Source organism: Schistocerca gregaria, chromosome 4, assembly GCF_023897955.1.
Source record: "Schistocerca gregaria isolate iqSchGreg1 chromosome 4, iqSchGreg1.2, whole genome shotgun sequence".
Taxonomy (NCBI): Eukaryota; Metazoa; Arthropoda; class Insecta; order Orthoptera; family Acrididae; genus Schistocerca; species Schistocerca gregaria.
In genome coordinates, this window is record NC_064923.1 from 204,152,376 (window position 1) to 204,296,554 (window position 144,179).

The following is a 144,179-nucleotide window of genomic DNA, read 5'->3' on the forward strand; positions in this document are numbered from 1 at the left end:
ATGGTATTCCTGACCATCACTCCTGGTTGTCAGGCCGTTTGGTGGGCGAACATCCCCTCCACTGCCCGGGGCGACTCCAGACAGTCTTTGCTGGTCATCTGGGCTCAGTTCTATGCGGCACACATCACTGAAGACGGTTCTACTCCAGGCAATGAGACTCCACTCTGACGTGCTTGCGCAGCCCATTTTCAATGTAATGGCTCTATCACTTACTGATTAATGAGTACATTTCTTTGGTTGATATTAGAACTGATTCGCACCTCACCATCCAATGGTCCTGCATCTGGACAACTCGTCGCTGCATCCAAAAGGTCGAGAAAAATTGATATCAGTATTGATACTTGCGTATTAAGTTTTTCGGCTTGTCGAATGTTCTTGTAATCGGCCCATAATTACTGTTACTAGATTTGTAGTTTTGTCCGTCATTGAAAGTGTTATTATTCAATGAAGTACTATTCCTTTGTAAGGGAGTTAATGACACAGTCGGTGAGGCATCTCCAGATATGGGAGATACACCGTGGAAAAGGCTCAGGTTTGCAGATGCAGATCCTTTTGGCTTAGTCTCATTTTGAAATGATACCACGTGAGTGTAGCTCTAGTAGCTTAGTAACATATATTTCGGACATTAGACCAAGAGAAGTAAAACCTCTTTGGTCACATCTACTGAGTGTCTGACATACGTAAGACATTCCCTGTGTATACTTGTGTTTCCTCTCTCCCTTGAGTCGTGTGTGGGGTATTCTTACTCTGATTGAGCACAAGCGGACATTCTTGTATGCGGGACGACACAGGACTCGCATTCGAGATTGCAGCAGCTCATATCCTCATCCAGCTATCCAGATTTAAGTCCCACTTTTTTTCTGGAATCGTTTGTCACAAAAACCGGGATCATTCCTTTCAAAAATACGTTGCTGATTTCCTTTCCCATCCTTTTCACGATCTGAGATTGAGCTCCGTCGCTAATGATGTCTACTTCTTATCTACAGCAGGCTTAGGATTGAAGAGTTGTTGAACGAAAACTACTCATCAGCAATTGAATTAGTTGTCATGGTAGCATGTGTGTGTGTGTGTGTGTGTGTGTGTGTGTGTGTGTGTGTGTGTTTGTATGTATGAGGGGAGTGGTTCAAATTGAAATGGCTCTAAGCCCTATGGGACGTAACATCTGAGGTCATCAGTCCTCTAAGCTTAGACTTACTTAAACCTAACTAACCTAAGGACATCACACACATCCATGCCTGAGGCAACAGCGGCCGCCTGAGGGAGTGAGTCGGTACGTGGATGCACGTGCTTACCAGTGCCCGCATCAAAATTGTTAGAACCGAATATGTTTAAAACGACTGAAAGGTTAAAAGCAATTGCGATATAATCTGATTATAATGGCAGTCACTCTCTCCCAATGTAACTCACGTTCATGAGTACAATCATACTATTACACAACCTTTAAGATGCTTTCAATTTAGTAAAATTGTCTGTTAAAACATGCGTAATACGAGAAGGCAGCTAATATAAAACGATACAGAGATATATATCTGGCTGATCGCCAACGAAAAGAATGAATGAATCGGCAACCCTGATAACATGTTAAAAACTTCCCCGTAATTTTAAGGGAATACGTTGATCATTTCAGAGAAGCATAAAAGCAGTACCGCATTAGTCTCATTGTCAGCTAAAACAGAGGGCGGATCTGCTGCTAAATTTGCTGCTGCCGTTTTGACTGAATCAGCGGAACACTCCATCACTCCTGAATTGTAGCAGAATAATTCGAGAAACACTCCATGAACATGGGAGCGGGGCCTTTTCTTCGCATCCAGATCGCTTGCCTCCAAACCCGCTGCACACATCTGGACACTCTCGAGAGCAATGTGCATGTGCAGCCGGCCAGGATCGCCGAGCAGTTCTAGGCGCTACAGTCTGGAACCGCGCGACCGATACTTTCGCAGGTTCGAATCCTGCCTCGGGCATGGATGTGTGTGATGTCCTTAGGTTAGTTAGTTTTAAGTAGTTCTAAGTTCTAGGGGACTGATGACCTCAGAAGTTAAGTCGCATAGTGCTCAGAGCCATTTTGAATGTTCATGTGCAGATTAATGACATGTTCTTTGATCGCCAGAGGTAATCTGATTCAACTCCACGCTATTACCAAATGTACAATATCAGAGCGCACAGAATATCAGACCACATTTTTTATTGTACTGAAGAGTGTCTTGTAACCTTTTTTATATGAGACACAAAGCTTTTCGCAAAAGAAACCATTCCTGGACGAGAGAAGTGTACTAGTATTACACATAGGCTTTAATTTGAGGAAGAAATTCCTTAGCACGTACGTTTCGTACACAGCATTATGTGGTAGTGAAAAATGGACTGTGGGAAAACCGGAACAGAAGAGAACCGAAGGATATGAGTTTTGGTGCTACAGAGGGCTTCTGCGACAGGTACAGTCAGCCTCATGCCCATATGGACTATCAGTTTAGGCAACATTTTGTAGCAGTATTCCTGCGTGTTGAATCTCAGAAGTTTATGAAAAGATGCCGGTTTTCAACGAGCAAAGGCTTTAAGCATGTTGTTTATCGTCCGTGGGGAATGTACACAAGGTATTGTGATACTAGACCAAAAGCACAACCGCACTCGGACCTCGGAGGCATCCGTGCTGCTTCTCAGAAAACCCGTAAAATTTCTTGTCACCGTAGTATCATTTTACAGAAACTGTGTCTTACTCACCTTCATTTCCCGGATATTTCAGCATTAATTATGTGTGATTTTCTTCTGTTGACCACCCATGTCTGTTGGTCCACTAACCTGTACAAATTGACCAGTTTACGTTCTCTTTTCCACTCATATCAGTGCTTTCTCACCAGCTGTGAAAATGAGATTCTTGTATCTGTGTCACTGGGTTTTATTCAATATAATTCCTGTCCTTGAGTATATCTACAAATCTTATATACGCACATTTGTAAACAGGACCAGGGTAAAGCTACTCCCGTAAGTGCAAGAGGGGGCTGATGCTTCATCACGGTCAGAAAAGGAAGCTGTAAGTCAGGAGATCATTTTAGCAAGATTAGGCAGCGTCCGCGAAGAAACATAAAGAAATTTAACGTATTCTGTGTAGGCGGAACCCTCAAGGACAAGGTCATTTTATTGACAAGTAAAATGATAGTTCATCATTGTAGGAGTATACGATGACAAATTCAAACCAAACGACACACAATTGTCACAGCAAAGGATGCTCAAACAGTCTCATTAATACACAGTGCGCTCCTTCTCACGGCAACGTAGGCATTTACTCTCGCATGTAAGCGATCATAGAGGTGCCGAATGGCATCCTCCGGTGGATTGTCGCAAGCATCTTGTGCCTTTTGCTGTAATTCGGCGATGCTCCTTGTAGGCCGTGGCGAACTAGTAAGTCCCCGCTTCATTGTGTCCCATTAGTGTTCATTTGGAAAGATATCTGGTGATCTTGCTGGCCAGGGCGGTTGTTGTACACCACGAAGAGCATGTAGTGTCGCAGCATCTGTGTATGTGGACGTGCATTGTCCTGCTGAAAAAGCACATCTTCTTCCTGTCGAAGAAATGGCAGCAGCGTTGGGTAACAGCTTGTGTGATGCAACAGGCACTGGTTACTTTTCCCATTACTATGCAGAAACACCAAATGTGGCCGCTAGTTGTAACTGGAAGCCCCCCCCCCCCACACCAAGAAGCCTGGAATGGGACCTGTGTGTTCCACTTTGGAATAGGCAGCTCACAGATCTACGCCATACACGTGTACGTCCCTTACTTGCTTACAGACGAAACCTACTATTGTCACCGAAAACAACAGAGCGCAATTCTATTCTCCAGCCAACTCTTTTGCACGCCTGGCGGTGCCATGGTGTCAGCAGTAACCAGGCCACAGGCGCACACGGTCTTAATCCTGCTGCATGCAAACGTTTCCCAGTGCTCCCGGATGACACAGCAGGTGGAACATGCGCTCGTATTTTGTTCCTGGACGATGTTCGCTCGGCCACTGGATGATGTTCGATCGGACACAGCCACTCACACAGTGCGCCGATCTACACGTGCGTCTGTACTATACGGACGTCGAGAACTTTCTCTACAGGTGTGGGAATCTTCCACAGACCACTGCTGAAACCAGCGACATACTACCGGTACATTGTGCCCAACATGCGCAGCAATTCGTCGACACATCCATCCAGCTTCCCGCAGGCCCACAGTGCGGTCCCCTCCACGTGCCTGAAGCTGTTTAACAAGAGTAAGAATACGTCGGTGGTCGTGGTTGTACCTTAAATTGAATGTAGTAAACACTGTTCATTTCTAAATTCTGCCCAGTTACTACATGTAGAGTCAAAACGGAGGGTGCACAGACAGGCCTCACTGGAAACTCTTAAAACTATTAAATATCTGGAATATGCTGACGGAGCGATTTGCACTCGAACGACCACATGAAACTAGTGGGGGGAAAGGCAGATGCTAGACATATCCAGTGGTCGAATTATCAGCTTGCAAAAACCTTTTTCGGCCGATACTTCAATATTGTTTCGCAGTCTGTGACCCTTACCCGGTTGGACTGATGTGGCAAATGGAGAATATCCAAAGAAGAGCAGTACGCTTTTTCACAGGTGTATTTAGTAATCACGAAAACCTCGCGGAGATGCTCACCCAGCTCTGTGGCAAACACTACAAGAGAGGCGTGCATCGCAGTGATGTTTACTTTGAACAGCTGATAGCGTAGGTCCCTAGAAGAGCCAAACAATATCTTTCTATCTTCTACAGCTATCTCGCGGAAATCCTGTGAAGATAAAATTAGAGAGATTTGAGCTCACATGAGGCTTAACTAGCAATCGTTCTTCCCGCGCAGCATTCGCAACTGGAACTGGTAAAGCGGAAGTGACAGTGGTACACTAACTAGGATCCACCCCCTCATAAGACGGTTTGTGGAGTAGAGATACCTCGACCCCAGTCCGGCTACTCGTTCACGGATCAGGGTGGTTCTCCAAATCTTACAATGACTCGTGAAGGTCGTAGCATGACGCATAGGGGCGAAATGGGGTGCTGAATGCTATTACGCTAGTGTATCTAATGCCGTTACTCGTGAGAGTAATAACTAGTTCACTAGTAAATCATGTGTAACTGAGATCTAGAAATGGCTCAAATGGCTCTGAGCATTATTGGACATAACATCTGTGGTCATCAGTCCCCTAGAACTTAGAACTACTTAAACCTAACTAACCTAAGGACATCACACAACACCCAGTCAACACGAGGCAGAGAGAATCCCTGACCTCGCCGGGAATCGAACCCGGGCGCGGGAAGCGAGAACGCTACCGCACGACCACGAGCGGCGGACGAGATCTAGAAATAAGTACATATTTGCAGAGGAGTAAACAATCTCTTTTTACTAAGGGTTGCCAATCAGAAGTATAAAAAATGTTTTGTGAAGTCACAGGGCAGATGTATTGCAGTTTTATGGAGACATAGGAGAGATGTGCTGCTGAAGATTCATAAAGAGCATGTACGTCACAGGAAAAGTATAACTATAAGGGAAGATCAAAACGTTTTCGTTTGAGGGCGTTGCTGCAGAGTTTATGCTACGCAGCACGACTCCGAAGCGGGTATAGAAGCAGCTATATGTAGGCAACGGTCTAGAGTGGCATTCGTCTCTTTCTGACTTGCGCGCGGTAAATGCGGAAACGTGAATTATGGCGACATTATCACCAGATGCGTCCAAACAAGACCAGCGTGCTGTTATTCTTCCGTTGGTTGCCGAATGACAAATACCGGTGGGCATCCACTGGAGAATGATGAATGTATAGGGGGCAGCATGTCTATAGAAAACCGCCGAGCGGAATGGAGCGCCAAGGGGTGTTGCTACTTCATGATAACGTATGTGCCCATATCGCAAATGTCGAAACGCAGAAATTACGCCAACACATGTGGTGGACTCACCAGTATCCGCCCTATAGTCCTTATCTTCTTTCTGCGACTGTAGCGCCTTCGGTCTCTTAAAAAAAGGCCTTGAACGGTCGACGATTTATTTCTGACGAGGGTGCTCTGCAGGCAGTTACGGACTTCTTGATGCAGCAGGACACGGTGTTTTACCACACGGGCATCTTTAACCTGTTGCATCAGTGGAATGATTTCCTCAATGCTCAAGGCGATTTTGCCTGATTGGAGTACCGATTCTGGACTGTACGACCTTCGAACGCAAACTTTCAGATCGCCCTTTATAATAAACTCTACTGAGACAGAATGTTACTGACAAACAGTGGCAAAAATGCGTGACACAATGCGGATTTACACTCGCACACAGTGTTTTTACGAATGTAATCGACCAACGAAGTGATCCCAACAACAGAGTAGCAAGTGTTGTAAGCGGATGTTGTCCAGATTGAAATGGGAGGGGGAAAGAAGATCAATACTCTCATGAAATGTTACCCCATTATAACTTCATTTAGAATCAATTACATTTGTTATGAATCTTGAAGTTTTCAGTTTGTACTCGTACATTAGCTGTGTTCAAAACAATAGCTGGGTAAATAAACATTTTTTCGAGCAGTAATTAAATTGTATTGTTGATGTAGGCTGGTATTGTAGTTCGGTTAGAACGCGTACTGTGGCAACTACTACAGAATTCGAATATGGCGCCGAAAAATGCAACCTGTATTCCGAAGTACAAAGGCAGGAATATTTTTTAACGTCCCTCTGGCATCATCCAGAGTAGTTGGTACCGGAACTCCAATACAACTTATTGTTAGAAATATACTGGAGAGGAGGGATGTGGGGGGACTGTACGTGATCTTGTTGGAGGAACCATCCCAGCATTCGTATGATGTGAATGACGGGAGCCACGGAAAAGTTACTGTAGATCGACGGTTCTTGTTAAGCAAACATTGTCAAGCGATAAATTGATAGAGGCGAGTTTTTGCAGCTTTATTAGCCTAACATTTAATGTGAGAGACACAGAGTTTCTAATACCAGGTAAAAAAGAAAAAAAAGAGGTTATGCAGAATTTTATTCTGGTTTTATAAAACGTGACTTACAAAATTGTCGATGCTTCTTTTCTACCATTGAAAACATGTACTTGTTGGATGAAAGCACAATGAATTGATATTTTCCATAAGTTCAATGTTTTTTTATATAAGAGGAATGTAAGACTTTTTTTCTTAAGATTACATTATTTTTTCTTGTGGAAGGAAGATGAATTCCATTATCACAGTCAAAGGCTGAAGCCCACTTTTATACCAGTGACTTTTCTGATACGTAGTGGGAGGTCAGACGTGTTTTAGATCAAGAGTACTGAAACATGTTTCGCTATTTAAAATAAAAAAGTAAAAGTTTTTTGTGGCAATTTAAGCGACATAAAAATATTAAATTCACTGACCACGTGAAAGTGTTTCTCTGATATGAATAAAAACCTTCCTTCACGTTTTTTCTCATGCTGAACGATCCGAGAGCAATCCACCAGAGCAAAAGTCTGCTTTTGGATGACGACACTGGGGACTATAACAGCAGCAGTGACAACATTCTTTCTTGCTCCCTTGGCATGAAGATGTCAGCATCGTGTCAGCAGTACGTATTGAGTGATCTCAATGAACGGTTATAGAAAGTTCGAAGTTCTTGTACTGATGATGTTGATGATGTTTGCTATTTGGGATGCTCAGCTGCGCGGTCATCAGTACGCGTACAAAGTCCCAATTTTCACAGTCCAATTTTTACACAATCCAATCTAGCCACTGTCACGAAAGATGATGATGATGATGATGATGACGAAATTATGAGGACGACACAGACACCCAGTCTCCAGAGAAAATCCCCAACAAGTCGGGGAATGGATCACGGAAGCCCATGATCCAGAGGTACCAACGCTAGGCACTAGACCGCGAGCTGCGAACAAAGTTCTTGTACTGGTGGAGGGTGTCGAATCTTCTACTCCAAGACACCGATGCAAGTCAAAGCGAAGTCCATTGTGCATTGTGTGTTGGCTTCTAGGATTGCACCGTCTCCTTCCCGGATGACCCTCGCCGGTGCCCTTGTTGACGGGCTGTGGAGTTACCAGCGCAGCCACCGGGTGCTGTCACCTGTAGTTGCAGTCGCAGGTGTCCCTCATGTTGCCGCGCACCCAGTCCAGGTATCGGGACACCCGTGTGTACACGCCCGGGTAGCCAGGCCGTCCACAGCCCACGCCCCACGATACCACGCCTGCAACACAGTCACACTCACAGCAAACAGTTTCACTTCACACACAGTCATGTTACATGGATCATGTTCTCAATGTCTTACTAATTATCAAGTAATTTAGGATATTCAGGGTGTCCCAGATGTTGCGACTAACCTCTGGTGGAGGTGGGGCACATCTTAAGGATTGAGAATTGCATAGTAACCCATGGCCACACCTGAGTGGCCGTGCGGCTCTAGGCGCTACAGTCTGGAACCGAGCGACCGCTACGGTCTCAGATTCGAATCCTGCCTCGGGCATGGATGTGTGTGATGCCCTTAGGTTACTTAGGTTTAATTAGTTTTAAGTTCTAGGCGACTGATGACCTCAGAAGTTAAGTCGCATAGTGCTCAGAGCCATTTGAACCATTTTTGGACACATGGCCACAAATGTCAAGGGTAAGTGGCAACAGAGGTTGAAGATCGGAAAGGAAAGAACAGAGTGATTCACTTGAAATATTTATTCGATATAATGAGTACTCAGGGTGTACATGTATGACATGCATACAGCTCTAACGTTACAACAGGTGCTCGAAGTTTGCCCCATCAGACGCCATGAATGCCTGACACCGACGAATCATGACTGCTGGACGCGCTAGAACACATCGACAGTTCTCTCATTGAAGTTGCTGCGCAGACGATTCTTGCGACGAGATACATTTCAGACTCCGCAGGATCGCGATACAGGAGGGATTTCAGGGCTCTGCACATAAAAAAATTCAAGGTTCGATAAATCCGGTGAGCTTATGGACCAGGGGAGCATTCCACAACGCCCAATCCTCCAATGCGGGAGTGACCTGTTCCAATACCTTGAAACAGACAGGCCAAAATAAGCAGGCGCTCTATCATGTTGGAGCCACGTGCTGCGCCTCAGATTTGCTGGAACATCTTCAAATTGTCGAGAAGAATCTGCTTCAGAAAGGTCTAATAAATCGCGGTGGTCAATTGGGATAGTAAAAAGGACGGTCCATCTAAGTAGTTGTCGACCAAACCCGACCGCTCAACTGTGAAGCGATGTTGTACTGCTCGGTTCCGCACACCACGGTGTTTTTCTGGTGGTCACAAATGCTCGTTCTGATGATTGATTACATCGGTCAGTTTGTTGCAGAAACCACTGTGCGAAACGCACACCTGCAGGATGGTCATCACGATGTAGAAACTAAACCCTCTGGAGATGAAAGGCGTGCAGGGATTTGATATTCAAAACGCGCTGCACACTGCTGCGAGACATTTGAAGTCCGAGGTAATGGCACGTATGTTGGTTTTTGGACTGGGCTCCACGGCATCCAACACACTTTCTTCCCTAAGGACCGAACTCACCGATCGTGGTCTGCTTTCACTGCCACTTCCCAGTGACCCATAATCACACAAGTTTCGATGCAGACATACAAACAGAACGTGGTGCAGTTGATGTCTGCCTGCGAAATGGTGTCGATTAGTACGTCAAACGACTCTCCCATTGGATTCGGCTATTGCATACAAAAGTGCATATATGCAAGCTCACCGTCCGTATACCGTTACATGCCCCTTGTATGCTGGACAGCGCTCTAATGAGGAAATCCTCACGTTCTCGTCCAGTAGTCTGGCGTACAGCACCCCTAGAAGCGTACGACGACATTCGCGGCCATAGGTCAGTTCTCAATCCTTTTGATGTGCACTGCTTCACATAGTAGTTTGTCGCAACATTTCTGGGACACCCTGTATATCGCCTTTTTCGAACGTAATAAAGTAATAAAATTCTTAGAGCACGTGCGTTCTGTTTTATGTTAAAGCATATGCAGTGGTCATTTTAGCAACGTGGTTTTTCTTACGAAACTCTTTGGCGATATCGTAAACTGTTCTCATGTTTTAAATTACTATTATCAAACAGTTTTCATGAAACTAACTGTAGCAAAACCTGTCATTAGGCGTAATTTGTTTTCTTCCCGAAGATATTAAAAAATCCCCGAAACACAACTTACCAACCCAGTTCGACAAATAAGATGTTCTGCCAAACGTATTTTCACAGTTTCCACGATAACTGAATCCTAGAACGACCTCGTTATGGAAGAGTAAGCCATAGAATGCCCTGCGATGATACGACGCTCAGCTATAGCTGACTTCTTGGGCTGCGAAAGGTGAGTGTGGTGATCATGTTCGAAGAACCTTTCATGCACTCTCCCTGTCGCTTTGCCCCATTGCCATGGTTTTCAGTAGACTCCAGCTTTCCGCAAATCCGGATAATCCTTTATGAGAGTCTTTTACAAAAATGTTTACTAGCAGAGGCCAGAGGGCAGAGGGGACTCCTAATGGCAACACTGTCAATTTGTTCAAAATGTTCAGCAGTAAAGAAGATTCAGTGACATGAAATGGTAGCAGTACAAATTGACTTATAGGTGGAAACATCAGTGACAAGAAAGCTTGGGTCAGGGATGGTCAGACAGCATATTGGTCAATGCAGCTGTTCGCAATAAGCAGAGAATCAGGGCTCAAGCCGCTGTCTGACACAAATGTTCAATAATCACTACAAGTTTCTTTCAATACGAGCATGAGTGCTTCAGATTACTGAAAAGGGAATCCGTATAAAATTGGAGATGCTGTAGTATACCACCCTCGGTACACTCTCATCATCTTTAATGACTACTAGATGTTCGCTAAGAAGTGTGCCATGTTCCTGTATTATGGTTCAGTTGAATCTGCTTGCCACAAAGATAGGAAAAGAGTATTCCTGCAGGAAGAAACAATATCTGTTTGTCTGTAACCGATGCTGATGCCGGATCCCAGACTGACTGCTTGGCTGATGTAAGGGACGATAGCTTGAGACAGAGGTTGCTGCAGTGAAACTGATAGCACACAATGAAAAATAAATAAAATTAAGACAAAGTGCAACTATGAAACGTGCCTTCCCAAAACAAATCTCGCAAATGTCTTGTTATAGAATCACATTTTCAGTAATTTTACGTTCTCCTCTTCAAACATCCCCTCTCGCCATATTTCGCAAGGTTAAGTATCTGTACGCGCAAAGAAAATGTAATTGCTGTTTGTATAAACCCTGCAACGCATCTAAGCAACAATGTAATGTTTCTACTTGGGTTACCAAACGTTAAATATATACATTTCGCACCCGATAAGGAACTGCAGTTGTCTTGCCTCTATCAGCTACGGTAGATATTTACCCTCTCAAAATATGCTTTGTCACTTACCAACTATTTCATGACGATCGTCAGTTCTGGTCACTAGCAGCGGACCTCCACTGTCTCCCTGTCAACAGAAATAAACATGTTCAGTGCACATTTCACAATTATTTTACCACACGTTGAAATTGGAGAGCAACGTAAAATGTAATCTGTTATCAAAGAATAAGACACCATTCCACTCATAACTGTATGTGAGACCTGATTTTGAGAATTCAGGAAGGTGTGAAGCTCCTCGAGCTACAATTATGTCGTGCGTGGTTTGAAAGGGTCTCTGAATATGTTCTTTGCAATACATGTCTACGAAGTTTCTGTGCGAGTCCACTAGCGATCAACAGAAGTTTTTGGAGAACCGTGCCAAACAACATGCCAGCCAGCCACCCGAGTTTCGAACGTGTACTCTCAGCTTCAGAGACAACCCGTGATAACGCGCAGGCCTGTGAGGCAGTTCTTGAAGTTATCCACATTTTTCTTTATAAGGGACCGCACAATGGCGTGCTGGAAGGAAAGCATGAGGAGAAGTATAGACACAAAGTAATATGACGTACCGGTCGCTATTCAGGTAGTCCTCAATACGTAGATGTCGAGATGAAGTTCTGTACCCTTACAGTATGCCAAACCATCTCACTTGCGTTTCATTTTTATTAATATAAATAGTTCAAAACAGTAGAAGAGAATGAAATTCCATAGCTTTCAAAATTAATTAACTGCTTAATGCACAATGATGAAACTTAACTTAAAACTGATGAAGCACTTTGCTGCACTAAAGCTGGAATGATTTGCAATGTGAGGGGGCAGTTTGAGAGAGAACAAATTGAGTGGTTTTGGTAGTGTAAGGTGCTGGGTGTGCATGGGGCAGCACAGCTTGCATTTGGGAATGGATGTGGTATGTGGGGCGGTGTGGGGGATATGTGGTTGGGGAACATGGAATCTGGGATCGGTATAACTATGATGGACGACAGGTTGGGACATGAGGAACAAGGAGGAGATGAGGACAGGAACAGAAGAGGGAGGACATTTGGGGTGTAGATCTGGTCAGAATGGTAAATACCAGGACAGATTCCATTGTCACAGTGTGTCTGTTAAAATTGCATAGGGAGAGGGTAAGGAAATGTGTAGATGTAGGTTTGGTAGGATATACTACTATAGGCGTGACTGTATTCGAATTAAAAGGGAAGCAATGGGGTTTTGGAGTGGAGTATGCGGGATGTACAGCTTAACAGAGGTGTTCAGTGTGTGTGTGAAGGGAAGAGGAAAGTGGTGAGTTGGTAAAAGATTTGTACAGATATGAGTAAACGTGTACGGAAAACAAGCGGAGTGCTTGGCGCTCAAGGATTTGAAGAGAGAAGTCTGGTGGAGACGATATACAGGCTACAGAGGCATACCACGAATAGGGCAGATCAAGGATTGTAAGAATGGGGTATGGGCGAGGGATGTAGTGTTAATGTTCGGAATTTTGATCAGTTGTGCGCTCTTCGTTGCACAGTTAGTAAGTTGGGTTTCCATGTTAGTTTACAGTCGTGGATTAGACAGAGTACTTTGTCATGTGTGGCGATCATATTTGATTAGGAAGATGTCATGGAATCCGAAATTGGATGTGGTTCGACCTGTGGTTATTAGCAGGGTTTTGGACAGGTTTATCTTAAGCAGCCACTGGCTGCATCAAGAGGAGAGATGAGTGAGGTGGAGCTGAAGGGACCGTTAGAATTGCCGGTTGAGAGGACAGACCTCTAGGAAAGCGCTGTTTCGGCATACTAGAGGATTCATATAGGAGGAAATGCGTTGAACATGTGAGTAATGTAAGTGACGTAGAAATGGAAAAAGATTTAGTTCAGTGTACCGCTCACGAACGCAGGCTTCAGTCAGCATCTGACAAGAGTGGCGTAACTGTAGAAAAAGTTCAAACGGAACTTGTTCGAACATAATACTTTCAGAGATCAATCTCTCTACACAGTCCATCTCCTCCTCCTCTCCCTCCCCCCCCCCCCCCTCTTACGGTAACGCTGCACCAATTATACAATATAAAGTATAGTAACTAACGTTCCTTTCAACGTTTCCCCTCCGCTTAACGGTTATTCATTAAATGAAAGTTGCACAACACTGACTTTTCCACTCATTGAAGAGACGGCTGATTCTGTATGTGCGATATTTCTCTGCAGTCACAATCAGTTGTTGATTTACAATGCTGAACTTATAGCCAGAGTTTGGATTTATTCGACAATTCTGAGTGTTGAAATTTTCACATACCTTAGTTTACAAATGAGTATTGTGTTACTGTGAAAGATTCTTAACCATGGAGACGATCTCCTGTACAAGATAAAAGGAGCGTACTAAAAGTAAGCAGTGCGACAGGTTTCCCCAATCTCTTCTATGCATGTTCGTGTCTCCTGTCTTTGAGGGTAAGAATAATAATATTGTACTTTATACATCCACGTTAGAAATAAAGAAAGTATTATAAATTTATCTTGATGGTGGCCAACTTGTGGGGGCCTTGAGGTCGTTCAAATGGTTCAAATGGCTCTGAGCACTATGGGACTCAACTGCTGTGGTCATTAGTCTCCTAGAACTTAGAACCACTTAAACCTCACTAACCTAAGGACATCACACACATCCATGCCCGAGGCAGGATTCGAACCTGCGACCGTAGCAGTCGCACGGTTCCGAACTGCGCGCCTAGAACCGCGAGACCACCGCGGCCGGCGAGGTCGTCCGTTGGAAGTCCAGTAGAGCGTCGAAGCAAAGGAAATCACTGAATTTTATGAACTGAAAATTTAGTGAATCGTCATTATCATTAAATTTTGACCAAATTTATTAATTACATAAAATTTATTACCTATCATAGAGCTATACACTCTACCAGAAAAATGTATCCAAACAGTTTATTTCTAGAATAATAGAGTGTGCAGTATTTGGGCCTACAGACTGACCACAGCCTTAACTGGAAAAACTACACGTACAAATAAAGCATTTTAGTCCAGTTACAACTGCATATTTCCCTCCAGTAACGAGTTACATAATCATTTTGGGATAACGCGTTCAGAGTGCAGAATAGCGTTCTATGACATGTAACAGCAATGTATAACAGATACTACCAGCAATCATGATATTATGACAACTTTTCTCTGCGTCATGGCTGAGAAATATTAACATTAATTATGTACGAGAGGTCTAAAGGAATGGTAGAAGCAGGTGTGGAGAAAAATCACTTTGGATTCAAGACAAACGTAGGAACGTATAAAACAACACGTACTCTGCATTGAATTTTATAAATTATTTTGAATAAAACAAAACGACATTTATCAAATTTATTGATTCAGGAAAAGGTTTTGGCAATGTTGATTGAAAGGCATTCTTTAAATTTCTAAAGTTACCAGGGATACGATGATGGGTGTCAAAAGCTACGAGAAAACTATATATAAACCCGTTTGGTGCTGCAAGAGTCGGACACTAAAGGGCGGCAGTAATTGAGAAGAAAATTAAGCATGATTGTAATCTATCGCAAATGTTATTCACTGTGTATATATATCAAGCAGTAAAGGAAACAAAGGAAAAGATTAAGGTTCATGGAGAATAAAACTTGAGCAAAAACAGTTCATTCTGAAGTACAACTGGAAGTCTGAGAACGTAAGTGAAGTGCAAAGGCAAATCAGAATGATGTTTCAACGAGATGCACCAACACGACTGACAAATACTGGTCTGCATCATAAGTTTGACGACGGAGGAACTGTCCAGGATGCGAACAACAACAGTTCAGGAAGACCACGATCATCCACAAGAGAAAGAGGAGTCATCGAGAAGTTCCAGCAATCTCCTAGAAAGTCTGTACGACAGGTGGCTCGTGACATTGAAGATCCAAAACGAGCGTGTTCAATGGAAAAGTTTTATTCCTAGATTACGCTGTGACTGAGGATGATCACTGTAATATAAGGGCCTACTTTGACAAATATCTACCAGACAGATAGATTGAACGAAGGTGCTTTTCCGAGTACCCTCTGCACTCACCAGATTTGACCCCCACTGATTTTTTCTATAGGTGCATGTGAAGTACAATGTTGGACTCATTTGGTCAGTGTTATCAGCTATGTCTGGGCCACAGTGGCCAACAATTTGAACATTTTCGATAAATGGATGGTTTATACATTTGTTCGCATTATTTTTGATGTTGAAACTTTCCCGTATCTTAATAAATATTAGTGTTACAATCATAAAAAGAGTGTTCTTTTTGGGAAACGCTGAGTTACATAGAAGGGAAATGTGGATGATAAACAGTAGAAGCAAGAGGTCAAAACAGAAGCTTATGATATGTGATACTATAGAGCAGTGCTGAAAATTAGATGGGTAGATCAGATAACTAAGGGAGAAACGAAATTTTGGCAGAACTTTTCCTTAAAGTTGATACACCACATCCTAAGTCATCAATGATGAGTTAATTTGGGAACTGGGGGAAGTATGAAGGACAAAATTTGTAGAGGCAGGAAAGAGCTTGATCAGAGATGTAGGTTGCAGTACTTATGCAGGGACAGAGAGACTTGATGAGTTGCTCCGAACATGCCCTTCAGAGCGAAGACCACGACAAGAACGATATTTCTTTCTTTCTTTCGCTTGTGCCTTTTTCCCGCAATGACGCAGGGTCGGCATGGTTAATCGGAATTGGCAAGGTTAATTTAAGGGGTGTCCGGATGCCCTTCCTGCCGCCACTCCGTACCCCTCACGATGGAATTAGTGTACCCCAACTGTCCGTGTCTAGTGTAATCCATGGAAGAGTGCAGATGTGTTCAGATGCCTGCGAGCCGTGTAACTGAGGCGGAACGTGGGGACCAGCCCGGTGTTCACCTAGTGGGGTGTGGAAAACCGCCTAAAAACCACATCCAGGCTGGCTGGCACACCGGCCTCCGTCGTTAAGCCGCCGGGTGGATTCGATCTGGGGAGCGCCTACCCGAGTCCAGGAAGCAGCGAATTAGCGCTCTCGGCCAAGGTGGCGGGTCACCACTATAAGAACGATGCAGTGTGGTAAAAGTGTTGTGGGTAGTGTACGTGGCAGGAGACTTGTGGCGGTTGTGTTGTGGATATTGTACGTGGCAGGAGACTTGTGGCGGTAGTGTTGTGGATATTGTACCTGGCACGAGACTTGTGGCAGAAGTGTTGTGGATTGTGTACCTGGCAGGAGACTTGTGTCAGAAGTGTTGTGGGTAGTGTACGTGGCAGGAGACTTGTGGCGGTAGTGTTGTGGATATTGTACCTGGCACGAGACTTGTGGCAGAAGTATTGTGGATATTGTACCTGGCATGAGACTTGTGGCAGAAGTGTTGTGGATTGTGTACCTGGCAGGAGACTTGTGTCAGAAGTGTTGTGAATAGTGTACGTGGCAGGAGACTTGTGGCGGTAGTGTTGTGGATATTGTACCTGGCACGAGACTTGTGGCAGAAGTGTTGTGGATTGTGTACCTGGCAGGAGACTTGTGTCAGAAGTGTTGTGGATAGTGTACCTGGCAGGAGACTTGTGTCAGAAGTGTTGTGGGTAGTGTACGTGGCAGGAGACTTGTGGCGGTAGTGTTGTGGATATTGTACCTGGCACGAGACTTGTGGCAGAAGTGTTGTGGATAGTGTACCTGGCAGGAGACTTGTGTCAGAAGTGTTGTGGGTAGTTTACCTGGCAGGAGTCCTTGGAGCCCTGGCCGGCACAGAGCATGTTGTCGGTGATCCTGCCGGCCGAGTAGCGCGAGGCGCGGCACTGCTGCAGACTCAGGATGGGCACCTGCGCCTCCTGCACCACCGACGCCAGCGCGCCGCCTTCTGCGGTGCGCCCCCAGCCGACTACCGTCCCCGTCCGCCCCGCCGGGTCGCCGCCGCCTGTAGGCACGTATCAGTGGCAGCGCAACATGTATTTCGCACATTTCTCGCCGCGTATACATGGTGTAGGCTGTAGGAAAAGTGGGTAATATACAAAAAGTACACGAACTCAGAGGGGACAATAAGAGTGGCAGACTAAAGCCCGCTCCACACGCAGCGATCTGTCTGCGCCGACATCGGCGCAGATGTCTGTCACGCAAAAGATCGCTGCAGATGTGGTGTGTTCACACGACACAAACCTCAGTCTACTAATCGCCTGCCATCTGTCGGTGTAGAAAAGAAATGTCAGTGGCAAGCGACTATGCTCCCCGTAAACGTCAAAAATTTAATTCAGTTATTTTGAAATATAGAAATAGAGGAAGTACTGTTGTGGTCTCTGTTTGCAACTTGTGTTGCAAAAAGCATTCAGACCAACCGCAGGAAACATATAAAGCGGTCAAAATAGTGTAGGCAGTGGCTGCTAAAGCGAAAGCAGTTTTCTCACGTAAGTTTACTGCGAGAGTTGCAGGGCGAACCTGTTTTGTTTTACATTACCTCGTGTTCCATTTCTTCGCACATTGACACTCCAGTTTCATCTTCAGTTGTACTCCTGCTTGGTCTTGGCCAAGCAGATCAAAATACCATAGCGTTGGCTGGTATACACCAGATCTTCTAGATTTCTGAACTTTGGATAACTCTTTTCGGTAAACAGTTCGCTGACAGACTCATTTTACTTGACTTGCCTTCATGAACTCATCCTTCAGGACAGCGTAAATAGCTTCACATGTGGTGGGTATTATTTCACTCGACGCTTGTTTCGATATTGCAGTTGAAAATTCCAAATCCTTGTAGCTCCTTCCTGTAGCTAGGAATATTAATGTGACCGCCAGCCGTTCATGAGGAGAAATTGCCCTTCTCATACACGTATTTTTTCTCATAATACGAGGGGTTACAAGCTTTAAGAGATAATTATAAGGTTCGACATCCATCCGCAAATAATTTCGCCAGTTCGCAACGAAATTATTTTTTATTACCGTTTCTCTGTTTGCCGAGGCGTCAACTGCCCACAATTTTTCAATTAGAGCATTGTATGCTGCTGTCTTTTTGTCCCGGTCACTAAATTCTTTACTTTTAATCTTCCACAAACATAGGTGCTTTCTATATATTTCAATGAATTCACTTACAAACTCTCGAGAACACTGACGAGTATCAGTCAAATTTAATGCCCTGTGTGCACAAATACAAACACTAGATTGAGCAAACAGCAGTTTCGCGCCAGATTTGCGGCGATCTCCTGTCCACACGCTCCAACTTTTCTGCGCAGATGTGATTTGAACCCACAGATTTGAGAGGTTTCGCTCAAACCTCCAACTTCCAGGTTTGTACAAACTTCAGGTTGGTGCAAATCTTCTGTCCACACGCAACGATTTGTCTGCTCAGATGTGATGTGCGCAGACATTTGCGCAGACATATCGTTGCGTGTGAACGGGCCTTAAGAGCGCAGTTCTTGCATTAAAAAGGTTATACGACAGTCTTTCGTACCTATTGTTAGGTCTGTAAATGGAAGAAGGTCTGACAGAAATAAAAGAATGGTATTAAAATTAAGAATGAAAGGACATCAATGATAAGATTTACTGGTGACATTGTGGAAATATTGCAGTCGTGTCAGGCAGGTCTAAATTACAATACTAGTGAAAAAAATCTAGATCACGATGGTTATTTTATTTAAAACGACAGATTTCGCACCCTCAGCTGAAGCTGACGATGTTCAAAACAGTTAGCAGAGATTTTAAATAAAATAACCATCACGATCTACACTATTTTTTCACAAATTTTATATAGCTTACAAGATCGCTTTTTCCCAAAAATGTTACCAAAATTTTCAGTCTAGATGACTTTTCAGATGCTGAATCCCGGTGAACGAGTGGTAGGTGTATCACTATGACCCTAAGACAAAGAAGCAAGACGGGCAGTGGTAACATGTGGATTCACTACCAACCATTCACCACCCAATCATCATCGGGCAAGTTGATACTGAGTTGTTTGTGGGACTGCCGTGGTTGATGCTGAATCACTGTGAACGAGTGCTAGATGTATCATTATGACTCTAAGACAAAGAAGCAAAACGGGCAGTGGTAACATGTGGATTAACTACCAACGGATCAACACCCAACCATCATCGGGCAAGTTGATACTGAGTTGTTTGTGGGAATGCCGTGGTTGATGCTGAATCACTGTGAACGAGTGTTAGATGTATCATTATGACCCTAAGACGAATAAGCAAAACAGGCAGTGGTAACATGTGGATTCACTACCAACCATACACCACCCAACCATCATCGGGTAAGTTGATACTGAGTTGTTTGTGGAACTGCCCTGGTCGATACTAACAGATTATGTCCATAAGGGACACACCACCTCAGGAGTATACTACTGAAATATCCAGTGAGGCTACGGGAGGCCATCAAGATGATACATTGTGGACAGCTATGCAAATGAGGAGTTTTAGCCTCATGACAGTTCACCAGCTCATTCTGCACAAGCCACACTCACTCAAACTGTTTCTATGGACTGTCATATTTTGGCTGACACCCTGTTTCTCCTGACATGCCACCCAGAAACTACCTGTCCATTCTTCGTGATATGTGGCAGCTTTTCCCCAAATTGTCTCGAAATGTGTTTCATAATATTATACATGGTGATTTTTTCCACGTGTACAAACTCTACGGGTTGATCGATGAGAGGATACGGAACAGAAAAGGTTTAAGAAAGTCTGTCTGAAAATGCATGGTTTCCATGCTAGAGATCATTTATTTAATCATACACTACTGGCCATAAAATTGCTACACCACGAAGATGACGTGCTATAGAAGCGAAATTTAACCGACAGGAAGAAGATGCTGTGGTATGCAAATGATTAGCTTTTCAAAGCATTCGCACAAGGACGGCGCCGGTGGCAACACCTACAAAGTGCTCACATGAGAAAAGTTTCCAACCGATTTCTCATACACGAACAGCAGTTGATGGCGTTGCCTGGTGAAACGTTGTTGTGATGCCTCTTGTAAGGAGGAGAAATGCGTACCATCACCTTTACGACTTTGATAAAGGTCCGATTCTCGCCCATCGCGATTGCGATTTATCGTATCGCGACATTGCTGCTCGCGTTGGTCGAGATCCAAAGACTGTTAGCAGAATATGGAATCGGTGGGTTCAGGAGGGTAATACGGAACGCCGTGCTGGATCCCATCGGCCTCGTATCACTAGCAGTCGGAATGACAGGCATATTATCCCCATGATTGTCACGGATTGTGCAGCCACGTCTCGATCCCTGAGTCAACAGATGGGGACTATGCAAGACAACAACCATCTGTACGAACGTTTGCAGCAGCATGGACTATCAGCTCGGAGACCATGGCTGCGGTTACCCTTGACGCTGCATCACAGACAGGAGCGCCTGCGATGGTGTACTCAACGGCCAACCTGGGTGCACGAATGGCAAAACGTCATTTTTTTCGGATGAATCCAGGATCTGTTTACAGCATCATGACTGTCGCATCCGTGTTTGGCGACATCGCGGTGCATGCACATTGGAAGCGTGTATTCGTCATCGCCATACTGGCGTATCACCCGGCGTGATGGTATGGAGTGCCATTGGTTACACGTCTCCGTCACCTCTTGTTCGCATTGACGGCACTTTGAACAGTGGACGTTACATTTCAAATGTGTTACGACCCGTGGCTCTACCCTTCATTCGATCCCAGCGAAACCCTACATTTCAGCAGAATAATGCACGACCGCATGCTGCAGGCCCTGTACGGGCTTTTCTGTATACAGAAAATGTTCAACTGCTGCCCTGGCCAGCACATTCTCCAGGTCTCTCACCGACTGAAAACGTCTGGTCAATGGTGGCCGAGCAACTGGCTCGTCACAATACGCCAGTCACTACTATTGATGAACTGTGGTATCGTGTTGAAGCTGCATGGGTAGCAGTACCTGTACACGCCATCCAAGTTCTGTTTGACGCAATGCCCAGACGTATCAAGGCCGTTATTACGGCCAGAGGTGGTTGTTCTGGGTACTGATATCTCAGGAGCTACGCACCCAAATTGCGTGAAAATGTAATCACATGTCAGTTGTAGTATAATATATTTGTCCAATGAATACCCGTTTATCGTCTTCATTTCTCCTTGGTGTAGCAATTTTAGTGGCCAGTGGTGTACTTTGTCACAGAGACTACGGTCTAATACGGGCTGCACCATGCAGCCACAGTTACAGTATGTATGGTTTCGTCCTAGAGGGTGAGGTACCGTTCGTCATACGTCATGCCCTAGCGCCCTCTCCTGCCAGAGTATTTGGAGATGTGTCCGATTCACTTCTTTTGCTGATTCAACTTGTACTGGATGTTGTTTTAGCGTTGTACACAATGGTTCCGTATTCGAAAAAAATGGTTCAAATGGCTCTGAGCTCTATGGGACTTAACATCTGTGGTCATCAGTCTCCTAGAACTTAGAACTACGTAAACCTAACTAACCTAAGGATATCACATACATCCATGCCCGAGGCAGGATTCGAACCTGCGACCGTAGCAGTCGCGCGGCTCCGGACTGAGCGCCTAGAACCGCTAGACCATGTTGCGTATTCGAATCGAGAGCTTGCCGGCATGATGTGTACGTACGGAAAAGCAAATGGCAGTGGGTGGCGGGCAGTAAGGTTGTATCAGGTGACGTATCTCCGTCGACAACAATCACAGCATTCAATGTTTGCAACAGTGTTTCGCCGTTTGTCTGAGATAGGGTCGTTTCAGGAAGGAGAAAATCATGAAGGACATACCCGAAATGCTCGGACACCACACTTGGAGGCAAATGTGATTAACACTGTGAAAGGTGACCGCTGTGTCAGTACCATGCAGTTGGCCCAGCAGTACTGGGTAGGCCAGTCGACCATGTGGAACATTCTCCATGACAATCGCTATTACCCTGATGCGCAGCGGCTAGTAGCGACGGAATTTTCACATCGGGAGCGTTTTGTCACTGGTTTCTTCACCAGGCAACCTCAATTCCGGTTTTTGTGTATGCATCCTATTCACAGATGAGGCCACCTTTACGTGGAGTGGCCTCTTCAACTTTCATAATAGTTATCTGTGGGATTGTATGCACAACCCCCATGGTATGGTGACAGCGAATCATCAGCTTCGATGTAGCTGGAATATGTGGGCCGGGATAATTGGCGAGGGTATCTTGGGACCAGTTTTCCTTCCACGTCACCTACCAGGCCGGAACTATCGGCATTTCTCGCGGGTGACGTTGTCTCCCCTGCTGGAAGAAGTGCCGTTGATGATCTGAAGGGTTATATGGCTGCTACAAGATGATGCTGCTGCCCACTTCTCCACGTCCAGAAGCATCTCAGTCGTGCTTTCCGTCACTGATGAATCGGACGAGAGGGTCCATTTCCAATGACCTGCTCGTTCACCAATCAATCCGTGCGATTTTTGGTTATGGGGCCATCTCAAAAGTATCGTGTATGCAGAGCCCATTCCAGATATGGAGACACTGGAACAGCGTGTTCATGCTGCCTTTGACATTGTTCGGATGCAGCCTCGCCGATATGAATGTGTGACACAGAACATGCGTGCGTTGAGGCACATGGAAACCATTTTCAGCACATACTGTAACTGTGGCCGCACGGTACAGCGAGTATTAGACCGCAGTCTCTGTAATAATGTAAGATTGAATTAATGGTCTCTATCAAGGAAACCACGCATTTCCGGACATAAGTTCATTAGACCTTTTTTTGTTCCGTATCATCTCATTCATCAGTCCCTAGAGTTTGTACACGGTGGAAAAAATCACTTGAATGTAGTCGACCCCTTATGCTGCCTCGTAACTGCAGACACTATTCAGTACCACCTGCGATTGCCCAGCTAATTGCTTCTTCTCTTCCTTCCTGTTATTATGGCGAAAATCTTGTTATTTTTCTGTATAGTTGAATAGCTTCCATGCTGGCTGGGCCGACATAGAAATTTACGTAAAAGGACCACGAGAATCCACAACCGTATTCAGGACTGAGTCTCACTTCAGCACAGGTTGTCGAAAGCGGAATTCGCTTTGCCTACTCCCGCACTCCGTGTAGCAAAGAGGGACAGCTGTCTGCCAAAAAATAGTGTTGTTCAGGACACAAGGAAGAATCCTTTTGGAAAAAAATAAAAATCTGAGCCACGTGCAGCCTTCCAGAGCTGGAACAGCGAGAGAACCGCCGCTTGCCTCAGCAAGCATGCCACGACAGAACCTTCTTTTCAAAGTTTTGTAACAGAGTTTTTGATCGGTGCATAGTGTTTACTTCTGTAGAGTGCACGCCGCCTAATGTATTTCTATGTGAAAGCCTTTCTGTTTATCAGCTTTAGAATCGTCGTATCACGGAGTGGGGAATATTTTCCGGCGTCCTCCAAACGCCACAGTGCTTCTTGTTAATTACAGCAAAATCCGCAGGAGTAGGAGCTTCTTCAACCTTTTTACAAAATTATTGTTATTGTTATTGTTGTTGTTGTGGTCTTCAGTCCAGATACTGGTTTGATGCAGCTCTCCATGCCACTCTATCCTGTGCAAGCTTCATCGTCTCCTAGTAGCTACTGCAACCTACGTCCTTCTGATTGTGCTTAGTGTATTCATCTCCTGGTCTCCCTCTACGATTTATACCCTCCATGCTGCCCTCCAATACTAAATTGGTGATCCCTTGATGCCTCAGAAAACGTCCTATCAACCGATCCCTTCTTCTAGTCAAGTTGAGCCACAAATTTCTCTTCTCCCCAATTCTTTTCAATACCTCCTCATTAATTATGTGATCTACTCATCTTATCTTCAGCATTCTTCTGTAGCACCACATTTCGAAAGCTTCTATTCTCTTCTTGTCTAACTATTTATTGTCCAAGTTTCACTCCCATACATGGCTATACTCCATACAAATACTTTCAGAAACGACTTGCTGACACTTAAATCTATACTCTATACTCAATGTTAACAAATTTCTCTTCTTCAGAAACGCTTTCCTTTCCATTGCCAGTCTTAATTTTATATCCTCTCTACTTCGACCATTATCAGTTATTTTTCTGCTGCTGTTGGCCGGCGAGATTCCTTCTCTGGTAGAAGCAGCCAAATTTCAGAGCGTTAAGACAGAGAATCACTTGCTGCTGATGGGAGACTGATGAGACGAGTCTTGCAGCCGTATAAAAGAATGTTAGTAATCAGTGCAGAGGCTGAGCTGGACTCGGAATCTCTAGCCATCGCTGCTGCTGACTTCCACATCCATGCTATATGCGTGTGGTAAGAATGGGTCAGCATTTCATTCGTCTATTCGGTAGGCACACAATGTTAGTTAATCCCTACCAGGAGCTAACTGCGCAATTTTAACGTTTTGCGCCCAGCTGGTTGCTACCACCATGCATTTAGACGTTCTTCCTAGCTTTCGTACTTATTTTTCCGTGTTATTCCTTTCCGCAAATTATTTTCATGATTATGCTTTTATCATGCTCACTCGCCTGTGCCAGGGTTATATTTCACAATTAGTAGCTCTTATCATGTTTTCTGTGTCCGAGATAGCTGCCAGGTCATAATACCATCATCAGTTTTGAGCTTGATTTGTCCCCAAGGAGATAATTTAAACTTTGTGACTACTCTCATAAGCAGTGTTAGTGCAGTAAACAGGAAACACAAGTGCAGTACTAAAAACTACAAACTATTTACTGTGTATAGCAAGCACAACAAATTTCAACAACATGTACTAGTATTTTACCACTGGGCAGGAACACTAGTTCGAGTATTTAAACGTATCTGAACAAAATGTAGCTAGGGAAGGCATCCATAATTTGATAGTAAAGTATTTCTCAAGAAACTTTTCTTGTTCTGAGTTACTCTCCAGCTCACCTCAAAAGGAGTCCCATTACTTCGAATTTCTTGCAAGCTGAGAATACACAGACTGTCCTGAGCACAAATGACATCGCTGTTGTACAGTGCAAGTGACAACAGTCTGGAATATTTGTAATTTAATGCTTACATCTGTGTTTTAAATGATACTAAATGTGGTGCATGAAAACATAATATTATTCTCAAATTTCGCCTGTTTAGTAAATTAGAGGTTATATTAATGGCACCAATGTTTGAATCTCATTGTAAATTCAAATCCGTCCCTGCAAACATAGCATAATTTCCATATTTCATCTTGTGTTCTGATTAAGACCTTTTGTGTTAAAGAAAAGATTAAAATTACATAAAAAATCAGTCAATACCTTCAGATACAGGTAGTATCTACACTTATGCCACGTTGTTACCGAAGTATGGATACAATTTTAGACACTGCTTTTGATATCAAGTATTGAATCGAATGTGGTATTATAAAGTTCCTGCGCATGACCAATAGACACCCTAGAAACAGAATATTTAGGGTTTTAATAACCCCTCCCGACAATCACCTCCACAAAAAGCCCAAATCAAAACTCCCAGCGGTGAACTTTAACAACATTCTTCCCGAACGCTAGTGCACTGTCTTAACTAAATGTAGCCGTTGGAAAGCAGGACATCTTTGCGTGATTAGTAAATGTTTTGCAAATAATTAATACAATTTGCGTATCTCGTTTTTGGTATGACTTCATGTCAGTGTCACTAGCGTGAAATTTTGTGATGCAGTTGAGAATGCAAGGTTCGATAACTGTTCCATATTCGTTTATCATCACTTTGCAGTTGTATATTTTAACTTTTTTTATCATGTATCATTTTGACTTTTATTTAGGTTATTAACTTAAGGGAATGAGCTATACACTACTGGAGACTGGAGTATTTCCTAACTTATGATACACGCTGGGTTCAGGTAAGGTTTTTTTAGTTGTAAATATTTCGATATATTGAACAGAATTCTCCATTTCCTCCTAATACTTCAAACTGAGTTGTCTGCAGAAAACGTAATAAAGTTACTACTGATTTGACAATCGAACATAAGTTGTAAGTTAAATAATGAATTTAAATCGTTTTCCTCTGTGGTCTCGCGTCATATCTCTGAAAAATCGCACCGTATTAATAGAACGTTGGAAGAGTAGCTCATGCTAAATTAGTTAAACAACGGTCTTAAAGAAACATGTAAGCCTCTTTCGAAATAAAATGAAATGAGTGTATGGCATTGATGGCCGGGAGCCCCCACATGGGGAAGGTTGCCGCTGAGTTGCAAGTCTTTTCAGTTGAGGCCACATTGGGTGATTGGCATGTCGATGATGATCAAATGATGATGAGGACAACCGAACACCCAGTCCCCTATCGGAGAAAATCTCCCACTCGGCCAGGAATCGAACCCGGGGCTGCTACATGGCAGTCTCACGCACTAAGCACTTTTTTTTTATCTCATTTTGTTCGCTTTTGTTCGTCGCATCTGCTCGGGGCGGATGTCGTAAGACACCCTTTTAAGTTCGTTGTTGTTCGATTAAGTCAGTGTTTTTTATTACAGAGGGCAGCTACCCCTCTGGCCGAGCACCCTGAGCTACCATGCCGGCAACTTAGCTAAGGAGGTGGACTAGTCTCTTCCTCCCATAATGAAGTATCTCGGCTGTCTCTTTATTTCACATTTGTATAACATTCCTAATATTTGTTTTGAGGAATATTTTGGAGCCAATCTCATTAGAATACCGAAAGTTAAGAGCAAGTGACAAAAAGTTAGGGCAGCTTTGAAGGGTTCACCAAAGCGAACGTCACAAACAGCCGAGGGTCAAATGCCGTCTCGGCCCATTCAGAAGTGAGAGCTAGTCGTCCGGATAAGGTCGCGCAACCACTAGGTTTCCTGCTTTCACATGTTTTCCTGTTTATTGCGCTTCAACTTGTACGGAGAAAGAAAGGTACTTACGGCCATCACTCAGAAGAATTTTCTCCCAAGGGCTCTCTGAGTGGTAAGTACGCTGCAGTTGTCACTTTCTTCTGCCAGTTTATTTCACGTTTTACCCAGATTTTTCATTTGTGAAATGGTGACTACAACAGAGGAGGTTCTTAATATGGTGCTATGAAAATGGTGTTCAAGGGAAAGGACGTGCGAAACTGCTACTCGTTGACGAAATGCCAGTGCATAAGCGAGCCTGCAAGTATGTCGCATAAAAAATATTTGTCGACGCTTTCAAATGGTTCAAATGGCTCTGAGCACTATGGGACTCAACTGCTGTGGTCATTAGTCCCCTAGAACTTAGAACTACTTAAACCTAACTAACCTAAGGACATCACACACATCCATGCCCGAGACAGGATTCGAACCTGCGACCATAGCAGTCGCACGGTTCCGGACTGCGCGCCTAGAACCGCGAGACCACCGCGGCCGGCTCGACGCTTTCGGCATCTACAGTGATATATGTCACGTACAGAAAGAAATTAAAAAAAGCCTAAGAGTTGTGTAAAAGAGCAGATGATGCTGTGGTGTATCGAGAGGTTGCAACAATGGAAAATTGTACTGAAATGCAGGAGGATCTGCAGCGAATTGACGCATGGTGCACGGAATGGCAATTGCATCTCAGTGTAGACAAGTGTAATGTGACGCGAATACATAGAAAGATAGGTCCCTTATCATTTAGCTACAAAATAGCAGGTCAGCAACTGGAAGCAGTTAATTCCATAAATTATCTGGGAGTACGCATTAGGAGTGATTTAAAATGGAATGATCATATAAAGTTGATCGTCGGTAAAGCAGATGCCAGACTGAGATTCATTGGAAGAATCCTAAGGAAATGCAATCCGACAACAAAGGAAGTAGGTTACAGTACGCTTGTTCGCCCACTGCTTGAATACTGCTCAGCAGTGTGGGATCCGCACCAGATAGGGTTGATAGAAGAGATAGAGAAGATCCAACGGAGAGCAGCGCGCTTCGTTACAGGATCATTTAGTAATCGCGAAAGCGTTACGGAGATGATAGATAATAAACTCCAGTGGAAGACTCTGCAGGAGAGATGCTCAGTAGCTCGGTACGGGCTTTTGATAAAGTTCCGAGAACATACCTTCACCGAAGAGTCAAGCAGTATATTGCTCCCTCCTACGTATATCTCGCGAAGAGACCATGAGGATAAAATCAGAGAGATTAGAGCCCACACAGAAGCATACCGACAATCCTTTCCACGTACAATACGAGACTGGAATAGAAGGGAGAACCGATAGAGGTACTCAGGGTACCCTCCGCCACACACCGTCAGGTGGCTTGCGGAGTATGGATATAGATGTAGATGTAGATGTTGATGTAGAACACGTATCAGTGCGAGACCTGTACGTTTGGATTTGAGGAACTCAACTTGACACACATGTTTACTCACTAAATTAAAAAAAGAACATCAGACAAAAGTTGTTCACCTCCAGGAGACAACAGTTTTTTACCGTGCAATACCGCCCCTAAACTTCAAACGGCATCAGTTAGGAGAGGAAGAGATTCCGCAAGATTCTCCTAACTCTGATTTAACAGGCCTTGAAGGCCGATCGGTACGACCCGCCGACCGTGTCATCCTGAGGCCATAGGCGTCACAGGATGCTGATATACACACTGCTCTCCCGGCCATTGTCAGTTTTCGTGACCGGAGCCGCTACTTTTCAGTCCGGTAGCTCCTCAATTGGCCTCACGAGGCCTGAGTGCACCCTGCTTGCCAACAGTACTCGGCAAACCCGACTGGTCACGCATGCAAATGCTAGCCAAGCAGGACAGCGCTCGCCGCCCGGGGTAGCCGAGCTGTTGTAGGCGCTATAGTCTGGAACCGCGCGACCGCTACGGTCGCAGGTTCGAATCCTGCCTCGGGCATGGATGTGTGTGATGTCCTTATGTCAGTTAGGTTTAAGTAGTTCTAAGTTCTAGGGGACTGATGATCTCAAAAGTGAAGTCCCATAGTGCTCAGAGCCATTTGAACCATTTTTTAACGACAACTCTTAACGTCGTTTATGTGACCGGTATTACCACTACAGCAAGGCCACTAAGATTCTTCAGGGATGCCATATTTAGCTGAAGATGCTCATTGATGATGAGATCCGATGGAGCTACGAAACTTCGAGGATGTCGATGGCAACTTGTCTCTCGCTGTTCCGAAGACTGTCCGACTTCCCTGTGGGATTGAGATTAGGCGATTTAGTAGGCCAACCGAGGTGCACTAGGATGTGTAAGTGTCCGTCAAAATAGAACCACAATATGCGAGAAGAGACAAAACAGTGATTCGTAGGAACACGCTGCACGCCTGTAATCACACTGTGTATTTTGGCCCGTTGAAGAGTGCGGCTCTGTGTACCGCTGTAAACACTGGCCTTTTACGAGGTAAACTCCAAATTTGGGTAACATGGTGATCCCTTCGTAATTTTCACTCGGAAAGTGGCTGAGGTGGGCAAGCATTCTCCGACGGCAGCAGTTCCTGTAGACGTTCAAAAAGGTTGTCAGTGATCAGGTGTGACCTCCTCTCTGATTCACATTGGTTCGGATGTCCGACGATCACTGTTCTTACGCCGTGCTACATGGCTGCGAGTGGTACACCATTCGTTATAGGTATATTTGACAGTAAGTGTTGATACACGAAAAAATAGGGCAACTAAACTGCCAATGCGGTCAGGGGCACGCCCATCACTACATCTCCCTTTACCCATTCTTTTTCACGTCTCCATGTGAAGCTGATTTATGACAGGGTGCATTGTCATGCTGTTGGACCATTGTCTCCGAACTGTTCCACTACTGTCGGCAGCACACAATGCTATAAAATGCGTGCTTATTCCTACGCATTTAGAGTTTTCTTAAACGAAATAATGGGACCAGACTCTAACGGCGAGAAACAATCATGTACTCTAGCATCCGGCAAACCCAAATCTTTCCATCGGATTGGCCCAGGGTGCAGCGTGATTAATCACTCTAAATCACTCATTGCGATTCATCCACTGTTCAGTAGCGACGCTTTTTACACCACACCAAACGGCATGTAGCATTGACTACAGAGATATGTGCGTTTTTAACGCCCTAGTCATAATGATTTGCTAGCTGGACTGCTGGTTGCATTTGGAATCACGAATGACTCGTTTCCACTCATTTTACGCGAATTTTTACTAACACTCTCCACAATTCTCGATCCTCCCTGTCCGTCAGTATATGTCGTCTGCCTAGTCCTGGTTTAGCCGCGTTTCCACTTCATAATCACAACAGATTTAGATTGGTTAAAATGTTACCGATGCATTTGTTACTCAGGTGACTATCAACGTTCAAAGTCATTGAACTCTTCTGACCAACCCCGTCTGCCGTTACTGGTTCCCTACTGTCAGCGCAGTATTCCTGGCTTCCTTTAGCACTGGCAGGTCCGCTTCTCTTGACATCTAGTGTCCAATCCAGCGCTACGTACTTTTGATCAAATAGTGTACACACTTCACTCCCAAGACGTACATAAGCAATGTAAGGTCATGTGAACACTTGTTGGTTGGTTGATTTGGGGCATGGGACCAAACAGCGAGGTCATCGCTCCCATCGAATAAGGGAAGGGTTGGGAGGAAATCGGCCGTGCCCTTTCAGAAGAATCATCCCAGCATTTGCCTGAAGAGATTTCGGGAAATCACAAATCAGATGGCCGGACTCGGATTTGAACCGTCGTCCTGCCGAATGCGCGTCATTCAGACTTAATGATATATGTCATTGCTTTGCAGTTACTTTTCCGTTGCTCGTGAGTTCGGCTTTGTAAATTTCAGCACATATGACGCCCGGATATTACGTACTTTAGCCCTCTCTCACAGACACTTGACGTAATGCGAGCATCGTTACTCACTGCTTTTGGGGTATTAACTATGTCCTTGTTAGACTACACTGAGGTTTCATAGAAGAAATCCCTCGACTGTCACCAGATTGTTTGGTTATTCTTGGAGGGGGAGGGGGGGGGGGGAGGAGACCAAACTGCGAGGCCATAGGTCTCATCGGATTAGGGAAGGAAGAGGAAGGGATTCGGCCGTGCCCTTTCTAGGTACCATCCCGGCATTTGCTAAAGCGATTTAGGGAAATCATGGAAAACCTAAATCAGGGTGACCAGTCGCGCGTTTGAACCGTCGTTTGACCCCGAACGCGAGACGAGTGTGCTAACCACTGCGCCACTTCGCTCGGTGAACGCTTGTTACCAGCCCTGCGTTCAAAAGCGACAAATGTATCCTTTTAAGGGGGTGACTAATGTTTCGTTTTGTAATCGCAGCTGGATACGATCAAACAATTCAGAGGTAGCCATTCTCTGCTGTTGAGTTTTGAATTGGTGGTTGACTCTGAGGTATACGGCTATTATCCGCCGCAGGTTGCCTGAATTATGAGTGTAAACAATTGCTTGTGCCTTCTCTGCGCCGAACCTTACCTTTGGGTGGCAGACAGACGGGCCGGATGCGCTTGCTGAAGTCGACGGGTTTGCGGAGGCGCAGCAACGCGATGTCGTGGTTGTATGTGTTGACGTCGAAGTTGCGGTGTCGGATCACCGAGGAGACGGCGCGCATAATGGCCGGCGTGTCCGTCGTCGATGTTTGGTCGTGGTCGCCCAGGAAGATGCGGATCTTTGACCGCTTCAGTCTGCAGAATACGTGACACCCACAGATAAATCTCTGTAGCCACGACTCAGCAAACATTCGTTACGTGATTGTCATCAAGAGCAAGGCTTTAAGAATTTTCAAACAAAAATTAAAAAGTGTAACTAGTTTTGACAACAGATATTTGTTTCTTACTGAATACTATGTTCTTGTCGAAAAATAACTGAATTGAATTGCTTCGTGTACAAAGCACATATTTTTGTTGTAATGTTTGGTTTCTGCCGCATTGTTCCATATCTACAATGTAGAGACGATGACACCAATTACCAGAATCAACTGTTGCGCATCCTGAAAACTGAGTTAAATTTTAAAATAAGATCAATGTTTCTCCTGCTGATACACTGCCCCTTTCTGTTAATTACTTCGTGTATTGTTTCGTACAAGCACGAACGCGATTCACACTAGCAACTTTTATCGAACAGCTTTGATGCAAACATAATTTCCCAAAACTGTCATCATTATTTAGCTTTAATGTCTTTTGCGTGGTGACAATGGCCAAGACTTCATTCGTGATGTTGGTTTGAAACAACAAATCGAAACCCATGTTCGTCGCACGAAAGAGGGAAAGCAAAGAAAACAGTTATTTCAGTCGTGTGCAGGCACTTACAGAACACCTCCGACGACAATGTGTGAAAACAATTTGTGTTTGTGTGTGCATCTGTGCATGCGTGCACGTGTGTGTGTGTGTGTGTGTGTGTGTGTGTGTGTGTGTGTGTGTGTGTGTGTGTGTGTATGTGTGCGAGTAACACTCATCAGGCGGTTTAATGCCGTTTTGTTTTTATTGAAATATTTGGAGAATTGAAGTATAAAACGTTGTGACATTTTTTCACATAAGGCGTTTACAGTGCTCTTATGTTCTCGGCACTCTGTTGCGTGATTATAGACTTGTTGCAGACGGCAACTTATATAGGAAATGTTTCAAACATGCATTACTAAATGACGCATGGTCTTTGTCCTAAGCAGTTCTGGAGTTTTGAGTGCCATGAGTCAAAATATCCTCCATTCAGTTTGTGTGGTAAGCAGAGTGCATGTAAGCTTTTGTTTGTATCAATAAAACATCTTTGTAATGGAAGGAAATAATTGGGGTTTCAAAGGGAGAGTAGAAATTGAAAGCAGTATGATCAAAGTGTGTCATATCGGTCCATCTGAAATATTTATTAAAAATTCTTACTTTGAAACAGAAGAAAAGAAAAATGTGGTAAGACCATGTCTGACGTCCACCATGCCAGCAGCGTTTATCAGTTGGCAAACAGAAAGCTGTGTTGTAGGAGATGTTATTTCTACCCTGGCAGCGCCGGGAATGCTACAGCAAACTTTGCAACATGTGACCCCAGGAACAGTTTTGTGTAAGGAGCAGAAATCAACACCATATTTTTTCTTGAATTTAATTTTGTTATTCTCTTGTAAAAATTTAAAAGGAAGAATAAATAGTTTTTATTAACTACATTTCTACTAGTTAACAGATTACTGCTGTTTTGCAGTGTTTGTATTATCACAAATAAAACGTAGACTCTGATATTAATGTGACCTGAAACAAAAATATTTTTGTTGGCACATACAACTAGCCAGTTGCCTCGTATGGCACCAAGAACATTTTTCATGAATAATTTATTTTCTAATTTGTAAACATATTCCTTTACAGTGAAGAGGTGAAGAGCATAATTCTCTGCCATCGGAATACCTTTTTATTTTTTGGTGCGAATGAGTAATGTGTAGAAGGAGATACTTTTTTTATTCTCTTGAAAAATTTGAGATTTGGAACTTAGAAAGGTTGATTTTTCCACTCAAGGCCTAGTACGCAAAAATGTGAACGTTTATGATGTAGTCAGTGCGCAACGTTATCGCATTAGACCACGGCTAGGTCATTTACGCTCGTTGTGAAAGACAGTCCATCTCCCAGGTCGCATTGGCGTCGGATTTTTCACGTGTCGTCATGTCATACGTAATTCGATTTAGGGAAAGTTCTCAGCACCAAAGTGAACTGCCGTGTACAATGGCATATTGATGGAAGGGACCATCTCGGAATGTATTAGCGGACAGGAGAACACGAGGTGGCAGCTCATTTGTCAGTTCAGTGCTGGACACAAAAGTTCGTGAGCAGCCACTTATTAAGGAGTACGAAAATTTCAGCCAGGTACGTGTGGCACGCTTCCTGCACGTCGCACAGCAAATGCGTTTCGCACACACCATCATTGGGAAAATTCCGCATGGAATCATGAGTATTGGTACACGCTAATGGCAGGTGCGAGTACGCTGGAATCCACAGAGCACCACATGTTAGCTAATTGGACATTGTCCGGACAAGTAGTGGTGGTCGTCTCCTGGTTCTTCACTTGGAACAGAAAGGAACCTGTGATAGTCAGCCATTGTCTCTCACCAGTGAATGATAGACGAAGCTAGCTTCCCATCGTGTGCAGCTGTTGTTCTCCTGCCTTAGTAGATATTTACTTTTAGAAAGACAATGCACTAACCCATAATTTTAGACTGTCACTATGTGGTGAGGAACATTGCAGGCACATGTGGGTGGTTCGAAATAAATACGTAGACCTTCACTTAAATTTTTTTACCTGTGTTCACGAGTCGTAAGAGATGTAGATAAATGATAAGGTACTTTTTACGGTTGGTGGTGTAATTAATCGCCAAAATAAGTGGTGAACGTGCGGGGAATAAAAGAAAAATTACGGCATAGGGTAGATACATGTTTCGGTAGGCTGTAGTTTAAAATCTGTGCTGCACCGCTAGGCTTGAGTTTCATATTTAATGAACTGACACAACACGCCATTATTAACGGAGAAAAACCTTCAGATGTAAGAGCAACTTCGGGTATACCCCAAACTTTATGTGAAAGATGCCCTTGTTTGTAGGAAAGTAGCATCATTATGAAATTGTAGCGAAATGCAATAATATCTGCAGAAGGCCGATGATACGTGCATGGAATGTCGGCTGACCATGAAAATTAACGAATGTAAAATGGTTCAAATGGCTCTGAGCACTATGGGACTTAACTGCTGAGGTCATCAGTCCCATAGAACTTAGAACTACTTAAACCCAACCAACCCAAGGACATCACACACATCCATGCCCGAGGCAGACTGTTGTGCCTAGAACCGCTCGGCCGCCTCAGCCTGCTAACAAATGTAACATATTGCACCTAATTATACGAAAAGGCTCGTTATTGTTTGACTGCGCAATTGCTGAACAGTCACTGGAATCCGTCATATCCATTAAATGTCCTGACGTAAGCTTATACATTGATTTGGAACAGAAGAACCGCATGAGGCTAATTGGAAGAAAGAAGGATGCTAGACTCGGATTCATTGGTAGAAACCTGTGGAAATGTGGTTCAATCACGAAAGAGGTAGGTTTCGCACGATATCTGCCTATTGCTCCTGAGTCTGAGATGCTTACCGTGTACGAACGACGGAGGTGGTAGAGGTCTACAGAAGAGTAGAGTGGCTAAATGGCTCTGAGCACTATGGGACTCAACTTCTGAGTTCATTAGTCCCCCAGAACATAGAACTGCTTAAACCTAACTAACTTAAGGACATCACACACATCCATGCCCGAGGCAGGATTCGAACCTGCGGCCCTAGCAGTCGCACGGTTCCGGACTGCGCGCCTAGAACCGCGAGACCACCGCGGCCGAAGAGTAGAGTGTTTTGTGACAGGTTCGTTCAGTAGGCGGGACCGTTCGGAGGTGCTTATCTAACTGAATTGGCAGACGATAAGGAGGGACAATAACCATCATGGTGTGCTTTACTGTTAAAATTGCGAGAGCGTGCATTTCTACTAGTGTCAGCCAGTGTATTGCTTCCTCCTGTACATATCTCGCGAGAAGGCCATGATGGACGAAAGATGCCAGTTACTGTGCGGGGAGTAGTTAAGCACCTTATTGCCGCTTGTTTCTACTAATGGGCCAATACAAGGGTCGCCAAGTGCCTGAGTATCAGCTATTAAAACATAATAAAGGAACATATGCTATGGCCTTTAGGCTGTTCGGTAGCTGTCTGTTATTTAAAGGCAGATTTGCACCACGGAATTGTTAAAAGAAAACCGTCTCTCACATGTAAATATGGCTGATGGCTGTGGCTAATATGTATTTAAATGACATGGGATTAATCAACTATCGAAATGATACCAAGAAGAATTCGGTTACTATACATTTATTTTATAAAGAACTGTTACATAAATGGGAGAAACTAAACACGGGGAAAGGCATAGTTCAAAAGTAACAAGAAACACATGAAGTATTAAACTGTCTCAGTTGCAAGTAATGCACGTGTGGTGGGTCTGCAAGATATTGGGAAGGGCAGTCTAAAATGGGCGTTGCGTCCAAAGATCGTGACTTTAAATGATGTCGCATAAATAACTGCGTTACCCTTAGCATTAGGCCGAGGTTAGAAATGTACCAGGGTTAGTATGGGCACCGGGCAAGTTATCCAGCAAGTCATGGTTACTCAAAAGTCCCAGCGACAAATGTTCGCTCCCGAATCGCGAAAGATTTGAAATGAAAAATTAAGAATCATGACTACGCCTGTGAAACGAATCCAACTTCATCGCAAGGTTCTTAAACTTCACACGATGACGATCTCCGCTACTTCCTACAACAGCATCGAGATCACTCACCATTTTGGCTACTGCCTCGGATCTCGACCGAAAGCCAACTGTTCCCCATCGATCTCAGGACCAGAAAGCTGCTGTCCTTCTTCGACACCAAAGGTTCTCTCCGCCGCTTTCCAACTTGTAACTGAGACAGTTTAATACTTTATATATTTCTTGTCATTTTTGCACGAAGACTTTCGGTGTGTTTGGTTTTTCATATGTGTACAGATCTCTATAAAATAAATGTGTAATAATCTAACTCTTCTTGGCGTCATTTCGGTTGTTAATTAATCCCACGTCATTTGAATGTAGATTAGCCAAGGCCATCAGCCATACTTATGTGTGAAGGACAGTGTTTTCTTTTGATGATTGCGTGGTGCAAATCTTCTTCTTAATAACAGATAGCTTCCCATCCCTCCCCCCATGAACCATGGACCGTGCCGTTGGTGAGGAGGCTTGCGTGCCTCAGTGATACAGACAGCCGTACCGTAGGTGCAACCAGAACGGAGGGGTATCTGTTGAGAGGCCAGACAAACGGGTGGTTCCTGAAGAGGGGCAGTAGCCTTTTCAGTAGTTGCAGGGGCAACAGTCTGGATGATTGACTGATCTGGCCTTGAAACACTCACCAAAACGGCCTTGCTGTGATGGTACTGCGAACGGTTGAAAGCAAGGGGAAACTACAGCTGTAATTTTTCCCGAGGGCATGCAGCTTTACTGTATGGTTAACGATGATGTCGTCCTCTTGGGTAAAACATTCCGGAGGTAAAATAGTCCCCCATTCGGATCTCCGGGCGGGGACTACTCAGGAGGACGTCATCAGGAGAAAGAAAACTGGCGTTCTACGGATCGGAGCGTGGAATGTCAGACCCTTACTGGAATACTCTCTTTCAGATTCTGAAGGTGGCAGGGTAAAATACAGGGAACGAAAGACTATTTACAATTTGTACAGAAACCAAATGGCAGTTTTGAGAGTTGAGGGGCATGAAAGGGAAGCAGTGGTTGGGAAGGGAGTGCGACAGGGTTGTAGCCTCTCCCCGATGTTATTCAATCTGTATATTGAGCAAGCAGTGAAGGAACCAAAAGAAAAATTCGGAGTAGGTATTAAAATCCACGGAGAAGAAATAAAAACCTTGAGGTTCGCCGATGACATTGTAATTGTGTCAGAGACAGCAAAGAACTTGGAAGAAGAGTTGAATGGAATGGATAGCGTCTTGAAAGGGGGATATAAGATGAACATCAACGAAAGCAAAACGAGGATAATGGAATGTAGTCGAATTAAGTCGGGAGATGCTGAGGGTATTAGATTAGGAAATGAGACACTTAAAGTAGTAAAGGAGTTTTTCTATTTGGGGAGCAAAATAACTGATGATGGTCGAAGTAGAGAGGATATAAAATGTAGACTGGAAATGGCAAGGAAAGCGTTTCTGAAGAAGAGAAATTTGATAACATCGAGTATAGATTTAAGTGTCAGGAAGTCGTTTCTGAAAGTATTTGTATTTAATGTAGCCATGCACGGAAGTGAAACATGGACGATAAATAGTTTGGACAAGAAGAGAATAGAAGCTTTCGAAATGTGGTGCTACAGAAGAATGCTGAAGATTAGATGGGTAGACCACATAACTAATGAGGAGGTATTGAATAGGATTGGGGAGAAGAGAAGTTTGTGGCACAACTTGACTAGAAGAAGGGATCGATTGGTAGGACATGTTCTGAGGCATAAAGGGATCACGAATTTAGCATTGGAGGGCAGCGTGGAGGGTAAAAATCGTAGAGCGAAACCAGGAGATGAATATACTAAGCAGATTCAGAAGGATGTAGGTTGCAGTAGGTACTGGGAGATGTAGAAGCTTGCACAGGATAGAGTAGCATGGAGAGCTGCATCAAACCAGTCTCAGGACTGAAGACCACAAGAACAACAGCTTCCGATCAACCTAAAGGGCATTGGACATATTTCTTTATTATGTATTAGTCGTTGATTCGCAAGCACCTGGAGACCCTCGTACCGTCTCATTAACAGAAACAAACAGCAACAGGAGTCTCAGTCTCTCCTAACATAGTAACTGACGTGTTTCAAGGTAAATTTAGAGTGATATGAGCCAGAACGAACGCGTACCATGAGTCGTTTACCCCGCGAACCACTCGCGACAGGACGTTCCAAGTGAAAGGGTAAACGACAGTGGTGCCCTCTGCCACACAGCGTAAGGTGGCTTGCGGAGTGTCGATGTGTATGTCGATATACCGGGTGATCAAAAAGTCAGTGTAAATTTGAAAACTGAATAAATCACGGAATAATGTAGATATTGAGGTACAAATTGACACACATGCTTGGAATGACATGGGGTTTTATTAGGCATTGGCGTCGGATGTTGTCTTTCCCTAGAGATGTCGGTCGATAACGATACACTTGCGACTTCAGGTAACCCCAAAGCCAATAATCGCACGGACTGAGGTCTGGGGACCTGGGAGGCAAAGCACGACGAAAGTGGCGGCTGAGCACACGATCATCACCAAACGACGCGCGCAAGATCTTTCACGCATCTAGCAATACTTTTTTTCTGGTTCTAATGAAACCCCATGTCATTCCAAGCATGTACGTCAATTTTTGCCTCTCTATCTACATTATTCCGTGGTTTATTAAGTTTTCAAATTTATACTGACTTTTTTGATCACCCGGTACAATCCTCTCCTGTGTCAGTGAACCGCCATTAAAGCACCTGATTCTTTAAAGAATCTAACTCTCATGTATAAAACAGCTTCAAATGATAATATGTTTCATATTTGACAAACATATAACGAGAAAAAGGGTGCAAAAGCTCTGAAATTACGTTTAAAGTTTGTTGAGAGCCTTATTGCTCTCAGTCTCAAATAATGGATGAATATACACTGATCAGCCAAAACTTCATGACGACTGCCCACCTCGATGTTGAATGCCGCCTGGTTACTTTGCGACCATGTGACGCGGTATCAAAAATAAGTAATCGGAGCGGACACGAACTTGGTATCACCCTAGCGAAGATACGGGCTGCAAATAGGGAAGCATATTGAGATAAGCGACTTTCATAAAGGGCAGATTATTATTACACAGACGCTGTGAACGTGCTACAGTCGTGAGCACCTACGGAAAGAAGTAGAAGAACGGTGAAACTACCAATAGGCGCTAATTGGTTGGACGTCCACGACTCTTCACAGAAAGTGGGGTTCAGAGGCTTGTCGGCTCTGTAAATTAGGATAGGTGGTGATCTGTGGTATCTCTGCTGGAAGAGCACAGTGTTGGTTCACGCACAAGTGTTTCGGAGCACACCGTGCATCGTGCATTGTTGAACATGGGCCTCTGCAGCAGCCCACACATACGTGCTCAGTTGTTGATCCAATGACATCGTCAATTATGACTGCAGTGGGCACAGGACCATCGGAATTCGACCGTCGATTAATGGACACCTGTTAACTTTTCGGGTGAATCACATTTGTGCTACCTTAGGTCAATGATCGTCTTTACAAACGCCGTCATCGATGTGAACGGCGGCTCGAAACGTGCAGCGCGCTAGGGACACATACTGGTGGGAGCAGTGTTATGCTATGGGAGATATTCTCCTGCGCTTGCATGGGACCTATGGTAGTAATCGAAGGCACGTTGACAGCTGCGAATCATCTGCATCCCTCCATGCTTGATGTCTTCCCCAACGCCTATGTCATCTTTCAGCAGTATAATTGTTCCTGTCTCGGAGCCAAAACCTTGCTACAGTAGTCTGAGGAGCATTATAGTGAACTCACACTGATGTCTCGGCGACCAAATTCGTCTGATGTAAATCAAACCATCTGGGTGGCTATAGGGCGTCATCACCGCGGACGCAGATCGGCGACCCGTTACTGACGCGAATTACGTGACCTATGCGTAGACAACTACCGCCATATGCCTCCACAAACCTACCAGCAAACTGCCGGATCCCTGATACGCAGAACTAGTTATGTATTTCGTTCCAGAGACGGACAAACAAGCTAATACGCAAGTAATCATAATGTTTTGGCTCAACAGTTTAATCTGGATATTAGGCGCCGTCAGTTAAGCGGCCTCAAGACAGTTTCTAACTGTAATACTTGTATAACCGTGTTAGAACTTTAACGTAAGATAAAGAAACAGTACTGGTTGCAGGGATGTATGTATTATTTATTTACCAATTACGCGTTTCGCCTTATTCAGTCATCTTAAGATTGGCTGAATATTAGATTGTGTTATGTACCTAGCTTTCTGTCTAATGTTCAACCGATCTGTCCGAATCAGACGAAACGCGTCTTTGCTAAATAAGTAATAAGTACAACTCTGCAACCAGGACAAACTGTTTCTTCGTCGTATGTTGCTGGTTGATGGTACACCAACCAGTACTATTTGTTAGAAAACGTTCAACATAAGGGTATACTGTACATCCTAATGGGTAGATCACGACAGTAATTTAAATTTATAGCCGGCCGGAGTGGCCGAGCGGTTCTAGGCGCTACAGTCAGGAACTGCACGACCGTTACAGTCGCAGGTTCGAATCCTGCCTCGGGCATGGATGTGTGTGATGTCCTTAGGTTAGTTAGGTTTAAGTAGTTCTAAGTTCTAGGGGACTGATGACCTCAGAAGTTAAGTCCCATAGTGCTCAGAGCCATTTGAACCATTTTAAATTTATAAATTCGATTAATAATTACAGGAAATACTGAAAATCGAATTTTCGTTACCGCTCGAAGCGGTTAGATACGTCGTCTGCAACTGGTACCTTGTTCTAGGATAGTCGCTTAGTAATACAGATAACATTCGTTTTCTCAGTAAACTCTTCTTTTGATGCCTCTCAAATGCCATGAAAAGGGAGAAATTTTCATATTAGAAACCGTTAGTGCTTTATTATCCCATTAAATGAAAAAATCTGTATAAAGCAGTTACATCCTATAACTAAACAGAAAATGATTTGTCTAATACAGAGTGTTTCCGTAAGAGCGTGCAAAAATTTAAGAGGGCACAGAGGATGCTGTACTAAACAATTTGAGCTAGGGAACCTGGCGTTGGAGCAGCCAGCTTAAGGAGTTAATAGGAATAAAATAACATTCTGTGCACTTTATTAGTTACATTAGTTAACTGCAAATACCATTATTGACACAATGAACGTACCGTTAGTATTGTACATTACAAAATGTGCCGAAACTGATGGCGATCAGCCCCATTGCAAGTATGACATCGTCGAACAAGTTTCTGACGCGCCGTGATAAATATCCCTGGTATGTTTCGAATCACACCACATGCAGCTACAATTCTGTCAACTAATTCCATCTCCGCGTCTAATACACATGTAACTTTAGATATCCCCATAGAAAATAATCAAGAGGACTCAGGTCAGGTGACCTCGTAGGCCACGGTGTAGGACCTTCCCTTCCAATCCAGCGACCAGGAAATACGGCACTGGGAGGGTTGCGAATATCCACACTGAAGTGAGGCAGTGCACCGTCATGTTGTATCCACACCATCTTGCGAACAGCCAAGGGTACGTTCTCCAACAAGCCAGGTAGAACTCTTTGCGCGAACCTGAAGTACAGGTGGCCATTCAGATGGCTAGGTAGAAGCTGTGGCCCAATTAGATTGTCACCTACAACGACGGCCAAGAACGTAAATGTAAATAAACAGCACAGTACGTGTAAACTTGTAAACATGTTAGCTGTAAATGAGCTGGGGAACAGTAATGCTTGACAATACAGCAGACAAGTTCACTTCCTAGCTGGCTTCTCCGACCGCAGATTCCCTACAGCAAATTGTTCACTGGAGCATTCTCTATGTCCTTTTACATTTATCAACGCTTTTACGCACACCCTGCGTGTTCTACTACCTGCCCAAAACTAGTGTCGATCTACACAGCAACTCAGCACGGCACAGCGGACACACCAGGAACCGCGGTGTTGGCCGTCGAATGGCGCTAGCTGCGCAGCATTTGTGCACCACCGCCGTCAGTGTCAGCCAGTTTGCCGTGGTATACGGAGCTCCATCGCAGTCTTTAACACTGGTAGCATGCCGCGACAGCGTGGACGTGAACCGTATGTGCAGTTGACGGACTTTGAGCGAGGGCGTATAGTGGGCATGCGGGAGGCCGGGTGGACGTACCGCCGAATTGCTCAACAAGTGGGGCGTGAGGTCTCCAAAGTACATCGATGTTGTCGCCAGTGGTCGGCGGAAGGTGCACGTTCCCGTCGACCTGGGACCTGGGACCGGACCGCAGCGACGCACGGATGCACGCCAAGACCGTAGGATCCTACGCAGTGCCCTAGGGGACCGGACCGCCACTTCCCAGCAAATTAGGCACACTGTTGCTCCTGGGGTATCGGCGAGGACCATTCGCAACCGTCTCCATGAAGCTGGGCTACGGTCCCGCACACCGTTAGGCCGTCTTCCGCTCACGCCCCAACATCGTGCAGCCCGCCTCCAGTGGTGTCGCGACAGGCGTGAATGGAGGGACGAATGGAGACATGTCGTCTTCAGCGATGAGAGTCGCTTCTGCCTTGGTGCCAATGATGGTCGTATGCGTGTTTGGCGCCGTGCAGGTGAGCGCCACAATCAGGACTGCATACGACCGAGGCACACAGGGCCAACACCCGACATCATGGTGGGGGGAGCGATCTCCTACACTGGCCGTACACCTCTGGTGATCGTCGAGGGGACACTGGATAGTGCACGGTACATCCAAACCGTCATCGAACCCATCGTTCTACCATTCCTAGACCGGCAAGGGAACTTGCTGTTCCAACAGGACAATGCACGTCCGCATGTATCCCGTGCCACCCAACGTGCTCTAGAAGGTGTAAGTCAACTACCCTGGCCAGCAAGATCTCCGGATCTGTCCCCCATTGGGCATGTTTGGGACTGGATGAAGCGTCGTCTCACGCGGTCTGCACGCTGGTCCAACTGAGGCGCAGGTGGAAACGGCATAGCAAGCCGTTCCACAGGACGACATCCAGCATCTCTACGATCGTCTCCATGGGAGAATAGCAGCCTGCATTGCTGCGAAAGGTGGATATAGACTGTACTAGTGTCGACATTGTGCATGCTCTGTTGCCTGTGTCTATGTGCCTGTGGTTCTGTCTGTGTGATCATGTGATGTATCTGACCCCAGGAATGTGTCAATAAAGTTTCCCCTTCCTGGGACAATGACTTCACGGTGTTCTTATTTCAATTTCCAGGAGTGTATATTCGGTCGTCAGCTTTGTACCATAGAGGATAAGAATATCGAATAAATTCATGACGTTATATGGACAACTGGAATGTAATGAAGTAGTGCTCTTCGCAGAAGACAAAGTCACATTAGGTTAACCAGGCACCCTGATAGTGAGCTGGTGACTGGATAGTGAGGTGTGGCATGAAGTGTAGTGTGCAGCATACCTGCGGACGCAGTGCGCGGCGGTGAGCACGTAGTCGCCGTTGAGCAGCGAGGCGCCGCAGTGGAATTGGCCGTCGTAGACGAGGCGCGCCACCCACGGGTAGCGGTTCACGCCCGTCGGCCGCCCCCCTACGATGCGCACCTCGTGGTTGGCCACGCCGCACTCTGCAACAGCCGGCACACATACAGCTACTATTCAGCGGCAGCGCCACGGAAATCTTCCCGTGTCGCTAGGCACAGGGCAGGCGGTGAGGGCGCATCACGGCAAGACACTGCCTCGCTCCACCTGTAATGCCGTCAAGCTGGTACTAGACCAAGCTGCGTTTATCGCTAAGGTCATGTGGCTGTGAACAATTTTACTTCTAATGACGTAAATATCGAAGATGTTACACAAGCAGTGATAGCTAATTGTTACTACTTAGTTTCTGTAAAAAAAAAAGGAAACTCGTGCTCTGAGAGTACCTTATTAATTATGTATACAGACACTTCATCCAAATATTGACGACTGCTTGCTATTGACATTCATTGTGACAAGATATCAGTCCCGGGAATGTTTTAATTTTAAGTTTCAAGTCGGATTACAAGTGACAAAAGAAATTTTTTTGTGTGATATACCCGTATATTAAGAACTTCCTGATTTTCCCCCCTAACTTGTAGGCAACCTTGTTTCTTGCCAAATTTCAAGATGTAAGTAAACAGTAAGTACCCAACAGATTTCAATGAGTGTGTTTTCAGATATCAAAACATGTGACAAAAGCCCGTATCTTTTCATTGCGCTAAGCCCGTATCTTTTAATTGCGCTGACTTACAAACTTAACATTTTTACACAACAAAGGGACTATGGACTTTATGTGATTTCAGCTTGATACGTCTATCCGTTCCTAAGGAAAAGGGGTCTTAATAGACAGTTGGAGATATATACAGCCGGATAACAAAGAACAAAATTGTTTTTTCGTATGATATAATTACAAAGTCACCATTTTCCGATTTTTTCTTTAGTTTTGCTGTGAAACGCTGCTTCCTGCCAAAGTTTCATGGTTCTAGGTCAACGGGAAGTACACTACGGGTTTTTATGAATAGTTTTCCGAGTATCAAAACATGTGGAACCGTAGGCATCAGTACGTAACATCAGTTCAAAAATGGCTCTGAGCACTATGGGACTCAACTGCTGTGGTCATCAGTCCCCTAGAACTGAGAACTACTTAAACCTAACTAACCTAAGGACATCACACACATCCATGCCCGAGGCAGGATTCGAACCTGCGACCGTAGCAGTCACACGGTTCCGGACTGCGCGCCTAGAACCGCGAGACCACCGCGGCCGGCAACATCAGTTTCAACTTGACACATCTAACCGTCTTTGAGAAAAAGGGTTTTTAATAGTCGGACAGACAGACAGACGGACAACAAAACGATCCTATAATGGTTCCGTTTTTACCGGCTGAGGCACGAAATCCTAAAAATTAAGTAGATATCAGTAAAATCTAGTAGTTCTGCCGTTTTGAATCTCTTAATTAATCCTTTCGCGGCCGCATTTTTTTCCATCTAGCGACGCAACGAAGTTAATTTCTTTTGGACCGTATTAGGATTGTGATCAACTGACTTTATTAAATTCTAGACAATTTAATTTTTATATTTTAGGACAAGAAATTATGGTGGTAAGTATTCTTCCCATGGCCCTTTTGTGACCTGTTATAGCTTGACTTATACAAGCTTCGAAATACCTTTGATGACGCTAAACATCAATAGCAGGCGACTTGCTATGCGCTGGTTTTAAAATTTGGGAACTTCCACTCTTTCCCATCAGTATATTAATATGTAGCAAGTCACAGTACAGAAGTATGTACTGTAGAAACGAAGTAACGTGTTTCACTTTCACAACTGACAACTGCAGTGACCTGACTGACAGGATTGACGGGTGCAGATTGCTGCAGAAATTTTTAAATAGTTGGTACAGCGTACTACCACTAGATGTCAGGCACATCCACAGATTGTAACACATATTCCCATGAGCGCAGTGAAACACTTAATTAGGTCCTGACTTTGCATACCGCAGTCCACTAAAGAAATATTACTTTTGAATTAAGTATACTTCTCTTGCCTCATGCAAAAATTACTTTGGTGGAAACCATACTAATGGTAGCCATTCCAGCACTCCCTCTCCCCCACTTCCATCCTATGTTTTCCCCACCTATCCTCTCTCTCCCTCCCTTCTCTCCCCTGACTCCTTTTGCATTCCCCTCCTCTGTCTTTCCCCACTCCCTCTCGCGTCTGCCCTGCCCCCCCCCCCTTCCCATACGAGTCCTCCCTCTCCGTCGGGTCTCCCCCCCCCTCTTCATTTTTCCTCTCCTCCCCCCTTTCCCCCCCCTCACCTGTCCCGGTCGGCCCCCTCTCCCCTTGGCTGTGTTGTGTCATCTTCGTGCCAACTTTTCAGTGCAATGTTTCAAGTGAGTGTTAAGTGTTGTGCTTCTTTTCCAAATTGTTTCGAACGGAAATAATACTCTCGCTGGGTGTGATTTTTATACCTCTTGCAAACAGAAACCAGACTGTCGCCGTGTTTTTTAAAATTGTTCTGTCTGTTAGTTTACCTGTCTGCTTCTTGTGTTTTTCCTGTGTTTTCCGGCCGCGGTGGCCATGCCGTTCTAGGTGCTTCAGTCCAGAACTGCACGACTGCTACGGTCGCAGGTTCGAATCCTGCCTGGGGCATGGATGTGTGTGATGACCTCAGGTTTAAGTAGTTCTTAGTTCTAGGGGACTGATGACCTCAGATCTTAAGTCCCATAGTGCTCAGAGCCATTTTTTCCTTTGTTTTTTATTAGCATCACCCACCCTTTGTTTTATGTATTAACACAAACATCTTAACAGAACTACAAGATCTAACTTAAAACACATAGGTTTAACAAAAATACTAGATTTCAAATCTGAAGTGAACAGATAGTTTGATTAGAAGCTCAAACCAGAGAGTGTGCTTAATGAAAACAATATTATTGAGGACTATGAAGTTTGGCGACAGGTCATAGCTGAATGAGTGTGGTGCATGTCTCATCATTACATTCTGATTCTAGTTTCACATTAATTAAAAACTGTACAACAGTAAAAAAGACGCTATCGCCACTATCCTATAGATGCAAATTTTGTCGATTAACATTTATAACAGTGGTCCTAAATATTAACGAAAATTTCATAAAATGAGTTTATTATTTTTTTGTAGACAGCTAGCTGCACTGGTCTGCACTTTGCTGGTCTGCTTAAATGGAAAAGAAAAAAAAGAGAATACGTTTCTAATATGTATGGGAATTGGGTGTATGTCCTAATTTCCTTGTCTCCACCTGTCTCTGTCCATTTCCTCCCCCCTTTCTTTCTACAGCTCCTACTCCTTCTCCCTATCTTTGACTGTCACCTCCTCCCCTCTATCTCTGCCCATCTTCTCCTAATGCCCCCCTCTCTCTGTCTCCTCCCCCTCGTTCTTCATCTCTGTGTCCATCTCCCTCTCCCCTTTTCTCCTGTCCCCTCTATCTGCCCATTGCCTCCCTCCCCTCCTTCCATCTCCGCTTTCTCCCCTCTCTCTGACCTCGATCGTGTTTATTGTTACTGAAATTCAGATTCTGTAGCAGTATTCTAACCCTAAACCTATAAGCTGTAACTACATTTTCCTGTTGGCTAACAAAGTTTCACTACTGCATATTTTATATATGATTTGTATATTAATAAGAACATAGTCTGTGTGTGTCTAAACGTTTATTACAGTAACGCATAAAAATTTGAGGTAAACTGGAAAGGTATATTTTGAGATTTTTAGTAACAATGTGTTAGCCATAAAATGTTTTATAAAAACAATGATAGTTTGGTGTCGGCACTGAGGGAGTTTCGACGTTTTTATAATTTAGGACATCATGATGCCGTTCCATCGAAACACGCGATAAAATGTTGAATTAATAACTTTGAAGAAACTGGATCTGTCCTCAAGGAGGAACCAACAGGACGACCAAGAAGTGTTCGTTCTCCAGGGAACATTGATGTTGTACGCGAGTCTGTCTTACAGAGCCCACGGCGTTCAATTCGTAAGCAAGCAGCAGTGGTTGGAATGTCCCGGGAGAGTGTTCCCAGAATTCTTCATCCTGATTTAAAATTTCATCCGTACAAACTACAGATGGTGCAACAATTGAAGGACAACGATTACCGGTTACGATTAGGATTCTGTCAACAATTAAATATAAGTTGTGGATGTCAGATGAGGCACATTTTGATCTCACAGGTTATGTGAATAAATAGAACTACCGTTACTGGGTAAACACAAATCCTAATGACGTTCATGAGCGCTCTTTACACCCTAGTTAAGTGACAGTATAGTGTGGTGTTTCATTACATCGGATTATCGGACCGTATTTTTTCGCAAATGAACAGGGAAACACAATAACTGTCAATTCCGATCGTTACGTAGAGATGTTACGAACTTTCCAAACATTCAAGAAGCCTGGTTTCATCAGTACAGAGCGACATCACAACCTGCACGGCATTCAATGTCATATGTGCGAGAATTGTTTGGCAACCGTGTGATCTCTCTATTCAGTAACGTTCCCTGGTCCCATAGATCGACAAATTTATCTGTTTGTGTTTTTATTTTGTTGGGGTACCTCGAGAGCGAACTCTACATTACTCGACCAAGAACCCTGGATGATTTTAAACAGAGATGCTGCAGCGGTCCATGAGGAATCTCAACAGCAGATTTCACGAATGTATTCGTACAGGAGGTATCCGTCAAAAAATTATAAATGCCATCAATGTTTCGTAAATGGCTAAGATGTAAGGTTTCAGTTACTATGAATGCAATCTCTTTCCTTCATCGCTTCTATTTTTTTTTTTTTTGATTGTGCAAATGTTCCCGTTTTTCTGTGTCACCCTGTATTACATATGTATTTTAAATATTTATTGAAAATATACATTCATTAAAGAATTCTTTTTCTTCATTTGCTTGTGCCTTTGTCCCACAGTTTTCGCAGGGTCGGCACAGTTACGGTCTAATTTGGCATGGTTAATTGAAGGGGTGGCCGGATGTCTTTCCTGTTGCCACCCTGAACCCCCGGGATGGAATCAGTGTACCCCAGCGGTGTGCATTTAGTGTAAACCACGAAATAGTGCGAACGTATTTCAGATGTTTACGAGTCGTGGAACTGAGGCCGGACGTGGGGACCAGCCCGGTATTCACCTACTGGAATGTGGAAAACCGTCTAAAAACCACATCCAGGCTGCCCAGCACACCAGGCCCTAGCCATTAATCCTCCAGGCGGATTCAATCTGGGGCCAGCGCACCTACGCGAGTCCAGGACGCAGCGCATTAGCTCTCTCGGCTAACCTGTCGGGTTCATTCATTAAAGAATAAAGCATCTAAAAACACACCAATATCAGAATTTAACGTTGTGTCAAAATTTAAAACAGTCATTTAAGAAATTTTGGAGATTAATGTTGAACAAAGCAACATTTATGTTTTTGTTTATATAGATATAGGATGTTGAGACTATCGGCAAAAAACAACACAAACCTGTGAGACTTGTGGTTTGCCCAAAAAACTGATTTTCACGAACACCTGTTTTTCTTAAAACTTTGTCTACGCTTTGGGCGCTAATGGTTCTCAGTGCCTCATATGATAAATAAAGTGGTTAGACTTGCAACTAGTCCTCCACACTTGTGTGGTTCTTGAACGGTTGGTCTGCAGTCAAGTAGTAGTAGCTGAGCCGCTCCCTAGAGTCCTCTATATGGAGGACCGAGTACTCACGGCAGGAGCAGTTCCGCAGTAGAGTCTCCTCATCGTCAGAGTCGGACCCGCCCAGGCCGAACAGCGACAGCAACTGGTTGAACAGCACCCGGCCACCGGCTCCACCTTCAATGGCCTGCAACAGATAATCTTGCTTAAGCAAGCTCATCGATCACAGACAGTAACTTTGTTCAAAAAGCTCAGAGCAGAAGTACTTCATCGTCATGGACGTCTTATGTTAGGCGCTGCCTCTCATTCCTGACCTTATTCCCATTTCCAGCGGCTGCGCAAGACTCGCTCTAGACCATCCCAAAGATGACATTGAAGGTTTTAGCGGTCGAGCATTCGAAGATAATCAGTATCTTCATCGTCAGGACGTGACACTCATGAAGTAAAGCTTGTATCTGTCAGAGAGGCAAACAAGCTTTTCACAGGTCAGGTGAAGTCACCTGGTACTCCCAACATCATCTCCAAATCCACTGCGAGGCAGAAAGCTTCCCACCAGGTAGTGATTTAGAGGTGGAATGGGAATGGAGAGCAAAGGGTTCAAGTGCTCGTATCCAGGCACCAACGAGATTGTCGCCTCCAGGGCTTCCGGGAGACGAGCACTTGAACGTCTTCAAAGAAATAAAACAACAAAAATGTAATTCTTAAGGTGTAGGTGATCTCAGTTCCCCTACCATCCATCAGTGGTTGCCCAGGGTTGTTTCCCGCATTTCCACATGCGAATTCCGCGCTACATGTGACGTCACTCTGCCAGTAGGAGATGGAACACCAAGGTGCTTCACTCAACCAGAGACAAGGCTGAATGGCATTATATGGGAGGCTGACTTTGATCCCAGCAGTCAGTCATCTCCTGACGAAGATGATGGCTATCTGTAAGCTCATTTTCATACAGAGGATGTCTGCCTGCGTAGCTGAGTGGTAACGTGTTTGCCTACCACGCAACGGGCCCGGATTCGATAACCAGCCAGGTTGGAGAATTTCTCCACTCGTGGACTGGGTGTTGTGTTGTCATTATCGACCTCTCATCATCACTGACATGCAAGTCGCCCAATGCGGCTTCACCTGAAATAAGACTTGCAATTCGGCGGCCACACTTCCCCGAATGGGGCCTTCTGGTCATTTTCATATTAAGAGAGTTTCCCAGAAAGTAATACACCGCATTTTTTTCTCAGCCGGAAACCATGCCACGAATGCGGAACGTAACGTACGTATTATTTGAAGTCTCCTGAGTGAGTGTACCAAGTTTCCGTCACTTCCGACAGATATCGTATCTACAGGACAGTTTCTAAATAGCGTCTGTAGGTGATGTACTTTACAAGCGACGTGCCGTCATTGGATTTCTCACTTGCGGAGAAAGAAACTGTGGGGAATGCTTATAAACGCTCGTGCGAAGTCGTTGGAGCGTCTGCTGTCGACAAAATTACAGTTAATCGCTGGGCACGGAGGGTGAGATCATCAGAAGGCAGTTCGGCGGAGCTCCACGATTTGCAACGGTCGGGGAGACCATCCACAGCTTTCACACCTGGCATGTTGCAGTGGTAGACACTTTGAGGACGAGGAGGACGTGATTCACACAGTGAAGCACTGGCTCCTCCACCAGAACAAGGTTTGGTACCCACAGGGCATACACGCCCTTGTTTCTCGATGGAGGAAGGCTATGGAACGGGATGGAGATTACATGGAAAAATAGGGTGACTAGATAAAACGCCATTCTTTCGTATGTGTAATTCTCATTATGTTCAATAAAGAATTGTTGAAGAAAAAAATTAGGTGCATTACTTTCTGGGCAAGCCTTGTCATTTGCACTATATCCTGTTCAAGAAATTGCTGGAAGCTGGGTTCATGATACTTATACAAATTTTTGGCTCTAAGCGCGTCAGAGAGGGTTTTCCATCAACAGAGTTAAGTACATGTTGTTCTCTGATCGATTATGTTCTTTGTATGGCTCAAGCAAATTCCACAACGTATATTTAAAATGTGTCAAATATGTGGTGATAAACTGTGTTTCAAGAACACGTAGATAAAAGAAGAAAATCATTAAAAGCAACATAATGTTTCAGCGATTTGTCATTTAAACATCCCTGGACATGATCTTTTCAACAGGTTATACAGGAACAAAGGAACCAGCCCTTGCACTGAGGCCAACTTTGCAAGATAAGTACCGCAAATGTAATGCATTTGCTGTTACTGTAAATTGCATAATAATTGTGCGTCATAATATATGGACGGGTAGTAAGGGTGTACATTATCCTATGTTAATGCAAATTTTGTTCTGGTTGTATGTCTTACAAAGAACTGCTTACATATTATGAAAGATATAACAGCTAATGGAAACTGATCAGTGGAACATCAGCAGTTAATGTCGCCACAACATTTTGTGCTCAGTAGCGTACATTATCAACCATTTAAAGCTTATTATAATCCACCCATGATTCATTATTTATTGTTTCCATAGATAAATGACAAATTAGATTAGTTTCGTATGGTCTGGGGGTGTAACGTCCACTGTCACTACTTACCTTGAATCATCTAATACTTGCATGTTAATCCTACCTACGGAGCGAGAAGTCCGTCTCACGTTAGTGCTTATGTGGTATTTTATAAACATACGCTGACATATGAACCAAAATGAAAAATTCGTGAAATAATCGAAATAAAACTTTTTAAGTATGGGAAATCACATGACAGCGTATTGCTGCACCCAAGAAACATATCATGGGTAAATATAAAATTTTTGAAGTCCCTCCTTGGTCAGTGCTGAGCCAAGGCAGCTTTGTGCACAATGTTTACATCAGAATGCCAACCAGACAGGAAAGCTGATACTGCAGACAGCGTGGCACACAACGAAGATCATTGCTACAAATCACTAATTCTAGCTGACTGAGTCGCCAATTCTGCAGTATGTCAAACATAAATGGAGCATAATGCCTTTCTATCAAGCATACATCATTGAGTAACAAATCATAACTCATATGCAGGAACGACTTTTAGTACACTGACGCTGCAGGAAGTAACAAGCTGAAAGCCTGAAACTAAAAGTGGATGCACAGAAGTATGGTGAAGAATGTTGACGGGCTCAGAAAACCAGGCCGCATTCAGTCATCTTCACCAGAGGATAATGTCATTGCTTCCAACAGGCAGCTACTAATCCTTGGGCTTCTGATCCCTTCTGCTCTTCAGGTGCAATGAACCTGTGCCTATCATAAGAAACCTGTGACACTACGCCTATCATTCGTCTGATGACTACCACCTTCGTGACAGTATCTAGTATGCCCTGCTGGACTTAGCCGTTATGAGCTGCCGCCTCCTCCTCCACTGGCATGAAGACTTGGAACCTTCTACCACTTGCTCACTTGGGCCAAACTGATGGTGTTAGGCACGTTGTCGAACTATCATTGTTTTGGTTAGGCACACTAGGTCCTGCTGCTCCCCCGGATTGCATCTGAGAATGTACCCCAGTGTCTATGGTCTCCTCTGGTGAAGATGCGGTAACATAACCCGTGCAGATTTGCTGGGAGCTTACTAGGGTGTGTTATCTTGAATGTCCACGAGTGCGCCCTGGTAACCTGTGTCGTTATGGTGTTGCGCATCGCAACCAAACTGGCAACGCCTGTACCCTATGGGTCCCAATTCCGTGCACCTGCTGCTGCAGTTGCCACTGACACGAAGATGACTCAATCCTAAAACGAGATCGATATATGAACAAACCACTAATAAGACAGCCTCCGGGCGACCGAAAGGTGCTCACCACCACATCCCACATTTCGCCATCCTGCAACCGTAGGGATCATCCTTCACCGATTCCTGCAGTAGGGTTAGATAGCCAAAACATGGTTTCGATCAACGGGGCATCGATCTTTTATATCTCTGAAAACTTTGAATCTACAACTGATTATATTGTGTTGGATCTCTATTATTGTCTCTTTCGTACCGGACAGGAAACAACATGAAAGCTTATGTAGCCCAAGGTTGGTAGACGACCAACTTAGGAAGTATTTAAACATTAGATTTCTCCTACATGCTTGCGTTCGCCCTTTCTCATCACAACACACGACATGTCGTCTTTGGTCTGTAAATCTTGTCCTGTAGTAACAAAGACATCTTGTAACATGGTCATGTAAACCATGTTACCGAGACACGTCTGTTCGCATGCTGAAACAGCTTGGACTAAATGACACTGTGACAGCTGCGTGCGTTTCGAGTCGAGGGACAGGCTTCTCCTCGGTGATAGAAGACAAGAACACAAAAACTAGGATAACTCACGTACCTCTTCCGGTTATTCTTTTTTTTGTCAGTTTTTGCTCTCCCACTGAGTCTGCACCCTTGACGGAGGCCTGTCTACTGCGTTTGGTCATTGAATCTGATACCTCTGTAACGATACGTTCAATAACTGGGCTTTTGTATTTTTTGTTCTGAAGTCAAAGATGAAATGTGTGGTTCGTTCTTCCTATATAACCACAAAAACAAAGTGCGTTTGCTCATTGTATTTGATAGCTCCGTAAAGATACTTGCGCCCGGAGTTTGTCCTTAAGCTGTTGGCACACGGACCGTGCATTCGAACGTTGGGCGTGGAGGGTACCAAGTTTCTGGCGTCATGGGGCGTTTTTTCGAATGTGCAGAGCAATATCTAACAGGTCAGATATTCTGAACGTGCGTTTGTACGTAGACTAATGGGATGGAAGGACGTCACACACACACAATATCTCCGTCTCTCTCCCTTCTCTCTCTCTCTCTCTCTCTCTCTCTCTCTCTCTCTCTCTCTCACCCACACCCACACACATACACACACACACACACACACACACACACACACACACACACACACACACACATGCACACACATACACACACACCGAGCGGGTAGTGCAGTGGCTATGGTTCAAATGGCTCTGAGCACTATGGGACATAACATCTGAGGTCATCAGTCCCCTAGAACTTAGAACTGCTTAAACCTAACTAACCTAAGGACATCACACACATCCACGCCCATTGCTGGATTCGAACCTGCGACCGTAGCGGACGCGCGGTTCCACACTGACGCGCCTAGAACCGCTCGGCCAAACCTGCTGGCTGCAGTGGTTAGCACACTGGACTCTCATACGGAAGAAGACGGTTCAAACCCGTGTCCATCCATCCAGATTTAGAATTTCCATGATTTCCCTAAATCACTCCAGGAAGATACCAGAAGGGTTCCTTTGAAAGGGCACCGCCGATTTTCTTCGCCATCCTTGACGAAATCCGAGTTCTTGCTCCGTCTCTAATGACCACGATGTCTACGGGATTTCAAATACACTCTTCCTCCTTTATTTCTTCTATCTGTCTCCGGTACAGAGCGGCGAGACGTCGTATTGGCTTTCAGTTGAAACCGATATGTATATATTCCGTTTCTAAGCACCAGTAAATTGAGGCTATCTCGAAAACCAGTTGTTAATTGTATGCTATGTTGCAATAAAATGACTGAAAATGTTATATTGTTAGTTAAAGAATTATTGTGACTTGCGTCTTATGGAAGTCTGGCGTTTCGAGGAAACCGCACAGTGAAGATCCATCGAAAACGCATTGTTCTTGGCACAATTTGTTATAGTTAAATGTCATTCAATAACATATCTACGATTAGAACTTTCAGGAAAGGGTAAAATTCAAAATATTATCTTAAGCCATTCACGCTTGGTGCTTGGTAATGAGAAGCGTTGTAGAGTTGTAGCATAAAATGTAATTTGTTGTTGGTTCGTGCCTCACTCGTTTCAAATACATTTTACTAAAATTCGCGTTTTCTAATAGGTTTTTATACTTTCTTATTGATTTTTAAAGCTTTATTCTATTATATTCGATGTTACGCAAATATAAGTGCGCTCTTTTTGAGGAGTGAATTTGTTCGATTGTCTTAATCTACAAGACAGCTTGCGGTACTTGCGGCAACATATTTTGCACTTTGTTGTTTTAAGTTTTGTATTTCAAATGCCATGAAGATTCTGCTGCTGAATAGAAACAGTGGTCAATAAGAATGACCTTAGGGTTTTACTAAAAAAAGGATGAAATAATTTTTGTCGTATGTCGACATCTATTGTAAACTTATTTCGCACTATTTGTAATGGAACTTTTATAAGCCTTTGTTCTTATGGCTGGACATGGTACTTTCCTTTTTGCTTTATAACTTAATTGAACGTTTTATGTATACTACAGACAGGACAACATGAGTACCATAAGGGCACTGGAGGAAACATGCGTTTTAAAAAAGCAAACGTAGCAATGTTACGTACGTCAATTTGGTAAACACTGTGATTTGTGGCCCAGCTATATCCGACAACTGTCACTGGGGAGCACTACGATCGCATGTACCACGTTGAGGCACGTACCGTGTGCACAAGTCACATTGTTTCTGAGGCTTCAGCAGCACGTTGAAATCGGCACACTCAACGTCGACGTTGCAAAGCACGGTCCGTGTGCCGGCGACTCTAAGCGGCGTTGAGTTCCTGGTTCCGGGACAAAAAAAGAGGGCGTGTCGGGCGCTGGTGAGGAAAGCAAAGGGACAGCGCATGCGCGTCGTGGAGAGTGCTGCTACAAACGAGGACACCAGCGCAGAAAACTGTGAATATCTTTCTGATATCTTGCGCTCCGTAATCTTTGACATTGTTTTAGCCTATTACTGATTACGTGTGATGGTTGTACGTCGTGCTAAAGGGTCCAGACGTCGCTCTGTCCTTGCCTAAAGCTAACGTTGTGCTAAACAAGGGTTAGAAGTCACTGCGACTGATATATTATTCTGACTCCTAAAGCTGATTCCCTTATTACGTCCATTCACTAGCGTCGTTCTCAGCAAATTAATGGTTCAAATGGTTCTGAGCACTATTGGACTTAACACCTGTGGTCATCAGTCCCCTAGAACTTAGAACTACTTAAACCGAACTAACCTAAGGACATCACACAACACCCAGTCGTCACGAGGCAGAGAAAATCCCTGACCCCGCCGGGAATCGAACCCGGGAACCCGGGCGCGGGAAGCGAGAACGCTACCGCACGACCACGATCTGCGGACGCAAATTAATGATGCAGCACTTCTCATCGGGGTACTGGATAACTGTGTTGATTTTTGTAACTAATGGTATGATAAAAAGGCAAGACGTTTGCCTTTAGAAACTTTATAACCGTGCAGAAATCTTTGGGTGTGCTAATTAATTTCTTTTAAAATGGTGGTCACGGTTTTTTTTAAAAGAAAGCAAAAAATTTCCGTTGCCTAATCTATCTGTGCAGCCTTTCTTATCGGTGCACCGAATAACTTTTTTTTTATGATCATGCTTTTAAATTGCAAGTTGGAAATTTTGCAGCACCTTGCCTCACGTTTTGTAAAGTGTTTCTGGTAATGTGCTTCTGTCGTAGGCAGTACTTTCTCAAAGAATTACTGATTGATTTTCTCTGTTTTAGAAAGTTGTATGTTCCTACTGTGACGGGCTCTGTTTGCAGGCATGACTGGCTGTGTGTTTAGTGAACGCCTTGTGGAAGCATGAGGTGGGGCTGCCTGGATCTCGGTCGTGCCTGCCTGTTAGTCGGCCAATGGATGTATGGTCGTTAGTGTTTATGTGGTTTCTGAGACTGTTGAAATGAATTTCCCTTGGTAAGAGGGTAAATGCTGACTGATTTAGCAGTGACGCCGTTGCTTCTGATATTTTTATGATTTTTCTGACCTCTTCTTGTGTTTTTTTGTAAAGGTATTTCTAAGGCTAATTAATTTTAAGGTTTGGAATTTTCTTAAGAAATGCTTTTTTAATTAAATATTTTTTTATGTTGGGCCCTCCCTTTAAGATACATCCTGGCTAGAATCTTGGGCCGTCCGTTGTGGCCGAACGGTTCTAGGCGCTTCAGTCTGCCACCGCGCGCCCGCTACGGTCGCTGGTTCGAATCCTGCCTCGGGCATGGATGTGTGTGATGTCCTTAGGTTAGTTAGGTTTAAGTCATTCTAGGTTCTAGGGGACTGATGACCTCACAAGTTAAGCCCCATAGTGCTCAGAGCCATTTGATCCTTTCTTTTTTGAGAATCCTAGTTTAAAATTTCCTGTATTATACAGTTTCAGTAAATGTAAACGAGATTATTGCTAATCACTCATTTATTATGTATGTGACAGGATGAACATTAATGAAACAGATAAAATGCAGGGACTGATTCCTGACTGTAAATGGAAGAGGAAAGTTTTATACACATGTATCCAGAAATGCTTCGTTGCCACGGTACATGCCGCTGAAGAATGACAGTACCTCTGACTGTATGATTGAAGCAGTGTACTGTGAGCAGCAGAATTGTGCAGTATTCATGTCGAGAAGAAGCCGAGATGATGTCTGTGTGCTGCCAAGCAGATGGAAACAGCCGAGAGGCAACACGGCTCTACCAAAACAAAGATAATCACAGGCATCATCCACATCACACAACATTTCAAGCCCTACACTATTTTGTCGAAAACTGACATTCTGAGCCCGTGTCTGTGTAAAAAATCTAGATTGACTCATACGTAGAAGATAACAGCAAGTAGCCACTTTTTACAATGCTATTTATTTATTTAAATAGCACTGTTATCTCCAGACGGCTGGTTTACCTTAAGATACATTTTACATTAACTTTCCCCTTTTGTTTTCCCAACTGATCAAATTTCCTTGGGGCGGTGGCGCCGATTAAAAATCCGCGCCATTATGTTCCCGTGCAGACTGCTTGTGATCTTGCAGCAGCGAAAACTGTATGTTGCACTTTTTTATGTATATGTATGCACGTAATACAAAGCATCACTCACACACTAAGAAGTTTCACCACATTGAGGTATGTATCCAAAGATGGTTGTAATATCGCAATCTTCGTATACACGCCTCCATGTGGTGAAACTTCTTAGTGTGTGAGTGATGCTTTGTGTTACGTGCATACATATACAAAAAAAGCGCAACATACAGTTTTCGCTGCTGCAAGACCACAAGCAGTCTGCACTGGAACATAATGGCGCGGATTTTTCATCGTCACCACCGCCTCAAGGAAATTTGATCAGGTGGGAAAACAAAAGGCGAAAGTTAATGTAAAATGTACCTTAACTTGAACCAGCCGTCTGGAGATGAACCTGTCGTCGGTTCAAAACCGGTAACGGCGCTATTTAAATAAATAAATAGCATTGTAAAAAGTGGCTTATTGCTGTCGTCTTCCATGTAAGAGTCAACCTATATTGCAAGGCCTTCTTGGGCACTTATGTGATCATGGGTCTTTTCAGACAGACGGACTTTCAGGAAGGCGTCGGATTGTGCGCTGTGCGTACGCCAGATTTGGAGGACAAGATTCTATAGTATACTGAGACGAACCCTAATACAAGATCCAGGAAAGTGGCCCGCCAACATGGTGTAAGCGAAAGAGTGCGGCAGTCCATGATGCGTTGTGTGAACGCGTGCATTACATGCTATGGAGGTCACTTTGAACATCATTTGAGACATGGATGCGATGCAGCTCTGTACTGAGTTCCGGGTCGATTTGTTGTTGCACATACAACGTCTACTTCCGGACACATGTTCATGGGACCTTTTCTCCTCCATTTACAGTCAGGAATCCGTACCAGCAGTTTGTCGATTTTATTAATGTTAACCCTGTATATTATTGCGGCTATCAATTATCAAGTGTACTTATTACTGGCGAGTAAAGGCTAAATATTGTGTGAAATAAAGATTGTTAACTGTTTCTTGCTAGTATAGGCTCATTGGCCTCCACTCTCGGATCCCCATACCTTTCTATCACATCTAAGTATCTATATTTTCTTCTGTTTTCGAATACAGTTCATTTATTTTTTGTAAAGATGACTTTCTCATTATTTTGGCTCAATATTTTGTTCAAGATCTTTCTGTGTGTTCGTTATAATTCAGCCAGCAAACATGTTTCACAGAAAAAAATCAAATGGCTCTGAGCACTATGGGACTTAACATCTATGGTCATCAGTCCCCTAGAACTTAGAACTACTTAAACCTAACTAACCTAAGGACAACACACAACACCCATCCATCACGAAGCAGAGAAAATCCCTGACCCCGCTGGGAATCGAACCCGGGAACCCGGGCGCGGGAAGCGAGAACGCTACCGCACGACCACGAGATACGGGCTGTTTTACAGCAGATAAGACACAAGCATATATACAAAAACACACATACACACACACACATGGGCTTGCTAACAGAATTGTAAGAATGAATTTTGATATTTCTTTTCTGTTTTGGAGAGCTTTCTGTTTTTATTATTGTAATTTATAATAATAAGTTTTAATTATTATGTAAACATTATAAATGCAAAATGTTTTCCAAGCAACAGGAAACACTTACCAAAGTAAGTCCCTTTCTCCATAAATACCAAATACGTATACCAATAAAAATTATTAATATCGTTGTTTCAAGCGAAATCTTACGATATAGACGCGCAATTGGTCAAATTACTAAAAACATTCTTCGTCAGAGTGTTAGTGCACTACTGATGTTCGACCTTGAAGGGTATCTATACACTAAACATTCAACTTGTGCGGTTAACTGAGTGGTAGTGGACGTGTAGTTTTCTAAGATAAGTTCCTTAACAAAAGTGGTGAGGCATCAGTAAAACCTGGAGGAAAGACATGCGGCCTCTGGATTCACCATTGGGGAGTGCCTTTGTATTTAATACTAGATGGTTGCACTGATCCGCCTGGGAAATCTATCAGATAAGTCTGGCGTTGGTATGTTCCACTGAGTCAAGATGACAGAACGAGTTCTGACACGGATACGCAGTAGGGAAAGCGAAAGAGAGTGGACTACACCCACGGCTCCGTGGTTCCTGGGAGGGTTTTCCATGTCATGCACGCTCAAACGTTTTACCATTTCCGCTTACATATCCGGCACACGGACTCGTGCTCGTAAGTTACTTATCAGTAATTTTACTTGTTTACTAACGACAGCACATGTCAACATGTTGTCTCTGACCTGGATAAGAATGCGGTAAACACTTCCCTAACCACGGGATATCGATTTCAGTTGTGTTTAGTATGTTTGCAATAATTCTCGACAAACTGATTAAGTCCCTGGAGAACTTTTTTCGAGGTGATATAAAAAATACGGTTTTTAAAATGAAGTAATTTATTAGTGAGTGGAAAATAAACGTATTTAATTCGCGGAATAATGTTAAACGATGAAGGCATCAGGAATTATCATAAAACACACAAACACACAAAAAGACTTAAGAAACGTAGTTGTTGACATTCGCTCTATGAACCGGTTCGCTTTAAATGTGTAAACCTTGGATTAAACAGACATTTGGAATAGCGAAAGTTTTTCTAGAAGTATGTTTTGAGCATTTATTTGACTGCGGTAGTGACATTAATTCACCACCACTGCATATCTTTCTTACTTCTTGAGAGGGATGAAAATCACAACTTTCAGAGGAAGAAAGTTCATAAAAGACAGACAACAAAAAAAGCGAAGAAAACTTCCATAGAATTTTCCATTGAGAAAACTTATCACAAATGTAATAAAAGTAATTTAAGGGTTTTACCAATATTTTAGGTTGGACTCCATGAAACAGTACATTTACGTTAAAGATAAGTGATTTCTTGGAGTCCTGGAGCTATGTCGGTACTTTCTCTGACTTTATTTGTATGAAGCATACAAGTTATAAGCGGCGATCAAAAAGTTCCCGTTTGAGAGCGTTGCTTCAGCATATACAGGGTGAAACGTATTCAAACCGACAAACTCTGGGAGGTTGTAGGGGACATCAAAACAAATATTTTTCCATAATGTCATATTTTCCTATGAGGATTATTTAAACCGGTGGAGGCATTATTACGCTCTTCACTTGTTAGAGGCCGTATTATGATCTTCAGTTGTTAGAGGGCGTATTACGCTCTTCAGTTGTGGGCAACTGCTGTCCACCAGTGTAGTTGTGCACTGTCTCTGTTTGCTAATTGAGCGATACAAGTGGAGTGAGTACACTGATATGGTTGGTGCGTACTACGTAGCGCACCACAACGGACGAGCTGCACAGCGGGTTTGTCAACAAAAATATCCTAATCGCCGTATCCCGTATCATACGACCTTTGCTGCTGTGTACCAACGTCTGCTTGAGATCGGGTCATTTAACAGATTACCTGGATAGGGACGCCGTCGCACGGTAAGAACGCTGCAATTTGAGGAAGCTGTGTTGCAGCATGTGGAGCAGGATCGTTCAATCAGCACTCGTGCAATTGCACGTTAACATGGGGACGAATCAGACGAATGTAAGAACAGTCCTTCGAGAGCAATTGTTACTTCCATTTCATTTACAGCGTGTCCACAACCTGGAACCAGTTGATTATCCACCCAGAGCACAGTTTTTGCAGTGGTACCTGGAACAGTGTGAAATGCATCCTACATTTTCATCCTCTGTGTAGTTTACCGATGAAGCGGTTCTTCGTTAATGTGTGGGTCGGTATTGTTGGGGACTGTTTAATTGGGCCGTATCTGTTACCTAGGCCATTAAATGGCAGGCACTATTACAATTTTCGCGCCAGAGCATAGCCAGAATTGCCGGAAGACATCCGCTCCCTACAAGACAACGCATGTGGTTCCAACATGACGGGGCGCCGGCGCATTTCAGTCGTCGTGTGCGTTGATTCCTGGACCGACGGTTCCCAGAAACGTGGATTGGCAGAGGTGCTCCTGTACCATGGCATGCTCGATCTCCAGATAGGTGGGGAGAGAAGCGCAACCTTATTTACGCCACTCCTGTTCAAATGGTTCAAATGGCTCTGGGCACTATGGCACTTAACATCTGAGGTCATCAGTCCCCTAGAACTTAGAACTGCTTAAACCTAACTAACCTAAGGACATCACACACATCCATGCCCGAGGCAGGATTCGAACCTGCGGCCGTAGCGGTTACGCGGATCCAGACTGAAGCGCGTAGAAGCGCATGGCCACATCGGCCGGCGCAACTCCTGTTGCATCTGAAGAGGATCTGGTTGCCCGGATAGTAGTAGCAGCAGTAGGAACAATTAATGCTACTTCCGGGGTTTTTGCCCGTGTCAGACAGAACATGTTCCGACGGTGTAGCCTTTGTTTACGTGTCAATGGAGGCATTTTTGATAATCTATTGTAACTGAAAATGGGTTGTGTTCGTGTGTTGTCTCTCGGTCGTAAAAAAAAAATGGAAAAGTGTTAGTTGGTTTAATTAATTTGCCGCCAGAGAAATCTTCCTCCACCGGTTTAAATATTCCTCATAGGAAAAAATGACATTAGGGAAAAAGATTTCTTTTGATGTCCCCTACAACCTCCCAGAGTTTGTCGGTTTAAATACTTTTAACCCTGTATAGCACAACTTCGATCTGGGTATGTAAGCACCGACATGTAGGTCGGGGATCAGTGTGGCATTCGTGTCTTTCCGACGTGTGTGCGGTAAAGACGGGACGTGAACTGTGGTGACGTAATTACCAGATACGTCCAAATAGGACCCACGTGTAGTTATTATTTTCTTGGTCGCCGAAGGACAAACACCGGCAAACAGCCATCTGAGAAGGAAGAATGCGTAGTGTGGCATCATGTCCGTTGAAAGCTGCGATAAGGCGTGCTGCTGCTTCATGATAACAAACGTCCGAAATATGGCAAATGTATCGCAGAAGTTCTGATCTTTCCACAAGCGATCGTCACGCCTTCGGTCGCTTAAGAAAGTCCTTGAGAGGTCGACGATCCCTGTTGGGCGAGGATTTGCAGCAGGCAGTTACGGACTCTTTCATGCAGCAGGACATAGTGGTTTACCAAACGGCTACCTTCAACTTGCTGCGTCGGTGGGAAGATTTCTTCAATGCTCACGACTATTTTGCCTGATTGGCATATCGATTCTGGACTGTACAGTCTTCGAACGGAAGCTTTTTGATCGTCCCTTATATTGGTTCAAATGGCTCTGAGCACTATGCGACTTAACTACTCAGGTCATCAGTCACCTAGAACTTAGAACTAATTAAACCCAACTAACCTAAGGGCATCACACACATCCATGCCCGAGGCAGGATTCGAACCTGCGACCGGAGCGGTCGCTGGGTTCCAGACTGCAGCGCCTAGAACCGCACGGCCACTACGGCCGGCCCCTTAAAATAAATCACAACAAGAACTACGATTTATGCCAATTTTTATGCTTCAAAATAACAAAATTTACATGTAAAAGATGTTGTACTCCACCTCCAATGTTTAGCTTAGCAGAGTTATTATAAATGAAGCTCCAGCTTCCATGAGGGTGTAGTACCATCCCCAATATGCGAAAGGTCTCAGCAGTCTACTCAGGGACTAGTGACGACAATAACTGATTGTACGCAGTAAATTCGTTTATTTGTGTGGATTATGCTTCTAAGGTTCGCTGTCTGTCCTGACGGGTACACTGACAGAAAAAAATTGCGATACCAAGGAGTGGTGCGACATAAACAAAAGTTGGTAGGCGTGTTTCTACAACTGAAAGATTATGTATATTAAAATTTCGCTCCATTCACCTAAGAGTGACGCTAGCAGCGCCACTAAGAACATGAAAATCAGGGTTGCTTTTAAAATACGCTGTAACGTTCGTGACCGTTAGTTACCTCTGAGATTGGATATGATGAGTTGACGTTGGTCAAGAATGTCTTTAGGGTGACTAAGACGCCGTTATCAACACCTTACTGAGTTTAAACGAGGTCGTGTAATGGGGCTACGAGGATGTGGATGTTCCTTCTGCGATCCCACAGAAAGACTTGGTAGGATGTAGCCACTGTTCATAATTCTTGGCAGCGGTGGTCAAGACAATGTACGGGCTCAAGAAGATCAGTTTCCGAACGGCCACGTAGCGCTACCGACAGGGAAGATCATCGTGTTCGGCGTATGGCTGTGGCGCATCGTACTGCATGTGCAGCAGCAGTTAGAGCAGCAGTTGGCACCAAAGTGACGCAACGAACAGTTACAAATCAGTTACCTAAAGTACAGCTCCGAGCCAAACGCCCTGTACCGCGCATTCCGCTGATCGCAAACCATCGCCATTTGCGACTTCAGCTGTGTCAAGATAGAGCTCATTGGAGGGAAGGATGAAGGCGAGATGTGTTTTCTGATGAAAACTAGTTTTGCCTCGGTGCCAGTGATAATAGTTTGCTGGTTATGAGGCTAATTGAGGGCCTGTACGCAATCTGTCTTCATGATAGACACCTGGAGTTATGATCTGGGATGTGACTTTGTATGACAGCAAGAGCAGTCTCGTGGTTATGGCACGCACCCTGGCTGCAAATTTGTACGTCAGTCTGGCGATTCGACCTGTTGAGTTGCCATTCATGAAAAGCATTACAGGAGGTGTTTTCCAACAGGATAACGCTCGCCTAATTACGGCTGTTGTAACGCAGCATGCTCTACCAGGGTGTCAACAAGTTGCCTTGGCCTGCTCGATCACCAGATCTTTCTCCAATCGAGCACATAAGGGACATCATCGGACGACAACTCCAGTATCATTTACTGATAGCACTGACCGTCCCTATGTTGATATATCAAGTGCAGCAGGCATGTTTGCAGATGACGGAGTCGTTTATCGACTAATAAAGTCATCAGAAGACCAAAACAAATTGCCAAACAATTTAGAAAAGATATCTGAATGGTGCGAAAAAGTGGCAGTTGACCCTAAATGACAAAAAGTGTGAGGTCATCCACATGAGTGCTAAAAGGAACTCGTTAAACTTCGGTTACACGATAAATCAGTCTAATCTAAAGGCCATAAATTCAACTAAATACTTATGAATTACAATTACGAAGAAAAATTGGAAGGAACACTTAAAAAATGTTGTGGGCAAGGCTAACCAAAGGCAGCGTTTTATTGGCAGGACACTTAGAAAATGTAACAGACCTACTAAGGAGACTGCCTACACTACGCATGTCTGTCCTCTTTTAGGGTACTGCTGCGCGGTGTGGGATCGTTACCAGATAGGACTGACGAACTACATCGAAAAAGTTCAAAGAAAGGCAGCACGTTTTGTATTATCGCGAAATATGGGGGAGAGTGTCACAGAACTGATACGGGCTTTGGGCTGGAAATCATTAAAAAAGAAAGGCGTTTTTAGTGGCGACGGAATCTTTCCACGAAATTCCAATCACCAACTTTCTCCTCCGAATGCGACAATATTTTTTTGACACCGACTTACATAGGGAGGAACGATCGCCACGATAAAATAAGGGAAATCAGAGCTCGTACGGAAAGATACAGGTGCTCATTCTTTCCGCGCGCTATACGGTATTGGAATAATAGAGAATTGTGAAGGTCGTTCGATGAACCCTCTGCCAGGCACTTAAATATGATTTGCAGAGTATCCATGTAGATGTAGATCCGACAAACTGGCATCCGGCAACTGTTCAACACAATGCGTGCTCGCATTCAACATTCTGGGGGACATATCCGTTATTAATGTAGCAGCATTTCACATTTGCAACGACTTGTCTTGCGCTTACATTAACCTGTGATCTTCGAATGTTAATTAATGAAGTAACTTAGACAGACAAATGTATTTCCGATACTTCATTACTGTACATTAATTACTTTTTGGTGTTGCGATTATTTTCCCTCGGTGTAGCTTCCGATGAAGCTTCGCAGGGAGACGGCACCAGTTGTCCAGATGAAAAAGGAAGTCCTGCGTGCGGCCAGCGCCTCCTGCGGTGCGGAGAAAGCGAAACCTACTTCTACCTGCCTGTTGCTGCCGACCTACGTCACGGAAGCTGCCGGACGCCGCACTGGCTACCAGCTGAGCGACCTTGGCCGCGCCCGAGGCTGCTGCCTCGATGCTGGACAGCATGTGGGGCCATCTGTCTGAAGACTGGCTCTGCCTTCCCTCAGACAGGTCCCTCACAAATGTAACGAACGCACTGCATGAAGCGCACTGTTGGAATCAATATAACCACCATGCTCTCGACCGTTTTAATGCTGGCTTTATCCCTACCTCGGCGCCGATCCAAGGTTCGAGTCTAGGAAGGAGGTCAGATGTTCGCTGCTACCTTCCCCCCCTCCCACCTCCCAAATACAATCGTCAGCAAAACTTTTCCGTACGACAGATGTATACGATTCTTATAACGATATTAAAACATGTCATTACTATGAAATGAATACCCCTAGCTGCATACAGACGTTGATATAAGTCATCGGGGACAGTGCCCCGAGCGGTACTCGAACCCGGGATCTCCTGCTTACATGTCAGACGCTCTATCCATTTTTTTAACCGCGTATTGTTCGCTTTCGTTCGTTGTATCTGCTCGGGGCGGACGTCGTAAGACAATCGTTTAAGTTCGTTGTTGATTGATTAACTTACTTTTTTTTTTTTATTAGAGAGGACAGCTAACCCTCTGACCGAACACGCTGAGCTACTGTTCCGGCGATCCATCTGAGCCACAGACGACACGGAGGATGGTGCGACTGCAGGGACTTATATCTAGCACTCCTCCCGTGCGACCCACATTCCCAACTTATTTTCCCGCACTATATTCATAGTGCCCCTGCCCATTACTCACATTACTCCTGGCTTTTTACCGATTCCCGTAAGAGATCAGGCTTTTATATATATATATATATATATATATATATATATATATATATATATATATATATGAAGATGGTAACTGTTCTTTCGGTCTCTCTCTCTCTCTCACACACACACACACATATATATATATATATATATATATATATATATATATATATATATATATATATATTCATCTTTTTTAAATAACATAATGTATCTATTTGGAATCCATTTTCTCTGCTCTATAACTATCCAAGAACATATCACAGTATACCATTCACGTGATTATAAAAGCCGGCCGCAGTGGACGAGCTGTTCTAGGCGCTTCAGTATGGAACCCCGCGACAGCTACGGTCGCAGGTTCGAATCCTGCCTCGGGCATGGATGTGTGTGATGTCCTTAGGTTAGTTAGGTTTAAGTAGTTCTAAGTTGTAGGGGACTGATGACCACAAAAGTTAAGTCCCATAGTGCTCAGAACCATTTGAACGTAACATTCACGAAACTGAAGCTCAGGGTAATACAGGGTGTCCCAAAAGTTTTTCCGTGATTACAGACATTCATAAGGCATAAAACATAACATAGACAAATACTTTTTATCTTGAATTGCATGTGACATACATAAGTTCTTGTGCAGTAGCTACTTGCTGTTGCTTTGTTACAGCGCCCAGTGACACCATCGCCAAATAACATGTACTCAAACCAGGTGAAGGCCAATGTGTCGTCTGGTATCCCGAGACACGGTCATCAGAAGCAGTCCAAAGAAAATTCCAGGTGACATTCCAGAGGCCGCCACAAGATGTTAAAAGCAACAAGATGTGGAATGTGAAGTTTAAGGAAACACTGATCGTCCGTGATCTCCCTAGAACAGGCAGGCTTGGACCTATTACGCAGACAATTCAAACAGTGAGAGATGCATTCGTGAGAAATCCAAAAAACTTAGTCTGCAGACTCTCGCGTTAGCTGCAGATTCCGAAGACAGCAATGCAACGCACTCTGTATAAACATTTCTTTTCCGGACGTACAAAGTCCAATGGATTACAGTGCTCGTTACGACTTTGTTTTTGCTATGCTGGCTGAGACCGAGGAAAATGACGATTATCTGAGACGCGCCCTTGTCTCAGATGAGGCCAGATTTCATTTGAACAGACACAATGGTAGAATCTTGGAGTCGCAGAATCCCCACGCTGTGTTTGAGACGGTCAGAGACATACTTAAGCTGAACGTGTGGTGCACAACAGCGTGTGTGAACAACAAAATCATACGTCCTTTTTCCTTCAGTGAAAAAATCAAGGCAATAACTATCGTGATACATTGTAGTTATATGTTGTGGACATTTCGGACTTAATTTTCCAGCAAGATTGCGTGTCACCTCATTGGCGATTAGTTGTTTGTGGATATTTGGATACAAAATTTCGTGGAAGATGGATCGGGCGTGGTGGTCCCATCGAGTGCCATCCGCGTTCGCCCAACATAACTCCACTGGATTTCCTCCTTTGGGGTTCTGTCAAGGACCAGGTTCACAAAACACCAGTGAATGACATCGTAGCATTACGGCGCGCACAACTACAGACGTCATAACATCCATCCCTCACGAAATATCAACCGACACATGGGTGAAATTGGAGTATCACCTGGCTATCATTCGGGCAACGAAAGGAGCACACATCGAATTTTATTAATTTTGTGTGTGTGTGTGTATGTCTGTCTTTCTGTCTGTCTGTGTGTGTGTGTGTGTGAGAGAGAGAGAGAGAGAGCGCGCGCGTACGCATACATAGAAACTTGAATACGTTCCGGCACTTCAAGACAACAGATATGTGTCTGCGTGTCATATTTCCTACTTTATGCATGTCTGTAATCGGAGAAAGACATTTGTGACACCCTGCACATCTACAATGAAATTTTCACTCTACATCGGAGTGTGCGCTAATATGAAACTTCCTGGCAGATTAAAACTGTGTGCCGGATCGAGACTCGAATTCGGTACCCTTGCCTTTCACGGGCAAGTGCTTTATTTTCATTCTATAAACAACCCCCAGGCTGTGGCTAACCCATGTTTCCGCAATATCCTTTATTCCAGGAGTGCTAGTTCTGCAAGGTTCGCAGGAGAGCTTCTGTGAAGTTTGGATGGTGGTGGTTAGTGTTTAACGTCCCGTCGACATCGGGGCCATTAGAGACGGAGCGCAAGCTCGGGTTAGGGAAGGATTGGGAAGGAAATCGGCCGTGTCCTTTCAAAGGAACCATCCCGGCATTTTCCTGAAACGATTTAGGGAAATCACGGAAAACCTAAATCAGGATGGCTGGAGACGGGATTGAACCGTCGTCCTCCCGAGTGAAGTTTGGAAGGTAGGAGACCAAGTACTGGCGGAATTAAGGCTGCGAGGACTGCGTGTGAACCGTGCTTCGGTAGCTCAGTTGGTAAAGCACTTGCCCGCGAAACGCAGAGGTCCGAAGTTCGAGTCTCGGTCCGGTACACAGTTTTAATCTTCCAGGGAGTTTCACCCTGAACATCGTTTGTAAGGAATTTGTCTAAAAGCTGGAAAAGTATATGTGTCGTGCAACTGGTCTAAGATCCGTAATAGCAATAAATTGTCACGACTTTGGTATCATTCCAGGTATCGGCCAATACTGGCCCTTTCCTTGAATTTATAAAGAGGGGAAATATCGCTGTAAAGCAAAAGATAAGACAACACCACTTTTTTAAATGTATCCACCGCTATGATTGTAAATACATGTAACATATTGCGAATACATACACAGAAAGACCCTGCATTGTACAAGGAGACGATCGGAGAACAGTCCGTGGAAGCAGTTATATCCATAAAATATCTAAGAGTATGCGTGTGGAGTGATTTGAAATCTAACGACCTCATAAAATTAATCGCTAATAAGGCAGGTATCAGAGTGACATTCGTGGAAAAATCCTCAGGAAATGTAATTCATTATCAAAGAAAGCAGTTTACGAAGCACTTGTTTCACCAATACTTGAATACTGCTCGTCAGTCTGTGATCGACACCAGACAGAACTGATAAAGGAATTAGGGAAGATCCAAAGAAGAGCAACACGATTCGTTACAGATTTATTTAGTAAGCGCGAAAGCATCACGGAAAGCTCAGTCAGCTCGTAGGGCAGAATATTTCCAACATATCGCGGCTCTGTCAGCAACTGTATAAATATTAATTTTAATTTTAATAACCAACAGCAGGTAAATTATAGATAAACGGTGCAACTGAGGCTGTTGTTAATTAAAATTAATCCAACGGCAGACGCTGCAGAAGAGGCGTCCTGCGCCACAATGTGATTTACTATTAAAATTACTAGAGAATACGTTTGCTAAGAGAGTGAACCAATGCACTGCTTCCTCCTACGTACATCTCACGAACAGACTATGAAGATAACATTAGAGAGATTCGAGCTCACGCAGAGGCCTACCAGCAATCGTTCATCCTGCGAACCATACATGACTGATGGATGTAGATGTAAACTGTTATCTTCCACCCGTTTCACAGACTAAGTTATTGATCACCGTAAAATGTTATTCCATCCATCGTCACAACAAGAGACCGTTTGATTCGTTTGTACGCAATAATGAAGGAGGTGAAATGTTCGCAGATACTTATTAACGTAACTAAAGTCTTACAGAAACTACATTGTGTGATCATTAAATTATGTTAACTGTATTACGTCAGCTGTACGAATGCATATTGCAAAGGCCGCGAATCAGTGGTAAACATCTTAACCCAGTACCTCGTCACTAGATTCAAAATGGCCCTAAGTGCTATGGGACTTAATATCTGAGGTCATCAGTCCCCTAGACTTAGAACTCCTTAAACCTAACCAACCTACGGACATCACACACATCTATGCCCGAGGCAGGATTCGAACCTGCGACCGCGGCAGCAGCGCATTTCCGGACTGAAACGACCTAGAACCGCTCGCTCACAGCAGCCGGCCGTCACTAGGTAGTGAGCATTAAGGTATGAAGTGTAAACAAAAGGAATATTGTTTGGTTCCAGGTAAGTAATCGTGGGCTGTATTTTTAGTAGCCTGATCTCGCAAACGACTTCATTCACGTTCTTCGAGTGCTGCTTTAGCCGAGGTTCTGTGGGAATAGTCAGTATGAGGTAACGAAGTTTGGGATCGTTAAAGAAGCTTGGTAACAGGTTGCCAATCAAAGCGAGCGGTGATTTCGGAAAATAGTGATTATCTAATGACGTAGCAATGTATGTAACCAGACAGTTGAACAATAGTTCTCGTAGTTAAATATCTGTGATGAAAATGTGCCATTATTCTAACGTACGGGATATAACAGTAGAGAACCATTGTCTCACACGCTGCTCGTCAGTGAAAGTTAATTTTGTGCAAGAGGCTTACCAAGTGGATGGTCGTTCACTCATAGTGCTCTTTATTTCCTTCATTTAATGTGTGGGTGTATGCATCTTTGGTGTCATCTGCAATGCGCTGAGGGTTAATAGTGTCTTCGTACTGTAGATAACAAGAGTTGTCTGTTGTGGGACACGTCTACGTAGTAAGAGTTTGAATGTTTGAGACGCCTACAGAGGAACTCTTGACTGATTTCCCGTATCGCAATCTCCTGGAGGATTTAATATTTCCGTCAGTTATTCGCTAATGAAGAAGGCATTTACTCAAGACTTTTATCGTCGTTGCCTTTGTCAAGATTCAATTTAGAAATAATCTGTCATCCTCCCCCCATTAATCAGTTGCGGTACTTCATCGTGCATAACATCCGTTATCTCTTGTACGTACGAGCCACAACTACGTTATCAAACTTAATGTTGTGTTTTAGCAACCTCACGAACTGTAGTGAGAGATTACCGTCAGCACCTCATTACAAAACAGTTGGCCACTTTTTTGTCTTCTTTTTGCCGAACACATAAGCTTACATAGTTTTAAATAGTCATAATTCAGTATTACAGTCACTGTTCACAGAAACTAAAGTACTTGGAGAGTTTCTCCTGACGAACGGATCAGGGTATCGAGCTTTATGAGCTGGCCGATGTGGCCGAACGGTTCTAGGCGCTTCAGTCTGGAACCGCGCGACCGCTACGGTCGCAGGTTCGAATCCTGCCACGGGCATGGATGTGTGTGATGTCCTTAGGTTAGTTAGGTTTAAGTAGTTCTAAGGTCTAGGGGACTGGTGACCTCAGATGTTAAGTCCCATAGTGCTTAGAGCCATTTGAACCATTTGAGCTTTATGAACGTTTCGTAACCTTTCTTACAACGACTGAAGAAAAGTTTTTACATTTTGCACTCTCGTAATATACAGACACCAAAGCTGTATAATCCCACGGAGGTGAACCAGCGGATGAAAAATAAAAAAAGCTCAGAGCTTTAAAATTCAATAAAACTCAAGAGACGAACATCCTGTGTAATGCATTAAAAATATATCATTCTTGAAACTCGTTATTAACTTAAACATACCCCTTGAAGGCGCAAAAGATGGAGCATACATTCTTCATAGGTAACTTATGCCTCAGAAAAGTTAGAAGTATAAGAAATCCAGCTGGAAGAATCATTTCACAGGGGTTGAAATTGAACGTTGTGTGGAGTACAGCGAGCGGAAATAACTGAAAAGAGTGTTGAAAGGAAAACTTGAGTATAACGACGATGTGACTCTCTCATTGTGTGAGATGTGGTAAGAATGTTATTTTAAAAGAAGTCCTCCACTCATTCACCCCAAGTACTTCAGGTAAGCACCGGATACAGCACTATCAGTGGATGGGGCGGGGATTTGAAGCCAGTGTCTGCCGAATTCTCTGATAAATGCCAGACATCATTTACCTCCTGAACATTAGAAATGTTACTTGTTTCAGCAAAAGCTGAAACGCTTTTGTCTCTTGGTCCAAGGAGTACCTAATATAAAAAAATCTCTGTTTAACGCATTGTACGAGTAAATAAAATACACTATTCAGACGACACATGACGATAATCGGAAGAAAACTTATATTCTTCAGTCAATAACGCCTCCACCACCCTAACCACTAAAAATAATTATATAGGGTTTTTAAACCTATCCCCTGGAATAAAAATTGTAATGACAACTTATCACAGTGCTACCAATTACGTGTAACAAACTTTAATATTAAAATAAATCATGAAGCATGTAAAACCTTGAGATACTGACGCTTTTGACGATGAAAATATTCAGTGCCATTCAAATCGACGATTAATTAAGCTTTCAAATTTCTTAGAGCGTCAGGAAACATAGATTTTTTCCATATGTTTCCTGTGGCAAGTGAAGAAGGGGGAAAACATGAATCTGCAGAAAATGTTTGGAGTTTATTTAAGATATCATTTCTCAGGCTGCTGATTGTATTTGTTTTCTCTTGATACCCGTCCTGGATCGCCTGTTTACGACTAGAGGGACGCTTTCAACATTCCGCAACAAGTGGGTTAATGACTGTGATGGTCGTCCTAAATTAGGAGTAACTATTTTCTCCCGAGATGAAAAACATCTGCCTCCGATTCGAGGCTTCACTTCAGCTCAATACCTTTCTCACGCTTTCCTCCTCTCAGGCTCTCGCAAAAAACTGCAGAAGTGGCTCTTCTTGTTACAAGAATAAGATGGTGTGTGGCTGAACGGAATTCGAAATATAGTTTCCAGTGGCAGCATATTTTGCGTAAGATTAATTTTCACAAATAGATTTAGCTGCCTTAGCAGGCGTCTGCGACACAAGCGTCATTATACACTACTGGGCATTAAAATTGCTACACCAGTAAGAAATGCAGATGATAAACGGGTATTCATTGGACAAATATATTATACTAGAACTGACATGTGATTACATTTTCACGCAATTTGGGTGCATAGATCCTGAGAAATCAGTACCCCGAACAACCACCTACGGCCGTAATAACGGCCTTGATACGCCTGCGCATTGAGTCAAACAGATCTTGGCTGGCATGTACAGGTACAGCTGCCCATAAAGCTTCAACACGATTCCACAGTTCATCAAGAGTAGTGACTGGCGTATTGCGACGAGCCAGTTGCTTGGCCACCATTGACCAGACGTTTTCAATTGGTGAGAGATCTGGAGAATGTGGTGACCAGGGCAGCAGTCGAACAGTTTCTGTATCCAGAAAGGCCCGTACAGGACCTGCAACTTGCGATCGTGCATTATCCTGCAAAAATGTAGGGTTTAACAGGGATCGAATGAAGGTTAGAGCCACGGGTCGTAACACATGTGAACTGTAACATCCACTGTTCAGAGTGCCGTCAATGCGAACAAGAGGTGACGCCGGGTAATACGCCAGTAAGGCGACGAGGAATACACGTTTCCAATGTGCGTTCACCGCGATGTCGCGACCATCATGATGCTGTAAACAGAACCTGGGTTCTTCCGAAAATATGACGTTTTGCCAATCGTGCACCCAGGTTCGTCGTTGAGTGCACCATCGCCGGCGCTCCTGTCTGTGATGCAGCGTCAAGGGTAACCGCAGTCATGGTCTCCGAGCTGATAGTCCATGCTGCTGCAAACGTCGTCGAACTGTTCGTGCAGATGGTTGTTGTCTTGTAAACGTCCCCATCTGTTGACTCAGGGAGCGAGACGTGGCTGCACGATCCGTTACAGCCGTGCGGATAAGATGCCTGTCATCTCGACTGCTAGTGATACGAGGGCGTTGGGATCCAGAACGGCGTTGCGTATTACCCTCCTGAATCCACCGATTCCATATTCTGCTAACAGTCATTGTATCTCGACCAACGCGAGCAGCAATGTCGCGATACGATAAACTGAAATCACGTTAGGCTACAATCCGACCTTTATCAAAGTCGGAAACGTGGTGGTAACCACTTCTCCTCCTTACACGAGGCAGCACAACAACTTTTCACCGTGCCCGCCGGTCAACTGCTGTTTGTGTATGAGAAATCGGGTCGCTAGCGGCGCCAACTTTGCGTGAATGATCTGAAAAGTTAATCACTGGCATATCACAGCATCTTCTTCCTGCCGGTTAAATTTCGCGTCTGTTGCACGTCATCTTCGTGGTGTAGCAATTTTAATTGCCAGTAGTAGGTTACAGTACGCTTGTTCGCCCAATGCTTGAATACTGCTGAGCAGTGTGGGATCCGCACCAGGTAGGGTTGATAGAAGAGATAGAGAAGATCCAACGGAGAGCAGCGCGCTTCGTTACAGGATCATTTAGTAATTGCGAAAGCGTTACGGAGATGATAGATAAACTCCAGTGGAAGACTCTGCAGGAGAGACGCTCAGTAGCTCGTTACGGGCTTCTGTTAAGGTTTCGAGAACATACCTTCAAGGAAGAGTCAAGCAGTATATTGCTCCCTCCTACGTATATCTCGCGAAGAGACCATGAGGATAAAATCAGAGAGATTAGAGCCCACACAGAAGCATACCGACAATCCTTCTTTCCACGTACAATACGAGACTGGAATAGAAGGGAGAACCGATAGAGGTACTCAGGGTACCCTCCGCCACACACCGTCAGGTGGCTTGCGGAGTATGGATGTAGATGTAGATGAGATGTAGTGCATATATTATGGTCTGCGGCATATGTCCTTACCTGTGGCACAGCCCTGCACCGCCGGAACAGCTAGTTCAGCAAGGTCAGACAAGTGTCAAGGGACTTTGGAAGTGTGAGTGATACGTAGTGGCAAACTGAAGCTTTGATTTCGATGGCAGTGAGTTCATGAGCAGCTCTCTTGGCAGCACTCTTGCCGCGAAAGTAAGATCAGGATTGGGGTCCCATGCGAGGCAGATGTTTATTGTGTCAGCGTCATGTTTATGTCAACGGCCTGTCAGATCATTGTGCGCGGCCAGCACTTGTGTGGGTGACCGTCCGCGCCCCATGCGCTGTTGGACTACCTGGATGCCCTCACCCTCGTGATGCCAATTGAGGAGCTGCTTGACCGAGTCGTACCGGTTACAGGTCACGAAAACTGATAATGATCGGCAGGGCGATGTGCTGGTCCCACCCGTCTCTATATCCACATCGAACGACGCCAGTCGGTTGTGGTTGAAACGGCGGCCGACCGGTACCGTTGGGCCTTGCCCCGGCATCTGCAAGTTGTAAATTTTAGGAAAGTATAGTGTTATCACCTGCAAGTTGTGAATTTTGGATAAGGATAGTTCATTTGCAAACAGGTACAGGACAATAGTGCGAACCCTGTTGAGTACTGATCGAGTCCGCACTAGACAGATTAAAGGAAGATATAGAACCAATTTAGAGGTGGGCTGCTGGATTCGAACAACACGCAAGTGCTATGGAGATTCTTCCGGAACTGAAATGGAAATCACTGGAGGAAAGGCGACATTCTTTTCAAGGACTACTATTGAGAAAATTTAGAGAACAACTGACTGCAGAACGATTCTACTGCCGCTAACGATTATTCAGCATAAGGACCATGAACACTAGAGAGCTTAGGGCTCGTGGGGAGGTACACACACACACACACACACACACACACACACACACACACACACACACACACAGACACACACACACACACAGTGTTTCTTCCCTCGCTCTATTTGCGAGCGGAACAGAAAAGTAGTATTACATGGTACCCTCCACCAAGCACCATACAGTGGCTTGGGGACCACGTACGTCTGTCCGATATGCCTCGGAAGGCCCAACAGTAAGGACCGACCGCCGTGCCATCCACAACTGACTCGCGTCATTCGATGCGGATATGGAGGGCGTGGGACCAACACACCGCTCTGCCGTAAAATGTAAATGTAGGGCTAAATGTGTAATGCAACAGTTCCGGGTCATACGTCGGGGTGATGATGGCAGACAGTTTACTGGTCGTGAAAGTTACATTCGTCCACCAGATAGGCAAGAAATAATATCTCAGTAAATTTCAGTGTGGTGACGTTATCGGGAGCAAAGGCGTTGGGCTATTCATCTACTACTGCCAAGAGGTTGTCTTCGCAAGAGCCAGTATATCAAACAAATATTGATCGATTTGAGTAAAACCGCTGTCTCCTGGTGTGACTGTCGGTCTGGTGAAGATGGAACGGGTCACCGTAGCTCCCATGTGTTGTATGTAGGACATTCAGAAAGTTATGTCGCACATGTCGTCCCATGCTAAGACCATTGTGCAAATAGGTTGGCACATTGTCTGAAGAGAGTATCTGTTGCTCGTTTCCTATTTATACAGTTTTGCCGCTGCGACAACACATGCATCACAGCGGCACCTGGAAACGTACTCCTGAGTGGAAGTAAGAGGAACAGCATTTTTCTTGCGAGCAAACCTCTAAATTGCATATGGACTCACCGTGAAATTCGGGCTGTGTATGGACCAAATGCAGTGTCGTGTCCATCCGTAGTGAAACAGTGCCAACAATTTGACCAAGGCCGCACAGACATCAGTGATACTGATCAGAAAGGGAGGCCATCTACATCGACAACAGAGAGGAACGTTCAGGCAACCGCGGGAAAAACATGTAGGGATGGGGGAATAGTCTCTAACAGTGTGGATTTTCACACAGCAATTATCGAATGATTCCGTGACCACCGAGCGGACTCGTACTATTGAGGAACTGAATGACTGGTAGAAGGTTCAGAACGTTGTTTACAGAGACTTGTGAGAAATTGTGTCATGGATTTGTGTCATTTTGAAGTGTAATGAAATATTCAATAAACGTTACTTGGCGTAACACAACAATGTGTAACTTGCTTTTTGAAGTCTCCTTGCAACAGTGTACAAGAGTAACACACTTAGGCGGATGGTCCGCGTTCCGCGTTCCGCGCGCGGTCGGTAGTCACGTATTCCAATAGGGCACCACACAGTTACGTGGGCGGTCCTCAAGCGGCGCAGCCGTCCGCGCAGCCCTTGGCGCCGCGGACCGTCCTCGCCAGTTGAATACACAGAAATAAGTTGGTGCGTGCACAGCCCTGCGGATACCGCGAGTGCAGTAGAAGCAGAGTACCTCATTTCAGCCGTAGCATTCGACTTCTCTTGGAAGAATCATAAGAAAATGCAATCCGACAACAAAGGAAGTAGGTTACAGTACGCTTGTTCGCCCACTGCTTGAATACTGCTCAGCAGTGTGGGATCCGCACCAGATAGGGTTGATAGAAGAGATAGAGAAGATCCAATGGAGAGCAGCGCGCTTCGTTACAGGATCATTTAGTAATCTCGAAAGCGTTACGGAGATGATAGATAAACTCCAGTGGAAGACTCTGCAGGAGAGACGCTCAGTAGCCCGGTACGGGCTTTTGTTAAAGTTTCGAGAACATACCTTCACCGAAGAGTCAAGCAGTATATTGCTCCCTCCTACGTATATCTCGCGAAGAGACAATGAGGATAAAATCAGAGAGATTAGAGCCCACACAGAAGCATACCGACAATTCTTCTTTCCACGTACAATACGAGACTGGAATAGAAGGGAGAACCGATAGAGGTACTCAAGGTACCCTCCGCCACACACCGTCAGGTGGCTTGCGGAGTATGGATGTTGATGTAGATTTAGATGTAAACATGGTCTGATTTAAGAAGTTTCAGAATGTCTCGTGAAATCGATACACACATGTTATTTGCCGAAGTTGAAGGAAGGCTTCACATATGGGATCCATCGCATGGGGACTACAAGAACCGAGAAATGCGATTGAAGACGTGGCTAGACGTCTGTGCAAATACACTCCTGGAAATTGAAATAAGAACACCGTGAATTCATTGTCCCAGGAAGGGGAAACTTTATTGACACATTCCTGGGGTCAGATACATCACATGATCACACTGGCAGAACCACAGGCACATAGACACAGGCAACAGAACATGCACAATGTCGGCACTAGTACAGTGTATATCCACCTTTCGCAGAAATGCAGGCTGCTATTCTCCCATGGAGACGATCGTAGAGATGCTGGATGTAGTCCTGTGGAACGGCTTGCCATGCCATTTCCACCTGGCGCCTCAGTTGGACCAGCGTTCGTGCTGGACGTGCAGACCGCGTGAGACGACGCTTCATCCAGTCCCAAACATGCTCAATAGGGGACAGATTCGGAGATCTTGCTGGCCAGGGTAGTTGACTTACACCTTCTAGAGCACATTGGGTGGCACGGGATACATGCGGACGTGCATTGTCCTATTGGAACAGCAAGTTTCCTTGCCGGTCTAGGGATGGTAGAACGATGGGTTCGATGACGGTTTGGATGTACCGTGCACTATTCAGTGTCCCCTCGACGATCACCAGAGGTGTACGGCCAGTGTAGGAGATCGCTCCCCACACCATGATGCCGGGTGTTGGCCCTGTGTGCCTCGGTCGTATGCAGTCCTGATTGTGGCGCTCACCTGCACGGCGCCAAACACGCATACGACCATCATTGGCACCAAGGCAGAAGCGACTCTCATCGCTGAAGACGACACGTCTCCATTCGTCCCTCAATTCACGCCTGTCGCGACACTACTGGAGGCGGGCTGCGACGATGTTGGGGCGTGAGCGGAAGACGGCCTAACGGTGTGCGGGACCGTAGCCCAGCTTCATGGAGACAGTTGCGAATGGTCCTCGCCGATACCCCAGGAGCAAGAGTGTCCCTAATTTGCTGGGAAGTGGCGGTGCGGTCCCCTACAGCACTGCGTAGGATCCTACGGTCTTGGCGTGCATCCGTGCGTCGCTGCGGTCCGGTCCCAGGTCGACGGGCACGTGCACCTTCCGCCGACCACTGGCGACAACATCGATGTACTATGGAGACCTCACGCCCCACTTGTTGAGCAATTCGGCGGTACGTCCACCCAGCCTCCCGCATGCCCACTATACGCCCTCGCTCAAAGTCCGTCAGCTGCACATACGGTTCACGTCCACGCTGTCGCGGCATGCTACCAGTGTTAAAGACTGCGATGGAGCTCCGTATGCCACGGCAAACTGGCTGACACTGACGGCGGCGGTGCACAAATGCTGCGCATCTAGCGCCATTCGACGGCCAACACCGCGGTTCCTGGTGTGTCCGCTGTGCCGTGCGTGTGATCATTGCTTGTACAGCCCTCTCGCAGTGTTCGGAGCAAGTATGGTGTGTCTGACACACCGGTGTCAATGTGTTCTTTTTTCCATTTCCAGGAGTGTATTATGTGATGATAGCAGAGTGCAGGCGGTTGTGGATTCACTTAGTGAAGAGGAAATAGTAATTTGAAGTAAGATGAAATGAATTGTTGGTGATGAAATAAATCTTCGACAAGGTTTTGTTAATACAGTCGTCAGTAGTAGATGCAGTGCGTTATTTCTAAAGTTCTCTCTTGTGAAGCATGATATTATTACTCTAACTCTATTCTAAATTCACATATTCCGGCAGTCTCATTAAGGTCATAAAGAGAACAAAAATGCTGATATGTGGAGTAAACTTAGGTACAGTGAAGATTACGCCAATTTCAAGTCCCAAAACGTCTGAGAATTGGAAAGTAAACGGCAAGCAAAATAACTCAGTAAACGCATGAAGATGTTAGTAAGGAAATACAATAAGTGCGGTAGTATCGTAAAATTTGCCCCAATTCATTACATATTGTAACATGGCCTGCAATGTGAGGCACGATGATTTCAGAGCGGAAAGAAACACTGGGTGCTTACAGTATGGAATATACAAGCGCCTTAAGCATAATGTCTGAACAGGGAACAAGGGAAAGCTTAATCGTAAGTCATGTAGTATATAACGATCTCCAAAGCATGCAATTACAAAACTCTGAACTTAAGATTTTTAAATGAATAAAAATAGTGGCAAATATATTCTAGGATAAGAAAACAGGTGGAATTGTATATAACAATGCTTAGCAACCACATACGCTTGGGAGCTATGTGGGACAATGCATGTGAAGTAGTTGGATGTCCATTTGGAGCTGCCGAGAAAGAGCTGTGTGCAGGTGTGGGAGAATCCCAGGTGTGGCTCGTGCGTTTCAGTTCATCCGCCCACTGTCTTCCAGGAGTGCTCCCCAAAATACAGGGCCATGGTTTCCTTAATTACTTAATCTCATTTTTAAAACTCCTTTAAAATTTGGAGAAAAAAGTTATTTGAAATTTTGTTTATAGTAAATGCAGCCTCCTCAATGTAAAAAACATAAATTTGTTTTTGTTGAGAAATGCATGGCAAGACTGCGGCTGTGTGAAAATACATGTATATTCTCTACAAAAAGAAAACTACAGCGTCCGGTCACTGTGTCTGTTTTATTAGGATTAAATAACATTAACAATGGTGGGTGACAGCTGTTTTTATCTTAATGTAAAAATTTATATGTAAACATAACATAAGATGTTCTCGTTCACAAGAGAGTCTACTCAGTACCTAAAATATTATCTCTTTTGATAAAGGTTTCTTGAGTCTCCAGCCGGGTGGCAGAATTGATATCTCGCGACGTTTCGGGAAGTGTCATACTACCCATCTTCTTCGCCAGAAGATGGGTAGATTGACACTTCCCGAAACGTCGCGAGATATCAACGTTACCACCCGGCTGGAGAATAGAGAAACCTTCATCAACAGTTTACGCCGGGAAAGCCTACAGTCACATTCTTTCAAATGGCTCTGAGCACTATGGGACTTAACATCTGAGGTCATCAGTCCCCTTGAACTTACAACTACTTAAACTAAATGACCTAAGGATATCACACACATCCATGCCCGAGACAGGATTCGAACCTGCGACCGTAGCAGTCGCACAGTTTCAGACTGAAGTGCCTAAAACCGCTAGGCCACACCAGCCGGCAATGGCAAGATTCGTTGATGACATTGCTATCCTTAGTGAAAATGAATAAGAATTACAGGTTCTGCTGAATGGAATGAACAGTCTAATGTGTACAGGTAGGGGCTGAGAGTAAGTTGAAGAAAGAGGAAAGCAATGAGAAGTAGCAGAAATAAGGTCAGTGAGGAACTAACATCAAGACAGTTGCTCTCGAATTAGATGAAGTTAAGAAATTCTGCTACCTAGGCAGCGAAATAACCCGTGACAGCCGGAGCAAGGAGGACATAAAAATCAAACTAGCACAGGCAAAAACAGAATTCCTGGCCAAGAGGAATCAGTTAGTATCAAACGTAAGCCTTAATTTGAAGAAAAAGTTTGTGTGAATTTCCGTTTGGAGCGCAGCATTGTATGGTAGTGAAACATGGGCTGTGGGAAAACCGGAACAGGAGAGAATCAAAGCATTTGAGATGTGATGCTACAGAAAAACGTTGATAATTAGGTGGACTTATAAGTTCTCCGCAAAATCGGTGTGGAAAGGAACGTCTGGAAAACAGTGAGAAGAAGAAGAGGCAGGATCATAGAACATGTGTTAAGATATCATCGAATAACTTCCTTGGTACTGGAGGGAGCAGTAGAGGGTGATAATTACATAGGAAGACAGAGATTGGAATACATCCAGCAGATAACTGAGGACGTAGTTTGCAAATGCTACTCTGATATTAAGAGTAAGGAAAGGAAGTCTTGGCAGGTCACGTCAAACAAGTCAAGAGACTGATGACTCAAAAAATAAATAAATTAAGAGGAAGTGGAGCAGGGTGATTAATGACATTCGATTTCTCACACAGATGGGAGGATCACAGGTGGAACTACATAGGCGGCCTACCTTGTTAAGGCTTGGAGATTCAGTTTTTGTTAAGTATTTTTTAGTCAAATTCCTGCCAAACGTTTGCCGCATTTCGTTGGTCGATGTGAGAAGTGAGTCATATGAAAAGGTTCTCAACGTGATTACGGCTGCTCTATGGGAATTAACAGTATTTGATCGCGGAATGGTAGTTGGAGCAAGACGCACGGGAATTCAGTTCGAGAATTCTATATTCCGAGGTCCACAGCGTCAAGAGTGTGCCAAGAATACCAAATTTCGCGCATTATTTCTCAGCACGGACAACACAGTGCCCGACGGCATTCATTTAATGAACGTGATAGCGGCGATTGCTTGGAGTTGTCGAAGCTAAAATCTCGGCTGAAATAAATGTGGGACGTACACCGAATGTATCCGTTTCGACAGTGCTGCAGAATTTGACGTTAATGGGCTATTACAGCAAACGACTGACGTGAGTGCCTTTGCTAACAGCGCAACATGGTCTGCAGCACCCCTCCTGGGCACGTGACCATGTCGGTTGGATCCTAGACTACTGTAAAACCGTGGCCTGGTGGGATGAGTCCCGATTTCAGTTGGTAAGAGCTGATAGTAGGGTTCGAGTGTGGCGCAGACCCGACGAAGTTATGGACCCAAGTTGTCAAAAAGTGGCTGTGCAAGTTGGTGGTTGCTCCATGAATCGGTGGGCTATGTTTACAAGGGAGAGACTGGGTCCTGTGGCCCAACTGCACTGACCGTTGACTAGAAATTGTAATGTTAAGCTACTTGGAGACCATTTGCAAACTTTCATTGACTTCATGGTCCCAAATAACGATGGAATTATAATGGATGACAATGTGCCATATTACTGGACTATAATTGTTCACGATTGACTTGAAGAACTTTGTGAACCATTAGAGCGAATGACTTGGTCACTTAGATCGCCCGACATAAATCCCATTGAACAATCATGGGACATAATCGAGAGGTACGTTTTTGCTCAAACTCCTGCTTACAACATTCTCTCATTTGTGGACGGCTATAGAGGCTATATATTTATGCAGGGGCCTACAATGACTAGTTGAGTCCATGCCACGTCGAGTTTCTGCACTACCCCAGACAAAAGGAGGTCTGACACAAAATTAGGTAGTATCCTATGACTTTTGTCATCTAAGTGCATTACTCAAGTTAAACTGGGATGCTTCTATTGTGTAGATGTTGATGAGGCCAGCCAAGGACAATAGATTCATTCACTATATTCCTCCCCCCTCCTCCCTACTAGAGTTTGACGTTTAGGAGAGGGGGAGGGGGCCGAGTTGAGCCTTGAACACTATTGAGATGTGATTGAAAGGATGATGGAACCTCTCCACCAGCTGCCAAGCAACAGCCTGCACAGCGACCCCCAAGAATGGGCGCGCGTGGTACGATACTTCACCTAAGCCCCTGAGAGTCGGCACGTGGTCGGTTCTTGCTCACCATTAAACGGAAGATGGTAGTCAGACAGCGAACAGTGCCAGGTGAGTGTGTTTGAAAGGCTGCAAGAACCTACCAGAATCGAGCAGCGTTCTGAACAGACTGTCTGCACTGTCAACTGCGGTTGATGGGAAATTGCAGTACGTCATTGGTTCGACCCTGCATTTTGTTTCCTGTGCATACACAGGCAGCGAGAAACGGCGGAGACATACGGGTTTGTTTGATGAGCATCTTATTCTGTCCTATGGTGTGCTGTACTCTTTACTTCATTTACCACACTTGCTAACAAGAGTTTACCGGTAGCTTACGCTTATGAGCGTCTGTGGCATTTGCCTATTGTGTATTGTGGATCATTTACAACGATTGTCGGTTGGTTGTAACACGGGTTAGCATGCAGACAAGGAAAATTTCCTTATTTTTATTAAGCTTATTGGGGCGTCCTGCTTACGATCGTATCCCTGTTATTTTTATCAAATCATCTAGAATGAAAGTATATTTTAGTAATAATCTTATCGGCTGTGTTTTGCTTTTGACTGGGGTTCGAGTCTGATTCTAATTTGAAGTTTACCAACGACTTCTAATTATTTTAGTCGTTGCAGATCCAGACCATGCAGCCAGAACCTTATCGACGTTACTGACAAACGTGCTGTGATTTATATGTTTCTATTTAGCATTGGCCACCAGTCAACATTGGCGACAACTCGTTCGTTGTCAGCATAACGGTCATCACACTGACTTAGACATTTGTCGTAGTTTTCCTACATCCTCGTCATAGAAGGCAGTCGCCTGTGCTTTCCACCAATTCTCTACGCTGACGTGCAGCTCGTTGTCTGTGACAAAACGCTGTCTTCATAACCAGCAGTTCATGTAAGCAGAGACGAAATTCAGGGGGAAACAATTATAGGCTGTATTGTAGGTGATCAAGCACTTTCCACTCAAAACGCTATAGGAGCGTCCTCATTGCCCCTGCAGAGTGTGACCGAGAACTGTAATGAAGAAGGAAATGTGTGACAGTTACGTTATGTGGACCGCATGACATCAGGGGAAATCTCTCACCGGGCCCTCATGCTTGCCAGGAGATGCTGTTTCCTAGACATCTATACGTGCTCGCTGTGCACTCAGAACGGAAAAGAACGACGTGACACGTTCGACCGGCATACTAAAGACACTGCCCAACACATCTGTGAAAAGTTTCATCGGATTTTCACAGTGATTTCCGTTTTGTGAACTTACTTTCCTGATAGCCCTCGTATTTGGTTCGCGTTTGTTTGTATTTTCAAAAGCTCTTGCTGAGGCATAGAATGTTATGCTGCTGATAGCTCACTCTCCGTCTACATGGAGTGAAGGGAATGAAAAAACAATAAGAGAAAAATGATCTAGGCGGTTTTATTCAAAAAAATATTCGCAGTGATCCCGGACTCACCGAGAAAATTTATTTCCTTTTTTGATATCTTTCTGCGAAGATATGGACATAGTTTATTTTGCTATTTTCCAGGGAATTACAGCAAGGAGCTCTAATGTGTTAAACAGAACATTTATTATATCATGTAGCTGACGTATTTAAGCCAACCGTATAGAAATCAAATGAAATCAAATTTCTACCAATTTTAGTCAGAGCGCTACAGAAATTCAAAGACTAAGGGTGAATGCAACAGGCGCAATGAACTGGCTCGATTCGGATGGATGTTATGTTGGCAGGATATTAATTTAAGTGGGGAAGCCTATTTTCCTGAGCACGCTACTCAGTGCTGCTCCTAAACATCATGCTGCTGATGCTGGTGTCACGGAACAAGCTCCTTCCGCTGTTTGGACTTGTGGGTTTAGTGACATAATCACAATCTTTTTAGAGAGCTCCGCAAAAAGAAATCTACTAGTACTAAGATTGGGCGACTGTACGGGCCATTCCTGAGGGAAAGGCGTCCTTACTATCTTATGGGAAATCGTTGCTCAGTTCTTGCACCACCTACGCTCAGAATGGGCTATGTGACCATCGTCTAGCATTCCCATATGGCCTCTAATGTCTAGACTAACATCCCAAACGAGAGCACTTCGGTTATCAACAAATGGAACCACTTATCTTACTTGTAAGTGTACCGATGAAGTAATTTGTACCGATAGTCTCGTCTCAAGGAATTACTTACGACATTAATGGATCGCTTCAAATGGTTCAAATGGTTCTGAGTACTGTGAGACTTAACATCTGAGGTCATCAGTTCCCTAGAACTTAGAACTACTTAAACCTAACTAACCTAAGGACATCACACACATCCATGCCCGAGGCAGGATTCGAATCTGCGACCGTAGCGGATGCGCGGTTCCAGACTGAAGCGCCTAGAACCGCTCGGCCACACAGTCCGGTGGATCACTTCCATTGATCCAGAATGAGAGTACCGGGCGTGAGTCGTGCTTCGGTAGCTCAGTTGCTAGAGCACTTGCCCGCGGAAGGCAAAGGTCTCGTGTTCGAGTCTCGGTCGGGCACACAGTTTTAACCTGCCAGGAAGTTTCACTTCTATTGATGATTGACATCACGTACCCATCTAGAATTTTTTGTAGTCCAGTAATTATTATGGTGATTATAGCACCATGGTATGTTAACGTGAGTTCTTCAGAGAACAAACACTTTGTAAGGCGTCCAGAATGAAACTAATCACGGCTTATTCCTAGAAAGTAATTCTTTAATTTATTGGACTCGATGGCTTGCAGTTCCTTTGTCAGTGACAATTGGTACTGGTGAAACTGTTAACCGTGTATGTCTCATGAATATAAGGCTCATACCAGTGACTGCAGCAACATTCCAACCTGACAGGATGTCAAATGAAACACCTTTCAGTCGTCTAGTTTCAAACATTATTTTATTTGGCAACCAGTTTCTGCGCTTTACTGCGCCATCTTCAGGCCGCTGACCGACGTGTAGAAAGATTTTATCTCTGTTGTGATTAAAACAGGGGCCAGCATACAGTTATTAGTAGATTTTTGCTACAGAGATCAACCATCGTCTGCCGACATCCTGTGTCGAACAGCCGGGTCCCGCAACCATCTCTAAAAAGATGGACATACAGAGACTTCTAATCTGACATCGAAGCTGTTGTTCAGCACGTAAGAACGTAATGGCTGTTGGAGCTCTATGACCATGACTTATTGTGGCATAGGCCATGGCTGCTTCATTAGCACCGTGTCGGCAGTCATCGAGCATCAGCAATATGTCAACAAACTCATTGACGTGTATATCATATTTATTTCATATAAGTATCCATGGCGGACCGAAGGTCGTTCAGTTGAGCATTCCTAACTGCCTTGGTTACTGCAGTGTAAGGATGCACTCTAGATCTAAACGAGCATAAATGCAAACAGCGCATTAAGAAATTTTGACACCAGAGATCTTTACATATGGCCCACACGTCGTTCATAAGGCGCATTAAGTTGTGCAGTCATGAAAATCACTCGTTTGAACACCTCACTTAAAAGAACATTCCGCCACCATAATATCCATCTGAACACAGAGAATTATGTACGGCATGTTCCATGCACCACTAAAACTTTGAACGTTTCTACCTCTGTACCTAAAACTGGGTTTAAATTTATTTGTTATCCACTGCTTTAAATACATCAGCTACATGATAGAAAGATAATATTAGAAAAATATAATTCGCTGTTGGAGCTCGCCGGCCGGACGGAGTGGCCGTGCGGTTCTAGGCACTACAGTCTGGAACCGCGAGACCTCTACGGTCGCAGGTTCGAATCCTGCCTCGGGCATGGATGTATTTGATGTCCTTAGGTTAGTTAGGTTTAAGTAGTTCTAAGTCTAGGGGACTGATGAACTCAGAAGTTGAGTCCCAAAGTGCTCAGAACCATTTGAACCATTTCTTGTTGGAGCTCTCTGGAGAATAACTGAGAAAACTACGTTCATAAATCTACAAAAGAGTGTAGCTTCTTACACTCACTTATCTAAATAAATATTTCTTGCACTTATTATTTTGTAAGTTACGGTGTAAAATTCCTGTTATGAAGCACCCTTTATGTTGCTTTAATTTTTTAATATGTGCAAGCATGTTGCACCTTATGGTCCATGTTGTATTGACACTCGCAGTAATCAAATACAGTAATGGAATTTCGTTCCGTCAACTTTCTTATCAAGGCGAAAAAATGACTAATTTATTGATATAACAATGCGACACAAATCTTTGGTTAGATGTTTAGCAAGTAACAAGTAATTTCACAGAGATTGCGTACTAGAGTGTCTGTAGTCATTTAGACCAGGAATGTGACAGAAACACATAACAGGTCCTACCACGCGCTCTGAGTTTGATGGAGGATCAAAATAGAAAAACCTGGTGTAAGCTGGACGAAAAGTGTTGACGGAGGCAAAAGGAAAAGAGTGGGCTCGGACTCGTTCCCTGACCCACTTGCGGTCGCAGGGACGGCCGTCGCGTGCGGAGAAAGTTGCGTTACGCGGCTGTGATTGCTTTTTAGGCGTCGAGGGCTGGACTCGGTGAAACTAGCGGGCACGTGTTTACTTTCTGTTTCAGGGGCCGACTGCACATCCAAGCCCACGTTTCAGCATGGGGCTCTGTTTGCGCTTCCCGACGCCGAAAATGTGAGGCTATCAGATACTCTCATTTAATTCGTGTGATAGTAACATTCTTTACGGGACTCTTACAGAAGAAACAAGGTGAAAATTGAATTGTGAATAATAAACGACACGTTTCAGTTCTATTGAGACAAGGTACTGTTTGTACTCTTATAGTTTCAGACGAAATCATTACTGGCCAAAGACAAATATCTGTCGCTAATAGAAATGAATCTTGAAGTTAAAAATCATCACGTCAGCCTCACAGAATATTTAACAGACTGGTGAACTCAGTATAACTATTTCTTGCTGTTGGATAGGGGCAAACATTTTTCTATTCCAGATGTACTACGGTTTATAATGAAAAATACCGCTTATAAATGACATGCACAATGTTGTGTGTGTTCTTTAGCCTTAACTTATCTTCCAGAACGAATTTTCGCTTTGCAGCGGAGTGCGTGCTTATCTGAAACTTCCCGGCAGGCTGTGGCTAAGCCAAGTCTCCGCAGTATGCTTTCTTCCAGGAGGTCTAGTCCCGCTGGGTATGCAGAACATCTGCGAAGTATGGAAGGCAGGAGCCGGCCGGTGTGGCCGAGAGGTTCTAGGCGCTTCAGTCTGGAACTGCGCTACCACTACGGCCGCAGGTTCGAATCTTGCCTCGGGCATGGATGTGTGTGATGTCCTTAGGTTAGTTAGGTTTAAGTAGTTCTACGTTCTAGGGGACTGATGACCTCAGAGGTTAAGTTCCATAGTGCTCAGAGCCATTTGAACCATGGAAGGCAGTAGATGAGGTACTGGCGGAAGTAAAGGTGTGAGGGCGGTTCGAGAGTCACTCTTGGAGAGCTCAGTCGTCAGAGCATTTGCCAGCGAAAGGCGAAGGTCGCTATTTCAGATCCCCATACAACACACAGATTTAATCTAACACGAAGTTTTAATTTATTTTGTTTAGAGTATCCAAACTTACAAAGGCATCATCGTGCTTTAAAGTCTGGTTACGGGCTTGTAAGCCGAAACTTGTTTACAAAATAAATTAATACTGTTGGTCAAACACAATTTTTATAAAGATGGACTTCTTCTATCAAGATACGGTGGAAGAATACTTTAAAATCTGAAACAGAAATTTTCGCAGCTATCATACTGGATAAGAGATCCTTATCAAGTACCGATAAGGCAGTAAAAACAGTTCTAAAGAAATTAGTTCTGATATTTTAGAGTTACGTGCCATCTTTGTTCATGTATGAGCACTACCCCGCATCCGTTGTAAAGTCAGTGACGCAATAAGATTAAGTTAATGAGGAACTTTTCTTTCAAAATATCTAATGCCAGGTTTGAATTCCAGTGCAATTAATTAATATAGAGGTTATTGTGAAAGGAGTAACGTTCAAACAATGTTCCAAGTAGTTCTGGTTTAGGCGTAAATGTTTATCTTCTACGACAAGGACAAAACGAAACCTTAGTTGTGGGCCGCGCCTCATTCAGTTAAACATCCTGCCTAGCAAGTGTTTCTTGTTTGGCACAAATTAATCCAATAAAACGAAGCTTGTATATGTGAATGATAAAATTGCTTTCGAAATGCAGAGTAGGCAGCCACAGCCGGTGAGACATAGACTGATCATAGAAGAGACCTACATCATACCTTTAAGAAAGTAAAATGTTATTAAGGAAGTCCGCCTGCTTATCTGGCTGGTAACGTACTTGCAATCGGGCCCGGGTTCGATTCTCGGCCGATTTGGAAATTTTCTCCGCTCGTGGAGTGGGTGTTGTGTTGTCCTCATCATCATTTCATCCTCATCGCCGGCGCTCAAGTCGCCCAGTGTGGTGTTGAGTCAAATAAAACTTGCACTTGGCGAACGAACTTCCTCGAATAGCGGCCTCCCGGCCAACGTTTCCATACGCGCATTTCCATTTTTTCCATTATTAAAAAAGTGGTGTGAATCAATTTTAAGCAGATAAGTCCATCGTCTATCATCTTAGAAAACGAGGAGAGCGTGCAGCATCTGCTCAAGTCTATTTGAATATTGTTCACAAGAATAATCTCGGCAATGTGACTGTATTTAATGTGCACAACTGAAGGATTTTTTCATCTTAGTTTTAACATCGTGATCTTGTGCGTCTTCCACCTTCTGCCGTAACTGGAAACAGACCACAACACAACAAAGAAATCTCAGTGAAGACATAAATGCTCTGAACATTCCAAGTTAGAAACTCTAAACTGAGAAATAAATATTGTTTATAAAGAGAAAATATTTGCCTTTTTCTTATATCTTTCGGGAGAATTGGTAGCTTGAGAGAAACTACTGTTGCTTTCATTCTATACGTTCTACACAAGTGGCAACAGGAACGAGTGCCATGATGAATAGCAACGTCAAGAAAGCAAGCGACAAGGTGAGAGCTTGACCGAACGCTAAACAGTCACGTGTTTCTAATTTGCATCACACAGCGTCTATTACACCCTTCGTGTCTTCTCGTCCTCTTGTTATAGTCACTGCAGTATTTGTATCTTTACATATTATGTTGATATAGATACAAATGGGGTTGCCAGGTTACAATACAAGTGCAAATAATCGATCTTAATCGTTTCACAATCTAGGCGTAAGCACGTTTCGCAGGGAAAGTACTGAATGAGGTCAAAAGTGAAAGTAAAGCCAATCTATACAGTTCTGACTTTCAGTTTTGCGTTTTTGTTTCTAGAAGAGTGGCAGAAATGAAGATCCCTACGTTTCATTTCCAACTGGAAGCTTATTTGCTCCTAAGAAAACTCGCCCTCGTCTGACTCTCAATTTTGAGAAGCCTTGCCATTCCATCTTCATAGACTAATAGTCCCATACACAGTAAAACTTTGGTTAAACGAAACTGCAAAACGGCAGACTTAAATTCTTTGGGGAAATCCATTCAAAACTATGGAAATGGACTTGACTGTTCACAAAACTGGAAATTTTGTTTGCTGGAAATGGGAAATTTGTGGTAAGATCTTACGGGACCAAACTGCTGAGGTCATCGGTCCCTAAGGGCAACACTCACACCCATGCCCGAGCGAGGACTCGAATCTACGACGGGGGCAGCCGCGCATACTGTTGCTCCCATTACGTCACACATAAATGACTCTTGTGTACTGCAAACGTGTTAACGTATAGCTTTAGATGGGTAGCCCATTTTCTGTACAACTGATACCCACAGTCACTCATGTAAGAAACTGAAAATGGAGGACAATATAAAGACACAAACACCAAAATTAAAAACGGTTACTTTCTATATGGTCTTTTCCAAGCACATGTACTTCCCTCGACTGATCACCAGTAGTTCCTGGAAATGTGCAGGAAACGACCCATTTTCTCTATTTTCGTTAAACTGGCAATCAGTTCTTAGTAAACAGTGTTCTGTGCTCAGTTACAGGTGTCAAACACCAACTTATATTCCGTACCTATTCCTTGCGACAGGTATTATAATCATTCATAGTTCATCATTATTGTAAGATAGAAACACAGAGGTGGGACTTGTTCTCGCTCAAAGATATCACAACTACACAGAGAAAAGAGAGACATAGGTGGTGCTTCACTATCTGAACATTTGTGAATATACATTTGCTCTCCATAATGGGAAAAATCTTTGCAAGAATTCTGCTAAACAGGCTTCGGAATAGTTTCTAAATTTGTTCCCTGCCTCTCAATGTGGCTTCCGCTCCTCCAGAGTTACCATTAGCATGATAGTCTGTGCCAAACAACTGCAACAAAATGTTGAATAAGGAGGATGGCTGCGACTGTTAAAAATCTTTATTCAAAAACACGACCGGTTTCGTGAACTACATTTGCTTTATCAGGTGCCTGTAGTCAGTTCAGAGAAGCGATCTGTTTAAAAACCGGAGAAAGCACTATTTCCTTCTTTTACGCAGATCGCTTCTATGGAATTACAACAAACACCTGAGAATGTAAATATAGTTTGCGAAACCGGTCTTGTCTTTGAATAAAAATTTTTAGCAGTCGCATCGGTCCGTTTTATTCAACATTGAATATTTCGACTGTGGATGGCCTATATACAAAGTGTTATGCAATAGAAATGTTAATGATACCGTAAGCCTCTGCTCATAGTGCAGTACGATCTAGAAAAGGCCTTTGCCACCGTACTTACAGATAATATAGGGATGGTCCGTATGCTTATTGTCTGCCCTGTGTATTTTTTAAGACTGATCAAAGAACTCCTTGACAGTATTATGGGTCAAATTCCGAATCAAATAGACATCTCCGAGAATATTCTAGTCAAGGGTTAAATCTGATACAGACTCCATGCTCATACCTCCGGCACATCCCTATTCTTATTGTCCATGCTCTAAGACATATAATCTACAAACAACAGTAACATTGAAATTAAATAATGTTCTGACAGGAGACTTTTTAAACTAGTCAGACTTCACTCAAATGTATTGGTCAAACTTGTCGAGATAACAGATAAGCAATATTCATCTGCAGCCATCGTACCTGAAAAACTGCAGTCAACTGGTTCAAGAGTGTTCACAAGCAATTTGGCCTGACTATGAACTTTCAGAAAAACAGTGTTCGTACAACCTCTCCATGATCCCGTCTTTAAGAATACAGTATCGTCACTAGAGGAGGTAAATCATTTATCCTTCGATGAAAGTATTCCTTCGGAACTTTGCACATCTGAAAGAGAAGTGGAAAACAGAAACACTGTTGCCCCCACTTGCTTTGGACATCACTCCCAGTAGACCCTTCTCAATAAAGCACTAAAATGGAGGTGACCCGGTGAGATGCAAACGAAACGCAGTCGGTTGCAGAAGCTTTGGGGAAGGAAATCATCAATGTCCGTTTAATGAAACCATCCCCGGTTTTCGCCTTAAAAAGATTCAGGAAATTTACGAAAAGTCTAAATGTGGATGACAAGTCGCGGTAATCCTGAGACAACACGAATAAACAGTATAGAAACCTCCGTCCTTAGCATCTTAAAAGATAGGAACCTGAAGCTCGGCGAATGCGGAATATGGAGAAAATCCAACCACTACCCTCACGTAAAGTTAGGTGTAAAATCTGTGGGTGCAAGAATGTGCCTGATTTGTTTCTTAAAGTGTCAGATTCACCAACATCAACAATTTTCACACGAAAGTACAGAAGAAGAAGGGATACTCGCTATCGAGTGGCAATCGACAGTGTCTCTGAATGAAGGATTTCTTCCAAGGACTTTCAAAGGCAGTATGCAGACAGTCGCGTTAATAGGAAATAACATTTTCTTTCAACACTAACCAAGAAAGAGAAAGCTGAAAGGTGGGAAGGAATGTATAGAGGTACTGCATAAGGGACATTAATTTCAAGGCAGTATTGCAGAATGGGGAAGCGGAAGTAGATGATGAGATGGGATACATTATACTGCGAGAAGAATTTGACAGAGCACTGAAAATCCTAATCCCAAACAAGGAACAGGAGTCGATGACATTCCCTCAGAGCTGGTGATAGCTTTGGGAGACCCTGCCATGACAAAACTATTCCACCCAGTGTGAAATCTACACGAGGAAGAGGAAATACCTTCAGACTTAAAGAAGATTGTAATAATTAAAGATCAGAAAAAAGCAGGTGCTGATAGGTGCGAATATTACAGAACTGTCATGGTTGCAAAATATTGACACGAAGTCGTTACAGAAGAACTGAAAAATTGGTAGAAGCCGAGATTTAGGGCGATAAGTTTTTTTCCAAGATACATTTTGGAACACAAAAGGCTGTTCTGACCCTACGACTTATATAATAAGCTAGATTAAAGAAAGGCAAAGCTAAGTTGTGGACTTATGTAAAGGTTTTGTCAACGCTGTCTGGAATACGTTTTAAAGACTGCAGCGATAAAATACAGGGAGCTAAAGGTTATATACACTACTGGCCATTAAAATTGCTACACCAAGAAGAAATGCAGATGATAAACGGGTATTCATTGGACAAATATATTGTACTAGAACTCACATGTGATTACATTTTCACGCTATTTGGTTGCATAGATCCTGAGAAATCAGTAGCCGGAACAACCACCTCTGGCCGTAATAATGGCCTTGATAAGCCTGGGCATTGAGTCAAACAGATTGGTTGGTTGGTTGTTTTGGGGAAGGAGACCAAACAGCGAGGTCATCGGTCTCCTCGGATTAGGGAAGGAAGTCGGCCGTGCCCTTTGAAAGGAACCATCCCCGCGAGTCAAACAGAGCTTGGATGGCGTTTACAGGTACAGCTGTGCATACAGCTTCAACACGATACCACAGTTCATCAAGAGTAGTTACTGGCGTATTGTAACGAGCCAGTTGCTCGGTCACCGTTGACCAGACGTTTTCAATTGGTGAGAGATCTGGAGAATGTGCTGGCCAGGGCGGCAGTCAAACATTTTCTGTATCCAGAAAGCCCTGTACAGTACCTGCAACATGCGGTCGTGCATTATCCTGCTGAAAAGTAGGGTTTTGCAGGTATCGAATGAAGGGTCGTAACACATCTGAAATGTAACGTCCACTGTTAAAAGTGGCGTCAATGCGAACAAGAGGTGAACGAAACGAGTAACCAATGGCACCCCATACCATCACGCCGGGTGATACTCCAGTATGGCGATGACGAATACACGCTTCCAGTGTGCGTTCACCGCGATGTCGCCAAACACGGATGTGACCATCATGATGCTGTAAACAGAACCTGGATTCATCCGAAAAAATGACGTCTTGTCATTGGTGCACCCATGTTCGTCGTTGAGTTCACCATCGCAGGCGCTTCTGTCTGTGGTGCAGCGTCAAGAGTAACCGCAGCCATGGGCTCCGAGCTGATAGCCCATGCTGCTGCAAACGTCGTCGAACTGTTCGTGCAGATTGTTATTGTCTTGCAGACGTCCGCATCTGTTGACTCAGGGATCGAGACGTGGCTGCACGATCCGTTACAGGCATGAGGATAAGATGCCTCTCATGTCGACTGCTAGTGATACGAGGCCGTTGGGATCCAGCATGGCGTTCCGTATTACCCTCCTGGACCCACCGATTCCATATTACGCCAGCAGTCATTGGATCTCGTCCAACGCGAGCAGCAGTGTCGCGATACAATAAACCGCAATCGCGATAGGCTACAATCCGACCTTTATCAATGTCGGAAAGGTAATGGTACGCATTTCTCCTCCTTACACGAGGCATCACAACAATGTTCCACCAGGCAACGCCGGTCAAATGCTGTTTGTCTATGAGAAATCGGTTGGAAACTTTCCTCATGTCAGCACGTTGTAGGTGTCGCCACCGGCGCCAACCTAGTGTGAAAGCTGTGAAAAGCTAATCATTTGCATATCAAAGTATCTTCTTCCTGTCGGTTAAATTTCGCGTCTGTAGCACGTCATCTTCGTGGTGTAGGAATTTTAATGGCCAGTAGTGTACAACTTGTACAGAAACCAGAGAGCAGTTATGAGACTCGAAGGGAAGTGATGGTTGAGAATGAAGTGAAGCGGTGGTTGACAGTGAAGTGAGACAGAGTTGTAACCTATGGCCGGTGTTATTCAATCTGTACCTTGAGCGAGAAATAAAGGAAGGCAAAAGAAAATTTGGAGAATGAATTAAAGTTCAGGGCGAGGAAATAAAAACTCTTAGTTTTGTCTGTGATATTGCGATTCTGTCTGAGATAGCAAACGATTTGGAAATGGAGTTAAACGGACAGGATAATATCTTGAAAGGAGGATATGGGATGAATATTAACAAATGAATGGCAATGGAATGTAGTCGAATTAAATCAGCAATGCGAAGAGAATGAGATCAGGAAATGAGACAACAAAAGTAGTAGATGAGTTTAGCTGTTTGGGCAATAAAAATAACTGATGACGACCGAAGTAGAGAGGATGTTGAATGAAATTCCAAAGTCCAATGGTATATCATGGAGAGTTGCGGCATTGCGATCCTTGGGTTTCAAGAACAGCCGTATAGAAGGTGATCGGCAACCTGACTGAGAATGTAGCAGTACCTGTCTGGTACTCGTTGGAAAGTGGAGCAGCGAGGCAACATCATGTTAAGTTAGTCGAATCGCTCCAGGGAACATCTGATATGATTAAATGTGTTTATGCTTATGACTGTTGAAGTTGTTCAACTGTTTTTCGGTGGTATGCTCTATTTAATGACGAGAGGAAGGACATTAAGGAAGTGCCACGAGCATCAAAGACTCGAACAAGTCGCGCAGACGAAAATGTGCAAGAAATAGCCAATATCATAACATCAGATGGATGTGTTCCTGCACGACTCGTCAAAGAGCTTTCAGGAATACAGAAAACTATTGTGCACACAATTATGGCCGATGATTTGGGCAAAAACAAAGGCTGTGCGTGGTTTGTGCAGCACACACTATCAGGCTATGAAAACCATGGCAGGATCCAACACTGCAAAGACCTGTTACAGCCAACTCAAAGTGATACTGATTACACAAAACCGATTTTAGCTGGCGACAAGAATGCCGTTACCAATACGAGCCCTTAGAAAGTGGCAGTTGAGCCCACAGAAGCCGAAACCAAAGACAGTCCGCTTGCAGAGGAACAGTGTGAAGCCAATGCTAACAGTTTTCGTCGAGCACAGAGAGTCTGTATGAGAAGGGCAGACAGTAAATTCCGGTCGTTTGTGAGCGAGAATTCATCGAATTCGAGCCAAATACCGATGGGCAGGTTCCTGGTCGCTCCCGTCCATAAAGCCAACAAACGGATCACAGTCCACTATCGTCCACCGTATTCGCAGGATTTGGCCCTTGCCGATTTATAGTAGTTCCGCAAAGTTGGCCATGAAAGGACACCGCTTCGATGCAGTTAAGGACATTCAAGAAAACTATGTTGCAGTATTAAATGAAATTCCAAAAAAAAAAAGGACTAAGTGACTGTTTCAAATCACTTCTAAAACTATTTAAGCACCCTTGCAGCTGTCAAAAGTTTGCCACCGCACTATTCACCCCGATGTCGTGTTTATTTTGACGACTGGCCCTCTTCAGGGGTTTGATTTTCGACTATGAACGTCGGGGGCATCTGTGGTGAGTTAATGTGGCACTGTTTTCACCTGAGGTTGCTGTTTTAATGCAGCGAAACCAGTTGTCAGAATAAACACCAATTACAGCTACCTTGAGGTTCACTTTACTTGCATTCATTATGAAGTTTAACGGCTGTGGCTGCCCGCATTACAAAGCCCTATGCCTGACACTTAGGTCTGAACTCCGCAGCACGCCAGTCAGCGATGCTAACCGCAACTTTCCGCTGCTTGAACCACAGGTCGCCGCATATTGTAAATTGATACCCCGCCGCGTTTTTGTGTTTATGTGAAGGTTAGTGTTAGGTTTTTCTATTAGTCGGACTAATTCACGAGGAAGGTTTGTTTGTATTATAAATAAATCGTACGGCTAGATGTACTGATTGGCTATAATTAAAGTGCAGCTACTGACGGAGGTCCAGAGTAGGCTGCGAAAATTGTGAGATATGCTACTGCGTTAATGCAAAAAGCGATTTACGTTGAAAGAAAAATAGTTCCACTTCTGGACACCAGGTGCAAATCTGGTGGCGCTGTACACCGTTTGTACGACAGTATGACATCCATGCTGTTGTTCGACAAGCCGTGACGTGAGTGAACAGTGCGCTGTAGTGAAATTGTTTAATGTGACCGGCAGCAGTTTCAGTGCTGCATTGACAGAGTATCGCCGACTCAAAGCTCTGAGTATATGGCCGATGTCACTAAATGGATGAAAGAAGATGATGATGAAATTCGAAAACACAGGTGAGCTTCGGGTTGTCATAGTGCTTCCGCATGTTACGACTTGGGCATGTTACTAGAATTGTCCATCCCATGGTCAATAATACGGGAAGTTTTTCGATTTATTTTACACTGGTACCCACACAAGAACCAGACGGTGCAGCAACTGACGCCTCGTTATCCGCAGCAACATTGTGCGTTATTGCTCTTCGGTTTCTGGCACGGATTGAAGTTTATGATATGTGAACGGGCAGTGTTCTGTAGAGTGAGGAGGCACATTTTACACTAAAGGGTGCCGCGAATTCACAGAAAAGCAGAATATGAGGTACAGTTAAACGGCGAGTTAGGCATTGCCAGCCGTATGTGACTTTTTGGCGCCTGCCGGCCGGCGTGGCCGAGCGGTTCTAGGCGCGACAGTCCGGAACCGTGCGACCGCTACGGTCGCAGGTTCGAATCGTGCCTCGGCCATGGATGTGTGTGATGTCCTTAGGTTAGTTAGGTTTAAGTAGTTCTAAGTTCTAGCGGACTGATGACCTCAGAAGGTAAGTCCGATAGTGCTCGGAGCCATTTGAACATTTTTGGCGGGATTCAGAAGCACTTTTAGTCTCGCTCCGTTCTTCTTTGAAGAAAACGTAACCAGAGGGGCTGGAAGGTGTGCCGTGAAGTCTGCATGTTTCGAGACCACTTTGTACAGCAGGTGATTGCTGCTTTGGAAGAGCACAACTGTGGGCAAACCAATGTTTTCGTGCAATATGGGAGGACACCTCATGTCGCTCGCCCAGTGAAAGATCTGGTTGAAGCTGCTGTCCAAGACCGTGTTATCTACATAGGTTTTTGAGATGCATCGACAGCAAGATGACCTAATGTGAATCAGTGTGACTTGTACTCTTGGGGATATCTAAAAGAAAGCGTTTACCAGGAAAATGTTCCGTCTCTACCTGATCTGATAACTAGTATAGAGTAAGACATTTCTCAGATTCCAGATTGTTGATCAAGTCATTTTACAAACACAGCATCTCGCCGCCGTTTCGGGTGTTCATATTGAACAAATTGTGTAAGTAGCGGTTGAGAATAAAATCAGAATTGTGCCTTTCTCACTTTTCTTATCTTTTCTGCTCACAGCCCGTTCCTCATGCATTGCATATTGGGAACATTTCTATACGTCTTTCTTCCATTCACAGCGCCAGGTTTGCAGCTAGAGAGTACAAACGGAATTTTTTTTCAACGTAAATCTGTTCACATTAATGCATTATAATATTTACCAAGTTTTGCTGCCATTCGAAAATTACTGCCTACACTGGAACTCTGCACTTTCATCATACCCGCCCAGCACTTAGTTCTACCCGTGTGAGGTCGGGGACAGCAAGATTAACCAGACTTACATGTGGCAGATTTTTGACTTGTCGATCACCAACTGCAAAATCTTGGGTTGTTGAGTGGGTAAAACTGGAGGACTTCAATGGAGACACAATACACAGCTCAACAACACGATGCCTATGATTTATGATACAATCACACCAACTACTGTCTACTGGCTTTTTCTGTTAAGTAATATCTACGCGCCACACATTCGGAGGACTGAGACCCTGCTTAGGGATTACCACGATATACAAGAGAATAATGAACTACCCAGTCATCACGACATACCCGTCTCCCGAAGAAATAGGCTTCATTAGAGACACCCCCGCTGTTGTACGCTAAACAGCTAGCTACAAGTAACACCAATGTAAGAGATCTCTGGAACAAGAACTGCCAAAACGTCGGAAATGACCGAGAACGGAAATAGTTCGAGAAATATAATTTTGATACTGTGGGTGTCGGACTTGACAGGAAACTGTGACTCAAACTGAACAGAATTCGCACTGGATGTGCTCGGTGCTTTGGCTCACTCTATAAATGGGGTACTGTGGAATCTCCGCATTGTTGCTGTGGTGCACTGAAACAATCTGTCATACATCTACATTTACATCTACATACATACTCCGCAATCCACCATACGGTGCGTGGCGGAGGGTACCTCGTACAATAACTAGCCTCTTCTCTCCCTGTTCTACTCCCAAACAGAACGAGGGAAAAATGACTGTCTATATGCCTCTGTAGGAGCCCTAATCTCTCTTATCTTATCTTTGTGGTCTTTTCGCGAAATGTAAGTTGGTGACAGTAAAACTGTACAGCAGTCAGCCTCAAATGCTGGTTCTCTAAATTTCCTCAGTAGCGATTCACGAAAAGAACGCCTCCTTTCCTCTAGAGACTCCCACCCGAGTTCCTGAAGCATTTCCGTAAGACTCGCGTGATGATCAAACCTACCAGTAACAAATCTAGCAGCCCGCCTCTTAATTGCTTCTATGTCCTCCCTCAATCCGACCTGATAGGGATCCCAAACGCTCGAGCAGTACTCAAGAATAGGTCGTATTAGTGATTTATAAGCGGTCTCCTTTACAGATGAACCACATCTTCCCAAAATTCTACCAATGAACCGAAGACGACTATCCGACTTCCCCACAACTGCTATACAAGAGAGGAGTGCTTTCTACGATGCTATAAGGGCACGTGGAATGATTTTATATATGCCAATGTCATAGCGTTGGAATGGGTTAGAAACCTAGATACTAATATTTAGTCTATTTATTTTTGTTTTACATATTATAAATGTATTGCATTTGTGTGTGTTATCATTCTACATCTACATTTACACTCCACAAGCCACCTAACGGTGTGTGGCGGAGGGAACTTTACGTGCCACTGACATTACCTCCCTTTTCTGTTCCAGTCGCGTATGGTTCGCGGGAAGAACGACTGCCGGAAAGCCTCAGAGAGCGCTCGAATCTCTCTAATTTTACATTCGTGATCTCCTCGGGAGGTATAAGTAGGGGGAGCAATATATTCGATACCTCATCCAGAAACGCACCCTCTCGAAACCTGGACAGCAAGCTACACCGCGATGCAAAGCGCCTCTCTTGCAGAGTCTGCCACTTGAGTTTGCTAAACATCTCCGTATCGCTATCACGCTTACCAAATAACCCTGTGACGAAACGCGCCGCTCTTCTTTGGATCGTCTCTATCTCCTCCGTCAACCCGATCTGGTACGGATCCCAGACTGATGAGCAATGCTCAAGTATAGGTCGGACGAATGTTTTGTAAGCCACCTCCGTTGTGTATGGACTACATTTTCTAAGGACTCTCCCAATGAATCTCAACCTGGCACCCGCCTTACCAACAATTAATCCTATATGATCATTCCACTTCAGATCTTTCCGCACGCATACTCCCAGATATTTTACAGAAGTAACTGATAACAGTGTTTGTTCCGCTATGTTTGTGTGTTTTGTGCAAATGGACGAAGTGGTACACTATGCAGGGCGTTTCAGAGTGTTTCCGACAAACATTTTGGAGTGACAGACCACGTCATGGGGAACAACTCTTGTTGGAGACAAAATGTTCTCTAGCGCTTTCCAGCTACGCAAGACATCCTTTAGTGTTCGTCGAGTCTGGGGCGACAAGATTTCACCGAACTAGCAGGGTCTACTAACCGTGTGTGCTCCACGCTACCTACCACAGGAAACTAATAGTGATTAAAAAAAAAGTATCTTATGCGGAGAAAGATATTTCACATGACTGGATGACAGGGAAAACACGTTGCTTTCAAACGTCGCAGAGTGCCTACGCCCTGCCGCCTGTCTGGGGAATAACAAAACGATGGCAAGTGTCGCTGGGAACTGTCAGCGAACATTTTGACTCTAACAAAAGTTGTTTTCCATGACGTGGTCTATTACCCATAGATGTTTGTCGCAGAGTTTTTGAAACACCCAGCATAATTAATTGCTTCAGACGATATACAACTAACAGAAAAATATTCCAAATTGGTGAAGGCTTATAAGCAGTTAATATCATGTCACTATACTTTATTGGATGAATTCAAATGTACTCGAACTCACTGAGTTCTTCTTTTGCAACCGATACATTTTCGCGCGCACGCTGTTATAATTTTCCTTTTTTGAGTCATCTTTGCGTATTGATAAGAAAAAAATGGCCGTAGAGGCGGAAATTACCGGACTGTGTTAGACGTAAAGAGATTTCTCTAATACATTGGCCCGTCACATTAACATCACCAACTGTCAGAAGCCTGAATAATCAGCTTTTACAGCGCAGGACGTGGAGGAATACAGTTAACGAAATTCTATAGGTACTGGTAGGGATGTGGAGCCATGCCGACGGAAGTGCTGTGGCCAGCGTTTGAGGATCCATGACGCGAACTGCCCTACCGACGTGGTCTCCCAGATTCTCAATTGGTTTTAAATTCTGGGATGTCTGGTGGCCAGAGGAGTGCGGTAAACTAATCCTGGTGCTCTACGAACCACGCATGTACACTGCCAGCTGCTTGACCCGTTGCATTGTCCTGCTGATAGACGTCATCGTGGAAAGGAAAAGCACTTAGGGTGAACATGGTCCTCAAGGAGATATGCATTCTTGATCCATTGTGCCTTCCAGAATGATGAGATCACTCACGAAAACGTTCCCTCCTGTTTGCACAGTGTTTTGGATGTTTCATTCACACATACCAACGGTCGTCTGTCAGGCAGAGCATAAAACGTGATCCAAGCCCACTTATCACCACTCAATGGACGACCAGTTGCGTTACTGGCGTGCAAATTCCAGTCTTCGTCGCCGATGAATTGCAGTCAGCATCGATGCATGCTGCGGAGTCCCATACGCAGCGAGGTTCGCTGAACGCTCGTTGAGGAGACACAGTTTACAACCATCCTTTACAAGAAGTACTTCCCGAAACTTCAACTACAGACGGTATAATAACGGTTTTCGGCTCATAAGCTGTATAAAGTACCTGACGTCATAGAAATCTCTTGGGCCAAACTGTTGAAAACAAGCCTGGGAAAATGCTTTCTTTCAAAAAAAGAAAGAAGTCACTTTTTATCAGGACAGTATTACTCTCCTCAACGGAGCTTTGGCAACGGGAAAACTGACAGATTTATAACACCGACTGCTCGACCTACACTATCTGATCAAAAGTGTTCGGACACTCCTTTGTAATTTAGAACTGACCACTGGATGCCATGAGAGGCGAAACTGCCAGCAAAACAGGGGGCGGGGAGACTTGTACCAACAGTAGAAAAGCATTAACAGCGGAACGGGTCGGTCAGGAGTGCTCAGCGACTTCGAATCTGGAATAGTTGTTTGTCACCTGAGTAAAAAATCCATCACGAACGTTTCAACTAATCTAAAGCTGCCAAGTCCACCGCTGATGATTTGAATGTGAAACGGAATGCGAAAGAACAACCACGAAGGAATAACCACAGCTTTACCATGACTTAACAGACCTCATGCACTGACGGACTAGGAGCGTCGACCTTTGTGAAAGGTGATTATATAAAATTACATGAAATCAGCAGAACAAATGACTCCTGAGTTGCAAAGTACTACCAGCAGCCCAGCTATCATAGTGTCTTTGCCTAGGGAGTTGAAAACAATGGGATACATTTGGTGACCATACATTTCTGTAATCAATGCTAAGCGATGCTTGAGGTGGTATGAAGAGCGACACTATTGGATAATGGAGGATTGGAAACGAGTGATCTGAAAGGGTATGGCCAACCTCCTTCGCATCCTTCCCTAACCCACTGGGACCAATGTCCTCACTGTTTGGTCCCCTCCCCAAATCAACCAGTCATCCAACCAATCAACGAGTGATTTGGAGATATGTATGCCGCTATAGCTAGTGGCAACCCGATGAAAGAGTTTGGGTTTGGCGAAAGCCTGGAGAGCGTGATCTACCATTATGTGTAGTACAAACAGTGAAGTATGTGGGAGGTGGTGTTACAGTATGGGGCTGTTATACGTGGTTAGTGTGCTATCTTCTTATAGCCCGTAAGAAAACGATAAATATCGAAGGATGCGAACACATTTTACAGAATTGTGTACTGCGAAAAGTAGGGGAACAGCTCGGAGACGATAATTGTTTTACCAGCGTGACAACGCACTCTGTCATAAAACAGCATCTGTGAGGCAATGGTTTGTGGACAATAACGTTCCTGAAATGGACAAACGCGGCCAGAGTCTCAAGCTAAATCCAATAGAACAGCTTTGGGATGAATTAGAACCCTGACTTGTCTCCATATCCCAGCGTTCAACAGCACTGCCTGTTCTGGTTTCTGCTCTTAAGGGAGACTCGACGCATAATGAAACACTTCATTAAAAGTCTCCCCAGCAGAGTTCAAGCAGCCATAAAGATGAACAGTGGACACGCTCTGTATTAATGTCACTAATAGTTGTCCACATACTTTTGGTTGAGGTACCGAACAGATTTGGCCTCCTTCTGATTGCCCTCGACCGACACTTAAGGAAGTATATGACTTGGAAACTTTTTGAGCCCAATGACAAGTATACGAGATTTTTGCAGTCCTGCTAAGTATAGTATCTACTCACTGAAAAAATGTTGGACAAAGTGCTGCTCAGCTTCGATGTATCTGTGTTCGAAGGACGGCTTTTTGGGACCACTGTAATGTGCTGTACTCTATATTTATTTACACTTGACAATTCTCCGTCCAGAGGTCATCTTCTAGTCACGGGTTAACATTATATCAGGTTAAAGGAAGGTACCATGGCGTCAAGTATATAATTATTTTCAGTCGTTATTCATGAGATTGCTTTGCACAGACAGTGTGCTGAATACTGCTATGGACTGCCAGTTTTTGCGTGTGGTGATTGATGAAAATTGTATGAGATAATCGATGTACCTCTATGTGACAGATGCTGCAACTAAAAGTAGTTATTTTATGTGACAACAGGAGCCTCTCTTTAACCTGATGTGATTGTAATTCGTAACCTGAAGATAATCACTTGCCTAAAACTGGTTTTCTGTGAGCAAATACGGAATACAGATTTTCTTAAAAGCACATTTACATAAGAGCGGACCATTGGAAATTGTCTTTTTTTTTTGTTGAACATATGCAATCTTTCAATTTCACGAGCGGAGATGTCTCCCCGACTGTGAACGCTTGATTATTGTGGTTTTTCTACTAATAGTAGTAGCAGAAGAAGGAAAACAATACACAGTAATACGTAGAGTGTAGTAATTGACAGCTGCTTCCTAGGGAATTTGGAAAAACAGGGTCAGTATCCGTGATAAAGATCGATGTTGTACGACAACGTTAGAAGCGGTTCACCGGTATACTCACGTTGTCTGGAGCTGAGGCCCGCTGTTGGTGGTCGGTGGCGCAGCTGGCAGAGAGAGCCTGCAGCAGCAGTAGCAGCAGCGGCAACAGCAGTGCGCGGCGTCGCATCTCGCTACATGTCGCTGGCGCTGGCGTCGTCGGCCGTTGCCGGAGCGGCTTTCGGGCGACTGGAAGCTCCGCGGCTGGAGGCCAGCGCTTTCTCCGCCGGAGAGGGAAACCTGCCGCTGCCGGCGACCGCCCCCACCCCGCGCGCCGTCCGCGCCTTCTCGGTCGCGGCCGTGCACGAGGTCACTACCGCGCCGACGTGCCGGGTCGGCCTTTCTACACCTATCTGATCCTTGCGTAACTGCCACGTTACTCGCCATGTCGCGGCCATACCGTCTTCCTTGCAGACGGGGAACGGCGAGAGGCAAGCGACGCTAGTTACCACAAAAATCGAAAGGCTTGCGAAAGAAAAAAGTCGAGAAATTTTTGCATATTTTTTCCCATGTTGGATACTCTTGCCACCGTTCCTTCAAAGGGTACTGTTGAATAATATCTGCCACCGGTCTGAAGGCTGTTTATTTAAATCACGACCACTTTCGTACTTCAGTTTCGTGTTATCAGATTCACTGTTGGAGTTCACTGGTGAACCTAACAAGCCAATTGCGTGATTTTGCGTGGGGCGACGTAAGTAAAACTATTCCACCTTTCTCGCGAAAGCAATCATTTGAACTACCGTATTCCGATGTTCAAAAAATGGCTCTAAGCACTATGGGACTTAACATCTGTGGTCATCAGTCTCCTAGAACTTAGAACTACTTAAACCTGACTAACCTAAGGACATCACACACATCCATGCCCGAGGCAGGATTCGAACCTGCGACCGTAGTGGTCACACAGTTCCAGACTGAAGCGCCTACAACCGCACGGCCACACCGGCCGCCGATATTCAAACATCAGGCGTTAAATGTTGTTACTTGTAGAGGGATGTATACGCATGGCATCACTAGTGTTTCCTTTGGAACAAATTATTGTCAAAGAGATTAGACTTGAGAGGTGCAGAAATGTTAAACGCATTAAAGACCGCAATATATTACATGACTCCATAGCCACACTATCAGATTATAATTAATACCGGTATTGGTGTTTGGTGTGCGTTGTCCATCATGCGCGTTGTTGGCCCCATGTTATTCAATTACACCTTAAACAGTGCCAGATAAATAGAGAGCTTTGATTCTTTCAATGCACAGTTAACAGATGCAGAGAAGTAGTTTATAGTATTCAAGCAAGATGCGGCAACCGCTCACACATCCAACAGAAACTAGGCATTAAGCCTTCAGAATAAAATAATAAAGTTCATAAACCACAGCACGCAACTACTTGTAGTAAAATATTTTGTTTCTGCTGCTGTGCATTAGTCCTAATTAACTTAAAAACAGTGATTTAATTTTATGTAAGGTTGTCTTTTGGAGTTTCTGCAGTATGACATACCTGTAAAACATTTTGTGTACTTGCTTTTATCTACAATATTGTGTGTTATTGATGTTGGTTGTTATTACATACAACCTCCACTACCTCTCCTACCCCTGCCGGCCACATACTGGTGTTGTATGTTCCATCGGCCACCAGGATTGAAACCGGTCTACCTCCGAGCCGTGCGTCATTGCACTTTCGTGCGTCAGCGACCTCGGCTACGGAGGCGGGTTTTGCATGCCACGAATTCAACTGAATAACCATTCTCCTGACAATAAAAGTGTGGGCTCCTCTCTCGTCAAGTCGTGCACGGCAGATAAGGCGTCGTGGCAGTGCACCAACTTCGACCGGTGATTACGGCTAGGATAGAAAGTATGCCGCCTCACCGCCTTTTCTGGTGATGTTTTGGGTTCACTGTTTTTCGCTTATAAAGCTAGTAGAAAACAAACGTAGTTATTATATTCTAAACTGCCCAGGAAAAGCTTTTGTACCAAGCTAACAATCTGCATTCGTATTTAATAGATGCCGTACCATTTTCTGTATATTATTTTGACCACAGGAAATCAACAAATGCTTGTGTGCTGCAGCCAAAAATAAACCGGCTTTCTCAGTCAGCAGAGTCTCCAATTGTGAAAAGGACAAAGCTGCTTGTGAAGATAATCCAGTCTGTCAACATGCTCAAGGATTATTTCAAGTGTAAGCCGTTCACTCATTGTACTTTACGGACGATTTGTACATACGTACTGTAAATCGCTCTTTGGGAGGGGGGGGGGGGAGGTTTAAATGGCTCTGCACACTATGGGACTTAACTGCTGCGGTCATCAGTTCCCTAGAACTTAGAAGTACTTAAACCTAACTAACCTAAGAACATCACACACATCCATGCCTGAGGCAGGATTCGAACCTGCGACGTAGCGGTCGCGCGGTTCCAGACTGTAGCGCCTAGAACCGCTCGGCCACTCCGGCCTGCCGGGGGGGGGGGGGGTTGGGAGTGTTTCGGGGAGGAGACCAGACAGCGAGGTCATCGGTCACATCGGATTAGGGAAGAACAAGGAAGGAAGTCGGACGTGCCCTTTCAAAGGAACCGTCCCGGCATTTGCCTGGAGTGATTTAGGAAAATCACGGGAAACCTAAACAGAATGGCCGGGATTGAACCGTCGTCCTCCCGAATACGAGTCCAGCATGCTAGCCACTGCGCCACCTCGCTCGGTCACGCCAAGGCACTGATACATTAACCACTATAGTGAGACACAAAACATCAAAGAATTGCCTCCTAATTTTCGCCCACGGACAGCAACATCAGCTGAAGACCGCTATCTGCAAATAATGGCTCGTAGCTACTTCAAGCAGACTGGAATAATGATGTGCGCTGCCTTTCGGGAGCAACTGCTGGGCTACCTTAATCCAGACAGACAGCAACCGTGCCCATACCATCAACCGACCTATAGTCGTCGAATATGAACAACTAGCTGCAGTGCCCGGCGCTATCCCGTGTATTAAATATCAACCACACCCTGTGCCTTGCTAATACTCATACCAAATGCTAGACGCATGGGAAACTGCAATCGCTTTAAATAGAATGGCATATTTGAATCACTGGATGTCAACTGATTGTGACAAATGAATACATCTTCACCTGCGACATTCATAAATATCAGGTTCTGGGCTCCCGGATCTGGCTTTCACAAATATAGACCAATTTCAAACCAAAAGTTCAGTAATAATGATTACACCATAGATTCAAATTTGATTCCTTTTTAAGTTGCAAATTATAGTAATACATCTGTAACGTGTAACGTATTTTAGGAGATGTTTGGTAACGACGTTTCTCAATTATGTACTTTATATCTATATATTTATGTATTGTGTGCAATAAAAATATAGCTGATATCCGCCCAAATGTGCATTAAGGGGATCGTGTAGAAATCTGAATTCAATCTGACAAGAACTTTTAGAGATTTTGGGTAATAACTTGTCCTCTTTATATATTACATACATATATGATTCAAAAAATGGTTCAAATGGCTCTGAGGAGTATGGGACTTCACTTCTAAGGTCATCGGTCCCCTAGAACTTAGAACTACTGAAACCTAACTACCCTAAGGACATCACACACATCCATGACCGAGGCAGGATTCGAACCTGCGACCGTAGCGGTCGCGCGGTTCCAGACTGTTGCGCCTAGAACCGCACGACCACCACGGCCGGCGGGATATATGATTCAAGTCAAATTACTAAATCTTATGCAGACAATTATCTTCCTCTTTCTTGAAGTTAAAGTCTGAAAAATTTCATTAAAATCTGAAGAAGACTATACATTTGTATCAGTTATAAACAAACAAAGAGACAGACAGACTTTATGAACATCTCAGCACAGTTGGCGCGTGAAGAAGTTTGAGAAAGGAATATATGGAATAGATCTTAAATGAATGGCGTCGTTTTCTCGTCATCGACGTGTGGTTAGTTGATTTCAGCACGCTACCCGAATTGCCGTGGCTGACTGGGACGTTAGGACAGGCGTATTACCAAAGGTTCGCACATAGCATCCATTTTATTTAACGTGGATATAAGATAGTTTATACATTCAATATACAAATACTCCTCAAAATTAAGACACAGCCACACATTCTTCAAAACTGAAAATCGTTAGAGACAAAATATCAAACCAAGAAGTTCTTAACATCACTGTAAGAACATATGACTGTACAGTTCAGAGATACATGCCAATATCTTTAACAATAATACACTCCTGGAAATGGAAAAAAGAACACATTGACACCGGTGTGTCAGACCCACCATACTTGCTCCGGACACTGCGAGAGGGCTGTACAAGCAATGATCACACGCACGGCACAGCGGACACACCAGGAACCGCGGTGTTGGCCGTCGAATGGCGCTAGCTGCGCAGCATTTGTGCACCGCCGCCGTCAGTGTCAGCCAGTTTGCCGTGGCATACGGAGCTCCATCGCAGTCTTTAACACTGGTAGCTTGCCGCGACAGCGTGGACGTGAACCGTATGTGCAGTTGACGGACTTTGAGCGAGGGCGTATAGTGGGCATGCGGGAGGCCGGGTGGACGTACCGCCGAATTGCTCAACACGTGGGGCGTGAGGTCTCCACAGTACATCGATGTTGTCGCCAGTGGTCGGCGGAAGGTGCACGACCTGGGACCGGACCGCAGCGACGCACGGATGCACGCCAAGGCCGTAGGATCCTACGCAGTGCCATAGGGGACCGCACCGCCACTTCCCAGCAAATTAGGGACACTGTTGCTCCTGGGGTATCGACGAGGACCATTCGCAACCGTCTCCATGAAGCTGGGCTACGGTCCCGCACACCGTTAGGCCGTCTTCCGCTCACGCCCCAACATCGTGCAGCCCGACTCCAGTGGTGTCGCGACAGGCGTGAATGGAGGGACGAATGGAGACGTGTCGTCTTCAGCGATGAGAGTCGCTTCTGCCTTGGTGCCAATGATGGTCGTATGCGTGTTTGGCGCCGTGCAGGTGAGCGCCACAATCAGGACTGCACACGACCGAGGCACACAGGGCCAACACCCGGCATCATGGTGTGGGGAGCGATCTCCTACACTGGCTGTACACCTCTGGTGATCGTCGAGGGGACACTGAATAGTGTACGGTACATCCAAACCGTCATCGAACCCATCGTTCTACCATTCCTAGACCGGCAAGGGAACTTGCTGTTCCAACAGGACAATGCACGTCCGCATGTATCCCGTGCCACCCAACGTGCTCTAGAAGGTGTAAGTCAACTACCCTGGCCAGCAAGATCTCCGGATCTGTCCCCCATTGAGCATGTTTGGGACTGGATGAAGCGTCGTCTCACGCGGTGTGCACGTCCAGCACGAACGCTGGCCCAACGGAGGCGCCAGGTGGAAATGGCATGGCAAGCCGTTCCACAGGACTACATCCAGCATCTCTGCGATCGTCTCCATGGGAGAATAGCAGCCTGGATTGCTGCGAAAGGTGGGTATATACTGTACTAGTGCCGACATTGTGCATGCTCTGTTGCCTGTGTCTATGTGCCTCTGGTTCTGTCAGTGTGATCATGTGATGTATCTGACCCCAGGAATGTGTCAATAAAGTTTCCCCTTCCTGGGACAATGAATTCACGGTGTTCTTATTTCAATTTCCAGGAGTGTATTTTGTTAAAACTCAGAAAAACTCATACAATGTCTCAACAACTTTAAAACAATAGAATTCCAAAACAATTTTTAAAACAAGAAGCATAACACATTACGTAAAACTGCAGGAACATTAAGTAAAGCTTGATCAACACAGTACAAAATCATTTCGTAAACAATGATGAAGTTCACTAAAAACGACATGTTGGTTGGAAAGCAATTTTGTCTGTCAAAATCATAGCAAACTTGATGTCATACTTTCCACACATGCCGAACATCTCTTAACGACCATTGTTATTGTTGTTGTTGTTGTTGTTGTTGTCTTCGGTCCTGAGAGTGGTTTGATTCAGCTCTCCATGCTACCCCATCCTGTGCAAGCTTCTTCATCTCCCAGTACCTACTGCAACCTACATCCTTCTGAATCGTCTTAGTGTATTCATTTCTTGGTCTCCCTCTACGATTTTTACCCTCTACGCTGCCCTCCAATGCTAAATTTGTGATCCCTTGATGCCTCAAAACATGTCCTACCAACCGATCCCTTCTTCTAGTCATGTTGTGCCACAAAGTTTTCTTCTCCCCAATCCTATTCAATAGCTCCTCATTAGTTACGTGATCTATCCACCTTATCTTCAGCATTCTTCTGTAGCACCACATTTCGAAAGCTTCTATTCTCTTCTTGTCCAAACTAGTTGCCGTCCATGTTTCACTTCCATACATGGCTACACTCCAAACAAATACTTTCAGAAACGACTTCCTGATACATAAATCTATATTCGATGTTAACAACTTTCTCTTCTTCAGAAACGCTTTCCTTGCCATTGCCAGTCTACATTTTATATCCTCTCTACCTCGACCATCATCAGTTATTTTACTTCCTAAATAGCAAAACTCCTTTACTACTTTAAGTGTCTCATTTTCTAATCTAATTCCCTCAGCGTCACCCGATTTAATCTGACTGTATTCCATTATCCTCGTTTTGCTTTTGTTGATGTTCATCTTATATCCTCCTTTCAAGACACTATCCATTCCGTTCAACTGCTCTTCCAAGTCCTTTGCCGTCTCTGACAGAATTACAATGTCATCGGCGAACCACAAAGTTTTTACTTCTTCTCCATGAATTTTAATACCTGCTCCAAATTTTTTTTTGTTTCCTTTACTGCTTGCTCAATATACAGATTGAATAACATCGGGGAGAGGCTACAACCCTGTCTCACTCCTTTCCCAACCACTGCTTCCCTTTCATGCCCCTCGACTCTTATGACTGCCATCTGGTTTCTGTACAAATTGTAAATAGCCTTTCGCTCCCTGTATTTTACCCCTGCCACCTTCAGAATTTGAAAGAGAGTATTCCAGTCAACATTTTCAAAAGCTTTCTCCAAGTCTACAAATGCTAGAAACGTGGGTTTGCCTTACCCCTATTTGATTTTGTAATTATAACCCTGTATTCACCTGACCAAAAGTCTTGTTCCTAGTGCCACCGAACTTCACTAATTCCCACTATATCTAACTTTAACGTATCCATTTCCCTTTTTAAATTTTCTAACCTACCTGCCCGATTAAGCGATCTGACATTCCACTCTCCGATCCGTAGAACGCCAGTTTTCTTTCTCCCGATAACGACGTCCTCCTGAGTAGTCCCCGCCCGGAGATCCGAATCGGAGACTATTTTACCTCCGGAATATTTTACCCAAGAGGACGCCATCATCATTTAATCATACAGTAAAGCTGCATGTCCTCGTGAAAAATTACGGCTGTAGTTTCCCCTTGCTTTCAGCCATTCGCAGTACCAGCACAGCAAGGTCGTTTTGGTTAATGTTGCAAGGGCAGATCAGTCAATCATCCAGACTGTTGCCCCTGCAGCTACTGGAAAGGCTGCTGCCCCTCTTCAGGAACCACATGTTCGTCTGGCCTTTCAACAGATACCCCTCCATCGTGGTTGCACCTACGGTACGGCCATCTGTATCGCTGAGGCACGCAAGCCTCCCCACCCCCCACCAACGGCAAGGTCCTTGTTCGTGGGGGGGATGACCATTGGGGCTACTGAATTCCGGCTGAACACGATGCCGTCCGTTTCCTGAAACATACATACTTTAGATACATGATAACGGTAGATCACACACAAACATGAGACTGACAGTAGCACTTCCTGCGTAACAGTAGCTCTTTAAAATGTGGTCTACAAAAAGAGTAACAACATCAATCCTTTAAGGTGTGCAATGGCTCCAGTAAATCTTTGTAAGTTCCAATGAGACATTCTAAACACTCGCCTCAAAAATTATAGTGAAATCTTAGCCTTAACACAAGCCTTACGTTTCCTTGCCAAGCTTTACATTAGCCGCGACAGTACAAACAGTTGGCCCACGTAGAAATTATTAAAGTCGTTACATATGACTTTTTATATGATAGTGCTAGTGTAGATTGGTGGTTTCAGTTCGAGGCTGTTAGCGGTCCGGAAAGTTAGGTGTATATTTGTAGATCTGAATAACGCGTTAATTTTCTCCGAGATTGGACTCATAGAAGCAGTTGATACGTATTTTGTTTACTTTCTAGATACTGTTTCTTTGATTAGTTGTATTTCGCTGTGTACTGTGTTGGGCTTTGATGTCGCCTAACCGGCGGGGGCGGTGACGGCAAGGAGTAGTCGCTTCCTGCAGCTTTTGGCGCGTGTGGTGGCGAGACTTCCTCGCGTCAAGGCTGGGTGACGTGACGTGGCACCTGGACAACAAGCACACGAGAGATGCGTCTCTGTTCGCGACGGCGTGTCTACAGCCCAAATTTAAGCATAACGGTTGAGAACCTTACTGATTTACACCATCTTGTGGCTTTCTTAATGTAACTGGTCGACTGATATAAAAACGGATCCTCACCCCCCCCCCCCCCCCTCCCCCCTCCCTTTCTCCTTCTCCACAATATCCGATGATCATGTATCGAGGAACCAGATCCAGATAGCTGAGCAAAACTAGTATTACCGTATAAATTTCAGAAGTGTATCGACGGGTCCATGATTAATAGCATTGGAATGGTAGTTAAGTATATTTTACTAATTTATGTTTGGAAACATAATTCCTAAGTAATCAAACACTCTCTCTTTGTATGAAATTGGAATGCACAGCTGCTCAGGCTTTTCCATATGTGTGTGTGATATACCGCGAGAAAGTCTGAGGTTTCCAGAGTGCAAATGTCTTGAATGCTAACGGAAAGTACCTTTGCGCATTGCTAGATCCTCATTTGGTACTAGGGCCTTTATTGAAATCTGTACTTCTGAAGTGGAGCATTCTCCTGGTGTCTCTGTGAGATAATATGCCAGCTAATAAGCAAAACTTTGGCCGGCCGAAATGGCCGAGCGGTTCTAGGCGCTTCAGTCTGGAACCGCGCGAATCTTTCCTCTGGCATGGATGCGTGTGGTGCCCTTAGGTTAGTTAGGTTTAAGTAGTTCTGAGTTTTAACCTCAGCTGTTAAGTCCCATAGCGCTCAGAGCCATTTGAACTATTTTTGGATAAGGAAAATTTTAGGTCACCATAAGTGACGTTTCCCTCTGGCTGCATCGTAACGTCAATTTAAACTTCATGTTGTTATCTGCCAGTTGAGTACGTTGATGCTCATAGGTACCACACTTCATGTTCAAACATTTATATTTCCGTACTTCACTTAGCTGCTTTCGGAATATAAACGTACATGCAAATATTTCGCTATCTTTCTTTTGATGAGGTCCTGTATGTTAGTTTCTAGAACGTCTTTTTAGGACGTGATAAGATGTTATTGACCGCTGGAGTGTTTAAGTGTACGTTGTTTGTAAATATAACGTTTGCAGTGACTAATATTGTTATTATTCTAAGTAAGATGTTCTCTCCCGACAAATGTGAATACACATTTCGCATATACAGAGTATGCGACTTTCCTTTTGATGATGAACATCTACCACAGAAATGAGGACATTGTTCAGATATCCTTGTTTCCAATCTGCTTTTTGCAATGAAAGGTTTCACAGCTCTAAGTGGGTGAAAGTTTACGGGACACGTCTTTATGTCCGTCCCCGCGACGCCAACCGTATACACAAAACCAAGCAGAGGCCATTTCTACTCCTACTGCAGTGCCAATCTTTGTGGAAGCCTTTTCCCTGAGATCTGATACCATAAAATAAAAATGTTTGAAATCTCAATAAAGGAGAAAGTTATTTCCTTTCTTCTTCAAGCATGGTGAATGTTTGTCGCCGGGCTCTTTCGATCAATCGACCTCACATTCGGACAACGCTCTGTTGTTGTTGTTGTTGTCTTCAGTCCTAAGACTGGTTTGATGCAGCTCTCCATGCTACTCTATCCTGTGCAAGCTGCTTCATCTCCCAGTACCTACTGAAACCTACATCCTTCTGAATCTGCTTAGTGTACTCATCTCTCGGTCTCCCTCTACGACTTTTACCCTCCACGCTGCCCTCCAACGCTAAATTTGTGATCCCTTGATGCCTCAAAACATGTCCTACCAACCGATCCCTTCTTCTAGTCAAGTTGTGCCACAAACTTCTCTTCTCCCCAATCCTATTCAATACCTCCTCATTAGTTACGTGATCTATCCACCTTATCTTCAGTATTCTTCTGTAGCACCACATTTCGAAAGCTTCTATTCTCTTCTTGTCCAAACTAGTTATCGTCCATGTTTCACTTCCATACATGGCTACACTCCAAACAAATACTTTCAGAAACGACTTCCTGATACATAAATCTATATTCGATGTTAACAAATTTCTCTTCTTCAGAAACGCTTTCCTTGCCATTGCCAGTCTACATTTTATATCCTCTCTACTTCGACCATCATCAGTTATTTTACTTCCTAAATAGCAAAACTCCTTTACTACTTGAAGTGTCTCATTTCCTAATCTAATTCCCTCAGCATCACCCGATTTAATTTGACTACATTCCATTATCCTCGTTTTGCTTTTGTTGATGTTCATCTTATATCCTCCTTTCAAGACCCTGTACATTCCGTTCAACTGCTCTTCCAAGTCCTTTGCCGTCTCTGACAGAATTACAATGTCATCGGCGAACCTCAAAGTTTTTACTTCATCTCCATGAATTTTAATACCTACTCCAAATTTTTCTTTTGTTTCCTTTACTGCTTGCTCAATATACAGATTGAATAACATCGGGGAGAGGCTACAACCCTGTCTCACTCCTTTCCCAACCACTGCTTCCCTTTCATGCCCCTCGACTTTTATGACTGCCATCTGGTTTCTGTACAAATTATGAATAGCCTTTCGCTCCCTGTATTTTACCCCTGCCACCTTTAGAATTTGAAAGAGAGTATTCCAGTCAACATTGTCAAAAGCTTTCTCTAAGTCTACAAATGCTAGAAACGTAGGTTTGCCTTTTCTTAATCTTTCTTCTAAGATAAGTCGTAAGGTCAGTATTGCCTCACGTGTTCCAACATTTCGACGGAATCCAAACTGATCCTCCCCGAGGTCCGCATCTACCAGTTATTCCATTCGTCTGTAAAGAATTCGCGTTAGTATTTTGCAGCTGTGACTTATTAAACTGATAGTTCGGTAATTTTCACATCTGTCAGCACCTGCTTTCTTTGGGATTGGAATTATTATATTCTTCTTGAAGTCTGAGGGTATTTCGCCTGTCTCATACATCTTGCTCACCAGCTGGTAGAGTTTTGTCATGACTGGCTCTCCCAAGGCCATCAGTAGTTCTAATGGAATGTTGTCTACTCCGGGGGCCTTGTTTCGACTCAGGTCTTTCAGTGCTCTGTCAAACTCTTCACGCAGTATCGTATCTCCCATTTCGTCTTCATCTACATCCTCTTCCATTTCCATAATATTGTCCTCAAGTACATCACCCTTGTATAAACCTTCTATATACTCCTTCCACCTTTCTGCCTTTCCTTCTTTGCTTAGAACTGGGTTGCCATCTGAGCTCTTGATATTCATACACGTGGTTCTCTTCTCTCCAAAGGTCTCTTTAATTTTCCTGTAGGCAGTATCTATCTTACCCCTAGTGAGATAAGCTTCTACATCCTTACATCCTTACATCCTACATCCTTACGCTCTGATCATACCGAAAAAGTATATTCCATGAGATTAAGGTAGGAAGAATGAGCAGGTCAAGTCAGTAAAATCATTAAATTCATCTGATATTCTATGGTCCACTCTACAGTGACCTAATTTTGCATGCAGCGACATTTTTTGCTAGTACGCAGAATGTCCAATTCCCATCTAGTGCATCAGAATTGAAATTTCTTTGGAAATTTGTGGGAAGGTCTTATGGGACCAAACTGCTGAGATCATCGGTCCATAAGCTTACACACTACTTAATCTAACTTAAACTAACTTACACTAAGTTCGACACACACACGCATGCCCGAGGGTGGACTCGAACCTCCGGTGGGGTGGGGCGTGGGTGGGAGGGGGGGGGGGGGGGGGGGGTGGAAGGAGGGCCGCGCGGAAAACGCCCAAGACCACGCGGATACCCCGCGCGGCAGCAGAATGGAATTTATTCTGTTGTTTAAAACGTTTTTTTCATAAACACACGCTTTTCAACACCTCTATGTGCAAACACAAAGCTACAGGATGTTTCAAAAATGACCGGTATATTTGAAACGGCAATACAAACTAAACGAGCAGCGATAGAAATACACCGTTTGTTGCAATATGTTTGGGACAACAGTACATTTTCAGGCAGACAATCTTTCGAAATTACAGTAGTTACAATTGTCAACAACAGATGGCGCTGCAGTCTGGGAAACTCTATAGTACGATATTTTCCACATATCCACCACGCGTAGCAAAAATATGGCGTAGTCTCTGAATCAAATTACCCGAAACCTTTGACAACGTGTCTGGCGGAATGGCTTCACATGCAGATGAGATGTACTGCTTCAGCTGTTCAATTGTTTCTGGATTCTGGCGGTACACCTGGTCTTTCAAGTGTCCCCACAGAAAGAAGTCACAGGGGTTCATGTCTGGCGAATAGGGAGGTCAATCCACGCCGCCTCCTGTATGTTTCGGATAGCCCAAAGCAATCACACGATCATCGAAATATTCATTCAGGAAATTAAAGACGTCGGCCTTGCGATGTGGCCGGGCACCATCTTGCATAAACCACGAGGTGTTCGCAGTGTCGTCTAAGGCAGTTTGTAGCGCCACAAATTCACGAAGAATGTCCAGATAGCGTGATGCAGTAATCATTTCGGATCTGAAAAATGGGCCAATGATTCCTTTGGAAGAAATGGCGGCCCAGACCAGTACTTTTTGAAGATGCAGGGACGATGGGACTGCAGCATGGGGCTTTTCGGTTCCCCATATGCGCCAGTTCTGTTTATTGACGAAGCCGTCCAGGTAAAAATAAGCTTCGTCAGTAAACCAAATGCTGCCCACATGCATATCTCCGTCATCAATCCTGTGCACTATATCGTTAGCGAATGTCTCTCGTGCAGCAATGGTAGCGGTGCTGAGGGGTTGCCGCTTTTGAATTTTGTATGGATAGAGGTGTAAACTCTGGCGCATGAGACGATACGTGGACGTTGGCGTCATTTGGACCGCACCTGCAACACGGCGAACTGAAACCCGAGGCCTGCTGCACTGCACTAGCTGCGCGTTGCCCTCTGTGGTTGCCGTACGCGGTCGCCCTACCTTTCCAGTACGTTCATCCGTCACGTTCCCAGTCCGTTGAAATTTTTCAAACAGATCCTTAATTGTATCGCTTTTCGGTCCTTTGGTTACATTAAACCTCCGTTGAAAACTTCGTCTTGTTGCAACAACACTGTGTTCTAGGCGGTGGAATTCCAACACCAGAAAATCCTCTGTTCTAAGGAATAAACCATGTTGTCCACAGTACACTTGCACGTTGTGAACAGCACACGCTTACAGGAGAAAGACGACGTACAGAATGGCGCACCCACAGACTGCATTGTCTTCTATATCTTTCACATCACTTGCAGAGCTATCTGTTGTTGAAAATTGTAACTACTGTAATTTCGAAAGTTTGTCTGCCTGAAAATGTACTGTTGTCCCAAGCATATTGCAACAAACGGCGTATTTCTATCGCTGCTCGTTTAGTTTTTATTGCCGTTTCAAATATACCGGTCATTTTTGAAACACCCTGTATATACAGGGTGAGTCACCTAACATTACCGCTAGATATATTTCGTAAACCACATCAAATACTGACGAATCGATTCCACAGACCGAACGTGAGGAGAGGGGCTAGTGTAATTGGTTAATGAAAACCATAAAAAAATACACGGAAGTATGTTTTTTTAACACAAACCTAGGTCTTTTTAAATGGAACCCCGTTAGTTTTGTTAGCACATCTGAACATATAAACAAGTACGTAATCAGTGCTGTTTGTTTCATTGTAAAATGTTAATTACATCCGGAGATATTGTTACCTAAAGTTGACGCTTGAGTACCACTCCTCCGCTGTTCGATCGTGTGTATCGGAGAGCACCGAATTACGTAGGGATCCAAAGGGAACAGTGATGGACCTTAGGTACAGAAGAGACTGGAAGAGCACATTACGTCCACATGCTAACACCTTTTTATTGGTCTTTTTCACTGACGCACATGTACATTACCATGAGGGGTGAGGTACACGTACACACGTGGTTTCCGTTTTCAATTACGGAGTGGAATAGAGTGTGTCCCGACATGTCAGGCCAATAGATGTTCAATGTGGTGGCCATCATTTCATGCACACAATTGCAATCTCTGGCGTAATGAATATCGTACACGCCGCAGTACATCCGGTGTAATGTCGCCGCAGGCTGCCACAATATGTTGTTTCATATTCTCTGGGGTTGTAGGCACATCACGGTACACATTCTCCTTCAACGTACCCCACAGAAAGAAGTCCAAAGGTGTAAGATCAGGATAACGAGCTGGCCAATTTATGCGTCCTTCACGTCCTACGAAACGCCCGTCGAACATCCTGTCAAGGGTCAGCCTAGTGTTAATGGCGGAATGTGCAGGTGCACTATCATGCTGATACCACATACGTCGACGCGTATTCAGTGGGACATTTTCGACAACGTTGGCAGATCATTCTGTAGAAACGCGATGTATGTTGCAGCTGTTTGGGCCCCTGCAATGAAGTGAGGACCAATGAGGTGGTCGCCAGTGATTCCGCACTATACATTTACAGTCCACGGTCGCTGTCGCTCTACCTGTCTGAGCCAGCGAGGATTGTCCACGGCCCAGTAATGCATGTTCCGTAGATTCACTGCCCCATGGTTTGTGAAACCCGCTTCATCGGTAAACAGGCAGAACTGCAATGCATTCTCTGTTAATGCCCATTGACAGAATTGCACTCGATGGTTAAAGTCATCACCATGTAATTGCTGATGTAGCGACACATGAAACGGGTGAAAGCGGTGACGATGCAGTATGCGCGTGACATTACTTTGACTCAGTCCACTGGCTCTCGCAATGTCCCGTGTACTCGTGTGTGGGTTCATGGCAACAGCAGCTAACACACCAACTGCACCCGCTTCTTCTGTGATGGGCCTGTTACGGACCCGTTTGCGTGCTACGACCATACCTGTTGCATACAGTTGGCGGTAGATGTTTTGCAATGTGCGGCACGTTGGATGCTCTCTTTCCGGGTACCGTTCTGCATACGCCCTGCAGGCTTCAGCTGCATTTCGCCGACACTCGCCATAGATGAGTATCATCTCCGCCTTTTCAGAGTTCGAATACACCATGGTCACAGTTCCTACAACACTACACTATCACAGACGTCTGGTAACACGGTGTACTACAGATGGTCTGCATGCGGAGACGAATGCAGAATAACAATAGCAGCAAGCGCTACATGCGGACACTGCGACAGCTAGACCAAACCACAACAGTGCACTACAGCCACACTCGTAAACACGGTCGTCATCGTAAACATGTCCCTGCAGATGCTGCTCGCCGACCGTGGCCAGGGTTTGTTACAACACGCAACTGAATGTCGGAGGTTTCAAGCGTCAACTTTAGGTTACAATATCTCCGGATGTAATTAACATTTTACAATGCAAAAAACGGCACTGATTACGTATTTGTTTATATGTTCAGATGTGCTAACAAAACTAACGTGGTTCCATTTAAAAAACGTAGATTTGTGTTAAAAAATCATACTTCCGTTCCTTTTTTGTATGGTTTGTATTAAACAATTACACTACCCCCTCTCCTCACGTTCGGTCTGTGGAATCGGTTCATCAGTATTTGTTGTGGTTTACGAAATATATCCAGCGATAACGTTAGGTGAAATGGGTCAAATGGCTCTGAGCACTATGAGACTTAACATCTGTGGTCATCAGTCCCCTAGAACTTAGAACTACTTAAACCTAACTAACCTAAGGACATCACACATATCCATGCCCGAGGCAGGATTCGAACCTGCGACCGTAGCAGTCGCGCGGTTCCGGACTGCGCGCCTAGAACCGCTAGACCACCGCGGCCAGCTATGCCACGTTCACAGCATTTTGTTGTCGGATCTCGCTCTGGTAAAAAATATTCGTCACGCTCGGCCTAGGACAGTGGCACGCCTTGAACCATGGCTCATCTCTATTCTAAAACCTCTTAATAATTGACGTCATCATTGTCATCAGAGAGTCCGACTAGCAGCATGGCGATGAAAATCTTTTGTCTCTCAAGAGACTGTTAAATACACCGTGAAAACCTCATAAATTATGCTCAATAATGTTAATGTCTGGCGATTTTGGTGATCAGCGGAAGTGTTTCAACTCAGAAGAATGTTCCTAGAGCCAGTTTGTATCAATTCTGGACGTGTGGGGCACCGCATTGTCCTGCCGAAATTGCCCAACTCCGTCGGCATGCACAGTGGACATGAACGAATGCACGTGATCAGACAGGACGCTTACTTATGTGTCAGCTGTGAAAGTTGTATCTAGACGTATCAGGGTCTCATATCACTCCAACTACAAACGACCCACACCATTACAGAACCTCCACCAGCATCAACAATCCCCTGTTGACATGCAGGGCACATGGATTCATGAGGTTGTCTCCATACCCGTACAAGTCCATCCGCTCGATACAATTTGAAACGAGACTCGCCCGACCAGGCAACATGTTTCCAGTCTTCTACAGTCCAATGTCGGTGTTGACGGGCACAGGCGAGGTGTAAAGCTTTGTGTCGTGCAATCATCAAAGGTACATGAGTGGGCCATCGGCTCCGAAAGCTCATATCGTTTATGTTTCGTTGAATGGTTCATTAGCTGACGCTTGCTAATGGCCCAGCGTTGAAATCTGCGGCAATTTGCGGAAGGGGTGCACTTCTGTCACGTTGAACGATTCTATTCAGTCGTCTTTGGTTGCTTTCTTGTAGGATATTTTTACAGCCGCAGCGATGTCGGGTGTTTTATGTTTTACCGGATTCCTGATGTTCCCGGTACACTCGTGAAATGGTCATTCGGAAAACTCCCCATTTCATCACTGCCTCTGAGATGCTGTGTCTCATCGCTCGTGCGCCGACTGTAACACCAGGTTGAGACTCATTTAAATTTTGATAACCTGCCAGTGTAGCAGCAGTAAGCGATCTAACAACTACGCCAGGCGCTTCCTGTCCTATACAGGCATTGCTGACTGCATTTGAATACACATGCTTACTCCTGTTTCTTTGACGTTTCAGTGTATATTGCCGGTAAATACCATAGTGCACAACTTGAATACTACCTGTCACAATAAACAACAACAAAGATTTCAGTTATCAGCTAGACAACTATGCGTAATTCATAGTACGTATGTTTAAACTGATTAGGAGTGTCCATAGATAAAGGTTCTCATTTGTGTTGCGAGGACACGAACACTTCGTTATGGCTCCTTTGTGCGGCATAGCTCAGCGTAGGAGAAAGCGAAAGTTACGCTCAGGCGAAGCCTCTTTCGCTTCAAGTATTGTCAGTAGTATTCCACTACAGGTTATGGATTAAGTAGAAGAGATGAACAACTGAAGACGATAGAGCCGTCATACATTTACTTCCGCTGTCCTAGTAAAGACTGAAAAAATGAATAGCTAACTGGCAAGTGTATACGCCTCATCAGTTATTATCACTTTAAGATCTTAGAACTGTCAGTCGCTTCTGCAGTATCATCATTATATAAAAATATTCGAAAAACAAAGAAACTTAAATAACAACTGTTTCGTGCTTGTTAAAAGCCTTCTGCAGGGCGTAGACGACACCTATGATTCTTTTCCTTCTTTCCCTTGGTTTTATGCCCATCAGTTATTCAAATTAAATAATTACATCTTATCTACAGAAAAAATTATTTTAAAACCGGTTTCAGTACATATGTTTATACTCATTTGCAGTTACTGCTAGATCTGTCTGATGTTCACTTCCTGATCACTGCAATATATTCAGTCACTGAGCCTTTTGGTGGGTGGTAAGAGTACTCTCAATTTATAATCTAGATTGAAGATCCAAAATACACTGTCTGATACAAGAATGAAGCACGCAGAAGAGGTGGTTAGACGTTAGTGTAACTTCGTACACATACACATCATCGACAGGTATGTAAATGATTAGAGTTAGGATATTATCTCTGACAGGCAGAACTACCGCAGAATGCATTACTGTTATTCACGTTTAGTATTGCTTCCCGGCCTTATGTGGTGTACAAGGGGTGTGAACAGCGACAAATGTTGAGTCATCATTGTGAAGAATACGGAGATGCTGTGCACTCATTGTACAACAGCATTATCAGCATATGGCAAAGTTAGAAATGGGCTTCTTTGTGGGTCTGCATTTGGTCAGCTGGTCGAATTGTCCAATATCCAAATTTGGGAGACATCTGGACGTGTCGTTGGACTCCATGGGTATGTGTATGAAGGCATAGCCACAGTCGAGGCTGCAGTCAGTAGGGGTGCAGTCTACATTGTTACCAGCTTCCTGACGAATCATCAATGACACCCCCATGCAACGTTCTCTGATATCCCTGCTCTGTATACCCCAAGCCCTCTGAAGTCAAAATCAAAAACCCAAGATGAATGGGTGATGTCCGTATTGGTGGGAAATCCGAGATGGCAGACCTGAGGATACTACTGTAGCCAGCAGAGCTGTATAGTTGACAGATTTCCTGGGTTTTTCCCAGTCCCATGACATTACAACAATCCAAAACGGCAGACGTTTTGATACTGGCACAGTTTGCTTTGTTACCAGGTTTCCCAGCTCACTAGTGTATCCTGCATGGTTGCCAAGTGACTTGTGCTAAGTTTAGAATCATGTCCTAAGTGTAAAATGTCGGGAAAACCCACTTGTCCAAAATTTAAAACTACTCAATGTCCACATTTAAACAATTTCCGTCATCCCCCGGATGTCAAAGTTCACTGACATACTCGTTTGTGTAAATAATTTGCCCCACCCAATTGCCAGCTCACTTGTGCTGTTGTCACTGCCACTGGGATAGAATCAGATGGGAATGTATACTTACGTAAATAGATATATGACAGGCTCTCGTCCATGCTGCCGTGCCACATGCCAAGTCCACTCCAGCAGCGTGATAGCACTATTAGCACATGCTTCCATCATATTGCAAAGGGCAGGACCACTGACCATGTGAACCAAGTCCAAACTCTATGAGAGCCACTGAAATGCTTTTCGAGTTTTGGGGAAATATCACATGGGCTGAGGTGTGAATAGGAATTTGAATTGAGGGGAGATTATGTGCTAGGACACTGTGCCAGGGTGGCATAGTTTTCCTGCCTAGTGAGCACGAGACTTGGGTTTGAATCCTGGCTTTGGTACAAATTTTCATTCATTGCCTCAGTCAGCATGTATACATGATACAACTTGTTGGATATCTATTCTGAAAATCAGAATTGTATAGTGGCTGAACTGAAAAAAACAATATGCAGTTGCTTCTACATTACATGCATATTTTTCTACAACTAGGGATGCATTTTTACTTAATTTCAAGAGTCACTGGGTTCAGTTTTTACTATGTACAATGAGCAGGCACATCTGTGTTACTAAGATGTTCCTCTAAGAAGAGAAACATTTTTATTACATTAAAAAAGTGTTGTTGGGTTAAATGTGATCACCAGACAGTCGATTGGACATGACGACACATGGTACAGTACAACTTGTCGAGCGTTTGGACTTGACTCACTTGGTGCAGTGGTCCAGCTTTCTGCAACACGATGGCGGCCTGGGCTGGGGCGGACTTCGCGTTTGGTTGAAGCAGCATCACAGAGACGCTTCCATATTTTCCTGTAAGTAAATAAACAATCCTATCCAGTTCTATCCCTGTGGCGGTGGCAACCTCACAAATGAGCAAAATAAAACGGCTCTGAGCACTATGGGACGTAACTTCTAAGGTCATCAGTCCCCTAGAACTTAGAACTACTTAAACCTAACTAACCTAAGGACATCACACACATCCATGCCCGAGGCAGGATTCGAACCTGCGACCGTAGCGGTCGCGCGGTTCCAGACTAAAGCGCCTAGACCCGCTCGGCCACTCCGGCCGGCACAAATGAGCAGATGAGCTGGCAACTGGGTAGAACAAATTATCAATACATGGCAGCTGTGTCAACAAACTTTGATGTCAAAGAGGTGGGGGAAATTATTTAAATATGCAGGTAGTGAAAGTTTCAAATTTTGGACAGTTGGATAGGTGGGTCTTCCCACCATTTTGTACTTAGGAAAATATTCTAAATTTAGTGAAAGCCATAGAATGAAGGCTTTGGCGATCGGATGACACAAATGCTGGTAAACCTTTCGGAATGTGAGGTCGTGGTCCAAGAAACTCTTCTGTTCCTGACGTTTCGTCCGGGACTGCGCTGGACATCCTCAGAGACGCTGCTCCGCTGTCTTGCCGACAGCGCAGTCCTGGACGAAACGCCAGGAACAGAAGAGTTCCTTGGACCACGACTTAGCATCCCGAAAGATTTAGTACAAGTCATTCGGCAACCATTCAGACTACGCTAGAAAGTTGGTAAACCTGACAACAATGCAGACTGGGTTTGGGAGACTGGATTGTGTCATCACAGGTCTAGGGAAAAGCCAGGCAACCTCCCAGCTATGCATGTTACACCAGTATCCCCAGGTCTGCCATCTTGGATTTCCCACCAATACGGATATCGCCCATCCGTCTCGGACTTGTTAATTCTCGTTCATTTTATATGTTGTCTAGTATCAGGCTACTGTCACATCCAAATGTCTCACAAATCTGGATACTGGCCAATTCGGCCAACTGACCAAATGCAGACCCAAAATGTGGCACATTCCTAAATTATCAGTTGCTGATAATGGCGTCGTACACTCAGTATGTGGCATCTCCGTGTCCTTTATATTGGTTACTCAACATCTGACGCTGCTCACACCCCTTATATATCCTACAAGGCCTGGTAACAACACTAAACGCGAGTATACATACTGTTGACCTACCTGTCACAGACGATATAGCAATTGTAATAATTGATATGCCTGATGATGTTGTGTATGTGTATGAAGCTACACTGACGTCCTACCACGTCTTCTCGGTGCTTCACTTTTTTATCATGCAGTGTATTTTGATTTGTCATGGTAGATTATAAATTCAGAATACTGTTACCACCCACCTAATGAGCCAGCGACTAAATGTACTTCACTGAGCAGAAAATTAGCATTTGACAGGCTATGCAGTAAATGAACATGAGAAGAAAGATGAAGCTCGAAACTAGTCTTCAAATAAGTGTTTTGCAGATAAGATGGCATTATTTAATTTAAGCAACTATTGAGCATAAAATCAAAGAAAAAGTTATAGTTGTACCCTACTCCAAGAGGAAGACCGTTTTTAACACGCCAGAAAGAGCTGATAATTTAGTATGTTGATATTTCAAGCATTTTAAATATTCACGACACAATCATCTTGGGGTTGAAGCTATTTCTTCCGGGTTTGCTTTAACAATACGTATGTTATTGTCTAGGGTCCGTCTTTAGCAAAACACAATTTTGTTTTTTAGCCCAAGCACGTTTCACTGCAACTGAAGCTCTTCAGTGGGCTTTTATTTTATGGCTGTTAAAGATAAAGAATTTTCTTTACTGTTTGTATACATGTAACTATTAGTTACAGATATTTGAAAAAAACATCAAATTATGAATTCATACCTTTTTACCACACAGTGTGGTTTTTCTGATGCGCTGTGTTTCTACAGTGACTGTTTTGTTCCACAGTTTGTCATCTGCAGTCACTTACACCTTAAAGTATTAAATTGTTTAAGCCAAAATTACGATTTGAAATTTTTTATTTATATGCCTAAAATTAATTAATTCTATCTCTCTCTCTCTCTCTCTCTCTCTCTCTCTCTGTGTGTGTGTGTGTGTGTCTGTTTACATTATGTTTAACTTACATTTTCTTTTTCCGCAGCTTCATCACTGTATACTGAGTTGCCCCTGTCACTGTCACTGTTTCACCGTTTATCTGCCAGACAGTGGAACAGTTGAAGGTGTAAAAACAAGATGGCTGACTGTGGAACAGTTGAAGATGTTCCTAGCGGTTGTTCTGAAATTTTCAGAGGTGGTTGTTTTGTGTGTGTGTGTGTGTGTGTGTGTGTGTGTGTGTGTTGAAAAGAAAGAGAGAGAGGGGGGAGGGAGAAAGAGAGAGAGACAGAGAGAGACAGTTGGTTTTAGGACTTTGTGTGTGTGTGTGTGTGTGTGTGTGTGTGTGTGTGTGTGTGTGTGTGAAAAGAGAGAGAGAGAGAGAGAGAGAGAGTGACAGTAGGTTTTACGTTTTTCTTCTTTTTTTTTCTAAAGGCGGACCCTATCCAAAAACAAACATATTCACAATACAGTACAAGCGACTGACACTTGTAAGAACTTTAGGTGATAATAGCTGATGAACCGTATACATTGACGAGGGATCTTATTCTAAACTTTTTTTCATCCGCAGCTCGTGTTCTAGTGGCTAGTGTTACTGCCTCTGGATCATGGGGTTCCGGGTTCGGTTCCCGGCCGGGTTGAAGATTTTCTCTGCCCGATAACTGGGTGTTTCTGTTGTCCTCATCATTCATTCCATCATCATTCGTGCAAGTGGCGAGATTGGATTGCGTAAAGATTGATAGTTCGTACGGACGCTGATAACCGCGCAGTTGACCCGCCCCACAAACCAATCATCGTCATCACCATGAACTGAAGGCTTAATACAAAATCCATTCTGCTGTAATGGAATACTAGCGATAATACTTGAAATGCAAGAGACTTCGTCTGAGCATAACTTTCACTTTCTCCTACGTTGAGCTACGCCGCACAAAGGAGGTATGATGAACGCAGCGCAGATGAACACCATTATCTACGGACACTCCTAATCAATGTTTAACCATACGCACTCCGAACTATGTGTCGTTGCCCAGTTGATAACGCCGGCCGGAGTGGCCATGCGGTTCTAGGCGCTACAGTCTGGAGCCGAGCGACCGCTACGGTCGCAGGTTCGAATCCCGCTTCGGTCATGGAGGTGTTTGGTGTCCTTAGGTTAGTTAGGTTTAATTATTTCTACGTTCTAGGCGACTGATGACCTCAGAAGTTAAGTCGCATAGTGCTCAGAGCCATTTGAACCGTTTGAACCTAGTTGATAACTGAAATCTTTGTTGTTGATTTTTGTGATCGGTAATACACTAGTTGTACAATGTAGAATTGTAGGGCAATATATTTATAGTGATACCCACGTAGTACTTTGCATAAGTCGCAGTGTATAAGAAATAATCGCTTGAACAATGAACCCAACAATGAACCCCTTTCCTCTTTTAGTAAGATGAACTGCAAGCCTCAATGTACTTATGACCTAAGAGAAGCTATTACAGTAATAACAAGTATCGTTTTATTTGAATCAGTTGGTACCCCAAACTTTGTGATTAACTAAACTTGTCATGGCAGTGACTGTAATGAATGTTTTCACGAAATACAGATACTGAACTGTAATTTATGAGGTTTTTCCGGTGTGATTAATAGAGAGTTTCTCGATGGACAAAAGTTTTCATGGTCTTGCTGCTAGTCGGTACTCACCGAGCACAATGAACTCCTGACATCACTTACTGAGAGGACATTCAAACGAAAATACTGAAGTGGCCTGCTCATTCATCCTGTCCAAATCTCATTGAATATATATTATTTGGTACGATTAGAGCGTTGTGAGGCCAATTGATTGGAAGAGCCTAGCGACAACCGTTCGCCATGCTTGAGGAAGAAAGGAAATAACTTTCTCCTTTATGTCATCAGCGCGCAGGTAAAAGCCTTCCACGAAGAATTACGCTGCAATAGTAGTACGAACGGCGACTGGATGCCGTTGGTTTTACGACTGGCGTCTTGCAGACGTGTCGTTAAGCTGTCACCGACGTAGTGCTGTGAAACCTACCACAGACAGAGAGAAGCTCGAAACAATGATTTCTGAACTCGTCTTCATTTCTGCAGTGGATGTTCATCACCAAAGGTAAACCCGCATTCTCTGTATATACGAACTGTGTACTCACATTTGTCCGTAGAGAATATCTTACACAACTGGCCATTTACCGAGAGAGGTGGCGCAGTGGTTAGCACACTGGACTCGCATTCGGGAGGACGACGGTTCAATCCCGTCTCCAGCCATCCTGATTTAGGTTTTCCGTGATTTCCCTAAATCGTTTCAGGAAAATGCCGGGATGGTTCCTTTGAAAGGGCACGGCCGGTTTCCTTCCGAATCCTTACCTAACCCGAGCTTGCGCTCCGTCTCTAATGACCTCGTTGCCGACGGGACGTTAAACACTAACCACCACCACCTCAACTGGCCATTAAAATTGCTACACCAAGAAGAAATGCAGATGATAAACGGGTATTCAATGGACAAATATATTATACTGAAACTGACATGTGATTACATTTTCGCGCAATTTTGGTGCATATATCTTGAGAAATCAGTACCCAGAACAATCACCTCTGGCCGCTGTAGCGGCTTTGATACTCCTGAGCATTGAGTCAAACAGAGCTTGGATGGCGTGTACAGGTACAGCTGCCCATGCAGCTTCAACGCGATATCACAGTTCATCAAGAGTAGTGACTGGCATATTGTGACGAGCCAGTTGCTCGGCCACCATTGACCGACGTTTTCAATTGGTGGGAGATCTAGAGAATGTGCTGGCCAGGGTAGCAGTCGAACATTTTCTGTATCCAGAAAGGCTCATACAGGACCTGCAACATGCGGTCGTGAATTATCCTGCTCAAATGTAGGGTTTCGCAGGGATCGAATGAAGGGTAGAGCCATGGGTCGTAACACATCTGAAATGTAACGTCCACTGTTAAAAGTGCCGTCAATGCGAACAAGAGGTGACCGAGAGGTGTAACCAATGGCACACCATACCATCACGCCGTGTGATACGCTAGTATGGCGATGACGAATACACGCTTCCAATGTGCGTTTACCGCGATGTCTCCAAACACGGATGCGACCATCATGATGCTATAAACAGAACCTGGGTTCATCCGAAAAATGACGTTTTGCCATTCGTGCACCCAACTTCGTCGTTGAGTACACCATCGCCGGCGCTCCTGTCTGTGATGCAGCGTCAAGGGTAACCGCAGTCATGGAGACCTTTATCACAGTCGGAAACGTGATGGTACACATTTCTCCCCCTTACAAGAGGCATCGCAACAACGTTTCTGCAGGCAACGCCGATCAACTGCTGTTTGTGTATGAGAAATCGGTTGGAAACTTTCCTCATGTCAGCACGTTGTAGGTGTCACCAGCGGCGCCAACCTTGTGGAAACCCAGTTCTAAGCAAAGAAGGGAAGGCAAATAGGTGGAAGGACTATATAGAAGTTTTATACAAGGGCGATGTACTTGAGGACAATATTATAGAAGTGGAAGAGGATGTAGATGAAGACGAAATGGGAGATACGATACTGCGTCAAGAGTTTGACAAAGCACTGAAAGACCTGAGTCGAAACAAGGCCCCCGGAGTAGACAACATTCCATTAGAACTACTGACCGCCTTGAGAGAGCCATTCATGACAAAACTCTAGCAGCTGGTGAGCAAGATGTATGAGACAGGCGAAATACCCTCAGACTTCAAGAAGAATATAATAATTCCAATCCCGAAGAAAGCAGGTGCTGACAGATGTGAAAATTACCGAACTATCAGTTTAATAAGTCACAGCTGCAAAATACTAACGCGAATTCTTTACAGACGAATGGAAAAACTTGTAGATGCGGACCTCGGGGAGGATCAGTTTGCACTCCGTAGAAATGTTGGAACACGTGAGGCAATACTGACCTTACGACTTATCTTAGAAGAAAGATTAAGAAAAGGCAAACCTACGTTTCTAGCATTTGTAGACTTAGAGAAAGCTTTTGCAATTTTGACTGGAATACTCTCTTTCAAATTCTAAAGGTGGCAGGAGTAAAATACAGGGAGCGAAAGGCTATTTACAATTTGTACAGAAACCAGATGGCAGTCGTGAGAGTCGAGGGACATGAAAGGGAAGCAGTGGTTGGGAAGGGAGTGAGACAGGGTTGTAGCCTCTCCCCGATGTTATTCAATCTGTATATTGAGCAAGCAGTAAAGGAAACAAAAAAAAAAAAATTTGGAGCAGGTATTAAAATTCATGGAGAAGAAGTAAAAACTTTGAGGTTCGCCGATGACATTGTAATTCTGTCAGAGACGGCAAAGGACTTGGAAGAGCAGTTGAACGGAATGGACAGTGTCTTGAAAGGAGGATATAAGATGAACATCAACAAAAGCAAAACGAGGATAATGGAATACAGTCAGATTAAATCGGGTGACGCTGAGGGAATTAGATTAGAAAATGAGACACTTAAAGTAGTAAAGGAGTTTTGCTATTTAGGAAGTAAAATAACTGATGATGGTAGAAGTAAAGAGGATATAAAATGTAGACTGGCAATGGCAAGGAAAGCGTTTCTGAAGAAGAGAAATTTGTTAACATCGAATATAGATTTAAGTGTCAGGAAGTCGTTTCTGAAAGTATTTGTTTGGAGTGTAGCCATGTATGGAAGTGAAACATGGACGATAACTAGTTTGGACAAGAAGAGAATAGAAGCTTTCGAAATGTGGTGCTACAGAAGAATGCGAAAGATAAGGTGGATAGATCACGTAACTAATGAGGAGGTATTGAACAGGATTGGGGAGAAGAGAAGTTTGTGGCACAAGTTGACTAGAAGAAGGGATCGATTGGCAGGACATGTTCCGAGGCATCAAGGGATCACGAATTTAGTACTGGAGGGCAGCGTGGAGGGTAAAAATCGTAGAGGGAGACCAAGAGATGAATACACTAAACAGATTCAGAAGGATGTAGGTTGCAGTAGATACTGAAAGAGATGAAGAAGCTTGCACAGGATGGGGTAGCATGGAGAGCTGCATCAAACCAGTCTCAGGACTGAAGACAACAACAATAACAGATCTCTGCCTCTGACTGTCCAAAAATTGTTTAACTTTACGAAACTCGCACCTGGCGTGAGCCCTATAATCTTGTCTGATAGCAATAAAAAGTTTTGCTTCTCTAATCAGTTGCTTTGGACTCCTATCGTACGACAACGTATATATGTCAACGCATTTATAATAATGCATATAATGCACAAAGCAGAAAATGTTTTCGTATTCGATGTATATTTTCCACTGCAGCATCATCATATACAAACAAAATATTGGGATTTACTCCTACAGATGGTTGGACATCGCCAGTTCTGTTGAAAGTCTTATACGTAAAACCAGCAATACCTGACAGTATCTCCTTGACTAGCTGGTATTTGGGCTGAAGCAGTGTTTCCGTATATACATGTATGCCTTTAAGGCGAATATTTGCATGTATTACCAGGACTTGAAGTCATTTGTCTTGGCACACTCCGATGACCTAGAACTATCGAGAGCGTGATGCCTGGCAGTAGTGAACCATTCTTCTTCTTATTCTGCTTTTCAACATTATTCTTAGACCCATCATTCTCCATGAAGTCCTTCCATAAGGAGTGTGTTGTCCATCCACTCATAGAGAAGACAATTTAAGTATATTAACATACACAGGGTTTCATAAGAAGAAACATACAGAGGTGTCATTTATTTTTAATAAGCTCTTACCCATAGTCAGGTACACGTACATACTCAAATAAGAATGTAAATCTATGCACACATCTAAGGTGATAAACTCACACGTAGTTCTATGTACTGACGTGCAACAAGTTTCAAAATACGATATGATTTTTACAGGGGGATTTGGAGTTTTCCATGAAATTTCTGTTAAACTGGACAATGAAATTTCATTAAAGCTATAAATGTAAGGCTGTCAGCTCAGTTTCTGGTCCAGTAAGTGCTTTAAATCCTTAAAGGTATGCTCCTGCATGTACATGGATTCTGTTTCATTAAAAAGTTTAAATGTTAATTGTAAATTTCCTGCAGTGACCTTATGATTGCCTAACACTGTGGGTGACTGAGTATTTCCAGCAAACATGCACACAGCTCAAATTGAGTTATTGCACAATCTGCACAACTTTATAGTGGATAAAATCACTTTGCAGCAACAATATTATGCGTTTTCAAAAATTGAAGCTGTGTTGAATTCTCAATCAGACATACTCCAATACTATTTTTTCTTTGGCTTGAATTTAAAACGAAGGACATGCTGAGTACTGATACACGGTTCTGTTGTGGTATCTATGTCAGGGGCTACTCCAGTACATCACCTAGAAAATGCATTCGGTGAAACCACGCACACACACATAAACGTGAGCATGCACAAGCTCACAGACAACAAGGTGGGGATGTTAAGTATTTGACAGCTCATTGCTAACTGAAACACCTCCTTATTCTTAGTGTACGTCTTATTTTCGCGTTTCATCGAAGATAACTTCATAAAAAAGGTGTGGTCGATTTGATACAGAAAATTTTGAGACCTACTATTTGAATCTCTGTAATGGACTTACTAATATATTTATTACAACTACTATTCTGACAACTGCACCACACTGACCACACAACGTAAGAAGGCTACTAGTGTACGTCTATCATGTTCAAGTTTCTTTATTTGTTCATTGAGTTCCCTCAATTTTTGTTATCACATTGGTAGGTTTGTGATCTGCAAAGCATATAGATTCACTTATTATGTCATTAGTTGTCTCACGTTGACTGACTCTAGACTTATTAATTATGTGTGGAGTAACTTGAGGAAAAAGTTCTAATATTTACAGAGAATGTAGTATTTATTAAAGGAATGAAAAAGTTCTTATAAACATTGGTCGTAAACCTCATATCTTCAGAGTTAAGGCCTGCGTCTATACAAGGAATGTACCTTGTACCCTGAACATTTTGGCACAAGACAAGTAAGGAAAAAAAGTATGAACTGGACGTTTATGCAGCACACCGTGCTTGCTTTGGCATCAAGCACGCACCCAACACAGGCACACAGCATACTGTACAGTACATAGCGTAGCGGTCAGGTATTTTACTTTCATCTGATCTACCCGTAAGATTCATGCGACGCTAGTTTGTTGTGACACAGCAGTACATCACAGCAATTTATTTCCGTGTCCGTTACTGGACGTACAGCTTCCAATGCGGGCTTGCTACTCAACACAGAAGATGGCAGATATGGTCTTCTGCTATAGGCAAGCAAATGGAAACACCCTAGGGGCATGTAACCTGTATGTTGCCAGATGTCCACGGCGTCATACACTATCTTCAAAGATTGGTATGAAATTTTCACTCTACATCGGAGTGTGCGCTGATATGAAACTTCCTAGCAGATTAAAACTGTGTTCCAGACCAACATTCGAACTCGAGACCTTTTCCTTTCGCGGGCAAATGCTTTGCCGAATGAACTATCACAGCACGACTCACGACACGTTCTCTACTTCCACTAGTACCTCATCTACTACCTTCTAAGCTTCTCAGAAGCTCTCCTGTGAAACTTGGAAATCTTTCACTCCTGGAAGAAAGCTTGGCTTAGCAACAACCTGCCAGGATGTTTCAAACCAGCACACATTCCACTGTATCTGCCACCAACAAAAAGTGTTCCCAAGAAGTGGTGATGCCATGAGATGTACGGTGAAAGGCTCCACTGATTGCAATGGATGACGGTCGCGTCGAGTACGTGTTGTGAAGGGTGGCACAGAGACAATGTGATCATTGACAATGATGGCAGTAGACGATAATTCGAAAGATATAAAGTTTGTGCCCAGTGCTTAAAGGAACTTTTTTTCTTTCCTTGTTGCATACTACACCCTCTGTAAGCACTGCAACCTTTTTTTTTCAGACGCCCTGTATCTAAGAGCAGAAATTCAGTAGCTTGAAAAATATGCCTTCACATTTCTGACAAGTGCATTTTCAGGTTTGTACACTTGAAATAACGTTGAGATTCAAATGGCTCTGAGCACTATGGTATTTAACATCGGAGGTCATCAATCCCCTAGACTTAGAACTACTTAAACCTAACTAAACTAAGGACATCACACACATCCATGCCCGAGGCAGGACTCGTACCTGCGATCGTAGCAGCAGCGCGGTTCCAAACTGAAGCGCCTCGAACCTCTCGGCCACAGCGCCGGCTAACGTTGAGGAATGTAGGTCAGCTATAAGTAACTCATACAATGTGATACTCCATGCAGGGAGAAATCATGCCTGCACGCACCTAAATGCATTCTAATGTTGTGGAAAATAAATCAGCTATGAATATAGCGTTATTAAGCTTAGAGTGCCCACACAACTTTCAGCCTGCAGGAGGAAAGCAGCTCAGAGCATCAGAGAAGGCATTTTAGAGATGGAACGTGTTAGAAAAGAAGGTTGCAAATAGCATGTAGGAACACATCTAAGTGGTTTCTAATGTTGGCTATAAATAATGCAAATACCACGAATAATGAATAAGTCTGGAATGTCTTAGATTGGAATCTCACAGCTTGTCACCTGGAATAAATGAATATCGATGCAGTGTGTCACGTGCCCTATAGCAGTTAAGGCATTTAAACTCGGCGGCGACTAGAGACACCTTTGGTGGCGTGTGGCCCAGTAGCTTTCTCGGGACATAGCTGTGGCGTTGCAATGGAGGGGTGGGCTGCTGGACTGCGATGCTGTCGAGTCACTTGTGCCTGGTCCGCCATAATAAAAATCAGGCGACCAGTTGCTCAGGCGCATGATTAGTTCTCCATCCAAGGCTGGCAGCAGTGATGACTGCATGGATACATGGCACTATCTATCGGATTACAGCGTCCCCTGAATGCAGCCCTATCAGTCCAGTCCTCTGGCTACAACACAATGCAGCAGAAACAAGATTTCCTGAGGCCTTGAGTGGATCATGAAAAGTGCCTTCCACATTTTTGTTCGAATAAATAAAAGTTCCCGTCGTACCCCATCCAGTGAAGGTGGCAACACCACAAGTGGGCTACTTGCTACCTTGGGGAAGATGTTTAAGTATGCAAGCTGTGTCAGAGCATTCTGATGTCAGAGAGATGGTGACAGTTGTTTAAACATGCAAGGTGTTTTAGACTTTGGTCAAGCTGGTTTACGAATTTCCCAGAATTTTATACTTAGTACTATAATGTTTCTTTATTTAAGTGACCATTACAGCACTCCAACCCCAGTTCTCGATACCAGTAGTGTCGTACTACTTTTCTGCGAAGTAACAGACATATTTTTGTGACAATATTTACATTTGGTTTTATTAATGTGTAAGTACTCCGATGTATCGATATATTACAGTGATATGGTTCTTGTGTGTATTCATTTCTGTGAGACTGTCATAATCTTTGACTTACTTGTAACCGTTCTGGCGCGAATGCGCACAGAGCAGTCTTTGTTTCACTTTGCAGAAGTTAAGTTGTTATTTCGCTTTGTAAAAAAACAGTCAAGTCTTGTGTTTGGTTAAAGTGGAAATTAAATATATGAAGATTGATACAAAACTGTTTTCTTGATGATGTGACAATTAAGAAGAAGTATATTTGAATTTACCATAAGTTTAATAAAAATGTGGATCGTAAACACCAAGTCAAAAATTATTTCTACCATACCATTGTTCTGATCTGGGAGTGTTTGATCATTAAGAATTTTCTGAAAAACCTATTTGTTAGGTCTTCAAATATTGCTAAAACACAAATCTGGGCCTTCCAGCAGTCAAAGTGGAATCACCCTAGAATCAACAAGTTGAGCCCTAACAATTTCGACGAAATCTACGTGGGAATCCATTCTAGATAAGTGCCAAAATTAATGACTTTTTTTACATTGACTTCATTATTTCCATTCCGACGATACCATCCACAGTCAATAACTTTGTTGTTGCCCAATAAAGCGAACATATGCTGAGTGAGCAACATTATTAATCTGATTTCTGACCTACTTTGCAAGTGATGGTATTGGCTTCCATACAGGTTGTGCCAGTGAGATGGAAAACCCGACAATCATACAGACTGTGCCAGAGTCCGGTGGACCACCATCTCGGATACTATACCTAACGCAAGTGATCTGACCAACTTTGTAGGCTGCGCCAATATCCTCAGGTCAGCCATCTTGGATTCTGATGTAATAGAGCTCGGGAAAACCCAGGAAACCTGTCAACCATGATGGATGAAGCAGTAGCCCGAAGTCTGCCATCTTGGATTTACCACCAACATTACTATTGTCCATCTTGGATTTTTAAATTTCACATCATTTTATATTAAGCATGAGTGGCCTGTGAGGTCATAGGGTGGGGGAAACCCTGTGGCACAATTGAGCTATTTTGATTTTCCCACTTTTGAAGTTTTCATTATTTTATACGCAGGGCAACTGGCCTAGATCCACTGCAATGTCAGAGAGGTTGTAGGGGGGAAAGGAAGTATAATTGACATCGTTGCATGGTGACATCATAGCGAAGGCATCATAAATTTGGCAGTAATACAGTTTGTGCCACAATGTACACAGCCCATACTCCAGTCAACTGCATCTGATCACCACGACGAAAATACCATCCCATGAGTAGGTTGCTGTTAACACCACCAAACATACGGTTGTGTTTGCAGTAGTGTGCGCCAAACTGGTAGAGTTACAGCTCAATAATTACTTTGGCTTGGGGGTTCATTATGTAACTTTAAAATTAATGTACTCGTCACTGATGTACTAATCACACTTAAAATAACATTAGGTCGACAGTGAGTGCAACAACTCTAAATAATACATCCCAACTACTGGCCCACAAGATTAACAAGTGAGGTTTATTGCTCTTCATTTCATACAAACTTTCGTAGGTTTGTGCTAAACTCTAAATAATTAAATGAACTGAAATTTAGCTCGAGCCCCCAGTGTGGCGGTTGGCTAGCGCCCTATATAAATAAAATACCTGGAAAACAAATATGGTGTTCACCGCAAAGGTTAATCAAAGTTAAATCCCACACCAACACAAATAAATTGTAGTATAATCCACACACGATGCAATAGTCTTAAGTGCTGATCGGTGACAAAAATAATTAAATACCTCACTAGCAAACTGATTTAAAGGTGAGACAAGTGAAAACAATTCATATTTCAAATTGGAGTCATTCGCAAAAATGCAGGTTCTGCTGAACAACCGCCAGAATACCGCTGCAGAATATCTCTAAGTCACCAATCAACTGAATCGATATATTTCGGAGTGTTGCGAACGACGACGCAAAAACTTCTATCAGCGAAATGCGTGGGACCAGGTCACTGCTCAGACCAGCATGGGTCTTGCCTCTATCAAACGATCTCGAACAACCTGCACAAGAAAGATGTCCACCACCCTATTAATTCCTTGACATTCTCCCGCCCAGCAAAACCTAAGCGTCTGCCTCACTTAGACACTACGCCATCGGACGTCGTCCAGTGCATGGCGAATACACTACATGAAGGTCCATCGTTCAGGAACAGACATCTTCAGTAACTTGTCAGCAGCCATTAAAAGTTAAATGAGTGATAAGTTCAGTTTAAAAGGACCATAAAGAATTTTTTTCGTGGTTGACTCCTTCTCTCTCACTGATTGTTCGTAGAAACGTTTCGCGTGTGTGCTATTAATAATGTGACTGAACGATGTCACCCATATAAATTAATTGATACATTGTACATGAGGCTCACTGTTAATTTCCGTTATCTCTGTATTCTGGTGTAGGGTGTGATACGTAGTGAAGAAACACGTGACTAGATTTTTGACGTTAAAGATGTAGCCTCTCGGGTTGACTGTACCAGAAAATTTCGATCGTTTTGCAGATGATGATCTCATTCTACAGGACAAGAATGTGACATGTAACGTTTCGGATGGCTACCTATTCTCCCCAAATCTCAATCTTCATGATGGCACAGAAAGCCTTAATCCATGTAGATTCATAGCCCAGACCACAGGCTAACAACTGGCCTCTGTTTCCAATGCTGTAGTATCGCATCACTACCGTACAGCTGAAGGAGACATATCAAGGTGACAGTTCACAAAACTGTAAAAGACTGGAGACTTTTTACCATGTGATGCTGCAGAACTCCTCGGCTTTCCATGATGATATTAACCTAAGTCGATCTTTTGAGAAGCAGCTGATTATGAATTTTCCAAAAAGGTCGTGTGATGAAATTTTGTGACATGATGAGTCACTGATGGGACAGAATCTCGTCAGTGACGAAATGAAATGGTAAATTCCATAGGAGTGTCGTGAGGTTCAATCTACTTTGAGTTCAGACAAGTGAAAGAAATCGGAAGAGATTAGAGCAACGTCATTCAAGAACAACTGCAATTACATATCATTGTTTCTTCCTGGTCACAGCAATTCCGTTTGGATAAAATTCATTTGCGGTAAATCTCATGTTGTTGTTGTTTGTTGTTGTGGTTTTCAGTCCTGAGACTGGTTTGATGCAGCTCTCCAGGCTACTGTATCCTGTGCAAGCTTCTTCATCTCCCAGTAGCTACTGCAGTCTACATCCTACTGAATCTGCTTAGTGATCCCTTGATGCCTCAGAACATGTCGTACCAACCGATCTCTTCTTCTAGTCAAGTTGTGCCACAAACTCCTCTTCCCCCCCCCCCCCCCCAATTCTATTCAATACCTCCTCATTAGTTTTGTTATCTACCCATCTAATCTTCAGCATTCTTCAGTAGCACCACATTTCGAAAGCTTCTATTCTCTTCTTGTCCAAACTATTTATCGTCCATGTTTCACTTCCATACATGGCTACACTCCATACAAATACTTTCAGAAACGACTTCCTGACACTTAAATCTATACTCGATGTTAACAAGTTTCTCATCTTCAGAAACGCTTTCTTTGCCATTGCCAGTCTACATTTTATATCCTCTCTACTTCGACCATCATCAGTTATTTTGCTCCCCAAATAGCAAAACACCTTTACTACTTTAAGTGTCTCATTTCGTAATCTAATTGCCTCAGCATCACCCGATTTAATTAGACTACATTCCATTATCCTCGTTTTGCTTTTGTTGATGTTCATCTTACATTTTCCTTTCAAGACTGTCCATTCCGTACAACTGCTCTTCCAGGTCGTTTGCTGTCTCTGACAGAATTACATTGTCATCGGCAAACCTCAAAGTTTTAATTTCTTCTCCATGGATTTTAATACCTACTCCAAATTTTTCTTTTGTTTCCTTTACTGCTTGCTCAATATACAGATTGAATAACATCGGGGAGAGGCTACAACCCTGTCTCACTCCCTTCCCAACCACTGCTTCCCTTTCATGTCCCTCGACTCTTATAACTGCCATCTGCTTTCTGTACAAATTGTAAATAGCCTTTCGCTCCCTGTATTTTGCCCCTGCCACCCTCAGAATTTGAAAGAGAATATTCCAGTTACGTTGTCAAAAGGTTTCTTAAGTCTACAAATGCTAGAAACGTAGGTTTGCGTTTCCTTAATTTATTTTCTAAGATAAGTCGTAGGGTCAGTATTGCCTCACGTGTTCCAACATTTCTACGGAATCCAAACTTATCTTCTCCGAGGTAGGCTTCTATCAGTTTTTCCATTCGTCTGTAAAGAATTCGCGTTAGTATTTAGCAGCCGTGGCTTATTTAACTGATAGTTCGGTAATTTTCACATCTGTCAACACCTGCTTTCTTTGAGATTAGAATTATTATATTCTTCTTGAAGTCTGAGGGTATTTCGCTTTTCTAATACATCTTGCACGTCTCGATGCCTGAGTCAACAGATGGAGACGTTTGCAATACAACAAGGATCTGCACGACTATCTGCATGGACTATCAGCTCGGAGACCATGGCTGCGGTTACCCTTGACGCTGCATCACCGACAGGAGCGCCTGCGATAGTGTACTCAACGGCCAACCTGGGTGCACGAATGGCAAAACGTCGTTTTTTCGGATGAATCCAGGTTATTTTTACAGCATCATAATGGTCGCATTTGTGTTTGGCGACATCGCGGTGAACGCACATTGGAAGCGTGTATTCGCCATCGCCATACTGGCGTATCACCCGGCTTGATGGTATGGGGTGCCATTGGTTACACGTCTCGGTCACCTCTTGTTCGCATTGACAGCACTTTGAACAGTGGACGTTACATTTCAGATGTGTTACGACCCGTGGCTCTACCCTTCATCCGATCCCTGCAAAACCCTACATTTCAGCAGGATAATGCACGACCGCATGTTGCAGGTCCTGTACGGGCCTTTCTGGATACAGGACATCACACACATCCAAAGCTCGAGGCAGGATTCGAACCTGCGACCGTAGTGAAACATGGACGATAAGTAGTTTGTACAAGAAGAGAATAGAAGCTTTCGAAATGTGGTGCTACAGAAGAATGCTAAAGATTAGATGGGTAGATCACATAACTAATGAGGAGGTATTGAAGAGAATTGGGGAGAAGAGGAGTTTGTGGCACAACTTGACAACAAGAAGAGATCGGTTGGTAGGACATGTTCTGAGGCATCAGGAGAACACAAATTTAGCATTGGAGGGCAGTGTGGAGGGTAAAAGTCGTAGAGGGAGACCAAGAGATGTATACACTAGGCAGATTCAGAAGGATGTAGGTTGCAGTAGGTACTGGGAGATGAAGAAGCTTGCACAGGATAGAGTAGCATGGAGAGCTGCATTAAACCAGTCTCAGGACTGAAGACCACAACAACAACAACAACCTACGCGTTATCGACTTGCTCAGTATGTGCTGCGCCACGAACGAACAAGCCGTAGCCTCGGCGCATGCAAAATGCATTATAGCAAACTAATCATACAACAAAGAAGCGGAGAGGTAATAGTGAACTAAAATTATTTCTTTCAGCTTTCGAGACTGCAGGGCAGAGCAGCAGATTTTGTGATGTGTTTTACAGGTGGACGCGGGTTGCCGATTATGTTATATTATTATCAGTGCAAAAAGATTATTTACCTTGATGACATAAAAGAAATCTTGCTGTGCGTCGTTCAGGTCTAGCAAACGTTATAGTAAAAATATTTTTTTGGTGATAACAGTCTCATGTTCTCGTGTTAATCGTGGTACTCATTGGTGTGCTAATGTTTACAAAAATCCACTGAAAAATTTTGATGTTGAACAAACATTGCGTACTGTAACATCAGTATTGATAAAGAATTAATTTTCAGTAGCTTTTTCAAAAACTGTAAAGTAAGGAAGATATGTTGAACTTTATAGCGGGTTACAGTAACGAAACAATGTTTCTTTTATAGAAAGCCAGGTTCAGAATAATAAGAACATAATGGCGCATGAAATGTGTTACCAATTGTTTCTTTCACAGTTTACGACAAACATTAGATATCCCGCTGGGATCTCTACAGCAGTACCAGCAGAGCTTGGAAAAACAAATGAGCTACGAAATGTCGCGGAATTAACGATACTGGCGCTAGGAGACAAGTAAGCAGCAATGACTGATAATGGAAGACTGACGACACAGCAACGATCGGCAATTGTGTTACTTTTTCATGAAACGAAAAGCCATGTTGTGACTCGATAACACTTTAACACACGATGGGTCCGTTGCAAGAAGACCATCCACAGGTTGTACGATAAATTTGTACAGGAAGGAACAGTATTGGAAGTGAAGCGACCTCGGCCTAAGGCTGTTTGTTCGCCGGAGAATGTTGAAGCGGTACGAATTGCTGTACAGAGAAGTCCCGGGAATTCATGTAGAAAGGCAGCAGTGCAACTGGGAATATCCAGACGCTCCGTTCAACTCATTCTTAAAAGTGACCTTCATGTGTACCCATACAATGTGACCTGTGCACGGAAGCTCACTGAAGACTACTGTTTTCTCAGTGGTCGGAGGATAGGGAAGGAACTCTCAACAACGTTTGGTTTTCAGACGAGATGCATTTTCATTTAGACGATGTGGTTAACAAACAAAATGTACGCTTTTGGGCCACTGAAAACTCAGAAGTGCTTCATGAACGACAACATTATGCTCCGAGGATTACAGCGTGGCAATTTCCAGTCACGGACCTATTGGACCCTTCTTCTTTGAAGAAACTGTGAACAGCGAGGGTTATTTGAGGATGCTTCGCAATAGCTTCATTCCACAGCTTCTTGTTACTGCCTTGCCCTTCAACACGCAGTGGTTCATGCAAGATGGAGCAAGGTCACTTAGTGCAAACACTGTTTTGGAGTTTTTACACGAGCATTTCGACATGCGGACAATTTCACTCACGTTTCCAGGTCGCTTCAATGACGGACAAAATTGGCCCCCCAATAGTCCAGACCTGAATCCAAGTGACTTTTTTCTTTGGCGGTGCCTAAAAAATTTTCCCGAAACGTCCACGTGATTTAATGGAGCTCAGAAGACTTATTCTTGAAGCTTGCAGTGAAATTACGGAAGACATGTGCTGTAGGGTAATCACTGACTTCAGTGTTCGTTTTAAGGAATTTAGGAAACGAAATGGTGGACATATTGAGCATGTACTGAGTTAGAACAAATCTCCATGGACGGCTATTAATTGTAGTATATGTTCCTTTCACATCGTATTGACAGTAAAGTTTATATTCAGAAACAAAATGGTAACACATTTCGTGCGCCAGCCTGTATTTTGTTTTGTTGAAAATTAGTGATCAAAGAAAGTCGCAGCGCAGCATCCCTAAAAAACTATTTCAGGGCTCCTTTTGTAGCAACATATTTTATCTCATCCATTTATCAATATATTAGTTGTTACGCGACCAATAACAAAAAGAAAGCGAAAATCCCTTTATTGGCAGTCTAACGTGCGTAGCTGTTC

The 144,179-nt window shown here is 44.0% G+C and overlaps 1 protein-coding gene across 1 annotated transcript; it reads right to left on the reverse strand.

The window, feature by feature from the left end:
- Positions 1-6,986: 6,986 nt before the first annotated feature.
- LOC126267984 (trypsin-1-like) lies at positions 6,987-105,776 on the reverse strand. Its single transcript, XM_049973331.1, has 7 exons — positions 105,493-105,776; positions 49,546-49,660; positions 43,775-43,937; positions 31,551-31,759; positions 17,028-17,227; positions 11,388-11,445; positions 6,987-8,190 (listed from the first exon to the last, which is right to left on the reverse strand). The coding sequence occupies exons 1-7, from the start codon at positions 105,595-105,597 to the stop codon at positions 8,066-8,068; spliced, it is 975 nt and encodes a 324-aa protein (XP_049829288.1). The 5' UTR covers positions 105,598-105,776; the 3' UTR covers positions 6,987-8,065.
- Positions 105,777-144,179: the final 38,403 nt, after the last annotated feature.

Excerpts from the sequence above, each read along its gene's own strand:
- LOC126267984 (XM_049973331.1), bottom strand. The coding sequence starts at position 105,597 with ATGCGACGCCGCGCACTGCTGTTGCCGCTGCTGCTACTGCTGCTGCAG. Across the intron at positions 49,661-105,492 it reads GGGCCTCAGCTCCAGACAAC|GCCATTGAAGGTGGAGCCGG; the intron begins GTGAGTATACCG and ends TATCTGTTGCAG. Across the intron at positions 17,228-31,550 it reads CGTCTGTCTGCCACCCAAAG|GCGGCGGCGACCCGGCGGGG; the intron begins GTAAGGTTCGGC and ends ACGTGCCTACAG.